The 144179-nt window shown below is 43.2% G+C and overlaps 3 protein-coding genes and 1 pseudogene across 3 annotated transcripts; 3 read left to right on the top strand and 1 right to left on the bottom strand.

Annotated features, from left to right (window-relative positions):
• The first annotated feature begins 53309 nt into the window (after positions 1–53309).
• Positions 53310–54972, top strand: LOC147640973 (uncharacterized; annotated as a pseudogene).
• A 5481-nt stretch (positions 54973–60453) lies between these two features.
• Positions 60454–133238, bottom strand: LOC147640970 (osmosensing histidine protein kinase SLN1-like). Its single transcript, XM_086816928.1, has 9 exons — positions 131357–133238; positions 129438–130520; positions 127593–127709; positions 127369–127490; positions 126551–126776; positions 63182–63290; positions 62537–63089; positions 61187–61853; positions 60454–61103 (listed from the first exon to the last, which is right to left on the bottom strand). Exons 1-9 carry the CDS (start codon positions 131714–131716, stop codon positions 60891–60893), a joined length of 3450 nt encoding a protein of 1149 aa, XP_086673054.1. The 5' UTR covers positions 131717–133238; the 3' UTR covers positions 60454–60890.
• Positions 101902–105585, top strand: LOC147640972 (uncharacterized). Its single transcript, XM_086807919.1, has 3 exons — positions 101902–102136; positions 102219–103987; positions 105571–105585. Exons 2-3 carry the CDS (start codon positions 103085–103087, stop codon positions 105583–105585), a joined length of 918 nt encoding a protein of 305 aa, XP_086664045.1. The 5' UTR covers positions 101902–102136; positions 102219–103084.
• On the top strand, positions 110104–117028 carry LOC147640971 (uncharacterized). The gene has a single exon (XM_086816924.1). The coding sequence runs from the start codon at positions 111590–111592 to the stop codon at positions 116699–116701; it is 5112 nt and encodes a 1703-aa protein (XP_086673050.1). The 5' UTR covers positions 110104–111589; the 3' UTR covers positions 116702–117028.
• Positions 133239–144179: the final 10941 nt, after the last annotated feature.

Here is a 144179-nt window from a genome sequence, read left to right as displayed (position 1 = left end):
TGCATGGATGCATTGATGAACAACACACTACTGCAGGCTCTACGATGCAACGAGCTGTAGGCTACATGCTAGGTAGAAGAGGTAGTTGTTTATGAGGGACAACGTAGGTATTATGGCAGCAAATGGAGCTTCTTATGAGAGAAAATGTAGGTCATGTAGTGAAGAAAAACGTAGGTAAAATGTAGCTAATGTAGCAAAGAAAAATGCAACAATGTGTGATCTTATGCTGGTTATGCATGGAGGCATTGATGATCAAACAACAGACTGCAGGGTACATGTTAGGTAGAAGAGGTAGCTGTTTATGTGGGACAACGTAGGCAGTATGGCAGCAACATATGCGCAATGGTGGAACCACTAGGGGGGACAACAACATCGTGGACTAAAAATGAAGGGATACATCTAAGGTTACGTTGTAGGCTGGTGCTAAGAAAAAACATAGCTATTATGTTGGTGACTATGGAAATCTCATCATGAGAAATGCAACCATAAGGATGATCATGATGATGATGGCAGCAACAATATTCATCGAGGTTGCAGCATCAAAAACATAGCCATGAGAGAGAGAGAGAGAGAGAGAGAGAGAGAGAGAGAGAGAGAGAGAGAGGTTCAACCTTGCTCTAATACCATGTTGAGATTAGATGGTGTTTGAGAGAGAGAGAGAGAGAGAGAGAGAGAGCGAGAGAGAGATATGGATCACCATGGAGAGAGAGATATGGATCACCATGGAGAGAGAATATTTTTGTGGGAAAAATAGGGAAGTGATGAGAGTTACCTAAAACGATTCCATCCAAAGTTCGTGAAAGCCTTAAAATAGCACTTTTTAAAAAACAAATCTAGAATTTCATGTGTACATTAAAAAATACATGAGTTTTAACATTTTCAAGATTGACCTCCATAGATTTATAAATTGGTATTGTTTGATATAAAGAAACTTGACTTTCAAATGGCCTAGAAGAAGTCCACACATAACTTCTCGGGGGGGTCACTCGTATAAATATGTAAGTATCACGTGGGTTCAACAGAAGGACATTTTAAATATTTAAAACTTACAAAAATATATTTACAGAGGGGATTTATTTATTGTATTTTAAAAAAAATACAGATTTGAATAGGAAAGAATACATTATATTCACTGAAAAATTGACAGATAAGGGACTTTTTAAATAGGCCTTGAACGCACGTGATATAGAGGATTTACATATAGTGACCCCCCCGAGCATAACTTAAAGAAATATTAATCTGGTTGAAAGAAAAAAATATTTCGTAAATTTCATTAATGAAGGAGATTTTTTAAAATGAAATTTCTTGAAACAAATTTTACAACTATACACAACTATCATATTATTTGACAAGTGATCAAAAAAGATTAAAATAATTAACATCATCAGCTCCATAATTTACGAAAAAACCTTCAAACATTCTTGAGTCTATTTCTAGACCCAAATAGCAAAGTGAATACAAATAATATAAAATGAAAGTATTTCTGCAAAGATGAGATAAACCTTCTTGAAAGCTCGCGCAATAAACTAAAGTATGTAAAGTAGTAGACTCATAATAAACTAGATAATAAAAAGTAGTAGACTAAAAAATATAAACATCTAGAACTTGATCTAGATGTTTCTCAACCTTTGTTCTTTGTTAGGTTGGTCATTTGTTTCTTCTCCTTGGGGACTAGGGAGCATCAAATTAGGATTTTCATTTTCTCGTAGAGATGCTAATTTCCCAAGATCATCAAAGAGGGGAGGCATAGGTCTTAACGCTCGACTAGAACTTCTTATTAGAATCAAGATTCAATGGAGATGGGTGTATTTGTTTGGCGAGCATTTTTGAACGAGCAGTTTTTTGGTGTTTAGGTGAGCAGTTTCTCTCTTGTCTCACACATCTAAATTTCTAGGAAAATAGAGTTAAAAGAAACTAGCAAGAATTGATTAAATCAAATCAAATAAGTTATCAAATACCACATGTTCAACATATTTCAATATTTGAGAGAATAACAAATAATACTTAGCTCACAAGCATGACTCCAAGATTGGGTGCAATATCCCCCCTCATGCGTGTAGCTCCACTTCCACGACATGAGTTTTTTTTACAATTGTATTCAATTAATAGCCCAAGGAGCTATTAGTAGTTGTGTGTACAAAATTAAGCTTTCTTTTCCACTTTTACAAAAATATCTCAAACACTAGAGCTTGTTCACACACTAACTGTAAATAATCAAAACTCTTCTAGCATATGTGTAAGGAATATAGCAATGCCATGCACAAGAATCCATAAATAATTTGTACAAAGATTTAGCACTTGGCCAACAGAAAAAACTTATAAAATAACCTTGTGCTCATTCCCACATAACCTTGTGCACATTTGCACATTCCATCAAGCTAATTTCTGTACACATTAAATCAAGCATATTTTTCTATGATCATTATGTTTACGAGTGAGAAACGGATGGTTCTAATGTGTATTAGAACGATTTACAAAAGTAAGAGTATTCCATTGGGAGCTCCAAATATATGCAAGTTGATCTATAGCTAGATTTTATCCACATAAATGTTTCGACCTTGAGACTATTACCTTGCAAGTCCTTTAAATTTTGACATTTCTTAATGCTCTTTTGAGGTACTATTATGGTAGAAATATGATAATGAAAGTTTTATGATTTTGGACTATTGTCGTATGAATATGTAGTAATATATCAACTTTAGAATTATTATGCATTAAAAAATCTTAATATGTCCTACTTGATGACTCAAACTTCTAGACTATATATTTTCGATCATGATTTAGATTGTCTAGAATTATTATGCATAAAAGAATCTTAATATGTCCTACTTGATGATTCAAACTTCTAGACAATAGATTTTCAATCATCAAGTAGGACATATTAAGATTCTTTTATGCATAATAATTCTATAGTCTAGAATTTTCAATCATCATCATCAAGTAGGACAATGTCAACTTTAGAATTATTATGCATAAAAGAACCTTAATATGTCCTACAGCTTGATGGTTGAAAATTATAAACTAAAGATTGTTTTTACATGTGGACTATTCATACCATGCTTTTATGAGGCTTTTATACGATATTAAATCTTCATACAAAAATATTGGCACATCCAAATCACTTTTTTTAAATTTTGTATATGACATAAAGTTGCAAGGTATACCCTCTTATGCCTGTAATATTGTTTATACATCTATTTGGGATGGCACCAACATCATGAATGTTGTTGTTTACTCACTGGCTTCTTGGTCATGTAGATATATCGTAGAAAAGATTTTTTTTTGCGGGAACAATAGTAAATATCTATATTAGCCAGAAAACCAAGTACACCAATAAGTCATTTAGATGAGAAACTTTCTCAATTCAGTCCTCTACTTGCACACTTCGCTTCATTTATAGGTTTACAAAGCAATGCCCATCTCTCCTCCTCCAACAACAGAAACCTAGACTGCTCCCAAGAAATCTGATAACCCAACATAATAATGTAAGCCTCCATAATGGCCTCTCAATCGTACACCCCGGGTCTCGTTTTCTAGAATATCCTTTTTCTTTGACCAGATTTTTATTGTGGGCTTGGTCCCCATAGGGTTCTTTATAAAAGCAACAAAGGTGTCAATCTTTTTTTCCTTAGGATCATCACGTAGGACATATTAAGATTCTTTTATGCATAATAATTCTATAGTCTAGAGTTTTCAATCATCAAGTGTAGGACAATGTTAACTTTAGAATTGTTATGCATAAAAGAACCTTAATATGTCCTTAAGCTTCATGGTTGTAAATTCTAGAGTATAAATTTTTATTAAATGTGGACTATTCATACCATGCTTTTATCAAGGCTTTTATACAATATTAAATCTTCATACGAAAATATTGGCACATCAAAATCACTTTTTTTCTTTTGTATAGGACATAAAGTTGCTCCCGGGGGGGGGGGTCACTTATAAATATGTAAGCATAGCACATGGGCTCAACAGAAGAGATTTTTAAAATGAATAGAAGAAGAGTATGTTTTATTCATGAAAAATTCACAGATAAGGGATTTTTAAAATAGGCCTTAAATGCACGTGATATAGAGGGTTTACTTATAGTGAACTCCCCGAGTAACGTTGCAAGTTAGACCCTCTTATGCCTCTAATATTTTTCATACTTCTATTTGGGATGCAGTCAGCATCATGAATGTTGTTGTTTACTCACTAGTTTCTTGGTCATGTAGATCTATCCTAGAAAAGAAAATTTTGAAGCACTTCTTTCTAAGATTTCACTTTTAAAAAATGTAGAGGGGTGTGAAAATTGATGATGCGAGTAGCCATCTAAACCTACCCTTGATATGGATCTATAGGAGCATACAGGATAGCGTCAATTAAGGGTATATAGAATAGCCTCAATTCTAGACATGTAATGGCCCATGATCCAAGTGGCATTGGCCACACCACCCCTTGTACAACATGCATGCATTCAATGCTAAAATCAATATTTGCTTGTCAAATGGCGGTTGCAAGATGAGGCTACTCACTTTCGTTCACTCCCTCGAAAATTGGGACATCCACGCATCTCGGGCGGAGTACCTCGATCGTGATATCACTATCAATTAAAACACGACACGTGCCTCCCAAACCTTAGCAGGTCCGGGTTTCCAGTCATCATCCATGTCACCAATACAGGTCACCGCGGCCACACTATCTCGATCGAGATATTCATGCCACTCGGATCCACATCAATGCCACGCTGTATCCCCCTAGGCATATTTGACTAGCCCATCTCCACCATCCACGTATCTCGAACGAGATATTGAAATAAAATCTCGACCATTCATGGTATAGAAATGCAATCTCCACCGTCCACATATCTCGAACGAGATATTGAAATAAAATCTCGACCATTGAAATACCTCGTTCGAGGTAAAGAGATGCAATCTCCACCGTCCACATATCTCGTTGGGTATAGAGATGCAATCTCCACCATCCATTTACGCACATTGGAAGATGCGATCCCAGCCGTTTAAATATCTCGATCGAGGTATTTACTGAATCTCGACCGTCAAACATACCTTGGTCGTGGTAATGACTTAAAATCTAAGCCGTGCATGTACCTCGAAAACGAGATACTAATTTCAAATCTCAGTCATCGATCCTTCACCAACCCTAAAATTAAGTGTGTATCTTGGATCTTGGCCGTTTGTCTCACCAACCCTAAAATTAAGTTTGTATCTTGGCCGTTTGTCTCACTAACCCTAAAATCCAGAGTGTACATCTTGCAAACCCTAAAGTGCATGATGCCACCGAACCTCGTTCAAGGTTATAAAACCGAAAAACTTTTTTTTTAGCCTCATTGTCAGAAGTCGTTTTCACTCTCCTTACTCTCTTGATTTGGATTAGCATTAGTGGGCCCATTAGCATTAGTGCTACTTAGCACTAAGCATTCGAGCGTTCACATTGGACCTTTGTGTTAGGCTTAGGTTTTAGCATGGAGTCACATGAGGAGGGCCGCTCGTCTATTGTGGACCTCATCGCGGAGATAGACCGCGGCTATCCGTAGGAGTGCTAGAGACACACCGTCTACATTACATATCGTGGCAGACTTGGAGGCGATGCTTTTGTCCCTTCATAGCCTTCACGATATTGTTTATGTAGATGAGTGGATAGTCCACCATCGCACTGCTCCTGTGTCACATGGCCTGACATATCATCAGGTCTGTGATCTTGGTCGTCCGATTAGGGATGGAGCCTACTTAGATCTTTTCCTCGATAGTCGTGGGATGAGGCCTCGGGCGGGCAATCCCCTTACTATTTTGCGCGGTGTTCGCATCCTCGTATGGCGGCACATATCTATAGTCGATATGTTGTCGCATATGGGAGGATGCCGAACAACCGCCAGATTCCCATATACATCACAAAGCAATTATATGCGGAGTTTGTCTTAGGGGAGGAGGTGGATTACACTAGCCATCGGGTGGTGGTGTTGACCGAGGCCGTCTGCAGGACCAGGGTAGGCAGCCTCCACCAGCCCTTCGTGTAGCTCCTACAGATCCTTCATTTGTGCCTATATCAACAGTCGAGGCTCTTGGCACCCAGGTTGGCATCGACGTACGGAGTACCATGGAGAGCATCCAGCACGTGGTGCGCTTGTTCTCACGATCGATACCAACGACAGATGTCGAGGAGGTATTTACATATTTATTACTTCTTAAGTTTTTTTAGTCATTTATTTACATGTTTATATGTACTTTTCTATATTTTTACATGACCGGCATGGTTGATTGTGTCATGTAGGGTCCCACACCTACCATTGAGAGACTCACTCAGGATTTGGTAGAGGCAAGAGCGGAGATTGACCACCTTAGAGCTACATTACAGATGGCAGAGGCAGCTACGGTAGAGGCACGGCATGTGAGAGAGTCTGACATCCAACAGGTAGGTTTCTCTTGCACGTAAAAGAGTTATAATTAAGGTCCTAAGTTATAAAATTTTTTAAGTAATACCTAATGAGAGATACTAATCAATTATTTTTATGCTTTACTTTTTTGTGTAGGCTCGGACTGAGATAGAGAGAGTTCTAGAGCTGAGGCGTAGCATCACATGATTATGGAGCGGATCGCATAGCATAAGGCAGAGCAGTTGATACTGCATGTTCGAGAGTTTTGCAGATCCTCAGACGTGACAATGCCCTACTTGTCTTTATATCCACGGCCTGTTTTACAGAGGTTTTTCGATGACCTCTCCCTCAGGATGCACCACCATTCCTCCATGATGCCTGCTGCGCTCTCTGTTGTATCGAGGACATTGACAGTACTAGTGGATATGCTCTGGGATGTGGACATTTTTTTCATTTGTCTTGCATCACCCAGGAGCTAGTACGCTTCTCAGCATGTCCCTCTTGCCGTGCACGCATTGACCTAGTGACATACAGAGTTTTGGGCATTGATGATCTTCACCCAGGCTTCGCTCGAGTAGATGCTAGGACTGGCAGGCCTCTTGATTTTATCTCAGCTACTACTGACTTGGGACTCGATGCCGCCGGGATGACAGAGATCAGGAGCGTGAGGTGCCTCCAGAGATTGAGTGGAGTGCACATGAGTTTGATGCATACCAAAGAGTCCTTCACGAGAGCCAGATCACAGCATACGAGCATGTGGGTGGTACTGCACCTCCGGTGATGGTGCTAGCAGCAGTGCTACTTCTCATGAGAGTAGCATGTCCTTACAGTAGAGGAGCTTACACGAGCAAAGTGGCAGACACGTACCATTGCTGATTATAGATTTTGGGTTTACAGACAGAGACGTCTTGCAATAGCACGACATAGAGAGAGGGAGAGGACTATAGCATCTTATGGGACTCGTGAGCTCCCGAGTACACCAGCACACCAGCTCATGATCCTGCCTTTGAGGCAGACCTCCTCACAGATATTCGATGACCCCCATAGGCATAGCCTCCTCGACGTGCACAGCAACCTCGACGCGCACGTCGACCAACAATTAGAGATGACAATTTTGATTGGGTTACCATTAATAGTGACTAAACTCTGACTAGCTGGGTTAGCTCACTTACATTGTACTTAAATTTATGGGCAGTGACTAACCTGAGACTAGCTAGGGTAGCTCATTTTCATTCTGTTGTACTTATTTTATATTTATATCATTATGAGTTTTTTCATTATTGAGTATCATTACATTTTAGTTGATGTTCTTGATTTTTTTAAATTTTTTAACACTTTGGCTATCATATTGTTTGTTGAAAATCTCCATGCCATCGTACCCAAACATGCTCCGATGGGGGGAACCAAACTTTGCAAGCATGTGGGAGGGATCCCACCCCCACATGCTTGCAAAGTTTGGTCATGATCGGAGCATGTTTGGGTTCCCAGTGTGGATTTTTCAAGTCTCTTCGTGCTTAAGAGGCCATGGAAAATCCGGGCCTTCCCCATACCATCATACCCAAACATGCTTCGATGGACTAAACTTTGCAAGCATGTGGGGGGGACCCACCGCCACATGCTTGCAAACTTTGGTCACAATCGGAGCATGTTTGAATTGGTAATTAGCGCCCACTGCGGATTTTTCAAGTCTCTTAGCGGTTAAGAGGCCATGGAAAATCCGGGCCTTCCCCATCCCATCATACCCAAACATACTCCGATGGGAACCAAACTTTGCAAGCATGTGGGAGAGGCCCACCCCCACATGTTTGCAAAGTTTGGTCACAATCAGAGCATGTTTGGATTGGTAATTAGCGTCCAGTGTGGATTTTTCAAGTCTCTTGGTGCTTAAGAGGCCATGGAAAATCCGGGCCTTCCCCATACCATCGTACCCAAACATAATCCCATGGGGACCAAACTTTGCAAGCATGTGTGGGGGGGACCCACCCCCACATACTTGCAAAGTTTGATCATGATCGGAGCATGTTTTAATTGGTAATTAGTACCCAATGTGTGGATTTTTCAAGTCTCTTGGCGCTTAAGAGGCCATGGAAAATCCGGGCCTTCCCCACACCATCGTACCCAAACATGCTCCGATGGGGACCAGACTTTATAGGCATGACATGCTTGCAAAGTTTGGTCATGATCGGAGTATGTTTTAATTGCGCCCAGTGCGGATTTTTCTTGGTGCTTAAGAGGCCATGGAAAATCCAGGCCTTCCCCATACCATCATACCCAAACATGCTCCAATGGGGACCAAACTTTGCATGTGGGGGGGACCCACCTCCACATGCTTGCAAAGTTTGGTAACAATCGGAGCATGTTTTAATTGGTAATTCACACCCGATGCGGATTTTTCAAGTCTCTTGGTGCTTAAGAGGCCATGGAAAATCCGGGCCTTCCCCATACCATCATACCCAAACATGCTCTGATGGGAACCAAACTTTGCAAGCATGTGGGGGGGACCTATCTCCACATGCTTGCAAAGTTTGGTCACGATCGCAGCATGTTTGAATTGGTAATTAGCACTTAGTGCGGATTTTTCAAGTCTCGGTGCTTAAGAGGCCATGGAAAATCCGGGCCTTCCCCCAAACATGCTTCGATAGGAACCAAACTTTGCAAGCATGTGGGAGGGGCCCACCCCCACATGTTTGCAAAGTTTGGTCACAATCGAAGCATGTTTGGATTGGTAATTAGCACCTAGTGTGGATTTTTCAAGTCTCTTGGTGCTTAAGAGGCCATGGAAAATCCAGGATTTTCCCATACCATCATACCCAAACATGCTCCCATGGGGACCAAACTTTGCAAGCATGTGGGGGGGACCTACCACCACATGCTGAGCATGTTTTAATTGGTAATTAGCACCCAGTGCGTATTTTTCAAGTCTCTTGGTGCTTTAGAGACCATGGAAAATCTAGGCCTTCCCCATACCATCGTATCCAAACATGCTCCAATGGGGACCAAACTTTTCAAGCATGTGGGGGGCCCCACCCCCACATGCTTGCAAAGTTTGGCCATGATCGGAGCATATTCGGGTTAGTAATTAGCGCCCAGTGCTTGTAAAGTTTGGTGATTTTCAACAAACAATATGGTGATGGTGATTTTCAACAAACGATATGATAGCCAAAGTGTTAAAAAATCAGAAAACCATGAACATCGACTAAAATGCAATGATCCTCAATAACGAGAAAACTCATAATGATATAAACATCAACTAAGTACATCAGAATGTGAGCTAACACAGCCACTCTGGGTTTAGCCACTAACTCAAAAGATCAAGGTATTTTGAAAATGAGCTACCCCAGCTATTCTAAGATTAGTCACTCCCAAAAAATCTAAGTACAATGTAAGTGAGCTAGCCCAGCTAGTCTGAGTTTAGTCACTATCAAGATAGAGATCTAGTCAGGAGCACCCTCTCTAGCTCTCAACTGCTCTAGAATGCTCTCATGGTCATCCACTCAAAGCCGAAAACGAGGGTGAGAACTATGTTTTTGGCTCTGTACTCGATTAAGAGTGAGCCTGGTAGCAACCACTAGATGAGAGAACTGAAATGCCTCTAACTCCCACTTCCACTGTGCTGGAACTCAAGACTCCCCCGATGAAGTCGAATCTGCTGGTAGAACCAGCCTACCACAATCATGCTATGGGCATCAAAAGAAAACCCATGATCATCCACTATATCCTAGTCAAGGATGCACTTTGGCCTAGTGCAACTCATCAGATAGTAGTCTACTCCCTCGCTATTTTCCTCACCGACAATAACAGCAAATACATTCACCCTCTTACAGCAAATACATCAGGTCATCATAACTGACCATGAACGCAGGACCTGTGTGCTCATTAGACCATGAACGCAGGACCTGTGTGCTCATTAGACAACACTGGATGTGAAGGATGCTCGGGGGAGAGGAATGTCTATATCCATGCATCTGCCCATCCTCTCGAGGCACAATGTGACCAATCGCCATCCATACATGCTCCACAAGTGCATGCAAACCATCGTGTGTAAATCATGGGAGCATACAGGATAGCGTCAATTAAGGGTATATAGAATAGCCTCAATTCTAGACATGTAATGGCCCATGATCCAAGTGGCATTGGCCACACCACCCCTTGTACAACATGCATGCATTCAATGCTAAAATCAATATTTGCTTGTCAAATGGCGGTTGCAAGATGAGGCTACTCACTTCCGTTCACTCTCTCTAAAATTGGGACATCCACGCATCTCGGGCGGAGTACCTCGATCGTGATATCACCATCAATTAAAACACGACACGTGCCTCCCAAACCTAAAGTGACATATCTCGAACGAGATACCAACTAATGCCACGCTAGCAGGTCCGGGTTTCTAGTCATCATCCATGTCACCAATACAGGTCACCGCCGCCACACTATCTCGATCGAGATATTCATGCCACTCGGATCCACATCAATGCCACGCTGTATCCCCCTAGGCATATTTGACTAGCCCATCTCCACCATCCACGTATCTCGAACGAGATATTGAAATAAAATCTCGACCATTCATGGTATAGAAATGCAATCTCCACCGTCCACATATCTCGAACGAGATATTGAAATAAAATCTCGACCATTGAAATACCTCGTTCGAGGTAAAGAGATGAAATATCCACTCCCTCATCAGGATGCACCACCATTCCTCCATGATGCCTGCTGCGCTCTCTGTATCGAGGACATTGACAGTTCTAGTGGATATGCTCTGGGATGTGGACATTTTTTTCATTTGTCTTGCGTCACCCAGGAGCTAGTACGCTTCTGAGCATGTCCCTCTTGCCGTGCACGCATTGACCTAGTGACATACAGAGTTTTGGGCATTGATGATCTTCACCCAGGCTTTGCTCGAGTAGATGCTCGGCCTGGCAGGCCTCTTGATTTTACCTCAGCTACTACTGACTTGGGACTCGACGCCACCGATGATAGAGATCAGGAGCGTGAGGTGCCTCCAGAGATTGAGTGGAGTGCACATGAGTTTGATGCATACCAAAGAGTCCTTCACAAGAGCCAGATCACAGCATACGAGCATGTGGGTGGTGCTGCACCTTCGGTGATGGTGCTAGCAGCAGTGCTACTTCTCATGAGAGCAGCGTGTCCTTACAGTAGAGGAGCTTACACGAGCAAAGTGGCAGACACGTACCATTGCTGATTATAGATTTTGGGTTTACAGATAGAGACGTCTTGCAATAGCACGACGTAGAGAGAGGGAGAGGACTATAGCATCTTATGGGACTCGTGAGCTCCCGAGTACACCAGCACCAGCTTATGATCCTGCCTTTGAGGCAGACCTCCTCGCAGATATTCGACGACCCCCATAGGCATAGCCTCCTCGACGTGCACAGCAACCTCGACGCCCTGTGCCAGTTATAAGGAAGCTCTCAGAAACCAACTTGTATTTTTCAAAGATGGGGAAATCCACCTTACAGAGACTGGTCTTCCGTTAAACACAAACTTTGGGAAAGGAGGGATGAAAAAGTTGGTTGAGGATATGGCTGCTAGCCATGCCATCTCTATGGTTGAGGCAGCAACCTATGGGTTAAAGGCCAGTCAATTCAAAGCAGGAATCTGAGAAGGATGAAGACTATGAGAATGAAGATTTTTGGCCATCAACAATGGAGCTGATTGCGTCAAAGAAGGTCTCTAAGCAGGCTTTGCATGAGGCAGGAGACTGTATAAGTCTTGAGACTGGCTATGAAGAACCTGTGGATTCTTTATCTGTTCATGCCTACATTGCAAAATGCCAGAATAATGAGGCACAGGTAGAGGAAAAGCGTAAGAGGGAAAATGAGGAAGGAGGGTCATCAAAAAGGGTCACTCATGGTAGTGGAAAGAAGGACCCTGGGCCATCACATGTGCATCTGCCACATAACCAGCCTCCACAGGAAGTATCAATGGAAGAAGCGCCAGCAAAGATGAAGCATGAGAAGGAGAAGGGTAAAGGGAAAAGTCCGCTCTACAAGCTCCAATCTGATATTGAAGCCGCAACGGATCTCAAAAAGGTGCTAGAAGAAAGGATTCTAAATAGTAGGGTGGAATTTACATTAGGGGAAGTCTTGGGGATTGCAAAGAAAGAATTCCATGATGAGATAATTGATATTATACGAAGGAAAAGGCAGTCCATAATTGAATCTATTCCATCACAGGGGGAGACAAGCACTTCCAAGACTCATGGAGTACAGGTACAGCAAAAGGAAGAGAGAGAATGTGGTGGAATGCAGTCACTCTACTGGAGGGGCACGACAAGTGCGCTTTGTGGATGAGGGTGATGAAAAAGAAGTTCTTGCAAAAAGTAATTACTCCAGGAACCATTGGGCAAGGGCCACCACTGAAACCCTTGTCAAGATAGGAGACTTGGAAGAGTCGTATGTTGCCTTAATCAATCATGGGTCTGAAATAAATCTTATGGCTAAAATCCTCTACAACAAATGTAAGTGGCCAATGGATGTAGATCACGAGTGGATGATTAAAGCGGCTAATAACTCATCTAGAGAGCTCTATGCAGCCTGTCCAAATGTAAGGGTAACTATAGGGGATGTGAAAGATGATCATCGTCCAGGAGATGTCATCGTATCCCCTTATCCTTGGGCAACCCTATATTATAGCTGTGACGATGGAGACAAAAGTCTTGGACGATGGCTCGGCGTATGCAAGAATAAGGAGCAAAGATGGCAAGAAAGCTGTTCAGTTCTTGACAGTTTGCCTCAACCATGAGAGGAACCGCGAGTCTCTTCGAGAGAACAGTCACTCCCAAAGATAAACAGAGAATTCATGAACTACAGGGAGATGAGGGATTTTGGCCAGGTGCCATTGTAAAGCGGGATTGCAATGGTACAAGAAGCAATGAGTTCTCGCAGGACAATCAATGTAAATAACTTTCCCACAAACTTTCAGAGGTTCTCTAGCTATGGGTCAATAGTCTTTGTAAAAAGCAAGGATTTGAAGCGTGATATATGTCGATATGTACAAAATGTACAAAAAAGTCTTGAGCAGTGTGGTCTTTTGGAGAAAAATGAGTTTATTTCAGGTATGCTTGACGAGGTGTCATTTGTAGATACTATGGGTGAGTTTTTTGCCATGGAAAGTGCATGCTTACAGGGTGGGAATGAGATAGTAAAAGTGTCATCGATGGGGATGTATGATATAATCTAGGAATTTGAGGGAATGGAATGTAAAAACATGTATTGTGAGATGGATGCTTGTGTTGATACAAAGTATAAAACGGTTGCAAAGAAGGTGAAACCAGTTGCCTTGCCCCTGCCACCAGAAAGCAAGGAGAAGATAGATGAAGCCTCTATGCAACCGAATCTCAGGGATCCGAAGAAAATTGGGCATAAATTTACACAGGAAACCCTAAAAGAGCTGAAGATCGGTGACAAGGATTTCCTGTTACTAGTTGAAAAGGAATGCTTTGAGGAGATGCTTGTAAAACATGGGAAGGCCTTTGCTTTTAAGCCGCATGAGATAGGCTGTGTTGATCCAAGCGTAATAGCGCCAATGGTGATCTTCACTGTTCCACATGTGCCCTGGAACCTGCGATTCTAGTACCAAAAGCTCTCTTGCCAAAGCTGATGGAATTACTAAAAGAAAAGATCAGGATGGGAATTTTGGAGCCATCATGCGCTCCATACTCCAACAGATGGTTTACCGTGCCAAAGAAAAATGGAGCATTGCGCTTCATTTAAGACATGCAACCTGTAAACAAGGTCACAATCAGGAATGTGGGAGCAGGTCCGATTGTGGACGAGTTTGCAGAAGCATTTGCAGGGAAAGCTATATACTCTATGGGTGATCTGTATTCGGGATATGATCAGTTCCAGCTGGATATACAAAGCAGGTGTCAGGCGTTTTTTTGAGAGATATTTTGGGCTTGTGTGCATGGCAGGTGTGAAGAGGTTGGCTTTGAAATGCGTTGCTAGGTGTTCAGCGTGGATGGTTTTGATTTGGGTTTGTTACAAGCCTGTCTGGATCGTGGTCAACTGGAGGTGCTATCAGCTGTTCGATGGCTCAAATGTGTGTGCATCAAAGAAAATGAGCGGGCATTGGAAGGCTGTGTTTGAAGGGGTATGGAAGCATGGGGAGCAATTATTGATGTGGCCAAGGTAGCATTGAGCATTGGTGTGAAAAGTGAGGGTGGCCATCCATTAGGCCTTACAAAAAATAATAAATATGATACAAGTGGCCTGCAATATTGAAAACCACGTGGAGCTTTGAGTGGCTGCCAGCACGAGTTCTCGAAAGTTGGCGAAGCTGGCGAGCCATGGGAGTCGGCTGGGGAGATAGAAAAGATGTGGCCGCTTTGTTTTGTTTGGAGGCTCTCTGGCGCAACTGTAAGATGAAGCCAAGGGGAAGAGTTGGGGCTCTTGGGCGTAGCCGCGGATACACAGAGCTATGGGGAGGTCGCCCAGGAGAGAAGCACCAGTGTAAGTGAAGACTGCAGCGTGGACGAGGTCGAATCCCAGAGTGGTGTTGGCGGTGGTTGGAGCCCCCTGTGGCAAGAGTTGTGAAGTCGACTGGGCTGGCGCTAAAGCCAGCAGGGACTAGCATCAAGTCGAAGGGTTGACGGGCTTGTGAAGTGCAATCTTTGAAGAGGCTGGTTGGCGTAAGTGTGGAGGGCACCTAGACAATGACGTTGGCGACTGGTGCTTAGCTGGCGGCTTCAACAGAGGCATGGTGAGAGAGCCACCTCTCATGTAGAGGAGAGGGATAAGTCTTGGTCAAAAGAGGGTGACAGCTATGAAAGAAAGGCAGGGCCCTTGGTGGCTGCAGCACAGCTACGAACAGAGAGAGCTGCAGAGAAGGAGCTGCGGTGGGTAGCGCAGAAGGCGCCAAAGAGGTGAGTGCAGAGGAGTGCTGGTCGACTGGGCGTAGCTGTGTGACTGGCGTCAAAGGTAGCTGTTTGTGAAGTGCAGTGCGCAGAAGGCGCCAAAGGGTGAGCCGTAGGCGCGTGGTGATAAAGCAGCAGAATAGACGGGTGTGAAGAGATAGCCATCTCGTGCTCGAAGGCCTTGGTGATCGTGGGGAGCCAACGGAGAAGGAGACCTCCTAGCAAGAAGCCTGGCGGTGCAGAGTAGAGGTGTGAGACGACGGTTGGGGGGATTCGCCAGTCCACACAAGGTCGAAGAGTGCAGGCGAGAGCTGTGGCCGTTTTTTGTGTGTGGCTAGGTACAACTGCAGCCACAAGAGAAGGTGGTAAGCGAAGAGAGCCAAAAAGGTGGCCGTTCAGAAAGGCGCAAGAGAGCTGCAGTTGAGGTGGCCTAGGTGTGACCTTGGACAGCGGAGCCGGCGCGCCCTGGGTGATTCTGCAGAGGAGCTGAAGCAACGTGTGAAGGGTGATGTGGCGTGGTGAGAGACCAGAGGGAGCTGGTGATAGCAAGAGTGTAGCGTAGAGATGAAGTGAAAGAGGGAAGTGCAGCTGGCTGATAGGTTGTGAGAAGGTGCTGCAATGGCTTTGAAAGTGGGGAGGCGAGGAGAGGTGTGTGGCCGCCTCAGAGTTGAACGCAAGCAGGCTTGGGTGCAGCTGGATGGAAGCAAAGGATGGCCGACAGGCTGGCGAAGAAGATGAGTGTTTGATGATTGTCTGCAAGTGTGGAAGCACAGGTAGGTGCTGGAGACAAGGCTGTGGACAAGGGATGTGCAAAGGCTGGTGGGACCGGTAGCACTGCAGATAAGCTGCAGGTGACAGAGAATCAGCACACAGAGAGAGAGAGATGACGGTGTAGCTGCTGCTGGTGACACATGCAGAAGTGATGGGCTACAGAGACTTGAGGGTTAGCTGGTGGGGCACCCTCTGAAGTGAGAGTGGCCGGGTTCATTCTGGTGTGATTGGCACAGCACGCAGGCGAGAGGTTCGCGGTGATTGGGGATGTGGTGTATCCTCAGCAGTGATAGGTATGAGTGTTTTGTGAGTTGTGTGAGTAAGGCTTCTGTGTCGGGAGAAGCTTGTATGATGTGTTGACTAGAAATAAATTGTTGGGTGTTTTCTTGGTCTATGGTGCCCCTGTTTTATGCTGTCTGTCTGGCGTGGGTTGGGTGTGGTGAAGTGAGAGAAGTGTTCCAGCCGGTTCTTTCTTCTTTTTTTCACCTCACATCCTTCTGGTGCCTCCACAGAGGATAGCTCTGGCATTGTTCTTTTCCTGGAAGGGAGTGTGTTCCACTGAGGAGAGCTCAGGAATTGTTACAGGTTTTCAGGATGATGTGGTCTTATTCTGAATTTCATGGCAGGAAGGATGAGGATGTGTGTGACTTTTTGGAGCAGATGGAGTTGGCATGCATTAGCAATCATGTGACAGATGAAGAGCAGGTTCTGAAGATGATAAAGATTTTCTTGAGGAGAGATGCCCGAAGCTGGCTTAAGGGTTTTGAAGCACAGGATGCTGGTGTTCTGACCTTAGACAGATTGAAGGAAGGCCTTTTGGAGCGTTTTTAGCAAGTGGAGGATTCTAGTGTGCTTTGGCAGGAGTTGAGCATCTTGAAGCAGGTCCATGGGCAATCACTTGACGATTTTGTGAAGGTATTTACATGTTTGTGGGGTAAGTGGTGTATCCTCGGTAGTGTGACAGGTCTGAGTGTTTTGTGAGTTGTGTGAGTAAGGCTTCTGTGTCGGAAGAAGCTTGTATGATGTGTTGACTGGAAATAAATTGCTGGGTGTTTGCTTGGTCTATGGTGCCCCTGTTTTATGCTGTCTGTCGGTGGTGAAGTGACAGAAGTGTTCCAGTCGGTGGCTGGTTGTGCCTCCGTTCGTGTGTTGTTTTCCAAGTTTGGGGGGTGAAGGGCTATAGAGGCAGTGGTTCTTTCTTCTTTTTTTCACCTCACACAGGGACATGACCACAATGAAAACTCCTTTGGGTTTGGTAAGGATGTGCACCATACCACAGGGAGCCACCAACTCAGTGGTGCATATGATGAATGGAATGAATAAAGTTTTATGAGACTTCATACCACAAATAACTATGCCTTTTCTGGATGACGTGCCCATAAAAGGCTGTGATGAAAAAGATAAAGATGGGGATCTGGATTCGAAAGGGTGTCGCAAGTTTGTGGCAAATCATATAAAAGATTGTGATAAAATTCTATCCAGGCTTGAAGAGGTGAATCTTACTTTGTATGGATTGAAATCAGTGTTTGGGGTTGGTGAAGTACTAATCGTGGGGCATCTTTGTAGTACTAATGGGCGCAGACCTTGTCCAGCCAAGATAGATGCGATACAAAGAATGAAAGAGATATGCATTAATGTTACAAAGGTGAGGAGATTTCTTGGTGCATGTGTCTTTTATGTTATATGCATCCCACATTATGCACATGTAGCAGATCCTCTCTACCAACTTTTGAGAAAAAATCAGAGATTTTTATGGAGTGCTGCACATATTAAAGCTATGCGGAAGCTGAAATGTCTGCCCCAATCATCACTTACTCTAAGGAAGGTAGATTATGAGTGTGGCAGGCCTGTGATTGTAACAATTGATACTAGTCCTACTAGGATAGGATGGGTAGTAGGGCAAGATGATGAGGATGATCACAGGTATGTAATCAGGTTTGGAGCAAAGGTACTAAGCATTCGCCACCAGCGAAATTATCCGCAGATCAAGAGGGAGTTATTGGGAGTAGTCACTGCTCTAAAATGTGAAAAAGAATATCTTATTGGAGCATCCGTGCTTGTGGAAACTGACTGCTTGATGATTGCAAGCTGCACCACTCCAGATATCGCTATGCTCAGGTGGATTGCCTATATCAAGTCACTAAATCCTAAGTTTAAGCATACTGCAGGGAAGGACAACCCAGTTGCAGATATGCTATCAAGAGCCAGGTATGAAGATGAAGAAGGGATGATTAGTGACATTGATGATGTAGGCACAAAGTTCTATACTACTGCACATGCAAAAGGGGACCATGCTTGCTTATCAAATGCACTTGAGTCTTTTACTGAGAAAATGTATGAAGGAGATTGTTTGCTTATTGGCCAATACTTGAGTACCTTGACAAGGCAGGAAAATTGGTCTGACTTAGAATTCAAGAGGATCCGTAGAAAGGCATATGGGTATTTTCTAAAGAATGGGTACCTGTGGAAGCATCCTAAGCAAAGGAATGCTATGCCACAGAGAGTTATATGTGATAAAGAGACTCAAGGGAAGCTCATGAAAGAATTCCATGAGAGTCTCTAGGCTGGACATCGAAGTATGTGAGCCACCTTTACCAAAATAAAGGAAAGATATTGGTGGAAAGGAATGTACAAAGATGTATCCCAATATGTGAAAACATGCATGGTATGTCAAATGTACTCGAATGTGCGACATCGTGATGGCCTGCAACCAACCTACCCACCTGCCATGCACTACAAATGGGTAGTGGATCTAGTTACAATGCCCTTAGGAATCTGGTAGATGCGGTACCAGTGCGGTACGTAGTACTTGCAAGAGAAGACCTGACAAATCAGGTGGAAGGGCGTGCTCTTAGAACAAAGAGCACGGAAACAGTATGCAAATTTCTCTTGGAAGATGTGATTTGCCGGTATATGGTTGTGTTGGGAAAATAACAGCTGACAGGGGTGAGCTAGATGCTGAAGAAGCAAGGGAATTCTTTTCTAGAATTGGCATCAAATTGGCTCTAACATGTGCTTACAACCCTAAGGGCAATGGTAAAAGCGAGCGAGGACATCCTCCAATCATTAAAGCTTTGGCTAAGGCATGCAGAGGAAGAATGCGGGAGTGGCCAAGGCTGCTACCATATGCTTTATGGGCTAACCGTACAACTCATAGCTCAGTGACAGGATACATGCCTACAGAATTAATGTATGGTCAGAAGCCAGTAATGCCAGTTGAAGAAGTAGTACCAACTTGGAATGTATTACCCTGGGTGGAAGAATTGAATAGGGAAAACCTCCTTGCATTGCGAATGAGGCAGTTGGAGAGAAGGCCTGAAGATGTAGAGCTTGCTAAAGCTCGTTTGAAAGATGCAAGGTTGAAAAATAAAGAAAGATTTGATAGAAGACACAGACTTCAGCCAAAACCCATTGAAGAAGGTGATTGGGTCCTAATGTATGATAGTAGTCTTGACAACCAGTTCACTATGCAAAGGAAGTTTGCAAAAAGATGGTTTGGCCCTTACATTGTCAATGGAAATGCCACATATATCCTGTGTGAGCTTGATGGAACAGAGATAAAGAATCTTGTAGAGCAGGCAAAAGGATCAAGATGTTTAAAAGAAGGCATGACAATGATCCTTTTGATTCGCAGGAGACTAAAGATGAGAGGCTTGATAGTGATAGCATGGATATGGTTGAAGAGGAAGAGGATGATCTTCTTGGTAATGTAGAAGATGAAGACAACATCCAGATATATGTGGATCTTAATGATGACTTGGCACATACCGGAGGATCTGCAGGTTTAGAAGGGGTGGATGTCATGCCATGGCACGTCTATGGTGTGAAACCATGCATGTGAGGCCATTAAATATAAATCTAGATGTATGGGATTAAGTGCCATGACTTGAGTCATTATATGATGCCCATGTACATATGTTCATATTGTAAATGAGGTTCAATAAGACGAGCTGAAGCTGAGCCAGGTCTCGAAGCCTCAGTACATGAAAGTGGTGTGAATCGTGGAGTTTTTATGCTTATGGTAAACCTTGAGGTAGCACAAATTATCAATGAACCCAAAGCAGCATCACTTTCTTATGGGGCTGACAAGAAAGAGGGATTAGTTGCAGTTTTTGATCTTGATGGAGGCACAAGATAGACTGAAGGGGCCAAGGTAGCCTTGAATTTAGTGTGAAAAGGAATAGCATAGTGGCCATTTTCCAAAATAAATAAAATATTAAAATAAGGATCAACGTGTCTAGCTGGAAGGTTGGAGGCCTGAGTGGCTTCCAGCGAAGGAGTCCAGAAGGTTGGCGAAAGCCTGGCGAAGCATGGGAGTCTGCCGGGGAGATAGAAAAGATGCCGCCGCCTTGTTTTGTTTGGAGGCTTTCAGGTGCAGCTCTGCAGGTACACACAGCCCTGGTCCAGAAGGAGGAATCGCCTTACTGAGGCGTTGATTACAGGTAACCAGAGAGGAGTGAAGGGCTGTGAAGGGAGTGCTGCACAGGCCGAGCTGTGGTGAGCAGTAGTAGCGGAGGCGCTCGAGAGGCAGCAAGCGGCGCAGAGTCGAGGCGAAGGCCTTTGTTGCATGACGATCGCGAGTGAGATCAATGCAAGGATACAACAAAAAGATATCACGGAGGTTGCAGCATCAAACCATGAGAGAGAGAGAGAGAGAGGTTCAACGTTTCTCTAATACCATGTTGAGATTAGATGGTGTTTGAGAGAGAGAGAGAGAGAGAGAGAGAGAGAGAGATACGGATCACAATGGAGAGAGAATATTTTTGTGGGAAAAATAGGTAAGTGATGAGAGTTACCTAAAACGATTCCATCCAAAGTCATTAGGAATTTTTTGGACCCAAAGAGGGCCTCTTGGATTAACTTTTGATTAGGAATGGACCAATAGGAACAGGACTGGGTGCACATTTTTGACTTCTTTTACCCTAGGGGGCCTAGGCTTTGGTTTGCTAATGGGACCTAATTACTACTCTTGCCCCCTACCTCTTGGGCCCAAACTTAGAGGTCCCCCACCTAGAATCGCGCAGATTAAAAACCCTAAAAATTGAAAATTTTTAAATTTTTCCCAAAAGTGTGTTTTCCCTCTCAAACTTTCCCCCAACATACTCTAGGTTTGGAAAGCTCATTTTGAACCTCTTTCTTCCTCTTCTAAGCTCTCCATTGCTATAGAAACTCCATACCTCTCAAGCTCTCCCTCCTTGTCAAGCTCCCTCAGTCTCAAGCTCCCTCTCCCTCTTTCTTCCTTTTCTAAGCTCTCCATTGCTGCAAAAACTCCATCTCTCTCAAGCTCTCCCTCCTTCTCAAGCTCCCTCCCTCTCAATCTCCCTTGCTCTCTCTCTCTCTCTCTCTCAAGCTCCCTCCCTCTCCATTGCTGCAGAAACTCTATCCCTCTTTAGTCTACTTCAGGAAGCCTATTCTCAAACTCTAACCCTCTTTTAAGCTTTCCATTGCTGCACTGAAAAGCCTGAACTTTCTCTCCTCTCCACTCCTCTGTTGTAAAATAAGCTTTTCTTTTCCCTTCTCTTTTCTTACCACCATGGCCTCCTCCAGTAATGTGAGAAGACCTAGGGAGAAGGTGGAAGATCTTATGCTACATAACACAAGAGATGAGAATGGAGTTTGGGCTCCAACAAGATTCAGGGTTGGGGCTTGCGTCTACATGCAGCCAAGCTCTAAGGGACCACATCGAATGCGTCAACTGGGGAATATGGTACATTATTGGAAGGGGCGGCTGTAAGGCTTCAAGCATACTAAGAAGAAAGGACTGGTTGCCATAGTGCAACATGTGTATATCCTTGGAGACTTGTACATTCAAGGCCAAGGACCAAGGTTTTCTTCAAATTGTTAGTGTAACATAAACACAGCTTTAACAACATGCTAATATTGGATTTTTTGTTTCAAATTTTCTTATGATTCTCCATTTTCTCATGTCTCTTTGTAGATATTTTCCCCTCTAATTATGTTGAGGAACAACCACTCCAAATCCTCACTGGAATTTTCTATGCTATGCATGCATCCATTGGCATTAGGAATTTTTTGGACCCAAAGAGAGCCTCTTGGATTAACTTTTGATTAGGAATGGACCAATAGGAAGAGGGCTGGGTGCACATTTTTGACTTCTTTGACCCTAGTGGGCCTAGACTTTAGATTGCTAATGGGACCTAATTACTACTCTTGTCCCCCTACCTCTTGGGCCCAAACTTAGAGGTCCCCCACCTAGAATCGCGCAGATTAAAAACCCTAAAAATTGAAAATTTTTAAATTTTTCCCAAAAGTGTGTTTTCCCTCTCAAATTTCCCCCCAACATACTCTAGGTTTGGAAAGTTCATTTTGAACCTCTTTCTTCCTCTTCTAAGCTCTCCATTGCTGCAGAAACTCCATACCTCTCAAGCTCTCCCTCCTTGTCAAGCTCTCTCGATCTCAAGCTCCCTCTCCCTCTTTCTTCCTTTTCTAAGCTCTCCATTGCTGTAGAAACTCTATCCCTCTCAAGCTCTCCCTCCTTCTCAAGCTCCCTCCCTCTCAATCTCCCCCTCTCTCTCTCTCAAGCTCCCTCCCTCTCCATTGCTGCAGAAACTCTATCCCCCTTTAGTCTACTATAGGTTCAAGAAGCCTATTCTCAAACTCTAACCCTCTTTTAAGCTTTCCATTGCTACACTAAAAACCCTGAACTTTCTCTTCTCTCCACTCCTCTGTTGTAAAACAAGCTTTTCTTTTCCCTTCTTCTCTTTTCTTACCACCATGGCCTCTTCCAGTAATGTGAGAAGACCTAGGGAGACGGTGGAAGAGCTTGTGCTGCATAACACAAGAGATGAGAATGGATTTTGGACTCCAACAAGATTCAGGGTTGGGGCTTGGGTCTACATGCAGCCAAGCTCTAAGGGACCACATCGAGAGTGCGTCAACTGGGGAATATGCTACATCATTGGAAGGGGCGGCTACAAGGCTTCAAGCATACTAAGAAGGAAGGACTGGTTGCCATAGTGCAACATGTGTAGTGACCCTTGGAGACCTGTACATTCAAGGCCAACGACCAAAGTTTCCTTCAAATTGTCAATGTAACATAAACACAGCTTTAACAACATGCTAATATTGGATTTTTTGTTTCAAATTTTCTTATGATTCTCCATTTTCTTATGTCTCTCTACAGATATTTTTTCCTCTAATTATGTTGAGGAACAACCACTCCAAAGCCTCACTGGAGTTTTCTATGCTATGCATGTATCCATTGGAGAGGCAATGTTTGTATCTCAAAGCCCAAGTGATCTTGTACACAGAACAATATCTTTTTCTTTTCTCACTTATATTTTGTAGATAAAAAACAGGTTTATTTGGCAAGCTAGAAGAGATGCCCACCAACCCCCCTCTTAACAATCCCGAATGACCCAAACCTGATGCTTGGACCATATTATGCTTAAAGTTTAAGATGGTAAGTGATATCAAGACATCACTCAAGTTTTCAAAGGCATCTAGGTCAGTAGGGCTAAATTGGTTTTGTCCTTTACATGTTTTTGTGCACATGTTCAATTCCATGCCAATGCACTAAACAAAAACAATGTATATTTGTAAGGAGGTACGGTCTGACCTCATTTAAGGATTACTAAGAGACGGTTACGAGGTTAATGTGAGGAGTCACATCAACGTGATGTGTACAAGTACAATGTAGTAGATTCTATAGTGTCTTTCAGGTTCTTGAAGGCATGCTCTATTTTGTACATGTGTCTACACTACCAAAGATGGATGCAAAAGCACGGGACATGGATCCCACTTCAAGCCTCAGAAGAATAAATTATGCCTATTGAGGTAGCTGTGATGATGCAAAATGGATGGATTGAGCGAGTGGTAGCAAGCAAACATTGGAGCCTAGCAGCAGACCTGCGTCAACTTTAGCATCATGGGCTTTGACAATGTGGAAGAGTCAAGTTTAAAGTTGGTGAGAAGAAAGGTATATCTGATTCCACCACATGTCTAGAATTAACCCTTACACTTTCTGGTTATTGTGCCACTTTCTATATTTTTATAGATTGGGAAGCGTAAGGAGAGGACAACCATGGTCTCAGAATCATGGCAAATGGGGGACCTTGAATTTTCAGCAGAGCAAGGTACCAACACATAGTAGGCATGTGGAAGAGCTTGAAGATGAACTGAGTATATGGGAAAATAGCCTCTGTTTTGATGCACGTGAGGGGCAAGAGTTTCAGGATTGAGGTGAAGGCAATGACAAGCTTTCAAGTCAACAAGGAGATGGAGATCAACATGAAGTAAATGTCATAAGAGGGGCAAAAAATGAAGACATTATAACAATGTTAGATTAAATGACATGCTTGTAATTTTTTAGCAAGCACTTTTTTAACCAATCTTTATTTAATTGAAATCTTAATATTTTTACAAACTGTAATTTTTTTGTCTAGCGATCTAGTGTGAAAAGGCCAAACTTTAAATTCTACCTATAAATAGCCAAAGGTGCCTTCTTTCTCATTTTCACGTGATAGAAACCAAGCACGAGCTCACACTATCTCTTTGCATTCACATGGCTACCCACTTTGACAGCTTCTGTGAGTTCCTCTCCACCACCCCGTGGGCAGGCAAGAACGAGCTCTTTGTCATGTTCTCTCGTGAAGTCGACTTTGAAAAGTTGCTCACCCTTGCATCCCAACATTATGAGACACAGATTGCATACATGGAGCAATACTTGGCTCCCCACTCCATCTCCTTTCCCCATTGCCCTAATGATCGACGGGTGCCTGTTGAGCTGCTTTAGTACATTCAACAATATGCCCGCCCCTACATCCAGCGCCTTAAACGCACTAAATGTATAGTTCTAATTAAAAAATCCCTTGCCTTCAATGTTTTTGGTTCTGGATTTAGGGGTAAGCTTCTTGCTTGTATAGGTATAGCCAAAAGCATAGGCATAGAGGATCCTCAAGAAATAGCCCAATCACTTCTTGAGCACACTCTGCCCAATAACAAGAGAAGGAAGCTCAATATTGTAAGAAAGCTTTTGTAAAGATGATGTGTCACTTCTTATTATGAATACAATATAATTTTTGCAAACTTATTTTCATCAAGTATATCATTGTTTTTTCTAGTTTTTTGTACCATCAATGTTTTTGTGAATGCATCAGAAATGACCTTGGGAGCTTAAGAAGGGAGCAGTGCCAGAACAGTGCAAATTTCGAGCATGCACCGCTGCTGTAGAGCCCAAATTCGCACTCTTTTGGCACAGCTTCCCCAGCCCTTTAGGAGCAATTCTGATGTATTTTTACATATGATTAAAGGTATTTTTATCGTGTAAATTACTGTTTCTCATAATCAATGTACTCAACCTAATTATAAATGCATCAGAAATGATTCTGAGTGGCTGGGGGAGCAGTGCCAGAACATTGTGAATTTTGAGCCTACACCGCTGCTGTAGAGCCCGAATTCGCACTGTTAATTGCATAGCTACCCCAGCCCTCCGGGAGCAATTCTGATGCATTATTGGATGACAAATCATGTATTTTTACACATGATTAAAGGTATGTTTATTTTGTAAATTACTATTTTTATAATTAATGTACTCAACTTCATTATAAATGCATCAGAAATGATCCTGAGTGGCTGGGGGAGCAGTGCCAAAACAGTGCAAATTTTGAGCCCACACCGCCGCTACAGAGCCTAAATTCGCACTATTCTTGCATAGCTTCCCAAGTCCTCCAGGAGCAAATTCTGATGCATTGGATAACAAACAATGTAATTTTACACATGATTAAAGCTGTTTTTATCTTATAAACTATTGTTTCTCACAATTAGTGTACTCAACTTCATTATAAATATATCAGAAATGATCCTGAGTGGCTGGGGGAGCAGTGCCAAAACAGTGCAAATTTTGAGCCTGCACCGCCGCTGTAGAGCCTAAATTCGCACTGTTCTGGCGCATAGCTTCCCCATTCCTCCAAGAGCAATTTTGATGCATTGGATGACAAACAATGTAATTTTACACATGATTAAAGCTGTTTTTATCTTATAAACTATTGTTTCTCACAATTAGTGTACTCAACTTCATTATAAATGCATCAGAAATGATCCTGAGTGGCTAGGAGAGCAGTGCCAGAACAGTGTAAATTTTGAGCCTGCATCGCCACTACAGAGCTTAAATTTGCACTGTTCTGGCATAGTTTCCCCAATCCTCCAGGAGAAATTCGGATGCATTGGATGATAAACACTATATTTTAATACATGATTAAAGGTGTTTTTATCTTATAAACTACTGTTTCTCGAAATTAGTGTGCTCAACTTCATTAAATGCATTAGAAATGATCCTGAGTGGCTAGGGGAGAAGTGCCAAAACAGTGCAAATTTTGAGCCTACATCGCCGTTGCAAAGGCCAAATTCGCACTGTTCTGGCATAGCTTCCTTAGTCCTCCAGGAGAATTTCTGATGCCTTGGGTGACAAACTAGCACATGATAGACAATCCATCACCAAGACATTGTAAGAGAAACTTAAAATTTTAATTATCAGAAGGTTGCAAATGAAAGCTAGATAGGCTTGTTACAAACGGGGGTTTGAAACAAAAGAGTTGCTTCAAAAAAAGGTTAACATCTAAGATCTCTAGATCGTGTCTCGCTCGCCTTGAATGCGCCGAGCTAGTTGCATATCCTGGAAGATATGGTAATCCTCTTTGCATGTATTGCAAGGAGATTGGTGTCTTCAAAAAGCCCAACAAGGTAAGCCTCGGAGGCTTCTTACAATGCTTCAAGGGTAATCCCTTGCACACGACGAACCTCTGTTCTATATCGTTGGAGAATCTCCTTCACTGTGCGAGCAAAAGGGGCTCTTCTTATCAGCAACTCAGTGTTCCTCTGATAAAACTTGATTTCTTGTAGAGCCCTATGCCCTTGGTGCATTCTTCTCCTTGGATCTCTCTATGTTGTGTTAGTGCATTGGTGAGGTTGGGACTTCCTTGGCTTGAAGAGCTTGACCTTTCTACGCTTGCACGCACTTGCAGGAACCTCCTCTTGGTCTCTCTCATAGTCTGAATCCTCTTCCTCCTGTTGCTATGGTACCTGTGTATCAAATTCCTCCCGGGTAGGTAGGGGACCCTATCTCCTGGTAGTAGGGTCTTGCCACCTATGGTGTTGCGTAATGTAGGAATGTTTTCACCAACCCAGTCGAACTGCTCATCATCGGCCTCTCTATCTTGATCTCTGGGGTGGCTGCATTGTGGGGTCTTCTTCACATGCTTGCTCCCACTAGAAGGGCCTGCATGTGTGTGCGTTGGTGTTGCTGTGGGAGGAGGGTTGGACTCTGGTGATCCCATTGGGCGTGTCCTAGAATCCAAGGGGTCACTCTCTTCCGTGGTGTCGCCAGTATGTGGTCGTTGGGTGCCTTTCTTGCACTATGTTTTGTGAAGGCATGGTAACACGTGCGATGTTCTTGGTGCGTGCCATATCCATGTACAACTTTGCTAACGTGGTGATGTGCTGGTGTCCTTATGTGGGTGTCTACATAGATCTTGAGCTCAAGCTCTCTTGCCTTCGATGTTTTTGGTTCTGGATTTAGGGGTAAGCTTCTTGCTCATATAGGTATAGCCAAAAGCATAGGCATAGAGGATCCTCAAGAAATAGCCCAATCACTCCTTAAGCACACTCTGCCCAATAACAAGAGAAGGAAGCTCAATATTGTAAGAAAGCTTTTGTAAAGATGATATATCACTTCTTATTATGAATACAATACAATTTTTGCAAACTTATTTTCATCAAGTATATCATTGTCTTTTCTAGTTTGTACCATCAATGTTTTTGTGAATGCATCAGAAATGACCCTGGGAGCCTGGGGAGCAGTGCTAGAACAGTGCAAATTTTGAGCCTGCACCGCTGCTGTAGAGCCCAAATTCGCACTATTTTGGCACAGCTTTCCCAGCCCTTCAGGAGCAATTCTGATGTATTGGATGAAAAATATTGTATTTTTACACATGATTAAAGGTATCTTTATCTTGTAAATTACTGTTTCTCATAATCAATGTACTCAACTTGATTATAAATGCATCAAAAATGATTCTGAGCCTCGCTAGCCCATCAGAATTGCACATCAATGGGCCACGCCTTTGGATACCTTGCCCTTGCCCTTTCTCTCTTCATTTTCTCCATAACCTTGCTTGTTGCAAAGGCATGGGGCTCTATTTGCTTTGGGGTGATGATGTCTTCGTCGAAGATGGTCTGCTCAAGTTCCTTTGGCTTAGTTTTTCCGCCTTGACTCCATTTCCACCCATAGGGTGGTATGCCTGTAGGTTCTATCTTCAGCAATCCCCTTCCCCTTTGTACTTGGTGACTCTGTTGTGGTGAGGGGTATTAGAAGAGTCGCTCTTCGAAAATGAGTTGTTTCCTCCTCACTAGGATAAGTGAGTCATAAAAGCTCGCTGCTTCCATGCACTGCTTTGGATCCAGGGGAGGGGCTTCTTCTCTATCCTGATGCTCCTGCACCTGAGAGTAGCTTCGTTCCTGTCTCTCTATCTTAGGTGCTTCCAACTGGTTCATGAATTTTGCAATTTTGTCCCAGTTGGAAGGTTTCAAGGCACCTGCCTGCCTTTTGAGCTATCTGAATTTTACATACATTTAAGAGCAATCTCCTTCTAGACGGCCATGCTCCTTTGGCCCATTTCTTCTTGGATTCTTTTTTGCAGGTCTTCTTTTGCTCTTTATTCCCTTTTTTGCCCAACCTTGGAAGCATCTATCATTTTGTCTTTTGCTTGCACTTCCTCTACTTGAACCCTTCTCATGGCATCCATCTGATCTTGTCTTTTCCTCTGCGGTCAGCATCGTGGGTTGTTGTCAAGGTGACATTTAGCTCATTCACTATCATTTTTTCCCCTCTTCCTCTTGTCACCCTTGCAAGCGTAGCTACCTCTACCTCCTTTTTGAGGGCCTTTATTGTTAAGGCCATTCTTCGGAATGGTGCTTACCCTGGGGCACTTAGTCGGTAACGCGGCTAGTCTGTGTCCTATGGTAAGTATGGCACGCCGTAGCGGTACTAGTCGGTAACGCGGCAAGCATAGTATCGTTATGGCGATGTCACCTTCCCTTCCCTTCCCTTTGTCAAATGCGGACATATGGTCGGTAACGCGGCCAGTGTGTTCGTATCCTATTGGTATTCCCATAGAATCGGGCGGCATTTTGTCGTTAACGCGGCAAGTTGGTGTCGTCCGCTAGTGCATAAAATGTTTTTTGCATATTGCGGCATTTGATCGTTAACGCGGTCGAAAAAGTGTCGTAAATTTGCTTGCGTATTTCTGCATATGATCGTTAACGCAGTCGAATAAATGTCGTAAATTTGTTTGATTTGACTTGTATTGTTTTTATTGTGTTTGATCCATGCGATACTTGGTTGCTAACGCGGCATGAGTATTTCATGGATCAAAGTTTAAATCATATTGTCTAAACGTTTTATTTTATAATATCGTGATTCGTAACTCGAAAAATATGAATCTCTCTCTTCTTACCCCCCTCTCTCTCTCATGATACACTTCACAACTCTTTCTCTATCGCTCTCATGATTCACTTCACAACATGATAGATGTGTAGATAATGATTTTTTTTTATTTCTCTTAAAATATACATAATTCTTAATAATTTCTTTTTTCTCTCTCTATTTACTTAAAAATTAAAACAATACATTATTTTTCTCTTTAGGAACTCACAAAAACATTAAAAATGTCATCTAATGTTTCTTCTCTCTATCAGTCACAACTCTCTCTTCCTCTCCTCTCTCCTCTCTCTCATGATACACTTCACAATTCTCTCTCTCTCTCTCGCAATGATACACTTCACAACTCTCTCTCTCTCTCTCATGATACACTTCACATCTCTCTCTCTATCACGATAGGTATGTAGATGAGGAGTGCTTTAGGATTACAAAACATTATTTTTCTCTCTTTAGGAACTTACAAAACTATAAAAAATGTCGTTTAATTTTTTCTCTCTCTATCTGTCACACCTCTCTCTCTTCCCCCCCTCTCTCTCTCTCTCTCATTCGATAATGTATACACTTCGTAAGTAATATTGCGCTTGTTGCGGTTGTCTCACGTTCGACAATGTATTGCATGATGTTGAGTTCAGTAATATTGTTTGATATATTCTGTTTTTATTTGATCATTGATAAGTAATGATACACTTGTTGCTGTTCTCTCACGTTTGATGATGTATTGGATGATGTTGAGTTCATTAAAATTATTTGATATTCCGTTTTTGTATGAACATTGATGATATTGATATACTTGTTGCTGTTCTCTCACTTTTGCTTGATGTTTATTTCAGTAATGTTTGATATTCTGTTTTTTTGTGTTTAGTGATATTTGCTAGATTTACGAAGACGATCAACATGCTTTCCCCCGAAGAGCGCAAAATCGTTCTGCGAGCAATTCGCATTGAAGCGGTCATCACAGTGTCACAATGTACTGATGATGTCGTCAAAAAGATCAATGAGTCTGAGATACTCATGCGAGATCTCATAGACCAAATATGGGAAAATGCACAGCGTCGGCTTCGAAGCGGAGGCAACGCTGAGTTGCTTGATAGACAGAAGATAGCAGATTTCAACCATCAACACATTACACGAACCATTTTGGGGAGCATGCGTGTAGCATGCAGTGATCTTAGAGATGCTGCCCCGCCTGAAGCCAATATGCAACGTCTACAGCTATGGGACGTTGTATGGAGCGAGCAAAGAGCCAAGAGCAAGCGCATGAAGGCGTTGGATGCAGAGTCCCTCCCCAAAAGAGTGCGCATTGCCCAGGACGTCGCTGCAACGTCCAGTCAGGCAGATGCAAGTGGTACAGGTGTCATTAATCGTACCATCTACAATTCTATGTGCACACATCTTATTGGCATCCCGCACGAGACTCTGTTCGAAGGGCGAACAATAGGCTCCGGTGTTTTTGGAACAGTAAAAGAGTATACAATTAAAGGCATATCATTTTTACCGGAGCACATCACTTTTTGCGGAAAGCACTACAAAGGAGAAGGCAGCGCGAAGTTCGAGAGCTTCCAGGCAGAGCAGGGTATGCAAGAGCTACATCCATCGATTGTCCGGTGCATTGCCTTTACAAAAGAGGCTCCTTGGATCACAATTTTCCCGTACTATAATGGCGGCACTCTTGGTGATACTCTTCTGAAGGTTCCCTTCAGATTCAGTGAGTTTACCAGAGCAATTTTTCGTTTGGATCGAGGATGGAGACAACCCCCGCCTGATAATATCCCTTTAAGTCATCTAGAACTTTCAAAAATAAAACAAATAGTAATAAGCATGCCACATATTATGCATGCCCTGGTGGAAGGCCTAGCGGCAACACATATGGCAGGTATTGTACATACCGACCTACATCCATTTAATGTAGTGTTGGATTATACAAAAGAGCTAAAGCCACGCATAGGTATTATCGATTGGGGGTTGCTGCTGAGAGCGCCCAAAAAACGGGTGTCTCTCAATTTTGTATTTGAAGCAGACAAGAACCCTGAGAAGGTGGCACAGGCAGTCTCCTACACAGACAGAGAGCGAAATAAACGGCCGTGGATAGCCCCAGAGCTTTATGATCCATTTTTGGCAGATGCATACACTCCTGCATCTGATGTTTTTGCCTTGGGATATTTATTACAAACTTTTTCCTCATCAGCAAATACATGGTTTTTGTCTGCCATGTATAAAACTGTTTCCCATTAAATTTGGCTATTTCCTGTGCTGAATTCATGGTGATGTGAAGGGGGTCTTACCTCTTGATCCAAATTCAAGATTCAAGGGTAGTGTCTACCCTTTTACAACTCAATCTGGTGTTTAATAGATGATTACAATAATTTTATCAGCATAAAATCACCAGAAATTACATTAAATTGAGAGTAACCAATTTGTACGGGATGGTTGGAGTATCAAACCAACTCCGATTTGAAATCTGAAGCTTTAGGGATCTGTATCAGATACCTAATGGTTAATTTGCACCCTCAATTGCACCAAAGTACAGTGATTAGCACTGATTAATCACACTGATTAGCAAATTAATGCTCTGGTTTGTGTGTAGAAAACAGAGTATGCAGGGAGTCCAGATCTGATGCCTTCCACTTCAAATGAGCTCAAATGCTTTCAAAGGCATCAATAGCAATGAGTCTAGTAGAGGATTAAGCCAAGAAACACAAGATTTGACCAAATAATGAAAGCTTAATCTCTGTTTTACCAAAGTCACCTGCAGATTTGATGAAGAGCTTGGATCTCTCTGTAGACTTGATGAAATTGATTTCTGTCTTCACCAGCTTGTAGAGCATGCTTGAAAACCCCCGGGGCTAAGAGGAATTAGCTCAATTTGATTTGATGAGCTCAAGATCTGCAGATTACTCCCAGAAACAGGCGCCTGCGAAAATGACGATTTCTCCCTGAATTCTACGCGGTTTGATGCGCCGTTTCGCTGAGCATGAAGCTAAGTGTGTAGGCTAGCTTGTGTATAAAGCTTGTGACCTAATTTGATGTGTGCTAAGTGCTAGAGACCCTCCACTGGCTGGGGTTGAAGGGGAAGATGAAGAACTCACTAAAATTATTATTTTTTTGCTAATTACATACTAATCCTAATTAATTCACTAATGGGCTCATAAATCTAGTTGATTCTAGGCATGGCTCTGATACCATGTTGAAATTTGAGCAAAATGATGAGCTATGGTGGATCAAACACTAGAATCAACATAATTAACAAAGTGATTAGCAAGTGATTAAGACGTAATTAGTGAATAATTAGCACATAGATTAATGTAGGCATGGATACTCAAAAACCAGCAAATTCTCATTAGGGCTATGCCTCAATTTATAGAGTTTACATCAAGCATCAAATCCCACTGATTTCTCCATGATTCACTCCCAGAATATCTCCACATTTTGCCTGATTCTCTCCACCTCTTCTCTTTTCCCTGAATATCTCCCAGAATATCTCCACACTCCTAAATTCCCTCATGCTACCCATTACTCTCTCCTAGTAGATTCTTCTCACCTTTTCACAGGTTCTTTCATAATTACATCTCCTCTTTTACAGCCTCTATCCAAGAGCTTGTTCCCACACACACCCTATTCACTTGTATATTTTAACATCACGGACCATGATTGGCCAAAGCCCGACAATACTTTGGTTGCACTAACCAGACGTCATTGAGATTGATGTGTGCAATGCAATGAAGTGCACCTATGGGTCACATCGTGCGACTCTCACGTTCTTCATGCCTTTACATTTGTTTGTGTTTTTGTTCAAGGAGGCTGATGTTCACCGGACTCCTAAAATGTGGATTGCAAAGGGAGGCACAGTAATGAGTGCCTTTCTGCCACCTTCGTGGGATTTGAAGGTTATTCAACATCAGGGTGACAAGATAAAGTGCATGGTGGTGTCAGAGAAGATGGTCGTTCGGTACCAGCTTGGAAAGCAACAACTCTCTATTATCTTTCCTTACAGACGTTGGAAGCTGACTGGAGGTGAATGGCAAGCACTCGATTCGGACATCAACGATGCAGAACAGCTTGATGTACATGTTAGCATGCAAGCTGATGTGTGGGATATCATAGTAAATGCTGATTGGAATATGGCGAACCTAAGGGAGTACTTAGGCCTTAGGTTTGCACTGAAAGGTGACTTTTCATTTGTGATTGATAACACACCTCTACGTAAGAGGAAAGAGGCATCTTACTTTTGTAAAAGCATTCCCTTCCCTAGATGTATCCATATCAAGCAAGCTATGTAACAGATTTTGAGAGATTAATTCAAAACAATTTTGGCTACTCGCAATTTGCGTTCAATTTTGTGCACTTTTAAGTTATGTCGCGTGTTTTTATTTTTTTGGAGGTTTTAAGTGAATTTTTAAACATAAAAAAAGTTTTAAAGACCTCTTTATAAGTCACTTTTGGCCACTTTGAGTTCATCTCCTCACTCTCAACATCTTTGCGGTCCCCTCGCCTTCTTCGCTACTCAAGCATGGCCACCCCCACCCAAGCTCTCCTATCTCAATTGCACAAGCTTGACCTCGGTCACTTGATCGAGAAGCTTGCACCCATCTTTCAGACATCTATTGACATGGAAGGCACCGCCGAACTCCATAATGACGTGTTTGGGGAGTTCACTAGCTACATGGACACATACATGGCTGAATATTGTGTCAACTTTGAAGACGAGGAGGGAACTTGGGTGCCTGTGGATCTTATCAAGCATACCTACAAAGTGGACAAAAATTTCAGGTTCAGGCTTGCAAGATTCCTCAAAGGCCTTAGTAGCACATATCTAAGGGAGGAGGAAGAAGATAACTTGGTAGGTCTTGGAATGGGCAACATCGGCACAAGTTTTTTGAGGTGGGACATGACTCTTGCCCTCCTGATCTTGGAGGGAACAGAGAAAAGCAAGGGAAAGAGGAAGGCCACTCCTCCAAAGAAAGCCACACCTTATCTCTTGATCAAGGAAGCTGACCCAAAGGAGGAGATTGTCACCCCAGTGCAAGAAGCATCTCTTGCACTTGTGACTCTGGCGGAAGAGCCGCAAGCTGAGGCTGTGAAACGGGACATCGAAGGGGACGATGTCATGGATGAAGTTCCAGAGCTCGAAGTGCGAACTCTACACCCCATCATAGTAGAAGGTGTAGAGTTCTTATTTTTGGATGACATCGCCCATGTCCTTGGGCTGCACCAGGATGAAACTCTCTCAGTCATTGCTATGTACGCGGGCATGTGAGACACACAACAGCCGTCCAAAGATGATGACATCCGCATTGACTTCAGTTTCGTAGATGTCACAAAGGTGCTTGCGCTCCCGGAAAATCATGCCTTAATAGAGTCCCTTGTGGCAGAGACTCTTGTACAAATATCCCAGTGCAAGGATTTCTACGAGAGTGTGCCAGAAACTAGCTTTGCCCCTCACAAGCCGCTTGCCATTTCGGATTCCGTCAGCCTCGAGAGCATCAATATTAGTGATGCAGACCTTGCGGATCATGATGATGCCACTGAGGTAGTACACCCAATTTCTTCCCTTCTTAATTTGTAATTTTTTGAAGTCAACTCATTCTTCTATCTACTTTGTAGACCGCAAGAGAAATGGACTGGTTCGCAAGCCGAAAGGGTGGAGCACGAAAGGAGGTGGAGGGGAAAGATGCTGCGCTATGGCACTACATCCCGAGCTTCAATGCCGAGATGCTTCGCGTGATTCACAACGACTTTTCAAATGATGCGCAAGCTGAATTTTTGAAGTGCAGAGCCCTAAGCGCCATCCTGTCTGAAGCCCCTATAGCCCAAAATGCCCATAAATGTATTCTTGTAAATAGGGAAGCAGCTATCTATAGCTTTAGTGATAAAAGTGCAGGGTCTTTCCTAGGATTTTGTGGCCTTAGCCTTGGACAAGGCATCACTGATGCCAAAGAGATAGCCGAACGCATTGGTGACAAACCATCAGTAAAGACTCTCACCCACGAGGCTTTCACCAAGCTCATCTAGCGAGTTGGCTAGATCCAATGTACTCATTTGCCTTTTGTGAAAATCAAACAATTAATGACATCAAGATGTTTTTCGAGCTGATTTTAAGTTTTATCTTCTTGATGTGTTTATATGTTGTTGTCGTGTCCTGTCATGATATTTCAATCAATTTTTGTGAACGCTCATCTGCCACCGCCCGTCTGACTTTGGCTCGACTCGACGGGCCGATTTCTCCTGCGTATGGCCCCAAAAGGGTAGATCAGCTGTGCGGGGTGCGCCGGGGCCGACGGGGGGGGGGGGGGGGGGGGGGGCGGTGGTCGCGCCGTGGAACTTGTGTGCCACGGAGCGACTTTTGCCTGTTTGCCCAGGGGTCGCGCCGTGGAACCTGTGTGCCACGGAGCGACTTTTGCCTGTTTGCCCCTGGGCAAACAGGCAAAAGTCGCTCCGTGGCACACAGGTTCCACGGCGCGACCACCGCCCCCCCCCCCCCCCCCGGTCGGCCCCGGCGCAGCCCCAAGGGCAAACAGGCAAAAGTCGCTCCGTGGCACACAGGTTCCACGGCGCGACCACCGCCCCCCCCCCCCCCGGTCGGCCCCGGCGCACCCCGCACAGCTGATCTACCCTTTTGGGGCCATACGCAGGAGAAATCGGCCCGTCGAGTCGAAGTCGGACGGGCGATGGTGGCAGACGAGCGTTCACATGAGGTCGAATGTACGTAGCGACAACAATTACATGCAAAAGACTACAATTACCTTGACAAGACGACAATCACTTGCAATAGAAAATAACTTTTTTGAAAATAGACATGGTTTTTCATTAATCAAATTGAGATTACAAAACACGGATTTGTTGCATTACAAAGGCTTCCCCTATCTAGTGAAAGAGAGCGTCCTCTCCACGGATACGCCTAGCTAGATGAAGATCAAATGGCTTCAAAGTGACACGTTTTGCATGCACCATGCACAAAACCGCGTCTTGGAAAAGCGAAACCAAAATATCCTCGGCACCTTGTTGCAGAGCGCCTAGTGCCGCCGCTTGCACACAATTGACATCCCGGGGTTGTTGCAAGATCAGGGTGTCCAGTTTTATCCAGTTTATGCTGGACTGGGACAATGCTTGGAGAGCAAATTTTCGGGGGCAAGGTACTTAAAATGAGATCAAGCAAGTAATAGAAAATACGCTTGCCCTTAAATTAACTCAATATAAGTTAAATTAATATAAATTAGTCTAATTAATCAAAATTAATAAAAAATATGATGAAATGATAAACAAATGATCTTTCCATACTTAGAGTGATCCAATTTATTTTTCCATAGATGCACCATTACAAGTACACTAGTCCCTATAGGTTTTAGATGATTCACATAAAAAATGTAATTTTACTAATTAGACTATTAATATTTGCAGGCCTTCTGATAGTCTGGAAGAAATTTGAAAAAGAGATCATTAAAAATCCAACCATTGGATTTGCAATTTTTACTAACCACCACATTCTACTAATGTCTCAGTATCTACCCACTCTTTTGATCTACAAGATTAAGGATTTTAAGTGGTAGCTATTGTGGGTACAAAAAGTGGCGTATATTATAACGCTTTAAAAACCTTGAAATATTTAAAGAAAATAGACAAATATCTTAAAATTTTCTCATTAAATCAAGTTAAGCTCCATATTATGTGAAGATCTAAGGTATAAAGTGGGAATCTCATATGAGTTTATATGTAAAAGATATTAGCATTTTATGGAATCAGTTCAAATTTGGGACAGGATGTATACATTAATTGGGATAGATGTGAATTGGGATAGATGTGATGTGATGTGAATCGGGATAGATGTGAATGTATGAATTGTGATGTGATGTGAATTGGGATAGATGTGAATGGATGAGGTGTGATGTGAATGGATGTGATGTGAATCAGGATAGATGTGAATGGATGAGATGCAATCTGAATGGATGTGATGTGATTGGTAGATGTGAATGGATGAGATGTGATGAGGATAGATGTAATGAGATGTAATATGATGTGATTGGTAGATGTGAATGGATGAGATGTGATGAGGATAGATGTAATGAGATGTAATATGATGTGACTAGATGAGAATGGATGAAGGACGATGGGAATACATATGATTGGATGTGGATTAATCAATGTGAATTGATGTAGAAGAATGTGGAATAACAAGAAATGATGTGGAACAATGAAGAAAGATGAGAGCTCGTTAGAAACTGTATTTATGACCTGTTTTTAATGATTCTTTTATGTCAAGAATGCTGGGGAAGCATTTTGACCATCTTGTGAATGAGGTCGTGGAGACCTAAGTGATAAAGTTGCAACAGCTCACGCAGAGTCAACAGAGGGCATCTCGCGTAGCAAGGTCAACCGAGGTCTTGACCAGCCTCGGTTTAAATGGTGAGCTTCCGGTACAGTGGATGAGGGACCAAGGAAGCGGCCTATGAGTAAAGCATTAGGTGACCTGCGAAGGAGCCTAGAGGATGCTCACCATACGGTGCTTGGGCTCTGGGTCGTCAAAGATACCCACACGTGCGTCGAGGAAGAAAATGGAACAAGGAGTTAGAGCTGTTTTCTGAACTCGGGCATGGATCTGGATGATTGGCCTTGCTGGTCCTCAACGAATGAGTCCATGGCTCTTTTATATGGATTTGTTGGTTGATCTTTTTGCTGATCTTCAATGGCATCTGGATTTTTATAAGTAAATATATTTTTGGGTGCTATAAGAAGCTAGGAACTATCGAAAAGGCCCCTAAGTGAACAGGTGGTGAGCGTTTTGGTTGCCAATGATGCCATGGGTACACCGATGAAAGAATGATTGAATTCAACTTGGATATTTTGGAGGATTTTGATCAATGATACTATGATTTCATTAAAAGATTGTTTTAAAGAGAGCTAAATCTCTGAAACAGGAAATTTCATATTGGGTGTGTAAGTGGTGTGACTATCTTGAAGTTTCCTTGAAGCGCCGGCTAGGGGGGCCTAGGAACTCTCTTCCCTAGGGCAAAACATACCCAAATTCCTAAATGGATCCTATCACTACAGTGGTTGGGCAGTTGGCTAACCCATGGGGCTCGATGGGGTTAGGTTGGACTGATGGATCCCTAAAATGAGACTCAATTCTGTTATGGTACGATAGATGAATTAAATCCTGGATAGTCTTTGTTCTATGAAAAAGAATCAACGGTTGTGCCTCTCGACGATGAGGAAAAAAGCGTTGGTCTCTATGATCCAAGTGCAAGTCTTTTCTTAGATCTGACCATGTGACTTAGGGGTTCGGTCGGATCAGTTTGGTAAGTTAAGGCTCTTGACTACGTTAGAATAAAAATATCCTGGAGGAATCGCCCGTGCTTTCTAGGCGAGGGAAGTTTTTTCGGGTTCGGTTTTTGGAAGAACCAAGGGATTAGTATCTTGTCGGGATATCCGTGTGGACAAGGCCGCGAGTGAGAGGCTCTGACTTGCACAAGAAATGCTACTTCTATTGCTAGCACCCTCGATTTTGTTGCTCGAAGGGGGCATGGATCTTTCAGCTGGTATCAGAGCAAATTTGGCTAAAATGGATCAACCGAGAAGCAAGAAATGTCCAAAATTTATGAAGTACCAGTAAAAGATTATAATTGTGTTATGAAGTACCAGTAAAAGATTGTAATTGTGTTATGAAATTCATACAAATTGATATTCAAAATAAAAAGTCATAATGTGGTAATTGGGTCTTCAGATGGGAGTACCGCAATTGTATGGAATCCTTGACTTGCTTGAGGCCTAGATATGATGGTATTTACCTTATAATTCCAAGGACCGTGACTACCCGTATATACCGTGGGTATAACTGCAGCTCTTTATTGACAATATATACGAGTAAATCTAAGGCCTTGAAATTATAAGCAAAAATGCTATCCAGATGATGAATTTGAATGCTGGTTGATGTGATTTTAGAATTCTGGTTGAGAATTGATGAGTTGATTTGGATTTTGATTGAAAGATAATGATTCCTGAATTCTGGTTAAAAGGAGATAAGTTGAACAAAGCCACAATGAGGGGATGAATGGGACAAATCCCAGTGAAGATATTGGTAATTGGAATGACGATTATGACTTCAGCAAATCACTATGAGATTAGTGGATTGTGTTGACAGATTGCTGCTGCTGTTAACCGTTGACCCAGTGGATCTAATTAAGGGACGACAAATTGAAAACCTACATAACTGAAATTCCCGTGGGAATAATCAGATGAAATTTTCGGTCTGATGGACCATTACTGTGTTAAGAATATGAGTGAATTATTCTCTGATAATGAGTTCTGTATGTTCTTCTGTTTGTTGTTAGAAGGGATCTTTATCCCATGATTCTGTGGGGGGTTGACCAATCTAAAGAACCCCACAATCTAAAGTCAGATTTGAATTATAAATAAAGGGACTTAACAAGAATTTTCGTATTGATAGGATCATGGATCGAGGTCGTCGTGGTAGGAATGATAACCCCCAACTTGATGAGGAAGAGCTCGACTTGGATGTTCATAAAACTCTTCATAAATCGTTGTCTGGACCTTTAGAGGGTGAAGGGGAAAACTTGGGTGAGGCTGTGGAGAAGTGGATCGAAGCAATGGAAGAATACTTCGATGTCATCGAGTACAATGAGAAGAGTAAAATGGCTCTTGCAAGACTGAAGATAGTAGAAACAGCTAGAGTGGCATGGAGAAACCATTGCGAGACAAACTATCTGGATTAGAACACTTGGACATGGAGTGATCTCAAGATTTACCTAAGGAAGAGATTCTATCCTCCCGACTTTTTGGAAACAAATATGAACGAATTCTTAGAGTTAACCCAGGGGAGCAGAACTATTAAAGTGTATCACCAAGTGTTCGCTCTCCTCCTCAAGTACTCCCTCAAGTACTCGCCACCGCTAGATGAAGAACAACTAATGGCCACGTTCATTCGGGGACTAAAAACGAACCTTTGAATATCCTAGTGAAGAATGCCAAGCCACTTTCCATGGCCAAAGAGCAATGCCGATGGCAAAGGATTTCTCCAAAGCCTTTGATGTCAAGGTCCTGTGCTGAAGCCAGCACCATCATCTTTCAAAAGATATCTAGCTCTGGAAGGTGATTCCAACCTTCCACCTCCTAAGAGAAGGTCAAGCTTAGGATATGGAAAGTTCCAGAATGGAAGAAAGGTCCTTTTTGATGAAAAACATGTAGAGGGAGAGGAGACACCCACACTGAGTACTCTTATCTTGTATATGGTGTTGAGAAGAAGAGAAGATTTTCAGCCTCTCACCTTGTGTGTTCTCTACTAGGGTTTTGTGAGTGTGTGTGTGCTTGCAAGAGCTCAAGCTCTCTTCCCCCCTACATCTTTTCATGGTATCAAAGCCTGGTTCATGCTAAGGGCAAGCAAGAGAACCATAGGAAGCGGTACGAGGGTAAGAGCTTCAACTACTCTTACCTATTTGTGTTGGTGACTACACCCTTGTCGGGAGCCCTACGGGAGGCACCGGCAAACGATCTCTGATTGAGGAGCCTTCTTCGTCGTAGGAGTAAAGCTATAGGGCAACTATACTGTCCTATCGGACAAATTTTTTCCTGGGCCGAAAACGCATTTCAGGCGCATCTCGACCTCCGTTTTTCAGAAAACAGGCGATTTCGAGCACTGCGAGTAAGTCATCGCTTCTCTGCAGAACTCTGTTTTAAGAACTACAGGAAGCAGATTGGCTGTGCAGACACTCTGTGTGCTGCAAAGAGGTCAACAGTTGCCATTGGGGGTGTATGTATGCACATTGAGGTCACTAGTTGTACCGCTGTAGAAAATATAGCAGTTTGTGCAGAACAAACCAGAGTGCTGTTTCTAGTAAAATTGTGTGTTTGGCAAGATGTCAAATGATGAGATAACCCAGATTGTGGTAGAGAAGCTTGATAAGAATAACTTCCATGCTTGGAGGTTCAGGTTGACGAATTTCCTGATGGGAAAGGGCTATTGGGACTACATAGAAGGTGAGCATGAAGAGGCACCGGAGATACCGGCCGACTGCTGCAGATGTGAAAGAGTTTAAAGACTGGAACCAAGGAGCCAGGAAAGTTATGTATTGGCTCTCCATTAGTATACACAAGACACCATGATTGGGCACATTCAGGATGCCAAGTCCCCCAAGGAGGCGTGGGACACCTTGGTAAAGCTCTATGAAACAAATACCAAGGCATGTAAGATACAGCTGAAGAATGAACTTCATACTGTGGAGAAAAAGAGCATGTCTTCTGTGAATGACTATGCATTGAAGATAAAGGGTATTGTGGAATCCTTTGCATCTATTGGTGTGTCAGTAGATGATGATGATAAGGTGGAAGTCTGTCTACGTGGTCTCGGGCCACAATACAAGGCATTCAAGACGTCTATTCAGACTCGGGGGAAAACATTTCCAATTTTACAGATTTGGTGTCTATGCTGATTATAGAAGAGAATTGCTTGGGTGAAGACCAACAGTCTTCACAAACCAAAAATAGTTTAGAGCAACAGGCCTTCTACACAAGTTCAGGAAGAGGACGAGGTAGAGGAGGCCGTGGATGCGGTCAAGGAGGTGGCCGAACAGGTAATCAGAATTATGGCCAGCAGAGCAAAGCAGCAACAACAATAGTCCCAGAATTCACAACAACAACAACAACACGCAGGTGGAAGAGCCCAATTCAAAGACAGGGGGAGTCAAAGAGATCGTGGAAATTGGCAAAGGCAGTATAATGATGCACGTGGATGCTTTTATTGTGGTAAGCCTGGACATGTGCAGGTAGAATGTTATAAGAAGTAGGCCGACATGCAAAATGGGAAATTGCAGCAAAACAACTATGCATCCTCGAGCAGAAACAATGAGGATAATGAAAGGTTGTTTGTTATGCAGCATGTCATGAATGCCATGTCTGAAAATGTTGAAGCAACACAAAAAGATGATGTATGGTATGTTGATTCAGGTGCTTCGAACCACATGACAAGTCATGGAGAGTGGTTCAAGGAGATGAAAAACCCAGAAAGACCAGGTTTTGTGGAAACAGGGGATGACACTGCTCATCCAATTGCCCATGTTGGAGATGTGCCATTGTCTATGCAGGATGGCAAAGTGAAGTACCTTGCAGATGTACTTCATGTACCAAACATAACAAAGAATCTAGTTTCAGTTGGCCAGATGATTGAGCAGGGTTTGCAGGTTCGGTTTAACCCTGATGGTTGTTATATTGAAGACTTTAAAGACAAGTGCAGGTTGGTTGCAAAAGGCAACAGAGTGGGCAGAATGTTTACGTTGAATGTAAACATGCCTGAAGTGAGTGCTGTGATGTTTGCAAATGGTTCAGGAATTGTTGCAGACACAGACATTTGGCATAAAAGAATTGGATATGTGAATGTACAGAGATTGAAGTCTATGCAGAGACTAAAGGAATTGTGACAAGGCTGCCAAAATTTAAAGTGGAAGGTATGTAGAAAATATGTGAAGCATGCCAATTTGGGAAGCAAACAAAGCATGTTTTTCCACGTAACAGATATGTGAGCAGAAATGCACTAGATGTTGTGCATTTAGATGTATGGGGTCCTACGAAGACCATATCTATGGGAGGCTGCAGGTATTATTTGATGTTTATTGATGACCACACAAGGAAAGTGTGGGTATACTTTATGAAGGAGAAGAGTGAGGTGTTCACTCACTTCCAAAATTTTAGAGTTATGGTTGAAAAGCAAACAGGAAAATATGTAAAGTGCCTAAGGTCAGATGGAGGGGGAGAGTACTTCTCCAATGAGTTCTCTGAATTTTTGAAAAAGAATGGTATTCGGAGACAGTTCACATGTAGATACACTCCGCAGCAAAATGGAGTTGCTGAACGGAAAAACAGGCACATTGCTGAGATTGCGCGAGCATTGATGGAAGAGAAGAATATGCCGCATAGCTATTGGGCTGAGGCTGTTTCTACAGCAGTATACATCATGAACAGGACTCCAACTGCAGCCATACATGATGTAACTCCAGAGGAGAGGTTTACTGGCAGAAAACCTGATTTGTCTCATCTGAAAGTCTTTGGATGCATTGCATTTGGATGCATTGCATATGTGCATGTGCCAGATGAGCTGAGAACTAAGCTGGATCCGAAAGCTAAAAAATGTGTGTTTATTGGATATTCCCTTGAGCAAAAGGGATACATGTGTTATAACCCTGCTACACGTGAGTTGAGGGTAAGCAGGGATGTTGTCTTTGATGAGATGAGCAGCTGGTATGCTGCTGAAAAAGAAGCTGTTGGGACTGATGTGACTGGAAATGTGGTTGCACAGAATGCAGGTCAGCAATCACAGTCTTTGAGTGGACTAGGAGAGTCCTCATCTAGTGGGTCTATTGATAGACCATGGAGTGGCAGGCTGCATCATAATACCAGTCCTGCAAATGTGATTAGTACATCACGTAAAGGAAAAGAGAAAGTGGTTGAGCCCCTTGGTATGCCTGACATTTCTGCAGGGCATTCTCATGTTGATGGAGAGTCTAGTGGCTCAGATATGAGCCTTGATGAGGAGCTTGGGATCCCAACTATGAGAACACCTGGTGTAAAGAAGGCTATGGAAGCCATGAATGAAAAGCTGCGAAGATCTGGGAGGGTGAAAAATCCTATGCAGAGATTTACCTATGATGGTTATGTGGCACATCACTATGCATATATGGAAAAAGTTGTGCAGGTTGTTGAGCCCACATGCATTGATGAGGCTGTTGGAAATGTGTGTTGGGAGAAAGCTATGGATGAGGAGATGAATGCACTATATGGAAATAAGACTTGGGATTTAGTGCAATTGCCTGAAGGCAAGAAAGCCATTGGATGCAAGTGAGTGTACAAAGTAAAACATAACAGTGATGGAAGCATAAACAGGTACAAGGCTAGATTGGTAGCCAAAGGATATGCGCAGACATATGGCATTGATTATGAGAAAACTTTCAGCCCAGTTGCCAAGATGGCAACAGTGAGAGTTGTGATAGCAATGGCTGCGTCAAAGCAATGGTCTTTACATCAGATGGATGTAAAGAATGCATTCTTACATGGGGATTTGCAAGAAGAGGTGTATATGTTGCAGCCACCTGGTTATGAGGATGTGGGTCACCCCGAGCATGTTTGCAGGTTGAAGAAAGCCTTGTATGGATTAAAACAAGCACCAAGAGCATGGTCTGATAAGATTTCTGAATATCTTGTCACTATTGGCTTTCATGTAGCCAATGCAGATTTCTGGCTGTATGTGAGATGGTGATAGAGCGGTTGTGCTTGTTGTCATCTATGTAGATGACTTGATCATTACGGGGGACCATGATGCAGAGATCTTTGATGTAAAGATCTTGCTTAGACAGAAGTTCGAGATGAAGGATCTGGGGGAGCTCAGATACTTCTTGGGCATTGAGGTGATTAGGTCACCACATGGTATTGGATTACTGCAGAGACAGTATGGCTTGGACATGTTGTCCAAGTATGGTATGACAGGCTGTAAGCCTATCTCAGTGCCATTGGATCAGAATGGCAAGTTGAGTGCAGATTCAGGAGAGATTTTGGAGGATCCTACTATGTATAGGCACATAGTAGGAAGCTTGATATACATGACGATCACCAGACCAGATTTGAGCTATGCTGTTGGGTTGGTGAGTCAGTTTATGCAGGTTCCACGGAAACCGCATTTGGATTCATTGAGACGTATACTGAGGTATGTGAGGTCTACTTTGCATTGTGGACTATTCTATGAGACTGGAACAGAGATATGTGTACATGGGTACACAGATGCTGATTGGACTGGTAGTATCTCATATAGAAGATCTACTAGTGGATTCATGTTTTCTTTGGGGAGTGCTGCTGTGACTTGGAGCAGTAAGAAGCAGCCTATGGTTGCTCTATCCAGTACAGAGGAATTCAATCAATTAAATGCAAAAAGAGGAATTCCCATGAAATTTGAGATCAAAGAAATTAAATGGAAAAAGAGGAATTTTTAGCATAATTCAAATTACGAGTATGGAATTTTGAGCATTATTAATTTTATTGAGAAATATGGGTAGAATTGATTTTTGTAAATTCCATGAATCTTTTACTCAAAAGAAGAATATTTCACTTGAGAAATTTGAGAAAGAATATGAAAATATCTGTCGAGAAAAAGTACCTTTAACTAGGCCAAGCAATTGGCTTATTTTAGAAAAGTCCCATCGGTATCAAAAATAGAAAATGTTACTAAATGTGAATAGATGTGAATGCGATGTGAGTGGATATGTAAGATGTGGTCTGATGTAAATGAATGTGGATGGGATGTGAGGTGATGTAAATGGATGTGGATGTGAGTTGATGTAAATGGATGTGGATGTGAATGATGAGATGAGAATGAGATGTGAGGATATGTGAAAGGATGTGATGTGATGTAAATGGATGTGGATGTGAATGATGAGATGAGAATGAGATGTGAGGATATGTGAAAGGATGTGATGTGATGTATGTGGATGTGGATGGGATAAGATGTGATGTGATGTAAATGGATATGGATGTGATATGATGTAAATGGATGTGAAAGGATGTGATATGATGTAAATGGATGTGGATGTGAATGATGAGATGAGAATGAGATGTGAGGATATGTGAAAGGATGTGATGTGATGTAAATGGATGTGGATGTGAATGATGAGATGAGAATGAGATGTGAGGATATGTGAAAGGATGTGATGTGATGTAAATGGATGTGGATGTGGATGTGGATGTAGATGTGGATGGGGATGTGGATGTGGATGGGATAAGATGTGATGTGATGTGAATGGATATGAATGTGGATGTGGATGTGGATGAGATGTGATGTGATGTAAAGGGATGTGGATGTGAATGTGAAGAGATGTGGATGAAATGTGATGTGATGTAAATATATATGGATGTGAATGTGAAGAGATGTGAATGAGACGTGATTATATGTGAATGGGTGTGACTTGAAGTCATATGGATGGAATTTATGTGATGGGATGGGGATGCAATGAATGTGATGGATGTGAATGGATGCGATGAGATGTGAATGGATGCAATGAGATGTGAATGGATGTGAATGTGACGTGATGTCAATAGATGTGAATGTGACGTGATGTAAATAAATGTGAATGGATGTGATGTGATGTGAATGGATGTGATGTGATGTGATAAGGATTGGGGTAGATGTGAGTGGATGAGATGTGATGTGAATCGGGATAAATGTGAATGGATGAGATGTGATGTGAATGTATGTGATGTGAATTGGGATAAATGTGAATGGATGAGATGTGATGTGAATGTATGTGATGTGAATGTATGTGATGTGAATGTATGTGATGTATGTGATGTGAATGGATGAGATGTGATGTGAATGGATGTGATGTGATGTGAATCGGGATAGATGTGAATGGATGAGATGTGATGTGAATGGATGTGATGTGATGTGAATCGAGATATCCAATAATCATGTCGAGTCTACTTGGGCCCAAAGGAGAAGAACAATACTGAATAGGAAGACAAGAGAGTTGAGTGAGAAGTTCATGAGCAAAGCTCTTTCTAAGTCATTGTACTGTATTGTTATTATTCAAGAATGAAACATGGGTTGGTCTTTGTCTTATTAGTCTTTGTCTTACTTCTATTTCATTCTACATATCTCTATCTATTCAACATTCAATCTTGTGATAAGTGTAGTCCTGACTGGATGTGAATTACTATCTAGATTCATGACAAACTTAGGAACTAACTTGCTTTTTGCAGTCATGATCAATCTCCCCACGCTTAGGTAGACAAGCAACTCAACGTCCTAGCATTGGCTTATTGCATTGGGCACAAGTGCATTAGTTGTTGCTCCTTTAGAGCTGACTAGGTAGTCCAGAACCGCGTAAGTGTCGGGTCTTGAATGGACTCCGATAGACCATATTCCCCATTATCCCCTACGGCTAAATACATAGTATTTTGGTGTATATTTCAACCGTTGTCATGCCCATGCTAAATCCCTCCACTTTCTTATCTACCAAGGTCAATGAGAAACAAGCTCGCCAAGCAGCCTATTCTATGACCATGTCCTTTGTAATGTTGCTATCAAATAAGACAACGACTCTCTGGCCACCTATGTAGCCAAAAGTCTTAAGCAATTCGTTTTGCTCATACTCCAGGTCATGGTTTCCTTTCAATGCTTATCTTCGAGCTCCCGGGATGATAATGGTGCCAACTGGAGGTGTGGGAGTAGAAGGACTAGCGACAAATTGGGGGGTCAATGTGGGAGGTTAGCTCACCAAGAATGCTATCGAGGTCGGGGTGTTGGTCTAACCACTGGACTTCTTAGGAAAATCCTTAGAAGTGTGTCCTTTTGTATGACAAAAGAAACAGTGCCTCTCCTCCTTGTCATTAGGGCCAAAAACGTCTAAAAATGGGTTGTTTGTTAATCTTAAGATTAAGGAATGGTCCAATAGATATTTGCCACGTATACAAAAGTATGGCATTCTTGTCTCCTCTATCTTGGGTCTTGGAGAACTATTTTCACGGAGAACGGTGAAAAATCGCTATCTTTTGGTGGACACCGCTATTTTTGAGAGTTCTGGACGACTAAACATAAAAGTTTGGACCCACCGTACCAGACGTGAGCTCTATATTTTATTTCAAAAAAAATCAAAGAAGATACAGAATCTTTATTTCAAATTTTGAAAATAACGACATTTATGACATGACAAGTTAGTCTCGAACGTCTACACTATCCTTTCTTTCACATTCTCTCTCTCTCTCTCTCTTTGTAGAATTTTTGCGGCTTTTCTCTGTTTTTAAGTTCCCATGGCAAACTCTGCACGTCGTCCATCTCATAGTATCACTTCTTGTGTTTTTAATAATATCAGGGAGGAAGGACTTTGGAAACCTATGTCTTTTCAAATAAATGACTGGGCAACAACAGTTATCTTTCCATCGACAGCTGTGGAGTGGCAACCTATTGAAAGTCTGAGTGGAACCTTCAATGCAATTCACAAAGGAATTGCAGATGTTTTGTATGCTGATAAACCACCATCTTTTTTCAAATCGATGGATTTGTTTGTCTATTTTGCAGAATATATGGTTCCATCAAGAGAAGGTGAGAAAGGACAACTTCGTGAAGTGCCTGTTCCTACCATCAACTCGCTAGATTGGAAATCTCCAGACTCACTTACTTTATCGAGCTTCAAATTCAAAATCAAAGAAGACATTTTGAAAGCTATGTCTCCGGGTAGAATATCAAGAAGGATAAAGGTTCAATGGTTCTTACCTTTACATGTCTTTGTGGCATGTTTCAAAACCATGGATTTACAACGATCAAAGACAATGTGGCTCAACAGAAGACTTTCTATGGCTGAACTCGACATTGTGCTTGGAGAAGGATGGAGAACCAAAGAAACTTACCACATTGGTGACAATATTAGTTGCAGAATAAGTCCCAATTCTCTGTCAATTTCATATCAATTATGTCGTCAATCATTAGTTTTAGGTTATGATTATAGAAGATGGAGAAGCAAGCTAGGTAAAGCTAGGTTTCTGGGTATCCCTAGATTCAGAAGAGAACTGTCCAGAGTTTGAATTAAAAATATATGTACATCAACTAACTGAGCCTAGAGAACTTATAGTTATAGCTAATTGGATGCTGAAAGATGTCAGAGAGTCACTTGAGTTTCTTGATGAAACATCCTCTGAATATAAATTTAAAGTAGATGGAATTGTTGTAAGCAAAAGGATGGAGAATGTAACATCTTGTATCACGTGTCTTCCACCCAAAAGAGTTGTACTTGAGCCAAATGCAAGATCATGAAATTGTAATCACAATACTTTTCAAATAAAGATTTTGTTTTGATCTTGTTGTCTGACTCAATATGCTGGTACTTATGACATTTTTTACTGCAAAATCATCATCAAAGATTTTTCTCAGTTGAGGAGTACATCTATTTGACACAAACTGGGTGCTCCATTACAAAGTAAAAATAAACAATTTTTTACATAAATGAGGCTAGAAATGAACATAAATCAAAATCCATCTTCCTCTTTACATTCGAGGACCCAGGAGCTTCAGAGTCCCTCTTTCTTTTTTGTTTGCTGAATCTAGGTGAAAAGAAAGGCTCACTAGCCTTCTTTGTTGAACTTGGCCTTGGGGGGGTTGCTAGCTTAGGAGACTGGACAGGGGGCTGTGAAGAGTCTTCAGGTTGCTCTCTTGATAAAACCTTGGGGGCTTCTGAGAACTGTGGCTCTTCAAAAGGCTTGGGAGATTTTTTAGGTGATAATTTGGGAGACTTGGAAGATGATTTTGGAGGCATGGGTGTTGGCATAGGAGGCTTCGGTGATTGAGCATGCGATACAGAAGGCTTTTAGATTGAAAAAACAGACTTTTTTAAGTTGTAAAAATGATATCCAAAACGACGCGATAGATATGAACGGACTTTGACTGAGGTGGCTAATCGCGTCGTGTAGGAGGATTGCTTTGCGCTGTAGAATTCGCAGAGAAGGTGAAGGTGAATATGATAGCCAGAACGAGACGTGAAGGCGGCCAATGTTCTGTTGACGGAGGAACTTGAGATTAAATTGAGCGATTTTGGGCTAGCACGTGTCGTATCAGGCAAAGCCGCATGTGTATTTCAAAAAAAAAATGACCGGCTATTGCTGTTGCAGAGTCGATATGATATATTGTAGTACACATGACAATGTGGTCTAGACCTTTTCACTAAAGCTTTCGCACATAAACAGTTTTAAAGCTTTCTGACATATCTATATCTATGATTATATATATATATATATCACATGACACGGGTGACGGGAGTGTTGTTATTTTTCTTAATGTTCTAGCAATACTTACTGCAGGCTATATATATTTTTACATGATTTGCCAGTAACTGTGTGCCCAATTTGACGAGCAATCTCTAGTAGATTGTGGCAAGTATTAAGGCATTTCCTGTCAGTCTATCCATATGCAGGAGCTGATCAGAGAGATGATCTGCAAGTCAAGGGTGCAGAAGAAAACAGATGATTTTTTGTTTCTCCAACAAAGCAATGTGAGATTTTTTAAGCTTAAGATATTAAAAATAATGGTTTTCAAGATATTAAATGAAGGTGAACGGTACCCTGATGATCTATGGAGGAAAAAAACCAAGCTGAAGAGTGGTTAATTCAGCAGCTGAAAAAAAAAACCATGGCGGCGCTGGACTGGTTTTGCGGACTTGAGTAGTCCCTCACACTTGAGGAGCCCTGCACGTCCTGCGAGCTCCTCGTGGTGGTGGTTGTCACGTCAGCTGGTGCTTGGAGCATGGCAGACACCTCAGCAAGCTTTTACTTATCAAAAACCCACATCAACTTAGGTGTCACAGATCATAATCACTATTGCTAATCACCCACATTACGCGTTAATTTTCATACTCACCCACATTATGCATTAATCAAAATACGTTATGAATTACATACATTACATTACTGCATTACCTTGGATCTTAAGGTCTCATTTTGTTGTAAGAGGAGTTGCTCCTGCAGAAAAAACGAGAAAAATGGTGAATTAAAGCTGAGAGAGCACAAGATCGAGTCCTAATACCCAAAATTTAATGTAAGGATAATGCAATTGATCCTACTAAAAATTTGCACCTTCTTACGGAGGTCTTGAACCTGCTCCATCAGCGATTGTGTCTGTGTCACGAATGAAGAGTTGTGAACGCAATATTGAATTAGTCTGGCAAAATGAACATAGAAATATACACCTAGACAATATATACTACATGAAGAAGAATAAAGGAATTATATAGCGATGATGGCATTGTGAGTACAGCAAACGAAAGAGAGAGAGAGAGAGAGTGGTTCTCTTCTCTTGCGGGGCTGAAGGCGACTGAAGCCGGAATGACGCGATAGGCACGGTCAGAGGATGTTGGATAGCCCCTATTGCATCATGAAGGAGAATTGGAGCTACAGGGATAAAGCCTCCGTTTCGCCCTCACATCCCTCTTGTCCACGGTGTTGCCGTCGGATATATATGGATGTTGGCAAGGAGTGGCCTGTGCGCCGGTCTAGACGTGGCTGACTGTGACCACAGTCAAGCAAACGAAAGAGAGAGAGAGAGAGAGTGGTTCTCTTCTCTTGCGGGGCTGAAGGCGACTGAAGCCGGAATGACGCGATAGGCACGGTCAAAGGATGTTGGATAGCCCCTATCGCATCGTGAAGGAGAATTGGAGCTACAGGGATAAAGCCTCCGTTTCGCCCTCACATCCCTCTCTTGTTGAGGAACGCTCGGGCATAACGCAAAGGTTCTCCTCCTCTGGTAACTCACCCGCAGTCCCAATGCCCAGAGGTCCAGACGGGCAGTCGGGGGCTTGCCGATTAACCACATGATCAAGCGCCGATTGATCATCAGGGGTCCCCAGTAGCCTTCCTATTTCCCGTCCGCCCGGGGACCGCCCACGGGGGATCCTGGATCGATAATCAAAAGCGGTAACCATTCATGAAGATGGGGGAGGTCTCAGTCTAAGTCTAAAGTTGAGAGATTTTGCTTTCGCAAGCTCGGGCAAGCTTATCCCCATAAGGTTCAACACGAGATTTCTGTTCTCGCTGAGCTTACCCATCATCTCAAGGATTTCTTTCGCCTTATGAGCATTTCCCTTTTAAAGGGGTCCCCACGTGGTTCCTGTCCCCGTTGAGCTCATATATCCTTAGACTTAGTTCAGGGCCCGCCACGTGAAGGCTCCTCCCCATCGGGCCCCCAAGGCTCCTCCCCATCGGGCCCCTTCACGATGCGATAGGGGCTATCCAATTCTCCTTCACGATGCGATAGGGGCTAGAAACATATTTTTTACATAAATGAGGCTAGAAATGAACATATTTTCTACCCAAGTTTCTTAACTGACAGGTACAATACGCGAGAGGAGGCCCTTGCATTTGTTCCAAAGACCACGTTTTGCTCCATTCAGGTGCTTCACTTCTTTCCCTCAGCTTACCCAACACGACGCGATAGGAGGCCCTCCGAGGTGTTCCAAAGCCCTTGTATCGCGCCGTATTGGTAAGTGCTTCTTGAACCTTTAAACAACCTAGAGGCTTGAATTAAGACGTTGAATTGGTTCTAAGGTAGGTTTTCCACTATGTTTTGGTGCTTCTATTCCATTTCTTTTGCAGATTGAACCGAAGATATGAGTACTAATCTTGAGGGAAGAGAACAAATTTTCGATGACCCAAGTGAAAGGTTGCTAGAGGCCGTTTTGGAGGTTGGTGGAGACATGCAAGTCTACTCAGAGGCATTGAAAATTTTCAATCCCAAATTTGTCCTTGGTGAAATCTTGGATAAATTTAGAGAGTTTATTTCAGATGAATTAAAGGAATTTGAGGATGCAGTTCTTGGTCGGTGTTTGATTCTGGAAGGAAAAGATTACATTCATCTCACTGATTTCACTCAAAATTCTCTTGAAAAAAATAAAGTTTTAAGAAGGTTTGGCAGGTTTTCAAAGAAGTCCAATGTTCTAATCCCAGAATCCATATCCTGTCAACTCCATGTTAAAAGTTGCAACCTTGTTTCAAAGGACATTGATTTTCTTTTCTTTCTTTTTCTCAAAGATGAGAAAAGTGCTCAAGTTCCAGGTGAAGATGTTCCAAAGACCACGTTTTGCTCCATTCAGGTGCTTCACTTCTTTCCCTCAGCTTACCCAACACGACGCGATAGGAGGCCCTCCGAGGTGTTCCAAAGCCCTTGTATCGCGCCGTATTGGTAAGTGCTTCTTGAACCTTTAAACAACCTAGCGGCTTGAATTAAGACGTTGAATTGGTTCTAAGGCAGGTTTTCCACTATGTTTTGGTGCTTCTATTCCATTTCTTTTGCAGATTGAACCGAAGATATGAGTACTAATCTTGAGGGAAGAGAACAAATTTTCGATGACCCAAGTGAAAGGTTGCTGGAGGCCGTTTTGGAGGTTGGTGGAGACATGCAAGTCTACTCAGAGGCATTGAAAATTTTCAATCCCAAATTTGTCCTTGGTGAAATCTTGGATAAATTTAGAGAGTTTATTTCAGATGAATTAAAGGAATTTGAGGATGCAGTTCTTGGTCGGTGTTTGATTCTGGAAGGAAAAGATTACATTCATCTCACTGATTTCACTCAAAATTCTCTTGAAAAAAATAAAGTTTTAAGAAGGTTTGGCAGGTTTTCAAAGAAGTCCAATGTTCTAATCCCAGAATCCATATCCTGTCAACTCCATGTTAAAAGTTGCAACCTTGTTTCAAAGGACATTGATTTTCTTTTCTTTCTTTTTCTCAAAGATGAGAAAAGTGCTCAAGTTCCAGGTGAAGATGTTCCATCCAAGGATGAATTAAACTTGAATGTCTCCACTGTTTTGAACATAGAGAAATCTGAGACCTTGGAGATGGAAAAGATTGATTTTGCTTCAGAGGATTTTAAAAGAACGTGCAGGTTTGGATGTTGCAGAGTTTAAAGCAAGCACCCTCATCCCTGAACCCATTGAAGATGTGGAGGTGTCTGAGGCCTCCCTTACTATACGAAGCCTCCCCTCCTTTCTTATTAATGACAAAGATTTCATCCCTCTTCATCAGATTCAATTTCTTCTCAATATAAGGGAGGACTACTGTATTGCAGCTATAGTAGCTGAGGCTTCTGAGGTTGCCTTGGACTTTATTGACACAGAGGAAGAGTCCAAGGAGGAGTTTTTATCTCTTGATCTCCAGACTTCAAATGATTCTTTTGTTACTGCTCCTGATGCACTTGCTGTTTGCATGAAGAGAGTTGAGGAGGAAGCACCTTCTTTGAAGGATGAGGATTTTGAAAACAGGCTCCAGGAGCTTGGTATTCAATCTTTTGGGAGAGATATCAAGCTGAGAGATTTAGAAGAAGAGGTTGCAAAGAAGGAAAAATTTGGTTTATTCAACCTCGCACAGGAGAAGGTTGTTGTTGCAGATGATGAATTGCAGAAGGTTGTTTCATTAATGACCCTTGATATTTTTTCTGTCTTTTAAAGCTTTTTTTAATCACTTATTTTTTTTCTGCAGCTTGAACTTCTTGACAGTGATAATTTTCTTGGAAGAGCCAAAGGTTCACGAGGAAAGGCAACAGAAGGAACCTTTAAGAAAGATTCATCCTCTCTTTTGCACTATCTTCCTTTGTTGGACAAGGCAACCTTTTGTGCCTTTCATAGTCAATATTCTGAAGAGCCTGAGCTACCTTTATTTGCACTAAAGGTATTGTCAAGGTTTCTTGGTTACACACCCCTTCAAATAAATGCTAACAAGATATTGGTTCTTGAGAGAGCTGCTGCCCTTAGGATTTTTGGTTATGCTGCAGGCTTTAATGCCTCTAGAGCAGGTTACTTTCTTTGCTATGCTAGCTATGCTGCTGCAGCCAAGGAAAGAGATTTTGAATGTATGATAAATAGTTTATTGAAGAGTAAGAAAGCCTTAAACTATAACCCCATCTCCAACAAATCTCATCAAATCATGAGGAGTATGAAAAGAAGGATACCTTCCAGTTTCAGGGTCTGGTGGATATAAACTTCCCTTCCGAAGTCGTTAAACTTCATTGAAAAGAACTTCGTGTAGTCGCATACTCTTTATTGAAACTTAATACTCTTTATTAAGTTTGATAAAAGATGGAACAGAGCAAAAAGCATAAAAAGTTAGTAGAGAAAGCTCGTGAAGAACAGAGCCATATCCGAGAGTGACAAATAAAGGGAGAGAATGGCAAAGAAACAGTGAGAGAGGGGCGGCAAAAATTCAAAAATAAGAATCGTGGTCATGTCGGCATTAACTATCCCGGGAATCGTGAAATTGTTTTTTTAATTTTAAAAGGTATGTACTTGAATGCGCTTTAAATAACTTGGATGTGCTTTTATTTAGGAAAATCGCTAAATTTGGAGTCGTTTTGACCGTCAACGGCTCCGCTAATTAGCAAATTAATCACTTCCTTACACAGCCCTTTTTGAGTCATTTTTGGCCCTAATGTATAGTTCGCACTCTTCGGAACTGTGCTTACCACCTATCATGCCGGCCCCAGAGCCTTTAGGTCTGGAGTAAGACGAGGTCTGTTGTTCAAGTTCTTAGAGCCAGAGGCTCCCAGGGTAGATGGGCCTACTTTTAGCCCTTGCCAAAGGCAATGGCTGCCTTAGCTACTCCGGGCTGGGAGGTCTGCAGTTTCCCATTGTTGTACATCATCTTAGCACTTTGCGCAAAGCGAAAGTGCCCGATCAAACATTTATGGTTCAATAAGCGCACATCCCACTAGATTTGTGTATCCAAACCGTAGAGAAATTGAGCCCTTCTGCCTGCGTCTTATTTTTGCAATTATTTTTGCAATGTGAGTGACTTTATTTGCAAATTGAAGGATAGGTAGCACGTTTTAGCACAATCCCCAAAACTCGTCCTCAAGTCGCTCAATATAATGAGGGGGTAGAAACCACCTCTTGAGGATAGTGCCAAATTGGTCCCACCTATAGTCAGCAATTCCATAGTTGGAATTGAGTTGGAGCTAATGATTCCAGCATGAAAATGGCTTCCCCTTTGATGTAACAGCTAGCTAACACCACCTTCTCTATGTCTGACTTCCTACCAGTAGCAAAGTAGGCTTTAAATTGATGAATCCAAGAACGCAGAGTTGTGGGATCAAGTTTATCATTGTACTTACTAAAGTTCACCTTCTTGTGAAGATGAGTCAAAGAAGTCGTGGGTACTGACTTTGTGTCGAGAGTGCAAGGTATCGCTCATGCTCCATGTGTCATCGTTGGTCATCTAGTGTGGCAGTGCAGTCTGTTGCATGTGTTCGAAGCTCTACTTCCCGTACCTGCACTTCATATAATGCACACGAATAATATGTTAACTCCTCAAGGGAGATAGCTAAAGCATGGCTCTGGGAAGGGTTCTAGGAAGGGATCTCGGTGATGATTGTGGCAGAGGAGGGGGGAATGGGTGTCAAGGTTTCTTCAAGAGGTATCCATTTCTCCAAGGCCTGTATAAAAGTTGTACATGCATGCATCTATTCCCTTGTTGCTATATGATGCGCATCAATTTTTAAAGCATGGCATTTGTGTAATCATTGATGATCTGGCTTCTAGAAGCAGTCCTATCAAAGAAACACTTTTTGCTGGGATCTCATGTTCTCTCTCATTGTCGGAATTTGCCATAGTGGGAGTGGTTAGGCTTTTCCTTGATTACAACAATACCAACTATTATGTGTGTGGGAGATGTTTTCGGTCGCTCTAGAAACTCCTTCGAGGGACAGGAGTCACACCAAAATGGGAGTGTAGCCGGTGTCTACAAACCAACACAAAAGCAAAAAAACAAATTTCTTCTTTTTCTTGGTAACCAAAAGGCAAATCTCTAATATCACTACTGTAACATGCAAAAGCTTACAGACAGGATTATACTTTTTGGATAATAAATATTCAGCACCTTAGTTTCCTGATGATTTGCACAATGTATTGGAAGTAAGAGTGCAAGAGAGGGGGGGAGAGAGATAGAGGAGAGACCTTAAAGACACATTACACCTGATTGGTTCCCAAATACTCTCTCAAGGGCCCCCACCAAGGATGGTGTATTTGCTTTATTGAATGATGAGAAAAAGACTCAAATCTATAGATCTTCCCTTGGCTGTAAACCTTAGAATGTAGACAATTTGTTCATGACCTTCAATTCACCTTTGCATTAGGCTCCCTTTGGTTGTCCTGGCACTTGGAACACTTCAACACTTTGTGAATAATGAGATGACTAAATCACATATTAGTCCACGCTTTTATAGGCTAGGAAATTGCTATAGTCGATGGGTTCTAGAGGTTCTTGGCCTGCTGAAATATCTTCACAACCTGTTTAATATGCCATATAATGGGGTGCCTTTCCCATATAGCGGATGCCCTTGCTTGGCACTGCCATGCTAACCAAGCTGACCATGGCACTAGGCCAACTGGCTGGTCAAGGCTATAAGGGCTGGCTACTGGCCCCTAGTCCTTCTAGGCCTTCCAAGCCTAGCCGACAACATGCCCAGCCATAAAAGGTTACTGGACTTGGCCTTGGGCCTCCTTGGCCCCTAGGGTGGCCCACAATGGCTACCCCCTTTGTAGGTAGGCAAGGGCCTTAAACCCTTTATGGGGTGGCCCACAAGGCTTCCCCTTCCACCTACATGCCCACATACCCTAAACCAGGTATGCTCCTAATCTAAACCTACGATTGGTTTCCCAGGCAAAGCTCGATTCACCTTTACGTCATTACAAAGAGTGACTCATAGTCCAAACTAGCATTGTTCCATGTGCGGGACTTGCACACCTGAGCAAGACCATGTACAGGACTTTTAGACATGACCTTGTATGCTTAGAGTGGAACCCTGGCTAACTCGTCTCAGACTGGGGCTCACAAGGGACCAATTTCCACTCCAGGTCTTGCACCTGCTTGTATAGATATGTCCATGTGGCATTCAAGCACAGGATGCACGTGACAATCTCCCTATGCCAATCATTTCCTGGTGTTCCTGGCGCTTGTTTTGTTAATCATAGGGTGTGGACCACTTCTACCAACCACCTCATGTTGAAAGGTCCACATCACTTCCAGAACCAACAGAGGCCTGGCATGAAGAACCTCTACATCGCCTATTACTTTCCATGCCACCTCAACAAGTTGCCTGATCAGGGCTACCCCAAGCTTCCCACCACTTCACCCATGTATCATCAATCCCAAAATATACTACTTAACCTCGGCCGCCAACTTCATGGCATATCCTCGACCATCCAGATACGGATCAATCCCAAAATATACCACTTAACCTCGGTGGCTGCCAACTTCATGGCATATCCTGGACCATCCACACCTTTCCACCCCGATAGCAACTTCATCGTCGACTTGGGTGATACGAGAACATAGTCACGTTCCATTAAGAAGGAAAATATGTTAACCACTCTGTAGGTTAACATGGTTTCACCTACCCGGCCTACTGTATGGCGCTTTGCCATCTTATCCGTATAAACATGCACTTATTTTTTGTAAGACAGCCTCAAAATATATAAAGAGACCTTACCATGTGTTTAATGTCAAATAGGAAAAGTCTGAGGACTTATTATACATACTTGCTTAAGACTAGAACCAATTTTCTTGCTTGCTTGTATGCCATCAAATCTTGTTTGCTTGATGGATGCATGTTAAATAAGTTTGATTGTAGGTTGTCATCTTGCATTAGCTTCTCCCCCATCCCCCACCTTTTGTGAGAGAGAATGATCGCAAGAACCATCTCTTGTTACCTCCATCTAAGCATAGAGAGCTCTCCCTTCATTTTTTTGGCAAAGAAGCAATCGAGTGTGACAATAGAGTGAGAACGTGACGAACGAGTAACACAACCACATAGAAAAGTTACAGTTTATGGCTCGAAGGCAAGACTTAACGACACATGCTTCAGCAAGGCTAAAGTAAGCTCTTGACTTGAACATTATCACGCTCAGTTTATAGACTACATCTAGGACCAACTTAAATAATACTAATTGAGGCCAATTGGTATGAAAAAAAGAAAAGTTTGGTGTTTAAACCCAAGATTGCTAATTTTGACCTAAACGCTAGCACCAAGGTTTCAAGTGCAATTTGGATAAAACTGACCCAAATGTTTTTATAAGTGAGTTAAAAATTCAAAAAAGTTTCATTACGACTTGCAACAAGCAACAAGAGATAGTGGAGATATCAAAGACTCAAGCATGACATAATTGTGACTTTATAGAATCTTAAGACTTGCAACAAGCAAGATATAGTGGAGATTTCAGAGGCTTGAAATAATACTTCTAAGTAGCGTCACTCATCCAATACATATCTATATGTCTATATAAGATTGTAAATGAGAGGCCCTATGTCTCACTTGGTGTGGAATTCTTGTCATGTACATGAATAGTTATAAATAATACCTCAAGTCTCCCACACCCCCTTGTGTGGATGTGGTGGGTCCACTAAGTTCTTGTTGATGAGGGAGCATGGGCAAGGAGGATTGTACTGTTATCTTCTATGGAGACCTAAACATGCAAATAAGGCACCAAAATGTTGTTTTGCATTTCCATTAAATACATTCCGAGTTTTTCAAGAATGTGTTTTTCTAAGGTTTCATTTTAGTATATAATGATTAATGCTTGACGAAGTCAATGAAATGATGACCCTCTTTGCCCTTTCTATTTGCGCACCCATATCCTTTCTATTTGCATGCATTTCTTGATGTCCTTTCTATTTAAGGTCTCACAATTCCCTATAAAAGGCCTCAAAGGGCTCATTCAATGCATAGAGGGAGGAAGAGAGGTGGAGAAGGAGGGGGTGAGGGGAACTCATGTACTAAGGTTGTATTGATTAAAAATGGCATTTAATCAATACACCTACAAAAAGTTATGAAATATACACATGCCTATACAAGATTTGTGAACGAAAAGGTCTACTTGGTGTGAATCTCTTGTCCTTCTCAATAGTATGAACTTTCTTGACATGTTCTAAAGTCAACACATCCTTCAAAGATGTGAGGAAAGTGTGTGCTTATAGTCACAAAAGCTCGACATTCTAAACAAGGCAAACTGCTCAAAGTTACCTACACCTCCATTGGAGAGCATATACTCTCAGCTTTAAACCTACCATTGGAGAGCATATACTCTCAGCTTTAAACCTACCATGCCATCGCCTTGTCTCACAATTCAAATGGAGAAAGCTTAATTACATGGCAACGATTGTGTTGATTGCCTACTATGACACCAGCTCCATGGCCTGATTCCCAGAGAAATGAGTAGAAAGTTTTAATTCCAAGTGAAATGAGTAGGCAGATTATTTACCTATACGAAGAAATTTGTATGAAAAATCACTTTACCTGCAGCCAAGCGGGCATTGAGATGCTGCCCAAATCATTAAACTACATAACGCCACCAGAATCCTTGTTCTGAGAAGGTATCATGATCATGTATTGCTCTAATACACTCCAGTTATGTACCCTTTTAAAGTTACTCATACACCATTATGACGTCAAAATTGAGAATTTCCATGGAGCATGCAACTAAAACCTTATATTTGATCCCTTTACAGAGAGCTGATCTTTCTCTATCCCAGGGAATACTTCAGTAGTCATTTTCTCAGGCAATACACACCACGCAGTGGAGACCTTACATATAATACAATTTCCAAGTGTCTTATTCAATACACAGGAAGAGAATTCTCTTCAAAGACATGATACTCTGAACAATGACAGCATAAACCCAACTCTTCCAGCCTAGACATAAATGCCGAACATTTTTCTTTCAAATGTCCAGCATTGCTCTACCAACAAGAGCATACCAGAGACCTTGTCACAATGGAGAGTGATCATTTGCACACTCAGACAAGAAAGCACTTACTGTAAATTACAAGGCTTTCTACGCTATGTTCTGGCCGAGTAACCTTTTGAGTTTGCCTGAAATCTTGTTATGCTATCCATGACCCTCTCTTCAATGCTGCATTACTGTTTGAATGACTTCAATGAGCTGCTTTGCTTGAAAAGGCTTGCATGCATATGCATCCATCCCTGCCTCTAAGCATTTGTCTTTGTAGCCTTGTATGGCATGTGCGGTGAGACCGATTATTGGCTTGCGTGGATACCCAAATTCCTTCTCATTAGCTCGGATAATTTTTGTTGCTTGCAGACCATCCAAGACAGGCATCTGCTCCAAAAAGCTTGGCATCATCAGCACATCAAACAAAACAAATAAGTGTGTACAGATAAAAAAATTAGGAGACAGTATACCTGAACGTCCATGAGGATGAGATCATACTTCTCCCGGCCCTTCAGAAGAGCATTTAGACATTGCTGCCCATCACTCACAACCTCCACTTCAATCCCAAACTTCTTTAGCTGTTGGCATGCTACCTTTTGATTGACCAGGTTATCTTCTGCTAGAAGAACCTTCATGCCCTTGAACAGAAGACATGGATTATCATGCTCTTTGCATTCAGATAACTTCAGAGCAGGAGTGTTTGTGGATGATGATCGTATTTGCAATGAATCCTCCCCCATCTCTTGATGAGTGGAGCCTTGAGACACATTATCACTCAATCTTGGGCCATTATTTTCATGCATGCTACCATTGGATGTCTGTTTTACCATCATCGGTCTCTCATCACCACATAATGAGTTGCTACCGAGACTACAAGGACATGTCGTTGGTTTGACAATACTATCCATCACCTTCTCAAGATCACTCTTTCTGCCCAGAGATGAAGACTTAGTTACGATGGAGCGATTGCGGAGTACCTCCCCGAGTCTGTTTTCTCGGGTTTGTGATGGGTTCCCTGAAATCTCGTTCTCAGTAGCCGACGGATCCCCTTTTTCAAAGCAAGCAACAAAATAGAAAGTGCTCCCTTTTCCTAGCTCACTCTCCAGGCCGATGCGGCCGCCCATCATCCCTACTAACCTGGTGCAAAAAGAAAATCATGTTTTATTCAAAATGATTCCTTCATGTCAGCATTTTAAATGTAACAAAAACAACATATACTAAGGCTAAATCCATAGACATAGCAAGAAAACTCGAAAGCCTTCTTGCATCACCCCTACTTGAGGCTACTTCATCACTTCGTATGCAGTTTCCTGGTTAAGGGAGACCATCCCAGCCCACCAATATGAGGAAAATGGCACTGGTGTGGCAGTACATTTGGTGACTGTCAGTGTAGCCAGCCTGGCACTTATGAGACACTGGCATATATCCACCCCTCCCGACTTCAGCTGGGAGATGATCAGTAGCAAGGTGGCATGGCAGATTTGGCAGGCTCACTGCTGTAGGATTGAGGGGACGGCAACTCCTTCCGCAGAGTCAGTCCTTGCCTTCTGGGCTGACCTTATACAAACCCTCCATAGCATATGGGAGTGCCTCCAAGGCATCGCTAAAGCCATGTGCAACCAATGAGCAGCTTTGAACCCATCAGGAGCCTCAGACCTTTCAGAAAGGATAGGATCACTCAAGGGTATATTTGGACATTGCCATGAATGCACGCCTCAATAAACCATAGCTTAAGACCCCACCATTCCCATTTTGTTTTCATTAAATCAAAGAACAGCAAATAAATAATGAAATTTTCAAGCACCCAAACTACAGCATACCTTTCAACGATGCTAAGCCCCAAGCCAGTTCCTCCATAGAGCCTTGTTGTAGAGCTATCTGCCTGGGAAAATGCTTTGAATATCTCTTTCTGATTTTCCTTGCTTATACCAATCCCAGTGTCGGAAACTGAGAATAACAACTGCACTTTTCCATTCTCTTTGGCATCAAGCTGCAGAGACCTATCATTTCCGACAAAATCATTCGACATTGACAATCGAAATGCTGAAGACACTCTTTCGACTTCAAATGATGGGCCGCCATTAATTCTACCACTTCCTTCAGATATTGATCTGTCAGTATTCCCTGAAAAATCAAGCTCTTCACCTAGTAAAATGGTGTGGTTGAGCTCTGGTTTCCCTTGACTCTTGAGCAAGTACTTTGAGGACTCTATCCTCACTGTGGAGGAGCTTCTTCGAGGCCTCTTCTCGTGTGTACCCAAGTGGTAAAAATCAAAGCTGTTTCCTTTTACTCTGCCCTCAGAAGCCACTCTTGTGTATAACTTTGCAGAGACAAAAACAGATCCCTCATGGGTAAACTTGATTGCATTTCCGACTACAAACAAAAACACAAACAAGATTAGTAAGTAAAGTCCAGTCATCAAATTTCTCATACTCTATTTTGTCCCATGTCAAAGGTTCTCTCACCCAAATTGAGTATACATTGTTGCAACCGCCCAGCATCCCCAATCAAACAGTTTGGCACATCAGAAGCTACATTCCAAGACACCTTCAGGTTCTTTTGTGCTGCTCTAACCTGCATTTCCAGTTGGCTATCAACCTCTCTCTCTCTCTCTCTCTCTCTCTCTCTCACACACACACACACACGTTTGGTGCACATATAAATATAATTATGTTAATATCGTGGGTGATGCCATATAAATATTAATACGTTTGGTGCACATTGATGTATATTCATGCTTTGTTAAGAATTCAAGAAAAGATATAAGGAAATCCAATCTCTATTTTGCATGATAACGGTAGTTCACATGATTTCATTTTCGAAATGGTATTAAGGGCACACAGGGCACACAATCTAGATGCATCACACTCTAGTTATAAAGTGAAAGGTGCATTTCAAGGAACTAGGTACAATTGCACTAAAGAGGTTGAGGATCTAGAATTCGAAATGAATTCATTAAGGGAAAAAGAACATTTCTAGTTGCTCCATTACAAGGTGTTGATATTATTTTAGGAATGCCATGGAGACATGAACATAACCCTCAAATTAATTATGACACTCATATGATGTGGTTAATGTGAAAGATGATTTAAAAAATTATCTTAAAGGGTGAATGTTACATGCACTAAAGTTGGCCATGGTAACGCCTTCTTTAAACCTTTATTTTGGTGAGATCTTTAGCATCCACTCACTGAGTAGAGAGAAAGAGAAGAGAGAATGTAGGCGACACAGTATTGGGTCCCAAATACCCACTGAAGGGCCCCCCCTACAAGGAGAGTATTTGCTTAAATTACTTCTTTGGAGAACTTATGTACAATGCTTGAGAAGAAGAGTTATGACTGCCCAACGCAAGGATGAGGAAGACCCTACGTCGGCGGCTGAGAATCCACCAATCCAAGGGCACTGTAGAAGACTCTTTTGGGCCACTTATGCAAGTCCAGGATAGCTGTAGGACTGCACATATGCTGGCTGAATGCTGAAGAGGGCTTCAAGATTTGCCTGGAGAGGATGAAGACTAAATGTTGACTTGATCACTGAATAATGCTTGATGATTTTGGCTGCTTGCTTATATACAATGATACGCTGCTGGTCGGCCAGTCCAATAACTGTTGGTCTGATTACTGAACAAAATAATGCTTTTTGACAGCATTAAATGCTGTGCATTATATCATGTTGTCCCTTCTATGCTGGCCGACTACACCATTGTCCACAGGTTGCTGCTGGATGCTTTTTATGCTGGCTGACTGGAGCATAGCTACTCCTAATGCTGTCAGCTAGCCTTAAACACTGTCCAGGGCTGTAAACAGCCCTTAAACAGGCCGCTAAATACTGTTGTAGCCATGGGCTAGCCCATACGCTGCAACATGCTTGCTCATGCTTGTAATGCAAGACCTAAGCTAAGGCTAACTCATACATGCATTTATCTGATGGGGTTCTCCAAGTGGGTTAAGAGGACTGACTCTAGAATGACCTCTATGGCTTGGAGACTAACGTCGTAGCTCATGCATAACTGTCCCTAGACTGAGGGCTCACAATGGGGTCACAACGTACAACAAATGTTCCTAAAAAAGGTATTATTACTGTACAAATGCTGCATTGATGATGATGCCAATGTGTCACTGTGTACCCTAGTGCAAGGTGCACATGGCATTCCCTCCTGCTTAGCTTGGTGGTAGGTTCAGGGCTTCCAAGTAGTCCACTAAGCTGGGGATACTCTTGAAAGAACTCCTCTCATCTAGCCATACCACTTCATGGGATCCTCGATCCTTGAACTTCGTATAGAACTGTCTGATTCTTCGACCAAAAGCATGCTTCCATCCGTGGAGGAGAAGTTGTTATGGCTCTATGACTTCTACTTCATCAATCATATCTGGTTGTTGTTCTTCTGATACATCCTGCAATGCTGGACCTACATATAGCTTCAACCAAGAAACATGAAAGACATTGTGCATAATTGTCACGTGCACACCAGTGCTATGGCTAATCTTCGGCATGAACAGCATTAATTCCTGATTAAGTCAGCATATAGCATCAGTAGCATCTTCTTCATTATCGTCAGTAGCATCAGCATCAGCATCAGCAATAGTATCATCATCATCATCATCTCATCATCATCAACAGCACCATCATCATCAACAACATCACCACCACTATCAATAGCAGCATGGAGGGTCTAGGGATCCTATCGGTAGCCGGCAAGGGCTCTCAACTTGCAGTCGGCAACCCATTGGGAATCTAGGTAGTAGGCGGCTAAGCCTTAGGCAGCGGCCAGCACATGGGGCAGCATAGAATATGAAGCGCAGCATTTAATCGAGTATTTATGGCATAATTCATGTCCAATAGCATGCCGACAACTACAGCAATTGACAGACAAGCAACCTCTACCCATATATAAGCCAAAGGCATCGTTTCAGTCCATCAAGTCATTCGTTCATCATTCATACATCAAGCCATCAGTAGAAATCATATGTAGGGCCAGAGGTCAACCCCTTTGGAGCTGACCAAGGGCCTTAACCATGTACATTCATTAAGCAACCGTTTTGTACCATATAAGTACAAGAAAAACCCTAACAGCAACTATCTCTCTTCTTTTTTCGGCATGCCATGGCTAATCTTCGGCATGAACATCATTAATCCCTGATTAAGTGGGCATTTAGCATCAATAGTATCATCTTCATTACCATCAGTAGCATCAACATCAGCATCAGTATTGTAACTATTTGGTCCTCCTAGCTCTTTTTCACATGATGGAACACATGCCTAGACACATGGACAGGTTGATGAAAGCATGGGAACAGGAATCATAAATTTGGCTCAGGAAAAAGCACCAGTCTTAGTCAAAAAGCAAGAAAAAGCAAAAAGTCAAACTGGGTTGACCACGAGCCAAGAGCACTATTGGAAAGAGGAGACTAAGCCGGACCAGAAAGCTAAAAGCCACTTTTCCAAAAAGCAGCTCCAGGGCCAAAAAGCAAGGCCCTAAAACAAGAAAAGCATAACTAAAGAACTTTGATTAAAGTTGAATAATATTTTATTATTAAAAGTCAAAAAGACAAAAACAAAGTTTGGCCCGTTTTTGGCAAAAAGCAGGGACCTCCCTCAAGTATAAAAGAAGCATGGATCCCTCTTAATCCATTTCTCATTGGATTTAGCCAACCATTCATTGATATAGATTTGGACAAATATATATACATAGATTATTTTGGAGCTCATCGTCTTCATCATCATCTTCGTCTACTCGACGCCGCTGCTGCCCAACTCAGCCAACCGCCGCCGCCCGGATCCACCACCACCGCCCGGTTCTGTCCGCCGTCGCCTATGCAGAGCCGTCGGCCGCCCACAACCACCAACGCTGGCACCTTGGTGTTTTCTTTTTCAAGAAGCTTCCTCAGGATTTTCTTGAAGATTGGGTATTGAGTTTACTTGGACTTGGACTTGGATTTGGATTTGGACTTGGAACTTGGATTTGGACTTACAACGTGGACTTGGACTTGGCCTTGGACTCATTGGATTCGGATATTGGATCTAGTACTAACCCAGTGAGAGATACTTGTGGGTCATTCCAATGGTGTGCTCAACATTAGAGATCTTGTTCCTCGACATCGACTTCGAAATCCTACATCGGCATATCTATTTGTTTTGTATTCATTGATTGTATTGATCCGGGCCCGCATGGCCGTGGAATGTTCCAAAAAAATCCCTGAAAGGAGACGGGGCATGTTCCTGCTTAGTGTGGCGTGTGTTACAAAATTCAGACATCCTAGACAACAGTGTCGACAAACTCGATCTGTTTGTTCCACATGGCATACCAACGACACAAGCCAACTACAAGGTCGTGAATAATACTTATCAATGGGTAATTAGTCACAGGTGGCTAGAGGTATATAATACTCACCAACATTTAAATCTTTGTGAGTCTACCTTATATCACCCGGTGTTAGATATCCGTAACGCCGCTACGGGCATTACCACAAGAGGGGACGGCCTCTGGCTCACCACCCAGCCATAGAGGAAGAATGAGGATTGCCCCTCATCCCCCAGGCTATATAGTGTGTGGCCTGCCGTCCACACTAGCCTGGCCGCCCATGTCTCCGCATGGGCGTCCTCTCCCACTGAACCCCGGACATGGCCATCCGGTCTGCCGTCGGTCACAGGCATTACAGCCTACGTGACATTACCCCCCCCTGAGTTTTCGTCCTCGAAAACAAACTGGGGAAACCTTTTGGAAATTGCACTACGGCGTTCCCAGGTTGCTACTCCTCATCCCTATCTGTCCATTTAACAAGTACCTCCTGGTACACTTTATGTCGGGTTTGTCTGTCACGATACTATAGAATCTTTTCAGATTCATGTGGTATCTTTGGTGGCTCTATCAAGTCCACCAAAATGCATGGGAGAGAAACTGCGTTCTCTAACCCGTGAACTGATTTCTTCAGTTTACTGACATGGAAGACAAGATGGACTTGAGAACTCTCCGGTAACTCAAGTTTATATGCTACGTCCCCAATCTTCTTAAGGATTTTAAAAGGACCACAATATCTTGGAGAAAGTTTATCACACTTTCCCGTTTTCATGGTTTCTGACTGCGCAGGAACCTTGAGGAATACAAAGTCACCTTCTGCAAAGGTCACCTTTCTTCGTCCTTTATCGGCATAAGTTTTAGCGCGATCCTGAGCGCTACGAATGCTCTCACGTGCGGCTCTGAGCATATCATTCATATCTTCAAGGAAATCCTTGACAGATTGAATCTTCTCCTTTTCTAGGCCTACAGCCATCAGAGATCTCGGCTGGAATCCATACATTAACATGAATGGTGTAAATCCAGTCGTTGTTGAGTGTTTGGAGCTGTTAGGCAAACTCCAATAAGGGCAAGTACTCTTCCCAATTAGATTGCTTCTTACTAACATAAGAACGCAACATATCCTCTAGAATTTGGTTAACTCTTTCAGTTTGACCATCAGACTCCGGATGATCTGCCGTACTCATACTCAGAGTAGTATCCAACTTTTTGAAGATTTCCCTCCAAAAATGACTATTGAACTTTTTATCTCTATCCGACACTATATCTGCGGGCAGGCTATATAGCTTGTAGAGATGTTCAATAAAGAGTTTTGCCAACTCTGGCGTTTTTACAGTTTTCTTCGTGGCGCAAAACTTTGCCATTTTAGTTAACCTGTCCACTACCACCCACACCGAGTCATTCCCTCGACTCGTCTTGGGTAAACCGGTAATGAAATCCATGGAAATGCTTTTCCATTTCCCTTGAGGAATCTCCAGCGGATGGAGTAATCCTCCAACCTTAAGACGTTCATGTTTATTGACCTGGCACTTACTGCATTTCAGCACATAAGATTGGACGTTCTTAAACAAACTAGGCCAATAAAACTGTCTTTTTACTAGTGCATAGGTCTTCTGAATCCCAAGATGACCCGCACTTGGACTATCATGACTTTCTTTAAGAATTTGGGCCCGAAAGTCACCAATAGTTGGTACACATACTCTACCCTTGTAAAGTAAGTACCCGTTCGTCAATAGAGTAATTAGCATATTTCTCCCACGTGTCCGGTCGAGCTCGACCGCCGCTATGGGCAATCCGACGTGCCATTACCCCCCCCTTCTAAAGAGTTTTTGTCCTCGAAAACAAATTGGGGAAGTCATTGGTAAGCAAATGTCTAGTAGTACTCACGCAAGCCGTGATTTGGTATTTCAACCAAAACCCCAAGGTAAATTTCATGCCTTGATTTTGCATCATGTCATTGGCACAGAAGCTAATGTACTGGAGAGCACTCTAGTAGCGCAAGTTCTTAGACTATGCTACTAGATATTTGTAGACTACGCTACCATGTTGCATCACCAACTTGTTAAAACTTCTCCTTGGAAAGCTCTACGGCCATAGGAGAAATAAACTAGAGCCAATCTAATCATGCATCACTCTAATCATGCATCACAAGGATTAGTTCCAAAGCTAAGAGATACTTTCTCTCTTAGAGTAACATCTTTGCACAAGCATATGCTCTAGAATCTTGTTGAGTTTCTAACTACCATCAATCTACGGATGGTTAAACTCCACTCTAACTCAGAGTAAATGTAACTTTTTGAAGATTTCCCTTCAAATATAACAATCAAACTTCTTATCTCTTATGCCATACTATATCTGCAGGTAGACCATATAGTATGTGGAGATGTTTGATAAAGATTCTTGCACCACTACGGGTGTTTGGAGTTACATCCAATCACTTACAACTCTTTGTCGCTATTACCAGACACATTCCTTCAAGTATTGTCTGGACTCACACAACTATTCGAGTTTATGTGATATTTGAGGATATCCCTCCTTTCCCTCAAGAAAGGTTTTTGTCCTCAAAAACTCTACTCTCAAGCGGACTACGGGTGTCTGGAGTTACATCCAATCACTTCCAACTATTTGTTGCTATTACCAGACACATTCCTTCAAGTATTGTCTGGACTCACACAACTATTCGAGTTTATGTGATATTTGAGGATATCCCTCCTTTCCCTCAAGAAAGGTTTTTGTCCTCAAAAACTCTACTCTCAAGCGGACTATGCGCTAGTGTCATAGGTCCAAGAACAAATCTAGACCGTGTTTAATATCATATGTTATATTCTTGAGTCCTTCCAAGAAACTTTTAAACATCTTGCAACGAAGATGTGGTATAGTGTCTACACACATATGGTGGTACTATTGATAAACTGCTTTGCAACAGATCAGTGGTTTCACACTTGTAACAAAGTGCTTCATTGTTGCATATTATTACCCTTCATAAGCGGTTACACACTTATGAATCATTTGGGTGAGTTGTACCATCTATCAAGAAAAATTCCAAACTACTAATAACCACATTATCAATCCACAGATAATGACTGAGCTTGCTGCGAAGCCATAGGTTGCTAGATAATTGATGGTAATTACACAAGCCCAATGTCTCATTACATCATACATTCAATATAAATGCAAACATCACAGTACTTCGTGATGATGAACTTAGGAATTTCATCCTATCCCTGTTTGGTGTTGGTATGAAGTATAACTATGAGAAAATTATTTGCTGCCTCCTCATTATAGCGGCAAAGCTACCTACCCATCACACTAGTGGCAATCTCTACCAAGCTATAACCAATGACAAGCAAATAAACGAGTACTCTTGTAAGAACTTCATAACCATATCTCACACCAAACTCATAATCACTACGGATTAAATGCCAGGGCTTGCAAAATTGAACGTTATCTGATAGGTAGAGGGGATCATCAAACTACGGATGACCTCGACAACTCACTAGGACTAGTGATGTGTAACTTTTAAGTTACTCCACTCTCCTTGCTTTTCCATACCATCGAACAAATCGGTCCCTCGATTTGAGCAACGTCAACATATTTATGAGTACCTCGATACTCATGGATTGTGGTTCGGTAATTTAAAATGTTGATCTAGAGTATCTTTCACTCGAGGATCTTAATTTTATTAGCAGCTATGTATTAGTAGTGAGTAACTACGTACCCACTATCATCACACTAGTAGCTCCATACTAGTCTGTGAGTAACTCCGTACCCAATGGCGTACCTCCCCCGAGTGGGAGTACCATATACAACCATCTATAACAAGATGCTTAAGTCACTTGCTGCTAAGAAGTGACTACACAAATTGACCCCTTCATTGCACATTGCAGTACAATCTCTGGTATTACAACACGAATTTTTGGACGTCCTTATCATAGAGGTCAACTTAAAAACTAGTGCATAGGTCTTGTGGAGTCTCGGCTGACCTAACCACACCACTGGTGACTTCCTACAAAAAATGTGGCACCGCAGTCACCACCTATGTACTTTAACTCCGTAAAGTACATGGTCTTCATCTATCATCTATGGAAAGTTGTAAAACATTCCTGTGATGGATTTTTATCACCCTAAAATTATTGTGCACTATTTTAGTGTGAAGAGCTTTTTTCCTGGGTACCATGGTTCACCCCAAGCTCATCTTTTGCTAAATTCTCCGATTTAACAAAAGATATGTTTGCCTCCGAACACTCCAGTTCAGCCCCGGACTTTGAGTTTACTTCTTAACACTCTGGTTAAGTCAAAACTCACCAGATACAGTAGGATTTACCACTAAGCTCTCCGGCTTAGCCTCTTATCCTAACTTAGCCCGAGTTTATGTACACTTCATATGTCGGATCCGATACTAACAACAACCAGGCTCGTCTGGAGTGAGTTACTACTCACTATTGCCATGTAAAACCTTATTAAATCCTAGAGATGCTCCACTCATTCCCCAGGGGTCATACGACTTATAGGGTTTACACGCACATGAACTTTGTAAGCAAAATAGCCTGTCATGCAATATTACAATTGCTTATGTAGGAAAGTAATATATTTCCCAAATTCATATGGTAGCAACTAAAATGTGCTCACAATCGCACACTTATGTTGAACATAGGCAAGACTACGCTTGCAAAATGCTATAGGGCGTCCCCCATGCATGAAACTGTCCAACCAAACTAGTCTTACTACTAACCTCTAGATTTAGATCACTCCGGAACTAAATCACTCTGTAAGCACTAGTACACCATCATGGTCTTGCTACCTAGAGCTTCTCCGAACTCTGTAACTGGGTTTTATCCCAACTTATGGCTATATTTGGTGATTTTCAAAGTTCAAATTTTATCTTGCACACTTTATCACTACAGACAAGTGTACATACAAACCTGCCAAAGAGTCAAGTTACATGCACAAGCCTTGGCGTCCCATTCCACCAAGACTACAATCGATTCCGTGAGAATTTGATGTCCCATACCATCAAATTACCACCAAACCAATATATGTGACATATAAAAAGGCTCTTTCCCCCCTCGAAAGATCACCACAAACTCTCGAGCAATGGGATGTCGACGCATGGCAATAAAAAGAAGAGAAAACCATGCTAGTAAGTTTAAGAACAGTTCTCTTCGTCGATCAACTTCTATAAGGGCATTGAGCATTACATCTCAAGACTATATCCCTTCAAATTTACCTTTGATTTCTACAAATCAATCCTAAATCTGCTATTATTATCTAGGCGTCTGCTAATCCCTCAGATTAGTACTCCTAGATAAACCATTCAATTGAGTACTGCTAGCCCCTTTATCCCAAGTAATAACACCTTAGGGATTACTTTTACAAGGCAATCTACGTGACTAAATCAAACTAGTCACTACTCTCTAGGCCCAAGTAGTGGCACTATTTTGTTACTACCAACAAGGGCCAGCTTGCCTCTATGGGCCAAGGTTCTCTTGTTGCTACAAACAGTAAGCAACTTGTTTGGACACAAGGCATAACCACATCAAGACTACGCTTGTACATGGTTCTCATTTGCCAAAGTTTATCACAATCTTCTAGCGACTGTTAAAAGATTGTGAAGGGTTATGAGCACTACGGCTCAATTAGGCTTACCTTGATTTCTCGTTATTAGCACTTCGTCTAATTTGGGCACAACTAACGCCATTGCCGGTCCTCTTAGCCCAAGTAAAACACACCGCGGTTTCAGATTTACACTATAGCCAAACTACGTGACTTTGATGGTCAATACTAAGTCTATGCTCAGCTTAAATTTAGTCTCTCTGAACCAAATGTGTGATCACCACATGTGCTATTCTCGTGGCGCTACGGCCATAGACGTGTTCACTAGGCACAACGGCCATAGAATGTCTCTCTCAAAGGACTCGGCACTACGGCCGTGGGATTTGTCTCTCTCTTAGCACGCGGCGCTACGGCCGTGTGCGGTGGGTCTCTTTCGTGGAAAACGGGCACTATGTCCACACGACGCGACGGCCGTGTTGGGTTTGTTTCGTGGGGTGTGCCGTTGTTTTGTGTGTTTTATTTTTTTTTTGTTTAAAAAAAATAAAATAAAATAAATAACGGGCCAGGCCGGCCCTCGCCGTTTCGGGCGTGGCTGCCCGCCCATGGGGAGTGTCCTTAGGGCCGAGTCTGGCCGCCGCCGCTGGCTGGCCGCCCGCTTCATTTTTAATAAATTAAAAATGAACAATTAAATATATGTTTTTTTTTCTTTCGTGCGCTGGTCGGCTGCCTGATGGTCGTTGTTGGCCGCCTGGCCACCCGCTGGGCTGGCCGCCTAAGGTTGGCTGCCTGCCTGGCCGGCTGGCCGCCTAGCTGGCCGCTGGGCTGGCCGCCTGGCTGGCCGCCTAGCTGGCCGCTGGGCTGGCCGCCTGGCCTGCCTGGGCGTCCCCGTCGCAGTATCTCCGGATAGGAGTAGCCAAGTCAACTCCTCCACCGATCTCACACCCTTCCGCCGCTCCCAGGCTGACCACCAGTTCGTCTCCTCCGACGACGTCTACCGACTTGGCTGTTTGGGTGCAAGGTGAAGGTGCCGTCGCTGTCGGGTTGTGGGCTTGACGGCACTGCACGCTCCCATTATCATCAAGCTTGCCACAACCGAGCAAGTACCCCCTCAGACGGCGTACATGGTCTCTTCGCCCCTTCAAGGCGGGTTCATTTAACGTTTCAGCTAATGGTCCCTTTCGCCCTGGGCTTGCTTCGCCCCCCACCCCCACACACGGTAGTGTGTTTCCAAATCTTTCGTGGGGCTGGTCTGCGTCCCCCCCCCACCCCCCCCCCCCACCTCCCCCCACACACAGTACAGAGGCGACTTCTTTTTCTACGAAACGAATTTGATTCGCCAATTTCAACGCAGAAAAGAAAAACATCTAAAACGAGATGCTTACCTCCAATTTGCTTGCTGTGTGACGGGGAGAGAGAGAGAGAGAGAGAGAGAGAGAGAGAGAGAGTTCTTCCCTTCCATTCTTCCTTGGCCGCCTCCCTCCACACCCTCCATTCGAGATAAGGGTGAGAAGATTGTGGATGAAAACCATCGAGTGGGCTCCGGTCCCCTGTTCACGCGCGGACTCTCACGATCCCCTTGAACCACGCTCTGATACCAGTGTTAGATATCCGTAACGCCGCTACGGGCATTACCACAAGAGGGGACGGCCTCTGGCTCACCACCCAGCCATAGAGGAAGAATGAGGATTGCCCCTCATCCCCCAGGCTATATAGTGTGTGGCCTGCCGTCCACACTAGCCTGGCCGCCCATGACTCCGCATGGGCGTCCTCTCCCACTGAACCCCGGACATGGCCATCCGGTCTGCCGTCGGTCACTCACAGGCATTACAGCCTACGTGACACCCGGTTGGCATACTCAAGCTCTATAATAATATACATAAGAATTTAGAGGCTATGCTCACCAACGTAAGCTATAATTTTGATGCCACTCACATAAATTACCTCGATGTTGATAACAAAGAAATCCCTGAAATTCAAAACTTTTTCAAAGTTCATAAACCTAGCCACCCACCTCCTAGTTAGAACCTATCTGGCTCACAGGACTGCCATCCCCTCTGGCTTTGTGGAACACCACCAACAAACCTCCTGGGAGCTCTTCCCGTTCTTGTGTCTATTTATAGGCTCTTGGATTTTCTTGGAGTGCTGGCCGACCAGTGGCCGACTGGTCATAAATGCCTGAATCTGGAGCGCCATCTTACGAGGTTGGTTTACATTCACGTCATCTTATGAGGTTGGTTTACGTCATGTCATCCTGACTACATGTCAGAGGTTTGATTTCTCTTCCCGTCAGAGGTTTGATTGCCCCTCTGGTACAGCGGACAACATCTGTATGCAGCCGACAGAGTATCCACGTCCTTCTCGAGGTCCACCCTAGCCACATTCTGCACCTTGTGCTCCAAATCCTAGCTCTAATGATTCTTTTCTTGGTTGCCCCTTCTGGATTAGCTCTGGGAATGTTTATGGCAATGCTTGCACATGACACCAATATCTTTGTGCCAAAGGGATCACCATTTCGAAAGGATCATTACATTAATATCTTGCCAGGGCGTTGCATTGGAGCAATCTTGTACCATGAGGGTCGTGTTGTGGCCTATGAAAGTCTTAGATGAGGATTTCAAGGATTGTATTGGAACAAATTGTAGAATGGAAATTTCTGTCATCAAAGAAGATTCTTTTTATGAAGTAAACCCGTAGCTTTGGAAAGCAACTGGCCTAGCAAAGAATAGACATTGAGCTATATGTTCGAGAATGTTTAGTTTTGTCAGATAGTCAAGTTTTGATCGACAAAAGCTAGCATGATTATTGCACCCATTGAATGTTCTATGGGAGAGTATTGCTATGGATTTTATCTTTGGATTGCTAAAGTCATGGAATGATGGTTTATGAACCTTTTCAAGTTACCAAGAAGATCAATAGTGTATGCTATTGGTTAGACCGTTCAAATCCCTGGAGGATATATAATGCCTTCCATGACAGTTTATGGAAACCATGTGCAAGGTTACCCCCCAGAGGAGCCTGTATTGAAGGATCCACTAGGAGTGGAAGAGTCAGAATAGATTGAGTTTCATCCTGTGAGAAAAAGAGGAAAGACAGAGGTTAGAAAGTTCCTCTTGGACTTCTGAAATTATTCTCTATTGGATGCGAAAGGTGAAAAGATACAGAGGAGAAGAGAGCTTGAGGTCTTGTAAGCACACACACTCACACACACCCTAGAAGAGAACACACAAGATGAGAGACTGAAAATTCTTCTTCTTCTTCCTACAACAAAAGAGGTCTACAAAGAAGATAAAGTGTCTAACACACATAATAGAGTATATACAAGCGGTCCATAATGTGAACACGCTAAGTGGAGTGGGTAGGTGTGGACTAGTCGGTGTCATCCAGCTATAGAATCTCTCACGAAGATATGTCGGTGCCAGCTACCAAACCTACCAGTGATGTAAATGTCGAACGGTCATGCAGGTGCCTCGTGAGTGTCAACTCATGTTGAGCTTGACATCTCAACACTCCCCCTTAAGCTCAACTCCAGCTAATAAACTCCAAGCATATCTCCAAATCTACAGAGCTTCTCAGCTTCCAAGGCCTTCGTGAAGATGTCAACGTCCTCATCCTGTGTACTGACGTAGGCCAAGTCGATGTCGCCTGTCAAGACTCTCTCCCTGATGAAGTGGTAATGTACGTCAATGTGTTTCGTCCGCGCATGGAAAACTAGGTTCTTGGCCAGTTGTATAATGCTAAGATTGTCACAATATATGACAACCTTTCTTCCCACATGCAACCCCAAATCAGCAAGTGGCTTGTGTAACCAAGCCACCTCACACGTTGCCACCGCAGCTCCTCTGTACTCTACCTCTGTACTTGACAAGGCAACTAAAAGCTGCTTCTTGCTACTCCATGTCACAGTAGAACTCCCCCAAGAAAACATGAATCCACTGGTAGATCTCCTGTCCGAGATGCTACCCGCCCAATCTGCATCTGTGTACCCATATAGCTCCAATGGTACACCTGCTGCATAAAACAATGCATAATCAACAGTAGCCCTCAAATACCGAAGTGTGTGTCGCACACTGTCAAGATGTGGTTTGCACGAAACTTGCATAAACTGACTCTCTAAGCCAACAGTGTAACTCAAATCTGGCCTGCTGATCGTAACATAGATCAAACTCCCGACAATCTTCCTGTACATAGTGAGATCCTCCAACACATAACCTGCAACCGCACTAAGCTTGCCATTTTGATCTAATGGTTCCGAGATTAACTTATAATCAGCCATCCCATACTTGGACATCATGTCCAATACATATTGTCTGTGTGACAACCAAATACCATCAGGTGTACGAATGACCTCAATTCCCAAAAACTAGCACAGATCTCCCAAATCCTTCATCTCAAACTTCCTTTTGAGAAGACTTTTCACATGCTCAATCTCATCCAAGTTGTCACCCCCAACAATAAGATCATCTACATAGATGGTGATGATCACAATACCCTTATCACTCTTGCGCACATACAAAGAGTGATCTGCATCTGCTATATGAAAATCAACAATGACAAGATACTCAGCAATCTTGTCATGTCATGCTCGTGGAGGTTACTTCAGCCCATATAAAGCCTTACGAAGCTTACATACATAATCTGGGTGACCAAAACCAAGTGGCTGATCCAGATACACTTCTTCTTGCAAGTCACCATGCAAGAACGCATTTTTTATATCCATCTGATGTAAAAACCAGCCTTTAGCTGCAGCCACCACAATCACAACTCTCACAGTTGCCATCTTTGCAACCGAGGCAAATGTCTCCTCATAATCAATCCCATGTGTCTGCGCATATCCTTTGGCTACCGATCTAGCCTTGTACCTGCTTATGCTACCATCACTGTTATGTTTCACTTTATACACCCACTTACAACTAATAGCTTTCTTGCCTTCAGACAATGCCTTAAGATAAAACACACATTTTTCTGCCTTTGGATCCAGCTTAGTATGCAACTCATCTGGCACATGCACTAATGTGATACATCCAAAAACTTTCAAGTGCGACAAATTAGGTTTCTTGCAAGTAAACTTCTTCTCTGGCGTTACATCATGTATGGCTGCAATAGAAGTCATGTTCATGATATAAACTATTGTAGACATAGCCTCAGCCCAATAGCTATGTGGCATATTCTTCTCTGCCATCAATGCTCATGCTATCTTTGCAATGTGCCTATTTTTCCGTTCAACAACTCCATTTTGCTGCGGAGTGTATCTACATGTAAATTGTCTCTGAATGCCATTCTTTCGCAAGAATTCAGAGAACTCATTGGAGAAGTATTCTTCCCCTTCATCTGACCTTAGACACTTCACATGCTTTCCTGTCTGTTTTTCAGCCATCACTTTGAAATTCTGAAAATGAGTGAACACATCACTCTTCTCCTTCATGAAATACACCCACACTTTCCTCGTGTGATCATTAATGAATGTTACATAGTACCTGTAGCCACTATGCCAATCAATTAATAAATTAATTGATTAAAAATATAAATAACCATACAAAAATCGTAACATTAAGATGCATCTGAATGCACAACATCTAGTACATTCCAGCTCACATTTCTTTTGTTTGCGTCACATACTTTCTGCATATCTTCAACCTTAAACTTAGGCAGCCCTGTCAAAATTTCTTTAGTCTGCATAGACTTCATTCTTTGCACATTTACATGCCCAAGTCTCTTATGCCAAATGTTTGTATCAAAACAACTCCTAAACCATTTGCAAACATTGCAACACTCACTTTAGACATATTTACATTCAATGTAAACATTATGTCCACTCTATTGCCTTTTGCAACCAACCTACACTTATCTTTAGAATCTTCTACATAACAACCATCAGGGTTAAATCGGACCTGCAAACCCTGCTCAATCATCTGGCCAACTGAAACCAGATTCTTTGTAATATTCGGAACCTGAAGTACATCTGCAAGGTACTTCATCTTACCATCCTGCATAGACAATTGCACATCTCCAACATGGACAATTGGATAAGCAGTGTCATCCCCAGTTTCAACAAAACCTGGTCTTTCAAGACTCTTCATTTCCTTGAACCACTCACCATGACTTGTCATGTGGTTCGAAGCACCTAAATCAATATACCATACATCATCCTTACATGCTGCTACATCATTTCCAGACACAGCATAAACTACATGTTGCATAACAAACCACCTCTAATTATCCTCATTATTTATGCTAGAGGATACATAGAACCACTCACCATGACTTGTCATGTGGTTCGAAGCACCTAAATCAATATACCATACATCATCCTTACATGCTGCTACATCATTTCCAGACACAGCATAAACTACATGTTGCATAACAAACCACCTCTAATTATCCTCATTATTTATGGTAGAGGATGCATAGTTATTTTGCTGCACTTTTCCATTTCGCATGTCACTCTGCTTCTTATAGCAATCTGTCTGCACATATCTAGACTTACCACAGTAAAAAAGGCCTCGTGTATCATTATGTTGCCTTTGTCAATTACCACGGCCTCTTTGACTCCCCTTGCCTCTTAACTGGCCTCTTCCACTTGTGTATTGTTGTTGTGAATCCTGGGACTATTGCTGCTGCTGACCATAATTCTGATTACCTGTTCGGCCGCCACCTTGGCCACGTCCACGACCTCTACCTCTACCTCTTCCTCTATCTGAACTTGTGTAGAAGGCCAGCTGCTCTGAACTGTTTTTGTTTTGTGAAGACTTTTGATCTTCACCCAAATTCTTCTCTTCAATGATCAGCATCGACACCAAATCTGTGAAGTTGGGAATGTTCTTCCAACTTTGAATAGACATCTTGAACGCCTTGTATTATGGCCCGAAACTACGTAGACTGTTGAAGGCCTGCTGCTCTGAACTGTTTTTGTTTTATGAAGCCTGTTGATCTCACCCAAATTCTTCTCTTTAATGATCAGCATTGACACCAAATCTGTGAAGTTAGGAATGTGCTCCCAACTTTGAAGACATCTTGAATGCCTTGTATTGTGGCCCGAGACCACGTAGACACACTTCCATTTTATCATCATCATCAACAGAAACACCAATTGATGCAAGAGATTCCACAATGCCCTTGATCTTCAAAGCATAATCATTCACAGACATATTTTTCTTCTCCACAATATGAAGCTCATTCTTCAACTGAATCTTCTGTGCCTTGGTGTTAGTTTCATACAGCTTCACCAAGGTGTCCCATGCCTCCTTAGGTGACTTGGCATCCTGTATATGCCCAATCATAGTGTCTTGTATGCTGATAGAAAGCCCTTGCTCCTTGATTCCAATCCTTGAACTCTTTTACATCTGCAGCAGTTGAATTAATCTCTGGTGCCTCCTCATGTTCACCTTCAATGCTGTCCCAGTAACCTTTTCCCATCAAGAGATTTGTCAATCTAAACCTCGAAGCATGGAAGTTGTTCTTGTCAAGCTTCTCTGCAACAATCTGGTTTATTCCATCATTCGACATCTTGTCTGCAATACAAATTTACCAAAAACAGCACTCTTGTTTGACCTGCACAAACTGTTGTATTCTCTGCAAAGCGGTACTATACTGCACCCAAACTGTCACAACCAGTGACCTCAATTTGCATACATATACCCAATGGCAACTTTGAGACCTCTTTACAGTACACACAATGTCTGCACAACCAATCGCCCTTCTTGCAGTTCCAAAAACAGAGTTCTGCAGAGAATCGAAGCTTACCCGCAATGCCCGTGAACGCCTGTAAAATGAAAAACTGAGATCCAAATGCGCCCGAAACGCATTCTCAGCCCGAAATTTTTGTCCAGCGGACGTTATAGTTGCCCTGTAGCTCTGCTCCCGCAAAGAAAGCTCCTCAAAATCGGAGTTCGTTTATCGATGCCTCTCGAAGAGCTCCCGACAAGGGTGTAATAGCCAACACAAAGAGGAAAGAGTAGATGAAGCTCTTACCCTCATACTGCTTCCTGTGCTTCTCTTGCTTGCCGCTCAACCCTTAGCATAAACCAAGCTGCTCTGATACCATGAAAAGATACAAGGGAGAAGAGAGCTTGAGCTCTTGCAAGCACACACACTCACACAAACCCTAGAAGACATCACACAAGGTGAGAGGCTGAAAATTCTTCTTCTTCTTCCCACAACAAAAGAGGTGATAAAGTGACTAACACACATAATAGAGTATATACAAGCGGTCCATAATGTGAACACGCTAAGTGGAGTGGTTAGGTATGGACTAGTCGATAAAGTCCAGCTGCAAAATCTCTGGCGAAGATATGTCGGTGCCAACTACCAAACCCACCAGTGATGTAAATGCCGAACGGTCATGCAGGCAGCTCATGTTGAGCTTGGCATCTCAACAAAAGGGATGCCAAAGGAGTACTTCTAGGATTTATCCTCGGGTGTTTTCTTGGACATGGAATCTTTCTTATAGCCTAATTGACCCACTTTTGGCTCTCCCTCTCTCTCTCTCATTTCTGTGTGTGAGCTTCTCTACCCTGCACCTAACCCTAATGTGCAGGTTTGTGTGTGTGAGTGTGTGAGTCCAACACCCAAAATTTGGTATCAGAGCTGGGAGCTGCCTGTGAATTTCTGCCACCGGAAAAACTGCTGCTGGCTGTGGAATTCCGTCGCCGAAATTCCGTCGAAAACTGCCGTTCCGTCCGTCACCGGGCTGCCTGCTTCCGTCCAGCCACCAGAAACGGGCGGCACTAGTGGGGAGCCCACCGCCGCCGCCCAGCTCGCGGGCGGCACCGCCCTCTGCACCCGGCGTCCCGGCACCGCCTCCGCCCAGGTGCGCCTCCCACCTTCCGTCCCAGAGGCGTCGACGTGGTCCGTTCCGGCCTGCAGGTACCCGCCTCGCCGTCCAACCTGCTTCCGTCGGCCGTTGCTGTTCCGTCCACGCGGCGTCCGTCTGCTCCGTCTTGACCCTCTCGCCGGTCCGTTCCGGCCGACCACTGCTCCCACACAAGAGCAGAAGAGATGGGACTGTAGAGATGCACAGGCCATGTCATTGATAGCCCTTTCAGTGAAAAGGACTATTATTCCGCACATTCGTTCATGCAAGACATCGAAGTTTGCATGGGACACATTAGAAGCAATGTATCAGGTACGCAACGAGGCAAGGGTTGCCTACTTGAAGAGGCAATTGGATCTTCTTTCTATGGATGAGGGTGACTCCATGGCAGATCATCTCACCAAAGTGAAAGATTTGCAAGAACAATTGCTCAACATTGATGAGGTTATCCCAGACAGATAGATGGTCACCAATACTCTTCATTCTTTACCGCCTTCCTACTTGGGCTTTCACACCTCTCTTAACCTCTCAATGAGAGGAGGTGGTGATCCCGTCACTTTTGAAGAGCTCGTGGGTTTACTCTTGCAGGAAGAGCAAACAAGAGCAAACTTATCGCGCAACCGTGGTGGAGAAAAGGCATTTACAGCCAAGGATAAGGGTAAAGCAAAGAGCTTTAGGCATGGGGGACAACAGTCTAGCAAGGTTGGTCATGGACAGCCCTCTTCTAGTGGTGAAAAGTCTGACAAAAGGGATGCAAACAAGCCCAAAAAGAAGGGCAAATGTCACTACTGCCATAAGCCTGGACACTACATCAGTGAATGTAGGAAGCGGATTGCAAAAGAGAAAAGGAAAGAAGCAGGCAATGCAACAGCAAACTCTTCTGATGACAAAGCACAGCAATCAGCTAATGTAATCCAAGAAGAGTACACTTTTTTGGTCACATGCACTAGTGACACACCAAGTGCTTCAGACACTGATGTGTCTTGCATTGCATCTGACAGACAGAATGCATCATGGTATTTTGATAGTGGTGCTTCGAGCCACATCACTTCATGCAAAGATGTATTTCAGCACTTGGTTTATGCTTCAAATGGCCGCACTGTATCATGTGCAGATCATACCACATATCCAGTAAAGGGAATTGGTAATGTCATACTTATTGCAGCCAATGGTGCCAATATATGTATGAAAAATGTATTGTATGTTCCAGGGATAAAGAAAAATCTGCTCTCCGTCTCAGCCATAAACGACCAAGGTTTAAAGGTTGAATTTGAAGACGGGAAGTGTTTGGTACAAGACCCATCAAAGGGTTATGAAATAGTCACTTCTAGAACACGATACAAAGGCTTGTATAAGCTGGACAGCTATGACAAGCGCACTTATGATGCAAATACAGTGGCTGCCCACACTCCTGCTATGCATGATGCAGAGCTATGGCATGCTCGTTTTGGGCATGTAAATTTTCAGAGTTTGATGCTTTTGCAGAAGCATCATATGGTTGATAATATGCCGCCTCTTGAGTCTCCACCAAGACATGTATGTGAGGGGTGTATTTTGGGAAAGATGCAACGAAAACCATTCCCCTAAGATGGAGCTGTTAGAGCTGAAAGTAAATTACAGCTCATACATAGTGATGTATGTGGTCCAATGCGGACACCATCCATAGGGGGGCATCTTTACTTCGTCACATTCATTGATGACTACTCCAGGTTTGCTTGGGCTTACCCTTTGAAAGCGAAAGCAGATGTGTTTACATGCTTTCCACACTTTGTAGCAATGGCTGAAAATATGTGTGCATGTAAAGTCCAAACACTCCGCTCAGATAGAGGTGGAGAATACATGTCAAATGCATTCAAAGATTATATGCTTCAAAAGGGCATCAAACACCAATGTACTATGCCTTATACACCGCAGCAGAATGGTGTAGCTGAAATGAAAAATAGATCTCTAATGGAGATGGCAAGATACATGGTAAAAGCACAAAAGTTGCCTCACAAATTTTGGATGGAAGCCATAATGTGTGCAACTCATGTGTTGAACAGGTGTCCAACAAAGGCTTTGAAAACCATAACACCATTTGAGGCTTGGTATAGCCGAAAGCCAACAGTGGATTATATGCGTACATTTGGGTGTTTGGCATATGCACATGTGCCAGAACAACTCCGAACAAAGCTAGATGACAAAGCAATTAAATGCATTTTTGTGGGCTACAGCAATGAGAGCAAAGGATACCATCTTTATAATCCAACTACACGAAGGATTTTTGTCAGTAGAGATGTGGTATTTGCTGAAAATTCAAAACAGCCCATGTACAGCTTGTATAAAAGCAATGATACAGGCATACAGGACATGTTTGATGGACTTTTACCCATTGCAATTAGGGGGGATTCAGATCAGCCAGCCATTCAGTCCCCTTCTATGGAAGAAGTGGAAGATCTTGTCAGGGAAGAGCAAACAGCCAAGTCAGTGCCAAGATGGTTGCTGAAAACTTTGCAAGAAAGCAAACTTGCAGCTCCACTCACAGGTAGAACAAGGGCTAGTTCCAGCCATGCTTTGAATGTACATCGTGGGGAGTCTGCATTCGCAATGGGTGGTCTCTTTGATTCAGAAGAACCTTCTTCTTATGAAGAAGCACATGAGAATGAGCATTGGTTGCAAGCTATGCAAGCTGAAATTTCTTCTATCATGAAGAACAATAGATGGGATCCTGTGGAATCGCCTAAAGGCAAGCATGTAATTGGAACAAAGTGGGTGTACAAAGTCAAGAGAAAGTCTGATGGTACTATTGACAGGTACAAAGCAAGACTTGTGGCTAAAGGCTACTCCCAGAAAAAGGGAATAGATTATGAAGAGACTTTTGCTCCTACTTCGAGAATGACCACAATAAGATCAGTGATTCCATTGGCTGCCCATAAAGGATGGAAAGTGCATCAATTGGACATCAAAACTGCTTTCTTAAATGGGGATTTACAGGAGGAAGTATATGTAAATCAGCCCATTGGTTTTGTAGCTCCTGAGGAACATAAAGTATGCAGGTTGCACAAAGCATTGTATGGGTTAAAGCAAACTCCAAGAGCTTGGTATGATAAGATACATGCTCATCTAACCAGCCAAGGTTATGAGAATAGTCCAGCTGAAAGCACATTGTATGTGAAGAAAACCGATGCCGATATTCTCATAGTCATCTTGTATGTAGATGACATGCTCATTACAGGTACAAGCAAAGCACAAATTTCAAATTTCAAAGCTGATTTGAAAGCTGAGTTTGATATGTCAGATTTGGGGCCTTTACACTACTATCTCGGCATTCAGTTTATGCATACAAATGATGGCATTGTTATGCAGCAAACTAAGTACATAAAAAGTTTGCTAAAAAGGTTTCACATGGATGAATGTAAGCCCATTTCTACTCCAGTAGAACCAGGTGTACGGCTTACTATGCATGATATTGGAGAGCCTTTTGAGGCCGGCATTTACAGCCAGGCAGTGGGATGCCTCATTTACTTGTGTAACACGAGGCCAGACATATCTTTTGGAGTGTCTTTGTTGAGCAAATTCATGCACAGCCCAAGCACAAAGCATTGGCAAGCAGTCAAACGCATTTTTCGTTATCTTAAGGGTACCCTGGATCTTGGTTTGTTCTATCCCAAGGGGGGCAGCTTGCAGCTTTATGCATACAGTGATTCAGATTGGGCTGGTGATTATGACACCAAGCAATCCACCAGTGGGAATTGTTTTTTTCTTGGCAGTTCATGCATATCTTGGTTGAGTAAAAAGCAACCCACTGTTGCTACATCTACTTGTGAGGCTGAGTACAGGGCAGTCTTTACAGCTACAGTAGATTGTGTATGGTTGAGGAGACTATTGGCTGATCTTCGTGAGTGTCAGTAGACACCCACCACCATTCTCACTGATAGCCAGAGTGCTATGGCCGTGGCACGAAATCCAGTATTTCATGCACGTACCAAGCACATTGAGATTCATTATCACTATGTCAGAGAGAGGCTACATGCAGGGGAGATCAGTTTATCTTATTGCCCTACACAGGATAATGTTGCAGATCTATTCACAAAGGCTTTACCTCGAGAAAAGTTTGAAGCTTTCCGCAAAGCTTTGGGCTTACTCTCATACAGAGAGTGATCTGCTACCTTGTACAGGTTCACACTTCCACTACAGGGGGGATTTGTAGGCATATGCTCACTTATGGTAGTGCTATGTGTGAACAGGGCTTAACCAAGGGCACTTTTTCCCATGTGGTTTTTCCCCTTGGACATCAAGTGTGAAAGGACACTCTAACATATAATATTTTATACTTCTATATTATATAGATGTGGCACACATGCAAGGCTAGACTTGCATTTTGTAGATACCACACTTTTGGCTCTCCCTCTCTCTCTCTCATTTCTGTGTGTGAGCTTCTCTACCCTGCACCTAACCCTAATGTGCAGGTTTGTGTGTGTGAGTGTGTGAGTCCAACACCCAACATTTTGGTCCTTCTCGTCTTTGTTGTTCTGAGTCCCCTTACCTTGGTTGGATGACTGTTGGGTAGATACCTGCTACTAGGGCTTAGGACTAGACTGTGCTTGCTTGGGCTTACCTCCGTTCAGCATCAGTTCTTGATTCTAAGCGAGGATCTGGGCACACATGCAAGGCTGGACTTGCAATTTGTGGATACCACACTTTTGGCTCTCCCTCTCTCTCTCTCATTTCTGTGTGTGAGCTTCTCTACCCTGCACCTAACCCTAATGTGCAGGTTTGTGTGTGTGAGTGTGTGAGTCCAACACCCAACATTTTGGTCCTTCTCGTCTTTGCTGTTCTGAGTCTCCTTACCTTGGTTGGATGACTGTTGGGTAGATACCTGCTTCTACTGGGGCTTAGGACTAGACCGTGCTTGCTTGGGCTTACCTCCGTTCAGCATCAGTTCTTGATTCTAAGCGAGGATCTGGGTGCCCGCGCATAAGTCTGAGGCTAAAAGTTTCTGACTCGGTACCTAATGTTTGTGTCTAAACCTCTAATGAACTGTTTCAACTTGTCTTCTTCATAAGTCTGAGGCTAAAAGTTTCTGACTGGGTACCTAATGTTTGTGTCTAAAACTCTAATGAATTGTTTCAACTTGTCTTCTTTTTATGCTGCCCGACTGGAGCATAGCTACTCCTAATGCTGTCGGTTGGCCTTAACGCTGTCCAAGGCTGTGAACAGCCTGGATTTACTAATAAGCCGGGGATCCTAATCAATTACAAAACTTGTAGATAAACATCGACGAATTCAATTTGACGGTGGACACTCTTAAAAGTGTCCACAAGGAGCGTAATGCATAGGAGGAGGCCATGTATGCGGAGCTCTACAAAGAGCTAGAGAAGATTGATAGACGAGTTGTCACCAATTGGCCGACCATTTGGTCCATCTCCAGTTTTTGCGTCTCGTTCACTTGAGGCCAGGCCGGTGTCTCGTGTGAAGAGGCCAGTATTTTGGCTGACATGGACGGGAGCCAGACTGGTGCTACCCGTGTGTTAGCAGGATGGTGTCGTATGGACGGGAGCCAGTGCCACCCGTGTATGACCTGGACTGTGTTCGACCCATGGGACTGTCACGCCATGGAAGAGCCAGTATTCGTGCCGTGTTTTGCCTATGGGACTGTCACACCATAGGGAGACTCGTGCCTGGAACTGTGTCTTACCTATGGGACTGTCACTCCATAGGAAGACCAGCAGGATGGTGTCGTATGGACGGGAGCCAGACCAATGCCACCCGTGTATGACCTGGACTGTGTTCGACCCATGGGACTGTCACGCCATGGAAGAGCCAGTATTCGTGCCGTGTTTTGCCTATGGGACTGTCACACCATAGGGAGACTCGTGCGTGGAACTATGTCTTACCTATGGGACTGTCACTCCATAGGAAGACCAGGTTTTTATGTTTTTTATGTCGTGCCAGTTTTGTGCCGACAGATATTTTGTACTTGTTCATTGAACGGGAGATATGTCCATGTTACTATTTGCACATGCACACATATTTTGCATGTTTGAAACTGTTTTCGCATGACATGTATTTGTGTGTTTGCCTGCTTGACGTGTTACTTACTAAGCGGGGACGCCTGCCAGTGAGTCGTGAAGTCTGCTCTCTGTATTCTGACAAGTTTTGGTGCATGTGAACAGGTGGTAAGTATGTCGCACTTGTTGTTTTAATGTTTTATATTCTAACCTTTTATTTTATAAGGTTAGGTGTTCACATTTATTTAAAAGTGGGCACCCCCTTTGGGCACCCACTTAGGGGCCAAGGTGGGGAGCCCCACTTTAAGTGAGTGTGGGGGTGGGCATGGTCACCTACCCACACTAGTCCCCCCACATGCATGCGTGGAATTCACTAGAGTAAACTCCACATTAATTTTATTAAAAAAAGCTCCCTTCTTCAAGCGTGATCATCATCCGCTTCGTGGAAACCAGCTGCCGGCTATCATCCAAGCTGCGCATGTTTTTTTCCACTAGCTATTACCTACGCTGTTGTTGGCTGCACCTGCACTCTACAGGCGGCTGTACTTCCAGCCAGCACTGACTGCAGGCGGCTACTTCCACAGGCGACAGTACACCAGCAGGAGGCGCTGCCCTCTCCACTGCGTGAGCTCTCCTGCAGACTGCACGATTTCAACAGCAAACTACCCTTTCATCTCCCTTCCTACAGGCGGCTACTTCCGGGCGACAGTACCTGCAGGCTGCCTCTTCTCTACCGGCTGCACCTCTCCAAGCTGCACATGCCCCTACAGGCAGCTATGGCTGTGCGCTTGTGCTCCAGCCAGTGGAACACTACCCTCAGGCGACTTTCCTTGAGCTCCTCCACACTGCAACCAGGCATCTCCTCCCTTGCAAGTGGATGCTTCTTCTCTCACAGCAAGCAGCTGTGGTTTCTTGCAGTGGTACTTGCCTTGGTGGTTCACCACGAGGAGACTGAGTCTTCATCAAGGGGACTTCGCATCTCCTGGGTGGCTTCATCATTCCACGAGTATTGGTTTTCTATCAACCATCTACAAGTAAGTGAATTTCAGATTTAAGTAAAGTATTTTATGTTTAAATCTGATAAGGGATTCATCCTGCTCGGCCAACACCCGTTCGGTGCCGGGTTGTCCAAGCTCTATTGGAGAACCTCGGTCCAAAGGTGCTGAGATCGGGAGAGCCAGGTGTTAGTACGAGAGCGCCTGTTGTGCGTGGTCTCGGAACACCAGTGAGGCGCTCTCTGCGGAGTCCAGTGAAAGCACAGGACCGTAGAGATTGGACCACACTAGTGGTCGTACTGCTTCGAGCTTCTACATCGAAATTCGACTTCGAGCCTATTTGTTTGGTACTGTTTTCATATGTACATGGACATTATCTGGTTCTTGGAACCCATGGAGCATTGTATTCATTAAATACTCCCAATAAATATATCATATATTGAGGGGGGGGGGGGGGGGGGGTCGGCCGGTTCCGGCCCCAGTGCTGGTGTCCATCTTTCCATTTCATTTCATTTAAATTTCAAGTTGTATTAAGTTGTCCATTTCAAATTTGTGGTTTTAAAGTTGTGCTATTAAGCGTGTGGGTGTCCAACGGAGTCTTTCCCACTTGACGGGATCGGTTTCATTGGTATCAGAGCACGGTTGTTTCCCTCTTCCTAGTGGGGAAACGAACCTGTGTACTAGACATCCCGCTTTTAGCAAACTTAAAACACAATGGACAGCCAAGGCAACCCTTTGGAAGTGCCAAATTCGAGAGGTCCATCTAGTACCTCTCGTGGGTCTGATGCCCTGCGAGGTAGACACAAGCCCCTTGAAAGGGTTATTGATAGTGAATCCAAGGGTCAACTGTCTCTAGGAAAGACAGTTATGCTTGAACAAGAGCCTGATGCTATAAGGGCTGAAATGGAACATATGAGAAAACTTTTGCAGGCTCAAGAGCAAGAGTTAAAGTTTTTGCATGAAGATCCCCATCTGCAAAGTGCTATTGAAGCCAGGAAGACTGATGCTATGGTTGATGTAACTTTTGAATCAATGGCTCGTGAAGTGGGCAAGAAACCAAGGGAGTTGGCACTTGCCTATCTCCTTCGCAAAGGTGATATCAAAGAGGGGGATGACGGAGAGCTGAAATTCAGAAATCCACCTCGTTTGAAGCATGGAGATCCCGCATCCCAGAGGCTGAAATCTTTTATGCAAAAGGAAGAGGTGACTGTCACCTCTCGACATGCATCTTCTCCCCAAGGCACTAAGCCTGACAGATATATGTATGCCAGTGCTCATGGAGGGCATGAAAGTCACATGCATGCAAGACATGTATTTCATGGTGACAGGTCTACTTTCAGAAAAATTTTGCCTTCTGAGTTGTCTCATGGAGAGACCATGCCATATGCAGGTAAGTCACATGCATCTGAGTTTCGAGTTCGTGGAGCACATGCCACCGTGCCCCATGAAGCTTCTATGACGGCCCATGGAGCCCATGCAGACAGGGCTGCCCCGTTGGATAAGGGGAAAAGAAAAAGAGAAGACCATGAGCCTCATGCCAGGAAGCTCAAGGAATTCAAAGCAGGTGATAAATCTGTCAAATTTGATGTCTTTCATGGTGAACATGATGCTTCTAAGGTGTTAGCATTTGTGGCACAGTTCGACATTGCTTTTAGCGATGAGGATTTCACAGAAAAGTCAAAGGTGCGCCATGCTAGCATGTTTTTGAAAGGGACTGCTGCTCATTGGTGGATCACTGAAAAGATCACCAAGGATCCCATTTCTACTTGGAAGAAATTCAAGGATAGATTTTATGCTCAGTTCTTGCCACCCAATGCAGAGCAAACTCTCACTCAAAAGTGGGACAGGTTGGAGCAAAAAGATAATGAGAGTGTGCAACAGTATGTTAACAAATTCTGGAAAGTGTTGCTGGAAGTGACTCCCTTCATGCAAATCACAGAGGATGAAAGAAAGAGGAAGTTTCGTTCTGGACTGCAACCAGCATATAGATCGGGTATTGAATTGCACCCGAAACATACGTTGCAACAACTCACAGCTTCTGCCCTTGCTACGAAGCAATTGGTGCTCAAGATCAAGCAGGATCAAGGAGGTTCCAAGGGAAAGGACAAGGCTGTCCCAAATCAGCAAAAGGGTGGACAGCCACCTAAAAAGAACTTCGGGAGCCTTACAAGGGTGGTAAAGCTGAAAATAACACATCTAAAGAATAGGGCCCAAGAAAGAACAAATTCGGATTAACCCCGGAGCAACGAGAGCAATATGCCAAGGATGGAAAATGCTTTTCTTGTGGTAGCAAAGACCACATGTTTCGGCAATGCCCAGATTGCAAATCAAAGCACGAGGACAAGCACACCAAAGCTAATGTACATGCAGTTCCTAGTTCCTGATGTGCAAGGAAATACAGGTCATGATGCAAAAGAGCGTATGGTTTGCAAGGCTTGGGGGCAAACAAATCAAGGATCAGCCCGCACTCTTCATGTTTGATGACTGTGCAACTGACAATGTCATCTCTATGCAAATGGCAGCTGCATTGGGTATTGAGGTTGAAAACATGGGACCTCAAATTGAAGCCGAAGCTGCATTTATTGGTAAAGAGGTGCAGGTTACCCCTTTGATAGGGAAGTTGCGCATCCATATCCAGGGCTACCTTGATAATGAGCATTTCTTAGTTGCTCCACTGAATGGATGTGATGTATTGTTGGGCAAGCCGTGGCACCATAGGCTTGAGCCCCGCAAAGACTACAAGTCCAATATGATTTCTTTTATGCATAAAGGCCGCATGCATTTTATTGATGCTGGCAAAGAAGGGGATTCCATCCCAGTTGTATCACATATCCAAATTAATAAAGCAATGAAAAAGAGTCTTTCAGCGTACTTGGTTTTTGTGCGTGATAGTCTTGTGCCAAATCATCAAAATGTGGATGCCATGTCTAATGATAGGCTGAATTTTCTTAATGCATTCAACGACTGTTTTGCTCACTCATTGCCAGGTGAATTACCTCCCCAAAGGCCCGAAGATCACTGTATAGATCTTATGCCAGGTAGTTCTCCACCTAACAAACCCGCATACCGAGTGAGTGCTGCACAACAAGAAGAAATCATGAAGCAGATAAACGAGCTTTTAGAGAAAGGTTTGGTTCAGCCCAGTTCCTCACCTTACTGCTCTCCTGTGCTTCTTGTTCAAAAGAAGGACGGATCATTCCGTATGTGTGTGGACTATAGAGCTTTGAACAAGCTTACCATCAAGAACAGATTCCCAATTCCACGTATTGATGATATCTTGGATAAGCTTGATGGTTCGGCTTGCTTTAGCAGACTTGATTTGAAGAGTGGTTATCACCAGATACGCGTGGTCCCACAAGATGTCCATAAGACTGCATTCAGGACAGCCTTCGGATTATATGAATTCTTGGTAATGCCTTTTGGTCTCACCAATGCTCCTGCTACTTTTAATCGTATGATGGATAGGATATTCCGACCCCATCGCAAGTTTACAGGAGTCTTCTTTGATGATATCTTGGTTTTCTCCAAGAATGAGCAGGAACGCAGAACTCATTTGGTCACAGTGTTCGAAGAGTTGCAGAAGCATAAACTTTTCGTCAATGCCAAGAAAAGTGAGTTTTTCCTTTCAAAGATTCATTATCTGGGTCATATTGTATCCAAAGATGGAGTTACAATGGATCCTGCAAAGATCGAGACTATTCGGAATTGGCCCGAATCGCAAAACATACATCAAGTACGTAGTTTTCTGGGATTATGTTCGTACTATAGGCGTTTCATAAGGCATTTTGCTATGATTGCCACTCCTCTACATGATCTCACGAAGAAGAAAACTGCTTTCAAATGGACTTCAAAGGAACAGGATGCTTTCTTGCAGCTCAAGCATGCGATCATATGTGGTCCAGTATTGATTGTTTCTGACTTGCACAAGTCATTCGTGGTTGAATGTGATGCTTGTGGTGATTGCATAGGAGTCCTAAATCAACAAGAACATGCAGTTGCATACGAGAGCCGTCGTTTGCATGATGCTGAGCTTCATATGGATATCTATGAGAAAGAGCTCTTGGCTGTAATTCACGCCTTAAAGATTTGGAAACATTACCTTCTTGGGGCTGAATTTGTAGTCAACACAGATCATCAAAGCTTGAGATACTTTCTATCTCAAACCAAGCTTTCAGAGAAGCAGATGAGAATGGCAAACTTTCTTTCCATGTTTCATTTTCAGATTGTGCATACTCCAGGAAAGAAAAATGTGGTGGCCGATGCACTATCTAGGAGGCCTTATGTTGCTGCAGTCTCAGTGGCCTCTCATGGAGACTTATCTGCTATGAGAGATTTGTATCATTTGGATGCTGATTTTTGCCATATATGGACTGATTTGATGGCTGGTCATTCACATGCCTCTTATGTTATCAACGAGGGTTATCTCATGAAGGATAACTGCCTATGTGTGGTGAAGGATTTGCATCCAAAGGTTATGGACGAATGTCACGCTCCACCTTATGCTGGTCATAGAGGTATTATGCCTACTACTCGCATGATTCAGAGGTATTTCTTTTGGCCAAGCATGATTCAGAGGTGTTTCTTTTGGCCAAGCATGCGTAAAGACATTGAGGCTTATGTGCGTGCATATATTACTTGCCAAAAGGTGAAATTTGACAGGCAAAAGCCTCCAGGTTTGCTCAGCCATTGCATATTCCCTCGCAACCTTGGGAAAGTATCACGATGGATTTTATTATGGATTTGCCTAGATCCCAGCATGGGAATGATGCTATTTGGACTATTGTGGACAGGTTTAGCAAGCAAGCTCATTTCTTGCCCGTCAAGAAAACCATTAAAGCTGATCATATGGTAAAGCTTTTTCTTGCTAATATTTTCAAGCATCATGGTATGCCTAAATCCATTGTTGGGGATAGAGATCCCAGGACTACAAGCCTATTTTGGAGGGCTTTGTTTGATAATACGGGTACTAAACTTGAGTTTTCATCAGCTTATCATCCCCAAACGGATGGCCAAAGTGAAGCTGCAAATTCAGCCGTGTTGGATTTATTGAAATGTTATGTGGCAGATCAAAAGAGTGCATGGGAGAAGTATCTTCCACTTGTTGAGCTTGCCTACAACAATACGATCCATGCTTCCACAGGAAAGGCTCCGTTTGAGATTATTTATGGCAGAGTGGTCTTGCCACCTATCCTTCGAACAAAGGATGAGATATTTGCAGCTGATGAATATGTTCGTGACTTGGATGTTGTCTTTGGTCAGGTGCGGACAGCCATAGCAAGATCTCAGAATAAGCATAAAATGGTTGCTGACAAGCATAGAATGGACATGGAAGTCAAAGAAGGTGATTGGGTATTGCTGAAATTTGAGAAGGCTAGGCTTCGGAAGAGGCCAGGACGAGAAGGATCATATCCTAAGCTTTCTCCTCGCTATTATGGACCCTTCAAGGTGATTCACAAGATCAATAAAGTGTCCTACAGGCTTGGTTTACCTAGTCATTGGAAGATTCACAATGCTTTTCATGTGAGTCTATTTCGGAAATATGTGGGGCCAGATCCTGATGAGCCTGTCACAGAAGATCCGCCAGAGATTGAAGAGCTTGAGGAGATCCTCCAGCCAGAACAGATTGTTTTTCACAAGGAGAGAAAGCTACCTGCAGGAAAGCTTTCCAGGAGATACCTTGTGAAGTTTAAGAATTATTTGCCTATTGATGCCAAGTGGGTAAATGAGGATTATTTTGCAGATTATCCGAAATTGTTGCAGGCATATCTTGAGGCTTTTCAGTTGAGGTCAACTCTTTAGAAGCCCGGGGGGATGTCACATATTGGCCAACCATTTGGTCCATCTCCAGTTTTTGCGTCTCGTTCACTTGAGGCCAGGCCAGTGTCTCATGTGAAGAGGCCAGTATTTTTGCTGACATGGACGGGAGCCAGACTGGTGCTACCCGTGTGTTAGCAGGATGGTGTCGTATGGACGGGAGCCAGACCAATGCCACCCATGTATGACCTGGACTGTGTTCGACCCATGGGACTGTCACGCCATGGAAGAGCCAGTATTCGTGCCGTGTTTTGCCTATGGGACTGTCACACCATAGGGAGACTCGTGCCTGGAACTGTGTCTTACCTATGGGACTGTCACTCCATAGGAAGACCAAGTTTTTATGTTTTTTATGTCGTGCCAGTTTTGTGCCGACAGATATTTTGTACTTGTTCCATGAACGGGAGATATGTCCATGTTACTATTTGCACATGCACACATATTTTGCATGTTTGAAACTGTTTTTGCATGACATGTATTTGTGTGTTTGCCTGCTTGACGTGTTACTTACTGAGCGGGGACGCCTACCACTGAGTCGTGAAGTCTGCTCTCTGTATTCTGACAAGTTTTGGTGCATGTGAACAGGTGGTAAGTATGTCGCACTTGTTGTTTTAATGTTTTATATTCTAACCTTTTATTTTATAAGGTTAGGTGTTCACATTTATTTAAAAGTGGGCACCCACTTAGGGGCCAAGGTGGGGAGCCCCACTTTAAGTGAGTGTGGGGGTGGGCATGGTCACCTACCCACACTAGTCCCCCCACATGCATGCGTGGAATTCACTAGAGTAAACTCCACATTAATTTTATTAAAAAAAGCTCCCTTCTTCAAGCGTGATCATCATCCGCTTCGTGGAAACCAGCTGCCGGCTATCATCCAAGCTGCGCATGTTTTTTTCCACTAGCTATTACCTACGCTGCTGTTGGCTGCGCCTGCACTACTACAGGCGGCTGTACTTCCAGCCAGCACTGACTGCAGGCGGCTACTTCCACAGGCGACAGTACACCAGCAGGAGGCGCTGCCCTCTCCACTGCATGAGCTCTCCTGTAGACTGCACGATTTCAACAGCAAACTACCCTTTCATCTCCCTTCCTACAGGCGGCTACTTCCAGGCGACAGTACCTGCAGGCTGCCTCTTCTCTACCGGCTGCACCTCTCCAAGCTGCACATGCCCCTACAGGCGGCTATGGCTGTGCGCTTGTGCTCCAGCCAGTAGAACACTACCCTCAGGCGACTTTGCTTGAGCTCCTCCACACTGCAACCAGGCATCTCCTCCCTTGCAAGTGGATGCTTCTGGCTGTGGTTTCTTGCGGTGGTACTTGCCTTGGTGGTTCACCACGAGGCGACTGAGTCTTCATCAAGGGGACTTCGCATCTCTTGGGTGGCTTCATCATTCCACGAGTATTGGTTTTCTATCAACCATCTACAAGTAAGTGAATTTCAGATTTAAGTAAAGTATTTTATGTTTAAATCTGATAAGGGATTCATCCTGCTCGGCCAACACCCGTTCGGTGCCGGGTTGTCCAAGCTCTATTGGAGAACCTCGGTCCAAAGGTGCTGAGATCAGGAGAGCCAGGCGTTAGTACGAGAGCGCCTGTTGTGCATGGTCTCGGAACACCAGTGAGGCGCTCTCCACGGAGTCCAGTGAAAGCACAGGACCGTAGAGATTGGACCACACTAGTGGTCGTACTGCTTCGAGCTTCTACATCGAAATTCGACTTCGAGCCTATTTGTTTGGTACTGTTTTCATATGTACATGGACATTATCTGGTTCTTGGAACCCATGGAGCATTGTATTCATTAAATACTCCCAATAAATATATCATATATTGAGGGGGGGGTCGGCCCGTTCCGGCCCCAGTGCTGGTGTCCATCTTTCCATTTCATTTCATTTAAATTTCAAGTTGTATTAAGTTGTCCATTTCAAATTTGTGGTTTTAAAGTTGTGCTATTAAGCGTGTGGGTGTCCAACGGAGTCTTTCCCACTTGACGGGATCGGTTTCACGAGTCTCTCGCACTCGTCGTGGCCGCAGAACTAGAAGGGGAGTACAAGTTCGGCCCATTCTTACTTTTGGCTCCCAAGGCTTTGATTGCCCAATTGCTACCTATGTCAGACGCGGCTCCATGAGTCGGAGCTCTGCCCCCGCAGTAGTTAGAGTTGAGGATGCTTCCATTGCGGGGTCTTCTTCAATAGTTCATGATGATATCAAGGAGCCCGAATATGATGATGAGGGCTACGTTCTTAGCGATGGCGATTTTGGTGGAAGCACTAAGGTGTCCTCCTCTTGCGAGGATATTGAAGAGCCTAGCGACAGCTCCGACATAGATGGTGACATAGGCTTTTAACCTCTATAGTCCTCTATAGGCTTTTTGCATTTTTGTACTCACATTTTTGTACTTGCCCATGCGGCATGCCAAGTTTTGCAGCTTTTTATATATTCACGACTCTTTGACATGTCACATGTACATTTGTCTACTTTCATTTTCAATGCAAGTTGCAAGTTTGTAACATTCTAAATTTTTATGTTTTGGGTAAGTTGTAACTTATAACTTCTCTAAGTTTTGCATCTATATTTATATTTTTAAGTATTTTTTAAATGGACCGTATCTCCACTGTATTTTTTCAAAATTTAGCGGTGCGTTCTGACACCATATTTGAACGTACCGTACCGTACCGAATCGAACTTTTTGTACCTGACAACTATGATTCCAACACAACGTGAGACATTTCTTGACCCAACCTTTGATTTTTGGCCAACATATCAAATGGACTTCATTTATCCAAAATTTCCAACACATGATCGAATATCAAGCAGTGAAGGAAAACGTCGTGGCAGATGCTTTAGGTACACGTCCGAGTGTCCAAAACATCTCTATGATAGAAAGTGAACCTTTGAGTCCTATAAGAGAGTCTTATAAGCAAGACCCTAACTTCTGTACAGTTTGGATCAAGCTTAAAGATAATGATTAAAACCCCATTAGTGATTACTCGTGTCATGATGATTCCACAAGAGATTGTGTCACGCAACCTTTCAAACAATGTCTTGATGGAAATGCATCAACCGCCATACATGGGTCATAGAGGTGTTTCTGCTACCTTGCAATTAGTCTCAAGATTTGTCGCTGAATGTTCTACTTGTCAAAAAAATCAAAAGCTACAAAGGTAAGACGCAAGAACTTCTCACACCTCTATCAATTTCTAATGATACTTGGAAACAGATATCTATGGAGTTCATTACGAGTTTGCCTACTACATCCGGTTGCAACAAATATATCAAACAAATCTTTGTGCATCATAGTTTACCGAAAGCCATTGTTTTAGACAAAGACTCTAAGTTCTGCAGTAATTTTTTTCTCCAACTTAGGCACTAAGTTAGGCTTTTCCACGTCTTTCCATCCAAAAACGAATGGACACAGTGAAGTTACTAACAGAACTACCTTGGATCTACTTAGACCCTACGTTGCCCAACAACCTAGTTCGTGGGATAAATACATTCATCTTCTCCAATTTGCATACAAAAATACCCCTCATTCAACTACTGGTCATGTACCTTTCGAGATTGTGTATGAGGAGCCATGTATTTTCTTTTGATTTATTCATTGGTAGACATACGAGGAGCTCTGGAAAGCCACAATGGTGGTCCATATGCAATGATTCACATATAGTTGGAGCTAGTTGGAGCTTTGATCGGGAGTATTCTCTAGAAGAGGCCATCTTGCTAGATGTTGTACAAAAGGATGCTCTACACAAGAGAAAGCATGTCACCAGCTGGTGGATTCCACGACGCCCAAATATTCATTGCGCTCTGCAACACCGTTTTGTTGCTGAGAATGAACAACTATCAAATCTCTCTTGATCTCGTGCTCCTTGCAGTAGGCATTGAAGTCACTTGATGTGAATTCTCCTCCTCAATCTGTTCGGAACTTCTTCAGCCTCTTTCCTGTCTCATTCTCTACCAAGTTATGCCACCACTATCCCAGACCTTTGCATCTCTTCCAAGGCTACAAAGCTCAAGTGCCCAAATCTCTCATGTCATAGTGTCACTAGCCTGGACATTTTCCAGTATGAAAGGGGTCTGGTGGACTCCAGGATGTCTGAATATTTGGAAAGTACAAGCTTTGGGAATGGGGGATTATCCTAGAATACAAAGGACCACACTCCTAAAATTTAGGAGAGTTGCTATTTTTGGCCCGACTCCGATGGAAATTCTGTTCGCGTCATTACATCTGGAATTGAGCAGATACCAAGAGTTGGCAAAGTGCCTATGACAGAATGTCTACCAGTTGGGATATTTTTAGAGATAAAGTTTATGGAAGGACCCATCTCTTAGATTGGGACATGTGGCAAGAAAGTGGACCAAAGTGAGACAAGTGGCCTGACACTTGTTAGAAAGTGGATCAAAGTGAGACAAGTGGCCTCACACTTGTCACTTCAGCTATTGTGTGGCTCTCCAGAGGCCACTTGTCACTTCAGCTATTGTGTGGCTCTCCACTTGTCATTGTAGCCTTCTCTTGCCATTTTAGCTCATGGGAGGCCCAAATCTATAAATTGGAGCCCTCTCTCTTCATTAATAGAGGCTCTCTTGCTACACACTAGCCTCTGCCACCGTTTTACAGGCTGCCCTAATGATGGCTACTCTCTTTCTCTCTCACTTGAAGGCTGCCCATGAAGAATACCGGCTGTTGGGGACTGTTTTGGAGGCTCCATCGCCAAGAAATACTGAAGGCAAGGGTATTTAATTATTTATTATGATTTCTAGCCATTGTACTGTTAGAAGTAATCTCCTGTCTAGAATTATACACCAAGGCCTTTGTTGTGGGTGTGCCCGCAACAAAGGCCTTTGTTGTGGGTGTGCCCGCCCGTATGAGGTGTTTTATCATTTTTCCTCACTCCCCGCATTTTTCCCCTATTTTTCCTATTTTTTCTGTGGCTTGGGAGGCAGTTCTGTGTTGGCAGGAGCACTGAGTAGCTGGCCGACTGACCCAGCAACAGTCGTGGACCCCTGTGTTGCTGGCCGACTGGGCATATACAGTCGTGGGCCTCATCTGAGCTGGCCGACTGTTGATGCAGTCGTGGAGGCCTCTTCAGCAGGCCGACTGCCTATCTGGGGGCATATAAATAGGCCCCCAGCCCCCATACCACACTTGTATCATATTCGGGATCTTCTTGTGTATATCAGAGCAGAGTTACACGCCTACATCTCTCTCTCTCTCTTGTGCTGTTTTTCTGCCTGTGTTTTTGCTCTTGTGTTCCCAGATCTGGTCATCATCTCCGCTGCGTATTCTGACATGGTATCAGAGCCTTAGGCTCTAGATAGGTCTTGGGATTTGTGTGAGCGAAGAGGGGACTGTTTTGTGGCTCATTGGTGGACTGTTTTGGACTGTTCGGGAAGAGGAGAAGCAAGAGGAAGGCGGGCTGATTTGCTGGACAGCCACTTGCAGGTTTTAGTTCTTCTTTGTTCCCACCCACCCACCCTTGTCAGAGTACATCCCCGCGATGGCAAATCTGTTTGAGATGGCCGAGAGACATGTGAAGATCCCGACGCTCCCCACGTTCCCGGTGGACCGTCAGTTGGACGAGAGCAACTACGGCATATGGAGTCAGTGTCCCAAGCGGAAGACCGAGAAGGGTGAAGATTCCTCAGCAACAATCAGGAAGACTCCGGCTTTTGTGCACCTGGAGGTGATGGACACCGATGTTTCATTTTCTTCAGGCAGGGAGGAGATTGGAGGACTCTCCGCAACGGATACTCGGGAGTGGATTCTCGATAGTGGTGCTTCTAGGCACATGACTCCTTCCTGTTCCGGTTTACAGGATCTCTGCAAGCTTTCTGGTCATATTCTTACTGGGGATACATCCACTATCCCAGTTCACAGTGAGGGCAGGATGGAGATAGTTCCCGATGGTGGCAGAGGGGGGAAGCATTCCTCCCAGGTGTCGTATGTTCCGGCACTTGGTTTTCATCTGTTGTCAGTGCATCAGGTTTGCAAGACTGGCGTACGGGTGGAGTTTGATGAGCTGTTGCTCTCCGGGATAAAGCAACAGGCCAGGTGGTTTGGGAAGGCGGAGTGGAGAATGGAGTTTACAGGCTTTCAGCACTCTCTCTCCCACGTCCTCAGGTTTGTGATGAGTGGCAGTCTGGTAATGGCCACTCAAGTGTGGATACGCTGCAGGTACAGGCTTTCCGGGACCAGGTGGTGGATAGCTTGCCTGTAGATGGCAGCAGTTCGCAGGAACTTTCCAGTACTGATGTTGGTAGTTCTTGTGTTCGTCAGTCAGAGGAAGCTGAACAGGTCACTTATGCTCTGAAGTCTCGTAGTGTTCGGGATATAGAATCTCCAGTAGATAAGGATGTTCTTTCCACGGGGACCTTTCGGAAAGCCAGGCAGGTGGCGGGTGCTTACTTGCAGAAGGAGGTGGTTTCTCCAGGCTTTGTGGTTCCGGATTCAGAGGGGGTGGTTGACAGGTTTCAGAAGGCCTTGCGTGGTCTTCAGGAGGTTTCCAGGACGACTTGTTTGTGCACCGTAACAGGTGTTGATCCTTGTGAGCAGTGTGATGTCTCTGTGACTCAGAAGCTGTATGGTTCATTGATCTGGTTGATGGACACCAGATTGGACGAGAGCTTCCTGATGAGGCAGTTGAGCTCATGGTTGCAGATGTCTCTTTGGCAGGCAGGATTGCGTTTCTTGTGGTTTCTGCGGCATGCGAAGGATCAAGGACTCTTGTACACAGGAGGGGTGTCACCAATTGGCCGACCATTTGGTCCATTCCTAGTTTTTGCGTCTCGTTCACTTGAGGCCAGGCCGGTGTCTCATGTGAAGAGGCCAGTATTTTGCTGACATGGACGGGAGCCAGACTGGTGCCACCCGTGTGTTAGCAGGATGGTGTCGTATGGACGGGAGCCAGATCAGTGCCACCCGTGTATGACCTGGACTGTGCTCGATCCATGGGACTGTCACGCCATGGAAGAGCCAGTATTCGTGCCGTGTTTTGCCTATGGGACTGTCACACCATAGGGAAACTCGTGCCTGGAACTATGTCTTACCTATGGGACTGTCACTCCATAGGAAGACCAGGTTTTTATGTTTTATGTCGTGCCAGTTCTGTGCCGACAGATATTTTGTACATGTTCCATGAACGGGAGATATGTCCATGTTACTATTTGCACATGCACACATGATTTGCATGCTTGAAACTGTTTTCGCATGAGATGTATTTGTGTGTTTGCCTGCCTGACGTGTTACTTACTGAGCGGGGACGCCTGCCAGTGAGTCGTGAAGTCTGCTCTGTATTCTGACGAGTTTCAGTGCATGGTACATGTTGTTTAATGTTATTTAATTCTAACCCCTTTGTTTTATAAGGTTAGGGGTTCACACTCATTTAAAAGTGGGCACCCACTTAGGGGCCAAGGTGGGGAGCCTCACTTTTAAGTGAGTGTGGGGGTGGGCATGGTCACCAACCCCCACTAGTCCCCTTTCATGCAAGCGTGGAAATCTTGAGTTGTATCTTCACATTAAATTTTATTAAAAAGGTTTACCCCTTCAAGCGTAAAAATCCCATCGCTTCTTCCTGGCGTTGCTTCATCACCCTTCGTAAGCTTCCTGACGGCTGGAGTTTTGCTACGCTTGCTGCTGGGGGTGCTTATGCTGCTGCTGCCTGCGCCAAACTCTCTACAGGCGGTCAGCACAGATTGCAGGTGTGCTACACACAGGCTGCGCATGCTTCTTTGAGGCGGCTGCTTCCTCTACGCCATCTCCTACAGGCTGCTGCTCATACAGGCGACTACACCTGACTGCTGGCGGCTCCTATACTCTCCCAGCCGACTGCACACACTTCAGCCAGGTGCCCTTCCTCACAGGCGGCTGCCCCACTTCAGGTCGCATCTCTGTTCCCTCCTAGGTGGCTGCGCATCTGTACTACAGGCAGCAACTGTACTGCAGCCAGGCGCCTGTGTACAGCATACAGGTGCCCTTCCTCCCACAAGCGGCTAAACCCTTTATCTGGCGGCTGTTTACCCACTGGCTGCGTTGTCTTGTTCTTTTGCAAGCAAACGTGGGCCATCTTCTCTCCACTGCAGCCAGGCCTCTCCTCCAAGTGGGTTCTCCTTCTTTCACAACAGGTGGCTGTTATTTCTTGCGGTGGTACTTGCCTTGGTGGTTCACCACGAGGCGACTGAGTCTTCATCAAAGGGACTTCGCATCACCTGGAAGACTTCATCATACTACAAGTATTGGTTTCATATCAACCATCTACAAGTAAGTGATTTTCAGATTTGAGTAAAGTATTATATGTTTAAATCTGGTAAAAGATTCGTCCCGCTCGGCCTACACCCGTTCGGTGCCGGGTTGTCCAAGCTATATGGGCGAACCTCGGTCCAAAGGTGCTGAGATCGGGAGAGCCAGGCGTTAGTACGAGAGCGCCTGTCTGTGCGTGGTCTCGGAACACCAGTGTGGCGCTCTCCGCGGAGTCCAGTGAAAGCACAGGACCGTAGCGATTGGACCACACTAGTGGTCGATCTGCTTCGAGCTTCTACATCGAAATTCGAGCTATTTGTTTGGTACTGTTTTCATATGTACATGGACATTATCTGGTTCTTGGAACCCATGGAGCATTGTATTCATTAAATACTCCCAGTAAATATATCATATATTGAGGGGGGGGTCGGCCCGTTCCGGCCCCAGTGCTGGTGTCCATCTTTCCATTTCTGTTCATTTAAATTCAAGTTGTTTTAAAGTTGTCCATTTCAAATTTGTGGTTTTAAAGTTGTGCTTTTAAGCGTGTGGGTGTCCAACGGAGTCTTTCCCACTTGACGGGATCGGTTTCACTGGTATCAGAGCACGGTTGTTTCCCTCTTCCTAGTGGGGAAACGAACCTGTGTACTGGACATCCCGCTTTTAGCAAACTTTGAACACAATGGACAGCCAAGGCAACCCTTTGGAAGTACCAAATTCGAGGGGTCCCTCTAGTGCCTCTCGTGGGTCTGATGCCCTGCGTGGTAGGCACAAGCCCCTTGAAAGGGTTCTTGATAGTGAATCCAAGGGTCAACTGTCTCCAGGAAAGACAGTTATGCTTGAACAAGACCCTGATGCTATGAAAGCTGAAATGGAACATATGAGAAAACTTTTGCAGGCTCAAGAGCAAGAATTGAAGTTTTTGCATGAAGATCCACATTTGCAAAGTGCTATTGAAGACAGGAAGGCTGATGCTATGGTTGATGTAACTTTTGAATCAATGGCTCGTGAAGTGGGCAAGAAACCAAGGGAGTTGGCACTTGCCTATCTCCTTCGCAAAGGTGATATCAAAGAGGGGGATGACGGAGAGCTAAAATTCAGAAATCCACCTCGTTTGAAGCATGGAGATCCCGCATCCCAGAGGCTGAAATCTTTTATGCAAAAGGAAGAGGTGACTGTCACCTCTCGTCATGCATCCTCTCCACAAGGCACTAAGCCTGACAGATATATGTATGCCAGTGCTCATGGAGGGCACGAAAGTCACATGCATGCAAGATATGTATCTCATGGTGACAGGTCTGTTTCCAGAAAAATTTTGCCTTCTGAGTTGTCTCATGGAGAGACCATGCCATATGCAGGTAAGCCACATGCATCTGAGCTTCGAGTTCGTGGAGCACATGCCACCGTGCCCCATGAAGCTTCTATGACGGCCCATGGAGCCCATGCAGACAGGGCTACCCCGTTGGATAAGGGGAAAAGAAAAAGAGAGGACCATGAGCCTCATGCCTGGAAGCTCAAGGAGTTCAAAGCAGGTGATAAATCTGTCAAATTTGATGTCTTTCATGGTGAACATGATGCTTCTAAGGTGTTAGCGTTTGTGGCACAGTTCGACATTGCTTTTAGCGATGAGGACTTTACAGAAAAGTCGAAGGTGCGCCATGCTAGCATGTTTCTGAAAGGGACTGCTGCCCATTGGTGGATCACCGAAAAGATCACCAAGGATCCCATCTCTACTTGGAAGGAATTCAAAGATAGATTTTATGCTCAGTTCTTGCCACCCAATGCAGAGCAAACTCTCACTCAAAAGTGGGACAGGCTGGAACAAAAAGATAATGAGAGTGTGCAACAGTATGTTAACAAATTCTGGAAAGTGTTGCTGGAAGTGACTCCCTTCATGCTAATCACAGAAGATGAAAGAAAGAGGAAGTTTCGTTCTGGATTGCAACCTGCTTATAGATCGGGTATTGAATTGCACCCAAAACATACGTTGCAACAACTCACAGCTTCTGCTCTTGCTACGGAGCAATTGGTGCTCAAGATCAAGCAGGATCAAGGAGGTTCCAAGGCGAAGGACAAGGCTGCCCCAAATCAGCAAAAGGGCGGACAGCCATTTAAAAAGAACTTCCGGGAGCCTTACAAGGGTGGTAAAGCTGAAAATAACCCATCTAAAGAACAGGGCCCAAGAAAGAACAAATTTGGATTAACCCCGGAGCAAAGAGAGCAATATGCTAAGGATGGAAAATGCTTTTCTTGTGGTAGCAAAGACCACATGTTTCGGCAATGCCCAGATCGCAAATCAAAGCACGAGGACAAGCACACCAAAGCAAATGTTCATGCAGTTCCTGATGTGCAAGGTAATACAGGGCATGATGCAAAAGAGCGTATGGTTTGCAAGGCTTGGGGGCATATCAAGGATCAGCCCGCATTATTCATGTTTGATGACTGTGCAACTGACAATTTCATCTCTATGCAAATGGCAGCTGCATTGGGAATTGAGGTTGAAAACATGGGACCTCAGATTAAAGCCGAAGCTGCATTTATTGGTAAAGAGGTGCAGGTTACCCCTTTGATTGGGAAGTTGCGTATCCATATACAGGGCTATCTTGATAATGAGCATTTCTTAGTTGCTCCTCTGAATGGATGTGATGTATTGTTGGGCAAGCCGTGGCATCATAGGCTTGAGCCCCGCAAAGACTACAAGTCCAATATGATTTCTTTTATGCATAAAGGCCGCATGCACTTTATTGATGCTGGCAAAGAAGGGGATTCTATCCCAGTTGTATCACACATCCAAATTAATAAAGCAATGAAAAAGAGTCTTTCAGCGTACTTGGTTTTTGTGCGTGATAGTCTTGTGCCAAATCAACAAAATGTGGATGCTATGTCTAATGATAGGCTGAATTTTCTTAATGCATTCAAAGACTGTTTTGCTGACTCATTGCCAGGTGAATTACCTCCCCAAAGGCCCGAAGATCATCGTATAGATCTTGTGCCAGGTAGTTCTCCTCCTAACAAACCCGCATACCGAGTGAGTGCTGCACAACAAGAAGAAATTATGAAGCAGATAAACGAGCTTTTAGAGAAAGGTTTGGTTCAGCCCAGTTCCTCACCTTACTGCTCTCCTGTGCTTCTTGTTCAAAAGAAGGACGGATCTTTCCGTATGTGTAGACTATAGAGCTTTGAACAAGCTTACCATCAAGAACAGATTCCCAATTCCACGTATTGATGATATCTTGGATAAGCTTGATGGTTCAGCTTGCTTTAGCAGACTTGATTTGAAGAGTGGTTATCACCAGATACGCGTGGTACCACAAGATGTCCATAAGACTGCATTCAGGACAGCTTTCGGATTATATGAATTCTTGGTAATGCCTTTTGGTCTCACCAATGCTCCTGCTACCTTTAATCGTATGATGGATAGGATATTCCGAACCCATCGCAAGTTTACAGGAGTCTTCTTTGATGATATCTTGGTTTTCTCCAAGAATGAGCAGGAACACAGAACTCATTTGGTCACAGTGTTCGAAGAGATGCGGAAGCATAAACTTTTCGTCAATGCTAAGAAAAGTGAGTTTTTCCTTTCAGAGATTCATTATCTGGGACATATTGTATCCAAGGATGGAGTTACAATGGATCCTGCAAAGATAGAGACCATTCGGAATTGGCCCGAATTGCAAAACGTACATCAAGTACGTAGTTTTCTGGGATTATGTTCATACTACAGGCGTTTCATAAGGCATTTTGCTATGATTGCCACTCCTCTACATGATCTCACGAAGAAGAAAACTGCTTTCAAATGGACTTCAAAGGAACAGGATGCTTTCTTGCAGCTCAAGCATGCGATCATATGTGGTCCAGTATTGATTGTTCCTGACTTGCACAAGTCATTCGTGGTTGAATGTGATGCTTGTGGTGATTGCATAGGAGCTGTCCTAAATCAAGAAGGGCATGCAGTTGCATACGAGAGCCGTCGTTTGCATGATGCTGAGCTTCATATGGATATCTATGAGAAAGAGCTCTTGGCTGTAATTCACGCCTTAAAGATTTGGAAACACTACCTTCTTGGGGCTGAATTTGTAGTCAAGACAGATCATCAAAGCTTGAGATACTTTCTATCTCAAACCAAGCTTTCAGAGAAGCAGATGAGAATGGCAAACTTTCTTTCCATGCTTCATTTTCAGATTGTGCATACTCCAGGAAAGAAAAATGTGGTGGCCGATGCACTATCTAGGAGGCCTTATGTTGCTGCAGTCTCAGTGGCCTCTCATGGAGATCTATCTGCTATGAGAGATTTGTATCATTTGGATGCTGATTTTTGCCATATATGGACTGATTTGATGGCTGGTCATTCACATGCCTCTTATGTTATCAATGAGGGTTATCTAATGAAGGATAATTGCCTATGTGTGGTGAAGGATTTGCGTCCAAAGGTTAAGGACGAATGTCACGCTCCACCATATGCTGGTCATAGAGGTATTATGCCTACTACTCGCATGATTCAGAGGTATTTCTTTTGGCCAAGCATGCGTAAAGACATTGAGGCTTATGTGCGTGCATGTATCACTTGCCAAAAGGTGAAATTTGACAGGCAAAAGCCTCCAGGTTTGCTTCAGCCATTGCCTATTCCCTCGCAACCTTGGGAAAGTATTACGATGGATTTTATTATGGATTTGCCTAGATCCCAGCATGGGAATGATGCTATTTGGACTATTGTGGACAGGTTTAGCAAGCAAGCTCACTTCTTGCCCGTCAAGAAAACCATTAAAGCTGATCATATGGTAAAGCTTTTTCTTGCTAATATTTTCAAGCATCATGGTATGCCTAAATCCATTGTTGGGGATAGAGATCCCAGGACTACAAGCCTATTTTGGAGGGCTTTGTTTGATAATATGGGTACTAAGCTTGAGTTTTCATCAGCTTATCATCCCCAAACGGATGGCCAAAGTGAAGCTGCAAATTCAGCTGTGTTGGATTTATTGAAATGTTATGTGGCAGATCAAAAGAGTGCATGGGAGAAGTATCTTCCACTTGTTGAGTTTGCCTACAACAATACGATCCATGCTTCCACAGGAAAGGCTTCGTTTGAGATTATTTATGGCAGAGTGGTCTTGCCACCCATCCTTCGTACCAAGGATGAGATTTTTGCAGCTGATGAATATGTTCGTGACTTGGATGTTGCCTTTGGTCAAGTGCGGACAGCCATTGCAAGATCTCAGGATAAGCATAAAATGGCTGCTGACAAGCATAGAAGGGACATGGAAGTCAAAGAAGGTGATTGGGTATTGCTGAAATTTGAGAAGGCTAGGCTTCGGAAGAGGCCAGGACGAGAAGGATCATATCCTAAGCTTTCTCCTCGCTATTATGGACCCTTCAAGGTGATTCACAAGATCAATGAAGTGTCCTATAGGCTTGCTTTACCTAGTCATTGGACGATTCACAATGCTTTTCATGTGAGTCTATTTCGGAAATATGTGGGGCCAGATCCTGATGAGCCTGTCACAGAAGATCCGCCAGAAATTGAAGAGCTTGAGGAGATCCTCCAGCCAGAACAGATTGTTTTTCACAAGGAGAGAAAGCTACCTGCAGGAAAGCTTTCCAGGAGATACCTTGTGAAGTTTAACAATTATTTGCCTATTGATGCCAAATGGGTAAATGAAGATTATTTTGCAGATTATCCGCAATTGTTGCAGGTATATCTTGAGGCTTTTAAGTTGAGGTCAACTCTTTAGAAGCCCGGGGGGATGTCACCAATTGGCCGACCATTTGGTCCATTCCTAGTTTTTGCGTCTCGTTCACTTGAGGCTAGGCCGGTGTCTCATGTGAAGAGGCCAGTATTTTGCTGACATGGACGAGAGCCAGACTGGTGCCACCCGTGTGTTAGCAGGATGGTGTCGTATGGACGGGAGCCAGATCAGTGCCACCCGTGTATGACCTGGACTGTGCTCGATCCATGGGACTGTCACGCCATGGAAGAGCCAGTATTCGTGCCGTGTTTTGCCTATGGGACTGTCACACCATAGGGAAACTCGTGCCTAGAACTGTGTCTTACCTATGGGACTGTCACTCCATAGGAAGACCAGGTTTTTATGTTTTATGTCGTGCCAGTTCTGTGCCGACAGATATTTTGTACATGTTCCATGAACGGGAGATATGTCCATGTTACTATTTGCACATGCACACATGATTTGCATGCTTGAAACTGTTTTCGCATGACATGTATTTGTGTGTTTGCCTGCCTGACGTGTTACTGACTGAGCAGGGACGCCTGCCAGTGAGTCGTGAAGTCTGCTCTGTATTCTGACGAGTTTCAGTGCATGTGAACAGGTGGTAAGTATATGGTACATGTTGTTTAATGTTATTTAATTCTAACCCCTTTGTTTTATAAGGTTAGGGGTTCACACTCATTTAAAAGTGGGCACCCCCTTTGGGCACCCACTTAGGGGCCAAGGTGGCGAGCCTCACTTTTAAGCGTGTGTGGGGGTGGGCATGGTCACCAACCCCCACTAGTCCCCTTTCATGCAAGCGTGGAAATCTTGAGTTGTATCTTCACATTAAATTTTATTAAAAAGGTTTACCCCTTCAAGCGTAAAAATCCCATCGCTTCTTCCTGGCATTGCTTCATCACCCTTCGTAAGCTTCCTGACGGCTGGAGTTTTGCTACGCTTGCTGCTGGGGGTGCTTATGCTGCTGCTGCCTGCGCCAAACTCTCTACAGGCGGTCAGCACAGATTGCAGGTGTGCTACACACAGGCTGCGCATGCTTCTTTGAGGCGGCTGCTTCCTCTACGCCATCTCCTACAGGCTGCTGCTCATACAGGCGACTACACCCGACTGCTGGCGGCTCCTATACTCTCCCAGCCGACTGCACACACTTCAGCCAGGTGCCCTTCCTCACAGGCGGCTGCCCCACTTCAGGTCGCATCTCTGTTCCCTCCTAGGTGGCTGCGCATCTGTACTACAGGCAGCAACTGTACTGCAGCCAGGCGCCTGTGTACAGCATACAGGTGCCCTTCCTCCCACAAGCGGCTAAACCCTTTATCTGGCGGCTGTTTACCCACTGGCTGCGTTGTCTTGTTCTTTTGCAAGCAAACGTGGGCCATCTTCTCTCCACTGCAGCCAGGCCTCTCCTCCAAGTGGGTTCTCCTTCTTTCACAACAGGTGGCTGTTATTTCTTGCGGTGGTACTTGCCTTGGTGGTTCACCACGAGGCGACTGAGTCTTCATCAAAGGGACTTCGCATCACCTGGAAGACTTCATCATACTACAAGTATTGGTTTCATATCAACCATCTACAAGTAAGTGATTTTCAGATTTGAGTAAAGTATTATATGTTTAAATCTGGTAAAAGATTCGTCCCGCTCGGCCTACACCCGTTCGGTGCCGGGTTGTCCAAGCTATATGGGCGAACCTCGGTCCAAAGGTGCTGAGATCGGGAGAGCCAGGCGTTAGTACGAGAGCGCCTGTCTGTGCGTGGTCTCGGAACACCAGTGTGGCGCTCTCCGCGGAGTCCAGTGAAAGCACAGGACCGTAGCGATTGGACCACACTAGCGGTCGATCTGCTTCGAGCTTCTACATCGAAATTCGAGCTATTTGTTTGGTACTGTTTTCATATGTACATGGACATTATCTGGTTCTTGGAACCCATGGAGCATTGTATTCATTAAATACTCCCAATAAATATATCATATATTGAGGGGGGGGTGTCACGAGCCTGTGGCAATGACTAACTTTGTTTTTGCTTTCTTTATCGGATTGGTTTCCTGTTTAGAAACCCCTTTTGGAATCCAAAATGTCTGCATTGCTCAGTCGGAGTGGACAGCATTAAAGTTCAGTGAGAGAGTCTAAGTTTGGATGGCCTAAGGTTTACAGGCACTGAATATTGACATTAGATTAAGGCTAAGAGAAGGGTGGGTCGAAAGAAGAAGAAGACAGATAAATATCTCTGCTAGAGGGCAGTGCACTTGGAATTTGTCAGTGCTCTAGAGATAGAAGAGCATCCAGAAGATCAGAGGGACGCGATTCTGACATCTCCTAAATTTTAGGGGAACCTGCTATTTTTGGCCTATGTCGGAATTGAAATGTGTTCGCGTCAAAAGGAGGGCAATTAAATGGGGAACAATAGTCCCCAAAGACCTGCAGTGAGCTGATGAGCTGGCCAGGATATTTTTAGGCTGGAAGTCCAAAGCAGGAAATTGCTTATTAAGGTGCCATTTGTCACATTTTACAAAAAAACTTTCCACTCGTGGGAGGCTGAGCACTCGTTTTCTCTCTGTGGGAGCTCATTTGGTGAGTTTGCAGGTGGATTGAAGCAGGTTAAGGGCTATTGAGAGCTGCCTACTCCCTTTGCCTTGATGCAGTGAGCCATACGTGGCTGTAAACCACTCCTCTACTCTCTCAGAATGATTATGCCTGCAAGAGGCTTTCTTATGTGTATGTACAGCTGTGAGGAATTCATGCTTCCTGGCTAAGGCAAGAGCCTCCTTTGATAGGAACAGGCGCGGTTAACCACCGTACCATAGCAGGTACCTGTGGGGGTCATAACCCCACAAAGCAGGTGTCAAATTCAGCAATTTATTGTTGCTGTTTATGACTGTTTTTGGGCTGTTTCGGAGCCCGAGAAGGTACCGGATTGCAATAAGGTCAAGCCAGATGGATTCCAGAGTGAACAGAGGGCCATATGTGTGCAAAACAGAGTAAATTTCAGTGCTGTGCAGAAATTACAGCAAGCTGAATTACTGGTTTTTATGCTCTGTTGAGAGGGTTTCGACGTACTGAAGAGGTCAGAAGTGGTTTGGAATGATTCTGACATATTTTGGGTCAGTTTTGGGACAGTTATGCTGGCGAAATTTTCAGGAATGTGCAGAAAATTCAGCAAACTCAATACCTTGTAAAAAATCTCTTTTTCTGAAGAATAAATAAATACCGAAAGGGGCGCCAAGCTTTGGGGCCTATCTGGTGTCGGTGTCAGCTCCTGGGGACATTCTAGTTCACAGGATTTTGTTGTTTTTGCTCTGTGTTTAAGCTAAGGTATTAAGTGACGACATAAACTGGTGAAAGCCGAGTGTATTGAAGAAGATCTACCGCCCAGTCAGTAGTACAGGCCGGTTTCATGGTTCCATTGCCGGGACAAACATCACTTTGTTTTATTGAAGTGAGCCTGGGCCTGCTGGGTAGAAGCACAGAGCACTGATGGCTGACCGACGTGAAGAAGCTAGAGAGGAGTTCTCTTCCTCCCAGGAAAGAAGAGAGGTTCTAGTGGTTTCAGAGGCTGGAGAGCCGTCTAGGCCGTCTCATGCAGTGCCACCTCCTGTCATGCCTATACCACAGGGAGCCAGAGCAGATGAGGATGCTGCTTTCAGAGCTCAGTTGCTAGCAGCAGTGGGTATGTTTTCCCAGGTCATGCAGAATCCACGTTTCTTGGAGTTTCTGCAACCTCCTCAATCTACTCAGCCCATTGGGGCTACAGAGTTAGTGCAAGAACCTGTTGAGGTTCAGACACTCAGTGTACATCCTGCCGACTCACGAGAAAGGGCAAGGCAGCTTGTGGGGTCAGTGGAAAGAGCACCAGTACTTCCTTCTGTTCACGAACAGGTGGCTGAAACGCCAGTTGTGCCGGCTTTTGTTGAGCAGCCCGCCACCTTACAGCAGCCATTAGTTGGCCAGTTTGGACAGGGAAGTCAGTTCCAGGCACCGCCGCAGGTATTTCCACCACCTACCTTGCATCCAGGCTATTTTGGAGGCGGTTCTGTGTTTCAGAGCATGGCTGGTTATGCGCCAGGAACAGTGGATTACCAGCAGAGAACTGTGTTTGGGGGTTCACAGAGTTTTATGCCAAACCCCATGTATGGCAATATTGGCATGCAGCCAGGTTTTCAGGGTGTTCAGAGCAGTTTTGGAATGCCACAGGGCACTTTTGGCATGGCTGCTTTTCAAAATCAGCCACCACCTCTTGTACAGTCAAACCCGTTTGTGGGTGACAGAGGGATGATGATGCCATCGGATAGTGTCCTAATGATGCCAGCACCTACTGTTGATAAACCGAAGCCATACAAAGAAGGTGGAGCAGCTGTACAGTTTGACACTTTTAGAGGCTTTGAAGACAGGACTAAAGCACTTTCCTTCATACAGCAGTTTGATGCTGCCTTTGCTGGAGGGAACTTCACAGAAGTTTCTAAAGTGAGAAAGGCTGCCACTTTTCTGAAAGGCAATGCTAGCCAATGGTGGACCACTTTGTTGATGCAAGGTCAGGCACCGTCCACTTGGGTTGGCTTTAAGCAAGTGTTTGCTGCAGCTTGGTTAACCAATGAGTTTGAGGTTGATGTGATGTCAGCCTGGCACAGTTTGGATGCCTCAAAGTGTAAGGATCTCGAGGATTATAATAAGAAGTTCTGGAAAGCTTTGTTGCCAGTCACTTCTTATAGAATTGTGCCGTTAACTGAGCAGATAGAGAAGTACTGTTGTGGCCTGCCAAAAGAATTGCGCAATTATTGCACAAAGACCAAGGTTACCACATTGACTCAGCTGATTGAGAATGCAAACACAGGGAATGCACTGTTGCTGGGTCAGACTAGTGGTTTTGGGGGCAGCAGCAAAGAGGGCAAATCAGCCAGAATTTCAGCAGCCAAACAGGTTGAAAAGGTTGATGAGCAGGGCCCTCAGAAGACAGGTAAAGCTGGATCAGCAAAGAAGAAATTAGCCAAGGCTTTTTGGCGTCAGTCGAAGAGCAGCAAGCCTCAGTTTAAGCAGAGAACTGAAGAGGAAACACAGGCTTTAAGGACTGAGGGTAAATGCTTTATCTGTGAGAAAGCTGGTCACATATCAAGGTTTTGTCCTGACAAGAAAAGGCCAGCTGACTCAGAAGAGAAAGAAGACAAGAAAGGAAAGAAGGTCACCCCTTCGGCAGGTTTAGTGCCAGATATGCTAGGGGATAGACCTCAGACAGATGCCAGTGAGTTGTGTAGAGCCTGGGGAAAGGTCAGAGATCAGCATGTTCTCATTTTCTTTGACCCTGGGGCAAAGGCAAACTTCATTTCCCCACAGTTGGCTGCACAGTTGGGCATCAGAGCTGATGAGATGGGATACACAGCTGAGGCAGGTTTGGCATGTCCTGGCCATTCAGAGTCTGTGACACCCATCCTTGGAAAGTTACGTCTGCATATACAGTCTTATGTGGATGCAGAAGACTTTTATATCATGCCGCTTGAGGGATGCGATGTATTGCTTGGTATGCCGTGGTTGTACAGAGTGCATGGCATCTTGGATTCCTTCAAGAAGACTGTGACCTTGGAAAGTAGAGGGAAGACTCATGTGCTAGATGTTAAGCTCAAAGGAGAGTCTGTACCTATAATTTCAGCTTCCGCTATTACCTCGGTAATAAAGAATCATCTTTCTGCGTATTTGATATTTGCACGTGATTTGAATGAAGTAAGTGAGTCAAATTTGTCAGTACTTGAGAAAGACAGATCTGAATTTTTGTCACAATTTAGTGATGTCTTTTCTGACTCATTACCGTCTGAGTTACCACCAGAGAGGTCAGAGGATCATGGTATAGATCTGATTCCAGGCAGTAGTCCACCGAATCGACCTCCGTACAGGGTTAGTGCAGCGCAGCAGAAAGAGATTATGAGCCAGGTGAATGAGCTGCTGGAAAAAGGGTTGATACAGCCAAGTTCATCTCCCTTTTGCTCTCCTGTGCTCTTAGTGCAGAAGAAGGATGGCTCATGGCGCATGTGTATAGATTACCGCGCTTTGAATAAGGCCACCATAAAGAACAGGTTCCCTATTCCAAGGATTGATGACATCTTAGACCGCTTGGAAGGCGCGTCTATGTTTAGCAAGATAGATCTGAAAAGTGGCTACCATCAGATCAGGATTAGAACTGAAGATGTGCATAAGACTGCGTTCAGGACGACCTTTGGCCTGTATGAATTCCTTGTGATGCCATTTGGTCTGACGAATGCTCCTGCCACATTTAATCGGATGATGGATCGGATATTCCGACCGTTTAGACAGTTTGTTGGCACCTTCTTTGATGACATGATTGTCTTTTCAAAGTCGGAAGAGGAGCATAGAGACCACTTGTCAGAGGTGTTCAATGAATTACGTAGTCATAGACTGCTTGTGAATGGCAAGAAGAGTAAGTTCTTCTTGGAACAGATTCAGTTCTTGGGGCACATTGTGTCTAAGGATGGGGTCAGAATGGATCCTGCTAAGGTTGAGGCAATCAAGACATGGCCAGCCTTGAAGACTGTGCATGATGTCAGAAGTTTTCTTGGTTTATGCTCTTACTACAGGAGATTTATCAGAAATTTTGCTGAGATTGCTTCACCGTTGCATGCTCTGCAAAAGAAAGACGTCTCTTTCAGATGGACACAGAAAGAGATTTCAGCTTTTGAGCTACTGAAAGAAAAGATGACTTCTAGTCCAGTGATTATATTGCCAGACCTCAGGAAGTCATTTGTTGTCCAGTGTGATGCATGTGGCAGCAGTGTTGGTGCTGTCTTAATGCAAGAAGGAAGGGTAGTGGCATATGAGAGCAGAATATTACAAGGGCCAGAGAAGACTATGCAGGTCTATGAGAAAGAACTGCTGGCTGTAGTTCATGCTCTAGAAAGTTGGAAACACTACCTTTTAGGTGCTGATTTTGTTGTTCAGACAGATCATCAGACTTTACGCTATTTTCTGACTCAGACAAAATTGTCGGAGAAGCATATGAGATGGGCAAACTTTTTGTCTATGTTCCACTTTCAGATTGTGCATGTGGAAGGCAAGAAGAATGTTGTGGCAGATGCTTTATCAAGGAAGCCACAGATTTCAGCAGTGTCTATTCCTTATCATCATGAGTTAGATGACATGAAGGAGCAGTATGCTGTTGATGAGGATTTTGCCCGAGTCTATGATCACATTGTGAATGGACAACCTCATGACCACTATCTTCTCAAAGAGGGTTATATGTTGATGCATGGGAGACTGTGTGTCACTAGGCCACTGAGAGTGAAAGTGATGACAGAGAGTCATTCTCCTCCGTATGCTGGACATCGTGGTATAGATGCTACAGTTAAGGCGGCTGAGACTTTCTTTTACTGGCCTACTTTGAGAAGAGATGTTGAAGATTATGTACGGCAGTGTGTGATTTGCCAGAAGGTCAAGTTTGACAGGCAAAAAGCACCAGGGCTGTTACAGCCATTGCCTATTCCAGAGAAGCCATGGGAAAGCATAGCAATGGACTTTGTGTTTGATCTTCCTAGGACACAGACAGGGAATGATGGAATATGGACCATTATATGTAGGTTCAGTAAGCAGGCTCATTTCATTCCTGTTCGAAAGAAGATTAAGCCAGAGCAGATGGCACGATTGTTTATGTGCAACATTTTCAAGTACCATGGGATGCCACAGTCTGTGATTAGTGACCGTGATCCACGAATGACTAGTCTTTTCTGGAGAGGCATATTTGAGAACATGGGCAGCAAGTTGAAGTTTTCTTCTTCGTTTCATCCGCAAACTGATGGGCAGTCTGAAGAGGCAAATTCTACTGTCCTTGATCTGCTAAAGTGTTATGTATCAGAGCAGAAAGCAAAGTGGGAGCAGTATTTGCCATTGGTTGAGTATGCATATAATAATACAGTGCACTCTTCAACTGGCAAAGCACCTTTTGAGATTGTAGAAGGTGGCAAGAAAGTGCCCCCCATTTTGCATACAAAAGATAAGATTTTTGACGCAGATCAGTTTGTGCAGAATATGGATGAGACATACAAGAAGATTAAGCATGCCCTTGAGAAGACTCAGGCTAAGCAGAAAAGAGCAGCAGATATGCATCGCCGAGAGCTCATGTTTAAAGAGCATGATTGGGTCTTGTTACGCTTTGAAAAGGCACGACTTAAGAAACGTAAGGGCAAGGAAAGCCTGTTTACTAAGCTGAGTATGCGGTATTATGGGCCTTTTCAAGTAACAGAGAAGATCAGCGATGTATGCTATCGGCTGAAATTGCCTGAGCAGTGGAAGATTCACAATGCGTTCCATGTGAGTCTTCTTAGACCCTTTGTGGGTGATGTGCCAGTGGATATGCCACCTCAAGATCAACCTGAAGTTGAAGAACTTGATGAAATTCTTGTTCCAGAACAGATCTTGGCACATAAGGAACGGAAAGTAAAAGGCAAGGCTGCTAGACGCTATTTGGTGAAGTTCAGAAACTATCCACCTTTGGATGCTAAGTGGATGGAAGAGGGTGAACTCGCTGAGTCACCTAATGTATTGGGACTTTACCTTGAGGCATTTAGTCTGCAGCCTACCTTGACCCATTGATTGAGGAACTGTATAGATTGTTATAATACAATTGCTCCATCGATCATGTACAGCTAGTCTATCTTTTGTCTTGTGGATTATTCAGTTAATAGATACATGTAGTCACCAATTTTGGCATATGTTTCAGTACTATGGTTTTGGTTTTGTCAACATGTATTTCTGAATTTAGACTCTACGTGAACTATATTGCAGTGTGACTGAATGTCACTGTTAGTGTTGGGTTCATCGACAGAGCAATGACCATGCTTGTAGTATACATGTCTTAACTTGATGTTGGTTCATCTCGTTAACTGGAAACATGTATACGACGCATGCAAATGAGGACATTTGCGATTTCAAGAGAGGGGTATGTCACGAGCCTGTGGCAATGACTAACTTTGTTTTTGCTTTCTTTATCGGATTGGTTTCCTGTTTAGAAACCCCTTTTGGAATCCAAAATGTCTGCATTGCTCAGTCGGAGTGGACAGCATTAAAGTTCAGTGAGAGAGTCTAAGTTTGGATGGCCTAAGGTTTACAGGCACTGAATATTGACATTAGATTAAGGCTAAGAGAAGGGTGGGTCGAAAGAAGAAGAAGACAGATAAATATCTCTGCTAGAGGGCAGTGCACTTGGAATTTGTCAGTGCTCTAGAGATAGAAGAGCATCCAGAAGATCAGAGGGACGCGATTCTGACATCTCCTAAATTTTAGGGGAACCTGCTATTTTTGGCCTATGTCGGAATTGAAATGTGTTCGCGTCAAAAGGAGGGCAATTAAATGGGGAACAATAGTCCCCAAAGACCTGCAGTGAGCTGATGAGCTGGCCAGGATATTTTTAGGCTGGAAGTCCAAAGCAGGAAATTGCTTATTAAGGTGCCATTTGTCACATTTTACAAAAAAACTTTCCACTCGTGGGAGGCTGAGCACTCGTTTTCTCTCTGTGGGAGCTCATTTGGTGAGTTTGCAGGTGGATTGAAGCAGGTTAAGGGCTATTGAGAGCTGCCTACTCCCTTTGCCTTGATGCAGTGAGCCATACGTGGCTGTAAACCACTCCTCTACTCTCTCAGAATGATTATGCCTGCAAGAGGCTTTCTTATGTGTATGTACAGCTGTGAGGAATTCATGCTTCCTGGCTAAGGCAAGAGCCTCCTTTGATAGGAACAGGCGCGGTTAACCACCGTACCATAGCAGGTACCTGTGGGGGGTCATAACCCCACAAAGCAGGTGTCAAATTCAGCAATTTATTGTTGCTGTTTATGACTGTTTTTGGGCTGTTTCGGAGCCCGAGAAGGTACCGGATTGCAATAAGGTCAAGCCAGATGGATTCCAGAGTGAACAGAGGGCCATATGTGTGCAAAACAGAGTAAATTTCAGTGCTGTGCAGAAATTACAGCAAGCTGAATTACTGGTTTTTATGCTCTGTTGAGAGGGTTTCGACGTACTGAAGAGGTCAGAAGTGGTTTGGAATGATTCTGACATATTTTGGGTCAGTTTTGGGACAGTTATGCTGGCGAAATTTTCAGGAATGTGCAGAAAATTCAGCAAACTCAATACCTTGTAAAAAATCTCTTTTTCTGAAGAATAAATAAATACCGAAAGGGGCGCCAAGCTTTGGGGCCTATCTGGTGTCGGTGTCAGCTCCTGGGGACATTCTAGTTCACAGGATTTTGTTGTTTTTGCTCTGTGTTTAAGCTAAGGTATTAAGTGACGACATAAACTGGTGAAAGCCGAGTGTATTGAAGAAGATCTACCGCCCAGTCAGTAGTACAGGCCGGTTTCAGGGGGTCGGCCCGTTCCGGCCCCAGTGCTGGTGTCCATCTTTCCATTTCTGTTCATTTAAATTCAAGTTGTTTTAAAGTTGTCCATTTCAAATTTGTGGTTTTAAAGTTGTGCTTTTAAGCGTGTGGGTGTCCAACGGAGTCTTTCCCACTTGACGGGATCGGTTTCAAGGGGGATTGTTGGATGGAGTCCGACTCCACGGTTGGAGTGACTCGGTTTGGGGAGGATATCCGGACACGAGGAGATCTACTTATGGCCCAGGAGCAGTTTTACGGAGCAGCAGGAGGTTACACTACAGGTTTGGGCTTCCACTGGAGAAACCCATAGTCATCCAGAGGCACTTTGTTCGTGAACACGAAGTCGCTCTCTCAGGATTTGCTCAGGCAGCACCCCAGCTCCCAATGGTTGGTTACACAGCCAGGAGCTGAGAGGGGGTGTCAAAAGTCATCTCCTGTCTAGAATTATACACCAGGGCCTTTGTTGTGGGTGTGCCCGCCCGTATGAGGTGTTTTATCATTTTTCCTTACTCCCCGCATTTTTCCCCTATTTTTCCTATTTTTTCTGTGGCTTGGGAGGCAGTTCTGTGTTGGCAGGAGCACTGAGTAGCTGGCCGACTGACCCAGCAGCAGTCGTGGACCCCTGTGCTGCTGGCCGACTGGGCATATACAGTCGTGGGCCTCATCTGAGCTGGCCGACTGTTGATGCAGCCGTGGAGGCCTCTTCAGCAAGCCGACTGCCTATCTGGGGGCATATAAATAGGCCCCCAGCCCCCATACCACACTTGTATCATATTCAGGATCTTCTTGTGTATATCAGAGCAGAGTTACACGCCTACATCTCTCTCTCTCTTGTGCTGTTTTTCTGCCTGCGTTTTTGCTCTTGTGTTCCCAGATCTGGTCATCATCTCTGCTGCGTATTCTGACATGTACTTGTTGTACCAACCTTTGTACCTGCTGTACCAGCCATTGTACTGGCTATACCAATCCTTGTACTTGTTGTACCACCCATTGTACCAGCTGTACCAGCTTCTGTACTTGCCTACCAGCCACTGTACCTACTGTACCAGCCATACCAACCACCGTACCGGCTGTACCAGCCACCGTACCGGCTGTACCAACCACTGTACTGGCTGTACCAGCCACTGTACCGACTATACCAACCATTGTACCTACTGTACCGACTGAATGGAGAGTTGTACTTACTGTACCAGCTCTATTGCATGAAGACCCGTGGTTTTTGGGGAAGAATCAGTACCCACACGGAGGTATATGGATTATGTTGTTGGCTCGGCATTTCTACAGCTTGTGTTCCGGCTCGGTTGCCTTGTGTTGGGCTGTGTTATGACATTTGTATATGGATAATCCGGCATCTCCCGTGGGGAGAGTAAGGCCCTCAAAGCTTGTACATGATATTATTCTCCTTGGGTAATAAAATACTCCAAGGGGGGGTCGGCCCATTCCGGCGTCTATGCGGTGTCACACGTGCAAGCTCCATTTTCAACATTTGTGGATGTTTTGTCCAGCTTTATGTTTTATGCAAAGTAATGGTGGATATGTGTTAAAGCTGTGGCCATGTTTAAATGTTTTAATATGCATTGATGGTATCAATAAGTATGTCAAAGGCCCTAGTCCCCCGGCCACCCGCCGCGAGTTTCATTTGGTATCAGAGCATAGGTTTTCTTGGAAGCGGAGGCTTTCTTCTATCAATAAGGAAGAGAAAAGATCTCAAGTGGGGACCACACTTACCATCATTGCTATTAAGCATGGCCAGCCACTTCAGAGCCTATGAAGCAAGAGCATGAGCAATAGACAGCTTGGTCTAAGGATTTATGAATTCACAAAATTTATCTTGGAAGTATGGAGTTGACTTTATGTGCACACATTTAGCACTCTTTCCATATGGATATTGTGGATTATATTATCAAGCTTACAGGCAAGCTATATGGAGATATATCTCAGGGTATCTTAAGGATATGGTAACGAGATATTTCTACTGGCTTCATGACCAACCTCGCAAAGAAAAGCTAAGTATACTTTGAGTTTGCAAAGTTAGTGCTTTTGCTATGAAGTGTTTTTGATGTTCACTAACCCTTGTATAGCCATGCAAGGAGAAAGGTGGTGTTGTTTGCCTTGAGATGGTTTCAGGGAAACATTGTTTATGGCTCCCTTTATTGGGATGGATTATATCTATGGAGATTTCTTTCTTGGACGAGATTTATATAGATATTGGGCTTCACAAGCAATTTCTATGGACGAATCTGTCCGAGTTTATAGAGAAGAAATCTTTGGATATCTCATGGATATGATGCTTTCATGGATAAAGTCCACCTCTACTCCAAGGTGTGTGGTTAGCACGGAGTATGTGGTAAGAGGTATGGTATACAGGTCTATGGATTCCTGGACTTCTTTTCTAAGGATTTGGATCCATCCTCAGGTTTATGGATTATTCTTTTTGGCTCCCTTTATTTGGGATGCATTGGACTTATGAAACTCATGGTTCACATACCTGTGTAGTGTTCTCTTGTCCTACGTGCTCTCTTGAAGATTGTTTCTACCATGTGTGGGTGGAACAATAGAGAGCAGATGGAAGGGAACATGGACACTTCAGAGGGTAGTGTCGAGCACAACATACCGTGTGTAGTGTTCTCTTGTCCTACGTGCTCTCTTGAAGATTGTTTCTACCATATCTGGGAAAAACAATAGAGAGCAGATGGAAGGGAACATGGGCACTTGAGAGGGTAGTGTGAGTTGGTGGCCGAAATGCCTATAAACTATGTGCAGCAGAAATGCTTATGGAACACCAGGTTATCTATGCCTGCGAGTGATTGTTTTATCTTGTTACTTGAGCCCACCTCTCATCCAAGGTGTGTGGTCAGAGTACCAATATGGAGTGCAAGTGGTAAAGTGGACATGACGCCTGGTTGGCACGGGACTTATGTCTATGCCAAGGGTCATGTGGACCGATGTCTTTTTAGCAAGAGACTTATTTTGTCTCGCCCATTTACTTGGGACATGATTATGATATCTCGACTTATGGGACTGCTTTGTCTCGCCCATTTATTTGGGACATGGATTCATTTATCTTTATGCCATATTAGAATCACTATCTCCCCGTACAGAGGCCAAGAGGTTCATTGTTCATCTCACCATGCATGTGGATTCATGTTGGAATTGTGAGAGGACAATTCAATGAACACTCCACCATACACGTGGATTCGTGTTGCGATTGTGGAGCGAGTGTTTCATTGTTTCCACACCATGCTTGTTGATTAGAGTTGGGATTGTATGGGAGAACATGGGAACTGTTGGGATTAGGAGAAATGTTGGGATTGGGAGAAAGGATTGCCAGAACTATGGAGAACCAGCTTTTCTGTCACCATGGTTTGTGCTCTTGAATGGCACCAGTTTGTGTGCATAGCACATGTTTCTGTGCGAGACACTAGTTTCTTGTGCATGGCACTTATTTGAGTGTCTTAGCACCTAGTTGGTGATTTTCATTGGCATATGATTATCTCATTGGTATTGGTGATTGAGACACAATTGGCTCTTGTGCCTGTGTCTAGCATATCTTCCATGGAATTCTCGCCCATTTATTTTGGGACATGATTTTGATATTGGTATTATGGAGACTTATTTAGTCTCACCCATTTCTTTGGGACATGGATTCTTCAGTTATATTGGAATTTTGAGACTGTCTCGTCTAGCCCACTTGATGGGACATGATTATATCTTGAATATATGGCTTGAAGCTTAAAGTTGAGGACAACTTCACTTGTCAGATAAGGTCAATTATCCATAACTTATGAATATTACATTCAAAAACGTAAAATATGAGCGAGGACTCCCCTCACATTCTCATATGAGGCCTCTAAAATAGCAAATAATTATTTGCAAAACATTGTATCTCTATTTTCTCCCTATTGTTAATGTGTGGCTCCCTTCCACCTATGGGTAAATAACCCGTAGCTAGATCCCTTCCACCTACGGGTTATTTACTAGGGCTAACTCAAAAGCAAGTAGAAGAGAATGAGAGATTACTATACACATCAAGGGAGACAATGGACAACTTTGTCTCACATACCTCCTAAGTATGAAGGAGTCAACATTAATGATCTTGGAAATATTATCTTGTTCAACGATTTAAAGAAAAACCTAGAGGGAGGTAGAGACGACAAGTGACCTCACACTTGTCACTTCAGCTATTGTGTGGCTCTCCACTTGTCATTGTAGCCTTCTCTTGCCATTTTAGCTCATGGGAGGCCCAAATCTATAAATTGGAGCCCTCTCTCTTCATTAATAGAGACTCTCTTGCTACACACTAGCCTCTGCCACCGTTACAGGCTGCCCTAATGATGGCTACTCTCTTTCTCTCTCACTTGAAGGCTGCCCATGAAGAATACTGGCTGTTGGGGACTGTTTTGGAGGCTTCCATCGCAAAGAAATACTGAAGGTAAGGGTATTTAATCATTTATTATGATTTCTAGCCATTGTACTTGTTGTACCAGCCTTTGTACCTACTGTACCAGCCATTGTACTGGCTGTACCAATCCTTGTACTTGTTGTACTTGTTGTACCACCCATTGTACCGACTGTACCAACTTCTATACTTGTTGTACCAACCACCGTACCTGCTGTACCAACCACCGTACCGGTTGTACCAAGCATCGTACCTGCTGTACCAGCCACTATACCGACTGTACCAACCATTGTACCTACTGTACCGACTGAATGGAGAGTTGTACTTGCTGTACCAGCTCTATTGCATGAAGACCCCTGGTTTTTGAGGAAGCATCAGTACCCACACGGAGGTATATGGATTATGTTGTTGGCTCGGCATTTCTACAGCTTGTGTTCCGGCTCGGTTGCCTCGTGTTGCGTTGTGTTATGACATTTGTATATGGATAATCCGGCATCTCCTGTGGGGAGAGTAAGGCCCTCAAAGCTTGTACATGATATTATTCTCCTTGGGTAATAAAATACTCCAAGGGGTGGGTCGGCCCATTCCGGCCTCTATGCGGTGTCACACATGCAAGCTCCATTTTCAGCATTTGTGGATGTTTTGTCCAGCTTTATGTTTTATGCAAAGTAATGGTGGATATGTGTTAAAGCTGTGGCCATGTTTAAATGTTTTAATATGCATTGATGGTATCAACAAGTGTGTCAAAGGCCCTAGTCCCCTGGCCACCCGCCGCGAGTTTCACATAGCTTGCTTGTCCCCACATCAGCTCAGACTGTAAAAGCCGATAGCTCATGCAAGTTGTTGTGCCGGATTCCTTTCCCAACGATATTGCCACTGGCACCGTGATGACTGCACCAACCTTATCGAAGAGAACCTTCAAGTCACGATCAACTCTGGCCACAATAGATAGCAATTTCTCTTAATGTCTGGCACATATAGGACATTGGACAACTTCTTAGTATCACCATTGAAGAAACAAAAGAAATGGTACTTGAATCCATGGCTGGGTATTTCGCAACGTTCCCGACCACTACCAGGATGGATTCCCCCACAAAGAGGCTGATGGTTGAAAATTCGGATTCACATTGACAATGTGCTCAACGTAGTGAATGGCGACTGCAAGGTCGACAGGGTTGAAGTTTTGCATAATAGTACGAAGTGTGGGGTGCAAACCTTCAATGAAGGCATGAAGCTCATTTGTTGGGAACAAAGAATCAGTTTGAGGCTAGTGAACTAGGAGACATCACAAGCTAGAGAACCACTTTGGCCCGAGTGGCGTAAACAAGTTCAGGCTTTAAAATCTACATCGGTAAGAATGAAAAGCCTATGGATAACCCACTCGAGAATTTTTCCCACGTCGTAACAGTTTGTCTAGTGTATTGCCACCAAAGCAAAGTGGTATCTTGAAGCAAGGATGCAGCAAATATAATCTTCTTAGCGTCTGTAAGGACCATAGAGTCAAAATACATGCGTAATTTGTAACGCCGTTGTTCAGGTGTACACTTATTGCATTGTCCTCTAGTTTCTTAGATTTACTATCTTTAAAGTTGATAAAGGGTCTTAAGATCGTCACCTCCTACCTCGGGAGAAATGATGTCTTCATTTTTTGGTACAACTGTTGAAGCGTCTATTGTTGGTACATAACTGGTATGAGAATGGCGATCCATCTACAATTGTTGGATTTGAGAAGCTAGTGTGGCCACGAACTCTTGAAGCTGCTGTTGGTACTACTACTGCAAAGACTGTTGCCAGTAAGCTAGAGCCGGTGTGCGAGGCTGGTGGGTCTAGCCCTCCATAGTAATAGGCTCAAATGAGGACTCCCAAATGTTGAAACTTTGTAGCTGTTGACACCTTTGGGCCCTAGTGAGAACCATCAATGGGTGGGCAAGGCAGAGGCATGTTGTGACCTGGAGAGGGTAGGTTGCGGGCAGGCAAGGCTACTACCTATGTAAGGAGAAAGGTCCACGGGGAAACCAAAAGAGTATTGTGGCTAGCTCCTAGTGGAGAAGGAGCAAAGGGGTTCCTTTTTTTTGTTAACCATAGATCCTGCTTTGTGCACCCAAATTGTGTTGTGCCCGTATGATGATGAATTTGCGGGTTTCTTAAAATCAAAGTGCCTAAATAGTGATACAAGCTCCTGATTATTCATGACCACACCAAAAAATTATGTACCCGAAGAGGAGCGGTGCATGGGCACCCAGCAGCAAGAGAAGACACTGAATATTGCAGAGGAGGGGTGTATCTTCACTCTCATGCACAGAGAGGGAGGGGTAAATAAGAAGGGCTTTTAAATCTTAGCTACATGGCAGCCCACAAAACAAAGCAACGCAGCCAGACAGCCAACGTAGAAACAAAAAAACAAACAAACAAACAGAATTCTTTTAAAAACGATTCAGCAAACCCACCACATCAGGTTACCAGATTCTAGTGAGGCCTATTGGCCCTACCAAGCCTTCGGCGGGCCCTTCCTCTCACGAGGATTCCTCCCTTCTGCTTGCCTCTCCCTCCTAGCAGCTTCCCCATCCCCCTCTGCCTCCTCCCCCCTCCTCATCCCCAACCCTCGTCTCCAACTCTCCCCGCAGCAGCAGCTCCCCTGCACCATCTCCTTCGGAGGACGCTCTCCTGAGTCCTCCCTCCCTCCGCCTCTCTTGAGCATTCCCACCGCCCTCCGGTCACACCAGACCCAGCATGAACTTTCAAAAAGTAATGGCTGTTTATATTGAAGAGAGGCGATCGGAGAAGATGACAATTCAGCTCAAAGAGAAGCCATCGCACACATAGATGCGCTTAGGTGCCAACTAGGGTTCTGCCAAGGTCAGTAGTAGAAGGCCTACTACATAATTGAGAAATGGCAAAATCAGGTATAATTGGGCAAAAGGGTAAAAATTGGGAGGGGAATTCTCTCCCTTTTGTCCATACAAACCTTGCTATGCCTAATTCTAGGGTTAGGTCTCGTTGACTTTTGTTGTGGGCATCCTTCAGTGGAGCTTGTTTGCTTTGATACCATTGCTAAGCTTTTAGCTTAATTTAACATTATTAAACATAATTAAAGATCTTAAAACTTAAATACTTGAGTAAACACAGGGCAAAGGGCGGAAAACTGTGTTGAATTGCATGATACACAAGGCCGCCTTAAATAGGGCCCAAAGAGTTACAAATGAAGAGGCACATCCCTGACGAAAGGGTGTGACTCTTGAATAAATAGTTACGTCTTTTCAACGATTAGTTGTGTCCTTAGGACGAATAGTCATATCTCTTAGATAAGACATGTCTCCTCATAGGTGACCCATGTGATAGCGTATGACCCTTCATGGGTGTCCTTAGAGTCATTAAGAGATTAATGAGAGATTAAGAGAGTTAGTCACAATCGTGACACAACCTCCAAACTTGGCCTCTAAACTTGCCCAATAGGCAGTTGTAAGAAAGAACTATGTCCATGTGCATCCTACTTAAGGCATGCACGTGACATCAATAGATTCTAATCAACTCCATGATTTACATGTACCTCAAAGCTTATTTTAGCTGATTCATCATAGGCACCCCCTCTACTTATAAAAGAACCAGAGATAAAAACTCCATCTTATCCTTCCTTATGACACAAACGGTACCAATAGAGAAGGAATAGGTACATACTTGAAGCATCTTCATGGTTGATTCAATGGTACCGGAAAGCCTGAATGGAACATGCTCAAGTTCTAAGCGTCCGGCTTCTATCTTTGCTAAATCAAGAATTGCATTTACAATGTGGAGGAGGCAATCAGCAGACTGGGAAACAGTTTCAAGATGTTCCCTCTGTTCATCTGTGAGATCAGTATCCAGTGCCAATGATGTCATTCCAATGATGCCATGGATCGGTGTCCTGTAAGTGTGGTAAAAACAAACACTAACTTAGAAAACAAGTTTTACCTTCTAGTACCTTACAAGAGAGTAAAGCAAAGAAGAAGTATTGTGCGTCATCTTGTATAGGGGTGTTTAGTTGATTTGTCCAGAATAGAGAGCTTTGCTTACATGATAATATTTTAAAAGACACATTACCATTCACTCAAAGAAACTTAGGTATAGAAAATGTGCATGTGCACGTGAGAGAGAGAGAGAGAGAGAGAGAGAGAGAGAGAGAGAGAGAGATAATTCTTGTTAAACAAAGCAGTGGGCACTTGGTTATTAAAACAACTCCAACGCTATGGTGCTTCATTTTAGAGGCATGGATGTACCGAGGACACCCAAACAAAGACATACCAAGCTTAGAGGGTATGGATGGATGCAGATAGACAAATGAGGACCTTCCTATATAAATTTTGGACATTAGAAGAACCTGGGAAGAGCTGCAGCGCCTCTTCACGCACTGACTCATTACAATAGCCAAAAAGCCACTAGCATCCCTATGTGTAACTGAAAACCATTAAAAGAAAACCTTAATCCAAACATTGCATTCCAAGGTTTGTACTGATCACCTGATCTCATGGCTCATGTTGGCGAGAAACTCGGACTTGGCTTTGCTCGCCTCTTCTGCTGCTGCTTGTGAGGTCTGTAACTCAACATTCGCCTTCCGTAGCTCCTTCGTGCGTTCTCGGACCTACAACATTTAACAAACTTAAACATTTTAGCCAGAAAAAGCCAAGTAAAATCTCACCAGACACTAATATAGGTTAGCTTAGACAAGGCGTATCATTAGTACCTGGGATTCCAGAGTGAAATTCATCTCATTTAATTCTCCTTCCATTTGTTTACGGTCGTGCACTATTGCAGCCAACGTGATTGCCACCATTGCCAACACGCTCACAAACATTTGCACCTACAAAGAGGTGAGGCCATAATCTTATTTTACGTTGCAAGTTACTAGAGTCTTCCAATTCAATGCATTTATCCCTTGTATGAGAGTCAACAGCATAGCCTTGTTGGTAAAGCTATCGACCAGAGGTGGATAATGTACTTTTTGTTACATGCTTCCCAATGGATGTCGGAAGTTTCGTGATCTTGAAAAATGCACACAATGATTATAATTACTATCTAATGTGAGGCTAAAACTATACCGTACTTATTCCTCAAAAAACCAGTACAACTCTTACAGCTAACTAGTATCCCTAAAGTATGAGTGGACAATACCACAGTCACCAGAAACTGCCGAGATCTGGGGTTTTTGGGCTGAAACGTCTGTTTTAAGAGGTCCAAAATTTTCATCCGTTTCCATTTCTGAAACAGTGCATTTCACTCTTATCGGCCCTTTCCCCAACACCACCTGCCGTTTCCCCTCCAAATCCCCAAATTTCAGGGCGATACTAGCTATTCTTTCTTTCACACCAATCTCAGTTCCACTACTCTCTCGGGTTCAAGATCCAAGGGGGGCTTTACAGAAAACTGGCCAACCAGTTGGGCCTTTATTATTAAGCAGCCAAGTCTTTCCATCTAAGCATTCTTATGCCTCTTCCATCCTAAGCATTCTCATGCCTCTTCCATCTACTAGTGCTAGTCCTCAGCGAACTTAGCAACCAAGAGTGTGGCCCTTATCTGTCCCTTACACACCTCACTCTTTCTGCATCCGTCCTTGTCAGAGTCCAGCCTTCCGAAGCTTCGCCTATTGCTGTCATTCCTTACTTCTCATAAGTATACAAGGTATTGTATCCATTTGTGCTCACGTGAAGTTTGTATAATACCCTCTGTGGAAGCCAAGAGGTTGCCTTACAGAGGCAGAAAATGAAACACGCTTCAAAATATGCCATGCTTCCTTACTAGATGCCCAGAGAGCAACTGCAGATTAGGCTGGCACCACTTGACAACTGCCCAAACATATAACTCTAGTGTTACCAAATGACAAAGTAATCTAGTGACCTTTGCACTGGAATCACGGGTGTGCATGCACACAATAACCTTACACTTCTAAATTTATTAGCTGCCAAATCAGCTTTTTCCCTCATTATGAAAGTTCTTTGTTTCCCACCTGTCATCATGCTCCATTCAGACTTTTTATTAGCTGCACAATCAGCTTTTTCCCTCATTACGAAAGTTATTTGTTTCCCACCCTCTCATCATGCTCCTTTTGTAATGCAATCACAGGTGTGCATGCACACAATAACCTTACACTTCTAAATTTATTAGCTGCACAATCAGCTTTTCTCCTCATTTTGAAAGTTCTTTGTTTCCCAGCCTCTCATCATGCTCCATTCAGAAAATAGGTATCCAGATCTCATGTAGCTTTGTGCAAAAATGAAACAAGAGAAGAAAGCAATAGAAGTTCTCTATGGAGGTAGCCCTAACGTATGAGGTGTAACATACTTCTTGCATGTCATACTTTTCATCTGCAAAAACTTCAAATGGAGACATTTGTATCGCTGATCGTGCAGCCATAGCATGAAAGGAACAAGAGGCTGATTATATACTCCTTCACAACAGGAAAGAATTCCAATTTCTATGGAAAAAATATTGCTATGAAATTAAGCACCCCAAAAAAAAAACATGATGTCATTTGGTCTGGAAAAAAAATCATGATACTTCCTGATAGTAGTGTTCTTATAGAAAAAATCACCTGTAGCAACGAATTGTCACTATTGTCATTATGATAGAGTGGCCCATGGTGTTTTGCAGTGCCCCCACTTGCAATGACAGCTACCACCACAACTGACAGAGGCAGACCAACACGGTTGAACCGAAATGATGCCCAAATGACCACAGGAAACACCAAGTAGGACAGCTGTTGTACAAACTCGTTATTTGGGGATCCGAGATTGAAGAAGATGAACATGGACAAGCCAATCAGAAGAAGAAACAAAGCAACACATTCAGAAAGCCTTATGAGAAACTTCTGGATGGAGAAGTCAGGACCTCCCCACACTGTAGCCACGCAAGCGTTGTTTGCATCTGGCAGCATTGTACTTCTTCTGTCCTGGCATTCTTTTTCACTCTCGTAAGTCTGACTCTCACTGCAGTCATCACGGCTTCTTGTTACATGGGGATGCCTCTGAGTGTCTGCTATGCGCCTTTCTAGCTTGCACTTGCTGCAGCAGTTATTCATGAGCTTATTGAATGATATGCTATGGTGGGAAACATAATCATCCTTATGATTCCTCCTGGTCGAAGGTTGGTCCTCTGGTAAGGCAATCTCGATGTCCACAATATTTCCTTGAATGCCAGATTGGAACTTGAACCTGTTGGTATCTCCTCCCCAAGAGCTTAAAGCAGGTTTGCAGTTGCTGCTGTTTCTGATACCATTCATAGAGAGAAAGCTTCCTTTTGAGAATGACTCCGAAACAGATAAGCCATTATTAGAATGACAGCTTGTTTGCAGCTTCTTAGGCCCAAGAGATGTGTTTCTTTGAGATGGGAAACCAGCTTTCAATGGCTTGCTTCTGCCCCAGCAAAATGTTTTGAAGTCTTCACGGAAAAGGTTCCAAAGATGAAGAATACAAGGTGTGTAGCAAAGAATAGCTGATAGATCACCAAGAACCCATGTTGGCCAAATTTGCATGAAGTGACTCCATGTAGATAGCCTGGAAAGTGAGAGGACAAGGGCATTGCCGGTCCCAGCAATAAGCGTAGTGATCGGTGCCACAATAAACAGCCACAATGCATCATGTAATGTATCGACTGTTAAAGTGCCATCTCTAGCATCCTGAAAAATACAATGAAAACCAAATCACCAGCCAACCTCAGGAAAAGGGCAATTCGTTGCAATTCGGAGGTACAACAGATGGATGTTAAGAGATACTTTGAAGAAGAAGTTGATGTAAGGCTAGCTTCAAATTTTTAACATTGTTCAACTTTTTTATAAACACCATCCCACCTCTTCAGCCTGTCAGGATTTGTGTGTATGGGTGGCAGGCATGGACTGTAGCCTGCCCATCTCGTCATCACCCACCCAACTACACACATGTAAATGTGATGGGTGGTGAAAAGGGATCACAGACAGGCAATCTTCCTCAGCTATGGGCAATGAAGATCTTTGTGTTTTCTTGTTTCGTAGCAAGTGGATAAAGGCCCTTAAGACCACCCAAAATGCCTGATTTGCCCTTGCAACCATCCAAAAATGAACTGAGGCTCATAAAACCACCCAAAATGCATAGGACCCTTAAACCACCCAAAATGCATAAGACCCTTTAGAACCACCCAAAATGCATAAGGCCCATGAAACCACCCAAAATGCACAAGGCATTATTACATACGTTATACTTAATCAAATAAGAAAAGACATATATCTTCACTGCTCATTAGTCATTATTAATCAAGATTGCCTGTCTGTGTGCCATTTTTACTCCTTGTGTGTAGAGACCCTTAGAGAATTTTCACCATCAGCCTGCTAATGATGGTCAGACAACGACAATATGGGCAGGTGACATCACTCATCCAACAGACAGATCTTGGCAAGCTGAATGAGGTAGGTTAAAGTTTATGCTCAATGCATGGCAAAATGACTGTTTTCCAAAGGCAGGGTGGATGACAAAGTAGTACCTGCCATCTAAAGCATCCATTTTTGTAGCAGAGGGGGTGTTTGAGGAGCCAAGCGCAGGAGAATGACTCGACCAATGAGAAAAGACCGAAGGCAATGGAGGCAGGCAGGTACGATCGCAGCTTCTGCTTCTGAAAGTACCACACATTGATGGCAATAGTGCCCGAAAGGATCCCAGGGAATACCTTGCATCCGAAGATGAGCACGGCGGCCACCATGATGCCAGATGGGGCCCAGATGGGAGAGGCCTGAGTGCTCAGGATGGAAAGAGTTTCAGATAATTGGCCTGTCCCCACATAAACACATGCAATCAAGAAATTCACTATGAACCATCTTGGTGATCCCCACCTCAGATCTTTCATGTTTTGGGTCTTCTTTGCAGAACCATGAGAAAGAAACCACACAAATCAGGCCAAAAGTCCTTTTCATAGCATCACTCCATCTACATGTGATGTTGCCCTATGCCATCTTCTCTGTGTGTCTTGTAAAACTACAGTGTCGTGCAATGAGGCTACAATGAAACAGGAGGACCTCCCCTTTGCGGACACCCACTACCATCATTCTGCTATCAAAATCCACTTGATTAATTGATTCTTAACCCCAAACTTACTTGATTACTGATTGTTAACACCAAACCCAACTGGTTGACTGATTAATAACCCCAAACCTACTTGATTAACTGATTTTTTTCACACCAAACCCAACTTTGATTTGCCCACTTGATGACCTGATTTTTCAACAAAGCTCATCTTTATTTCCAACAAAAACCAGTAAATTAATTTTTTCCAATCAAAGCCACCTGATGAACAGAGTTCTCAACAAAACCCACTTTCTGCCTTTTACAAAGAAACTCGCTTCATTAACTGATTTTTCAGCAAGCCTCACCCTGGTTTTCCCTGCTTGATCAACGAAGTCTTCACAAAACCCACTCTGGTTTTCCAATGAAACCCACTTCGTCAACTAGCTATTGCGCTTAGCTTTTTTCAGTAAACTCCACTTTCCAAAAAAAAACTAAATTTCTAGCAGAAACCACCTAATTAGCTGATTTCTTGCCAAAACCCAATTTGGGTTTTGCTTGGTTCGGCTCATTTTTCGAGAACCCCACTTTATTTTTCCAATGAAATCCACCTCATCAGCTGCAATTCTGTGAGAGTTTTTTTCTTGTAAACTGAGCAATTTTCCGAGGCTTCTAAGAAATGAATAACTGGAGCTTTCCCATTTCTCTTTCTCAAGAGTCCCCAGAATTCTGATCACACACAAACAAAAAAAAAAATTAAAAAAAAGGAGCCTTCCAACCCGAAGCTGCCCTGATTAAACCTGTGTTGAGATCGCTGTAACTGCAGCCAAAAGGCTCCTTCTCCTGATTAAGCTTAGTTTCAAAGCAAGAGGCATGCATGAAGATAAAATGGGCTCTCTTGGCACCTCAAAAAGAAAAACCAAGAAAAGCCTTGAAAAGGAAGAAATGGGCTCTCTTGATCTTTGATCTTGTGAGACAAAAACCTTCAAAGGCCCTCAAGAAGGGCAAAGATTCACATTTTTTTTTCTCTCAAGGGGAAAAATGCATGAAAGAGTTCCTGTGTTTGAAGGAGTAGAGAGCTTATGAGAATGGCCTGCAATGGTACATATGTATGTTGCTTGGTGTGTTTGTGTACTTAACTAGAGTTACGCACATTCGGGTGACTGGTAAACATCAAGTCACAAGAAGGAAAGCTGTCAAGCTTTGCTTGTGAGCATGCAATTAAAAGTGGGAGGAGATGGGAAAATGCACAAGAAAACGCTTCGGTGCACTTGGGGGGCGGGGGAGGGCTAAAAAAACCTTCTTTGAAAAGACCATTGAAGGGGAAAGGAAAGGTCAGCAGAGACAAGGACTTGCAAGGGAGCCCCCCTGGGTTGAAGATTCTGTATGTGCCCAAAGGCTTAAAAAATCCCACAGAAAGAGAGAGAGAGAGACAGAGACAGAGAAGCTTGCTTCAGAGGAACTCTAGCCTTTAAAGAGGTGCTTCGTGCTTGCATGAACAGCCCTACAACGAGTACATATGGGTTTTAGTAGCACGAGATGGTTCTAATTATTACACAAGTACGTTGAGAAGAAGAGTGAGCTTAGGTTGCCTTGCATAGATGCTAAATACTTTTTTCAATTGAGATAGTTTTTTTTTAAATTCAAGCTGGCCCTGGTTCAATTAATTAATAGGTCCCAAACGTTTTTCTTTTACATTAATTAATTAGTGTGGAAGGTGAAAACCTATATATACTCCCCTCCTTGGTCGCACCTTGGTTGTGTGCTCTCCAATAGGTACACCTCGCCCAACACAACAGTGCTCGTTGGTACCACCTTGTCCACCCCAACATACAACTCCTACTAGTCATATGTGCCTAGTGTAGACACCGTGCTCTTAGCTAGTCATATGTGCCTAGTGTAGACACCGTGCTCTTGGCTAGTCATATGTGCCGAGTGTAAACGCGGTGCTTTTTTGGCTACTACATGGACTGCAAGCTTACGCTCTCGATTGGGTTGATGCAACCATAGGGCTACATCCTTCCCATCGTTTAGGGTTTCTAGGTTGTGTTTCAGGTAGCTTGCTAGCCCGTGCACACACACACACACAAAAAAAAAGGTGTATGCCTTCGTCTGAGAAAGCAAAGAAATATAGAGGGTAGCCACCTAGGGTTCTCACACCTTACGTAGAGATAAAGAGATCTAGTCGCATGTAACTGTGTAGAGAGAGAGAGAGAGAGAGAGAGAGAGAGAGAGAGACGAAGGTAGAGAGACATAAATAAAAATGGGCAAGGGCTATGGAAGAGGAAACGTGTCAAAACATTCTTTTAAAGATTCGAATAGAAAGATTTTGACCTTAATTAAACATTCTTTTCTTAATGAACGTTCGAACCTTAATTTAACGTTCATTTATCAACCTTAATCGAACGTTGCATTGGTCTAATTAATCGAAAAAAACATTTTGCACACATATTGGGAGAGAGGAGAGGGGCACGTTTTTATTAAATTTAAATATAAGGAACGGGATACTTGGGTGTGCACTTTGCATAAAGTGAAAAGGAGAAGTTCTACTTTAAGCACAAAGAGAGGGTCAAGAGTATTTTTCTTAGATGCTTAAAACTTTAGCCCACCATTGTGATTCACAACTGAAATTGTTTGAGTAGTTTCCCACTCAACCACCCCCGTATTACATGTGCACGTGCACATGTGCACGTGCACACGCCACACACACACACATGTGCACACATGTACAATGTGAGATGCATATACATGCATGTGCATGCACACACACACACACACACTAATGAAGTTACCATACAATTATTAATGTCCAAGGGTGGATTCACATGTATTAATGTCCAAGGGTGGATTCACATGTCATTTTCACTTGTAGTGGCTCATGTAAAAATGAATAGTGACAAGTACAACTTGCTAAGAACTCCACACAAGGCGTATGTTTGTTATATTAGGATGGAGGGTTTAAAAAGGTGAAAGAAAACAAAGTACATTCATGGAGAAAAAGAAGATCAAAAGATTCTTATTAAATTTGACTTACCATCTATATTCCTATAGTGAGAAAGATTTTACAAACTCGTCCGCATGGTAAGATCCAAAATCTTAGGTGTAAGCATTCTAAATTGTTTTTTTTTAATCATCATAAGATCTCCTTATAATTCTATACATTTGAAGTCATATAAAACTTTCATATAAGTCACACACTTTCAAGTGATAAATACTAGAACAAACCCACCTTTCATGTTTCAATAAAAAATAGATTTTGACAAAAAAATTAGTGCCACTAAATGAAGACTTGTTATCTTGAGAATTGGAAAAGTCCTAACATTATAATTAAAAATGAGGTAAGAAATGTTTTTTCCCCAAGACTTCTATATGGACATGTTCATCCTCTACAAGCATGGTTCCTTACAAAGGAAACTCTCTCTCTCTCTCTCTCTCTCTCTCTCTCTCTCTCTCTCTCTCTCTCTCTCTCTCTCTCTCTCTCTTCCCCTAGCTACATGAAGGTTTAGACTCCAAGATGCTCTCCTTGCTCTTGAACACTTCCACTTAGCTCCCCTTACACATGCTTCATATATGCCACAATAAGTAATGAAAATACAAAAATGATTGCTCGTATAGTAGATTGCTAGTAACCATTCACAAGCCTAAATTGCATGCACCTATTCCTAATCTTAACCAACCCTAGTCTAAATCCAACGAATACTCACTTTCCCATGCACATTCATGCTTGTATCTGGCTCCATTTGAAGCTCTGGATCTATTTTATCCCCCTTTAGCTATGCAAGAAACTCAATCGGTAGCACAATCTGGTAGAGCCAAGAGCTTTCTCCTACAATCTACATTTCTCTCTCAATCTCTCTCTCTCTCTCTCTCTCTCTCTCTCTCTCTCTCTCTCTCTCTCTCTCTCTCTCTCCACCTCTTTGTAACTCTTTCTCTCTCCACCTCTATTTCTCTCTAACTCTGTATGTATATCTCTCTCCTCCCCCCTGTAATGAAAATCACTCTTTTGATATAAAAGAATTTTTTTATGCATCCATTTATGCAAAAAAAGCATTTAAGATGAAAATCACACTTTTAACCCTAAAATTATCACTCCTTTTACATAGTCAAGACTTAAATTAACTAATATTAAACCTAATCAAGCTCTAAACTAACTAATCATAATCCTAATCCATCTTCCTTCTTCCCCATTCCTATGGGAAATCCTAACCCTCATTCCTATCCTTATCTCTTGAAAGAGCCTTAATAGCTGTTAAGAATCCTAATTCTTGATAGGAGTAAAAAAATAAATTTATGAGGTATAGAAACCGTGGGAACCCTAATAGCCTCCACCAAATGCCTCCTCCTCCACACTCCTCTACCCCTTCTTTTACACCCTCTTTCATATATGCAACATCTAATTCTTGCCCCCGTAGTGCTTGCCCCCTTTCCCCTTCAACACAAAGATGGTAACTCTTCCCCCACACTTGACTACAATGACTTGCCCATAACAACTTCCCCACGCATGCCTAAACATTAGTGCTTGCTTTGCTCCACCTACTATGCCTCCTCTTCCATGCTCCTACCATGCATAGACTATGATTTAGGGGGCAGGGGGTGTGGCAAGGTAGTCAAAGGGTCCACGTGAAGAGCAAAATGGCATATTGCGAGAGCCTACTCTCTAGAAGTAGGTTTACATGGGAGGAAATAAATGTTGTGGGCCATTAAGTAAACCCGACTTGCCTTTCTAAAATGAGAAAAAATGAACATTTTATAGTACTACTAACCTTCGAAGTTTTTTTATAAGTTAAACCCTACCCATATTTGAAATTCAAAATGCTAGTAGCTTTGAGAAACACCTACTGCTAAAATCTGTAACCTATAGTATTTTGCTAGCAACATCTAAGAAACAGCCCTTCACTAATGAGATTTTCCTCCCTTGCATCACAAAAAAAATACTAATCTACTAATGCCTAATACATAGGGAATCAAAAAGAGAAAATCACTTCCCACCTCACTTTTCCAACCTCCTACCACTCAAAGGCATGTACATCATCATGCATACCAAACATGTGTCAATAAAATGGAAACAAAGGGAGGCCACACAAAGCCATGTGGCTTCTCTCCATTTCCTAAGTTGTATTAGATATATACATTTATAAGAAAAATGATAAGGGAATCACGAGAACAATTGCCTCCATGTGGCATCTCCCAAATAAATTATAGATGTGATCAAATCTTAACTCTCCTACACAAGGTAAACAATCTTAATATTGTAGACCTAAAAGGTCACAACTTTGTCCAAATCGCATAGCATGATAAACTTTCTAATACCAACTTGACTATATTTTTATTTATACCAATCTAAAAGACGACAACACTTTTCGCTTCTTATTAATTATTAGTAACAACCTAAAATATTGCCTTTCTCTTCACAATACACTTTTCATACATCAACAACAAAAAGATCAATAATTCACATAGAATCTTAATACATGTCATTGTTTTGCATGCATCCACAAAGAACAAGAAAAAAATGTGATTATTCAAAAATTCTAAGAACATAGAGTTTAGAAATTGGTGTTGTGTTGTGTTGTGCACTAGATTATGTTGAAATGATAATGCAATCTTAAAAACATGCATATCTTCAAACCTAAAAATGTATTTTACTTTGAGAAGATATGCACAACTTGTGTTTAAATATGATGTAATTGCTTTACACAATAAAAATAACTCAAACACAAACTACATTAGTATGACTAAAATGCACGAAAGATCAGACTTGCCAATGTAATCTTCAGTGTGTGTTGAATAAACATACTTATTATTACCCAAAAAAAACTTTTAGAGCTTTTTAGTAGTGAGGTGGGGCCTAGGGCATGGGCAAAAAGGAACGAGAGAGACAACTGTGATTACGAAAAGGTGTCCATTAATATAACAAACCCATTAAAATTTGTATTAGCATACAAAATGTTGCCATATGGATATTGGGTGTGATTATTATGAAAAGGAGTCCATGAATAGAATAAACCATTAATTTATTGTAGCATGTATGATCTTGCTTTACACATACGAGGTGTGATTCTTATGTCGAGTAGGTATTGTAAAATTGGAAGGGTGGTGGGTTTCTTTACCCAAACATGGGAGGGGGGGTTCTTTTACACAAACTTATGGTAGGGGTAAGGATCCTCTATACTTTAAAGTCTACAGTAACATATGATAGAGACTAGAAATCGTGATCAATATTTGGAGTTGTTCTCATGATCGAGTGTGATTGGCTACTAGTGGTTGAAAGCTTGAAGCAAAGAAGAAAAAACAAAAGCAAGAAACGCAGAAGCAAAAATTGTCAGCCTAGCAAAATCATTAGAGTCATTTGGAATAGCCTTGCATTTGTTCTTAAAACACCACTAATAGGTGTGTGGTTGTTACTTTTGCATAGTCCTCTAATTAAGTGGTTAAACATAACACCAAAGATACATTGGATCTCTATATGTATCAAACTCTCTCCATCATTTTGTAGAGCCTATGCAATAGCTTATAGCGTTTTCTTCGATTTGTTTTCCTTCTTATTTTACGTTTTCACCAGTGGTGGGGCCAACCTTTTGACACTGTGAGAAGAGGCCCTTGCAAAGGGCTCGTTCAAATAAAGAGTTGTTTCCATGCTGCATTCAATTAAGCACCATTGGGGACAAGAGAGAGAGGTTAATTGAGAAGGACAAAAGGTGAAAGTTGCATGCATCAGTAGGTGCATAAGAGTGCAGAAATTGCCAAATCAGCCTTCCACCGATAAGATTTGAATCAATCCAGGAAACCATTGTTTACAATTCCACCAAGCCTCCACCAATTGCAGTTCTCGGCAATGCTCGAAAAAAACTGACCTTTAGTGTATTTTTTACTGCCCATGTTAGACAATCCCAAGTCAACTTTGACCTTGTCTTGAGGAAAACTGATAACATTGTTAGTTTTATAAAACCGGCCAATCATGGGATTTTGATTGAGGAAATCTAGTCATACTGGATACCTTGACCTTTTTCCCTTGGCTTGGAAAGCCTTGACCTTTTTCCCCGGGCTTGGAAAAAAGTTTGCCTCTCTGGTAACTAGCCATTTTATTGACACTTTAGCCATTCACGGGCTGAAAATTTGGAAATGTGTGGGAACAGCTCCTTAGTTTTGCCAAAATAAAGAGGTGGTGTAAATGGAGCAGATCCAAATGTACTTACGTTGCATGCAATGCATGCAGATCATTTGCGTGAGGGCATTTGTGAGGGGAGTTCACATGAAGACAAAAATAAATAAATAATGGGAGGGAAAAAAGTAGAAGAGAATAATAATAAGAATTTTAATTTCAATTGCTGAGAAGCGCAAATATTAATTTCACTTGCTGAGAAGCACAAATATTAATATTACTCTCTTTTTTTTTAAAAAAAATTGCGTGGAGTGGTGTGCCCGCAAATAATTAAAAAAATTCAAAAAATTTCATGACGGAGCCCCACGATGCCTTCTCGGAAACAGCAAATCATATTTCTGAGACGAGTCAACTTGTTGAGGACATTTAAAATATATATATATATATTCGAAAAAAAGAACCAACCAAATATCGTAATATGGTAAGCTTTTTTTAAAAAAAATGGGAAAAAAAAACGATGAAAACGGACCACCCAACCTCCTCCGCAATACTAGCTCAGACGCAACAGACAGCACCAAGACAATACCTTTTAGGAGCAGTTACCTGTGCATTATCAGCCCATATGTAATTATATATATATATATAATTATATATATACTATTATATACTATATAGTGCACATCTAATTTATTTATTTTTTGTGTTCATTGTGCAACACTTCAATGATCCATCCACTCCACTTGTACACAACACTCTAGTCTCTCCCCTACTCCCTAGGCTCTTGCCATTTCATAACTACCCTTCAATCTAGAGAATCATTAGCCCATTATTTGCCTCCAAGGTTGCTCTCTGATGGTGGCATCACTCCCCTTTTTCGGTATTTTGGCCGTAAAATACAGTCGAACAATAAGATAAATTGTGGAAAAACGGGCATTATCTCTACTAACCCTGTCATTTTGAACGGTGACCCAGCTCGTCAAAAATCATCCTTGTCCTCTAGGCTCTAACATAACCACCCCATATGACCACCCCCTTAACTGCCCACTACCCTTTGAACATTCAAAACCCCCCACAATGACAAAGCAAAAGGATATGCTCAATTGGCCCCACTCTTCAAACCACCTTACATGGTGATGGACCCTTTTCATCATGGGTTGATGTGGCAATAATAAGTTTTAAATTAGCATTTTCTTCATACTTTAGTACTCTAAAGTTTTGAGGAGGGCTTTTTCCTTCTTACACCATTTTGAGAAGGATTTTTCAAAAAGAACCTATCTTTTAGAAACGTGGCTGTCCCCAATGCCCATGCTTTCCCATTTCAAGCCTTTAGGATACCATATTGCCTTGATGATTGATCTATCACTTATCTTGCTTGTACTATGGAAGATGCATGCTTTCATTACCTAGCCCATCCCACCATTCAAGTGTAAATGCGTTCTCTAGAGTGCATAAATTTGTTTGGGCTTCAAACAATGCTACCAATGTTGCAACTATGAAGCCGTGGGGGACAGTTACTAAAGCATAAAACTGAAGCTCACAAATATAGGCTTTAAGGTGTATGTGATGTAAGGGTGCATGTGTATGCATGATCTCACTCATACTAGGAAGTTTATCTTTTAGTATATGTCTTTAATAGGATGTATAACAATGCAATAAAGCTTAAAATAGGTGAGACGCTACATTAGGATTCAAATTTAAGGCGTGTAGGTTTTGCCCTTGCCTCAACCCCCAACCCAACATCTTGTGGGTAGGGTCATGAATGGAAAGAATCTTAGGAGCATTTTAGCATCTAGACCATATCACAACCAACTTCACAGTTTGCTTGTTGCATCGCATTTAAACTACATGGGGTCTACATGGATGAGTGCAAACCCTTATGCCGATGCTATGGTTTGAAACCTCCTTTGGTTTTTATGAAGTCCATGATAATCAAGTAAAACCCAAAACAATATAAAGCAAGCTATGTACACATCCAAAAGTGTAGACTTCTTCACGCCCCCATAGCACCAAAAATGTATGGTCCCATACACTCATATGAATTCCTATTGATAAGAAAAAGTGCAAATATATTTTTGAGGATTGCTGTGATACAAGAAACGGCGAATGTAGAACCCCTTACTTAAGATAAAAGAGCATTGCTAAGGAAGGCACATAAAAAGAGGCCAAGAGCACTTAGGATTTCGGCTAAGAAAGGAGGTAGGAAAGGCATGGGAGAGGGAGACATGGGAAAAAGAAGGAAAAGGGAGGAAGGGAAGGCATGGGTAGGGACATGAAACCAAAAGAGTTTTGGTTCTATGCTCAAACTTACAATCATATGATTAAGCAAGCTATGCAACTATAAATGACAAGGCACATGTGGACCTAAATTGTGTTAAGGTCACTTTTGGTGGTACCAATGTATGCCATAGAGATTTGAATACGATGCATTCGGGACATGAAACCAAAAGAGTTTTGCTTTTATGCTCAAACTTACAATCATATGATTAAGCAAGCTATGCAAATATATATGACAAGGCACATAGGGACCTAAATTGTGTGAAGGACACTATGAGTGGTGGTACCAAACTCTAGGAACCAACCTATGCCATAGAGATTTGAATATGATGCATTCAAATAAATAACGATTATTATCACAATGTATACAAATAACATGATCATTCAATCTTCACATGCTTTAACTAACGTCTCTAAATATGTTTAAGCTTCCTTGAGTTATTAAATAATGATTATTGGCACAACATGATCAACTAATATTTGAGATGTTTTATCTAACATCTATATATATGCACAAGCTTCTAGACTTTACCTAAAAGGTGGATGCTAAGATTGTTCTTAGTTTCTTTATTAAAGAAGAACTTAAATATCATGGGAAACATTATTTCCCATGAACTGTCAACATCTACACACATGGAGTCAAAAGTCATTTTTGTAAATTATGAGGCCTTCACCATTTACCTTTTCACAAGGTGCCCATTCCAAGTGTCTCATATTCCACCTACACAAACATCTCTTAATTGTTCACCATTTACCTTTTAACAAGGTGCCCATTCCAAGTGTCTCATATTCCCCCTACACAAACCTCTTAATTTTTTCACACCTAGATTAGCATACACTATATGACCAATTCTCTTTTTCAAGGTATTGGAACTTGACTTCCTTTCTTTTCTTAGAGAATAGTTCCCTCTTCGTCACATAAAGAAGAGGTGCCCCACTCACTAAACTATGAAAGAATCTCCCTTTTTCCTCCTTGTGCACCCTTAGGGCACATCTCAATTCTCCTATTACTTCACAAAGTAGTTTGATCACGATGTGCTTATTAATGTTTAGTAGAATTAGTAAGTTAAATAAAAAAGTTTCTTTATTCTATTGCCAATCACAAAATTGTAAACTCTCTCTCTCACTCTCTCTCTCTCTCTCTCTCTCTCTCTCTCACACACACACACACACACACACACACACACACACACATAATGAGCATACACATATAATAGGCATGATTGTATGGTTGTATCTATGCTTTATTACTTTATATGTTAATTTTAAGTGAGAGACTAGTTAAAAATAACATTTACATAAAATTTATATGATAAAATAGTCTCATAAAAATTCAAGAGAACCATATCTATCCATGTGTCTACATGTGCATGCATCTTTTGACGGAATTAAAAAAGGTGTATGCATTTCATTGGTCAAGACTCGTAGAAACTTATCATCATGAAATTTAACACAAGCTAAAAGTTACCAAAAATGTTAAAAGCACTAGCTTTCTATGGTCAAACAAGAGTCACATATTTTATAGAAGACATGTTTTTCATTAATTCATGAATTACAAACTTTCTAAGACAAGGAGATGTAATAATTCAAGTTCTTTTTATATATAAGGACTATCTCATATGGCTTGTAGATAATTTGAGCATGATATCAAAGTCAATAATCATGCTAAACCGCAACCAAAAAAAATTAAATGATAAGGTTCTTATATTACCAATAACTAGGCTTATGCATACCCATTAGAACCCAAAACAGTAAAAAGATATACATGTAAAGGTTCCTATAGTAATAATAATTAATAATCGTTATTGTTCACAAAGATGAGCATACTTCCTTGCATGAGAGAGAGAGAGAGAGAGAGAGAGAGAGAGAGAGAGAGAGAGAGAGAGAAAATAAACAATGCAAGGGGCACTTTGGGGAGGACTGGCACTTAGCCAACCCTAATGAGGGTTAACTCCTTGATGTGAAAATGCTAGGGGCTCACTCCACCACCACTTGTGTCACTCAAGTGGAGCTTTCCTCAAGCTAGGTGAGGAGCAATGAGAGAAGGAGTTACGGAGAGCTCAACTCGTATTCAATGCCTTCGTGTGTGTAAGAGCTCAACTTGTATTCAATACCTTCATGTGTGTAAGAGTAAAGGAGAGAGAGAGAGAGAGAGAGAGAGAGAGAGAGAGAGAGAGAGAGAAGAGAGAGAGAGAAGAAGAAGAAGAAGAAGAAGAGGCAAGCAAAGAGAACATCACCTACATGCACACACACACACAATCCAGCAAGCAAGTATGCATGCATACAAGCTTACCACCATAGCCACAAGAGAGAGAGAGAGAGAGAGAGAGAGAGAGGAGAACTTTATTACTCACTGATATACATGAGCTCTCTTTTTACAATGGCTGGCCATCCATTTAACAATCGGGGGCCCAAAACTAGTTCTTCTAGCTCTATGTACACCAGTAGGCTTATGCTCATGGCTAGCATTGCATAAGTCATAAGCTCAGCCATCCTATAAATCTTTTACATGAAGCGCTTAGCACGGTTACATAAGAATGAGTTACATGAAGCATAATCACACTTTAAAATAATGTTAACCAGTGTGGTTAACATACCCCCTCCCTTATTCAGGTACGTCATTGGAGCTGGCAAGAAGAATTAGCTGTATTAGAGGGAATATGTGTGGACAAAATCATACCGCAACTTAGATGGTGAAAGGACTTGTAACTCGTCCAGAATGCCGTCTCCATCATGTCTTCAAATGTTTGGAGATGCCAGGTGGGTATCCACTGGATGCCCGCTCATAAAAGCCGAAGAGCTGCTTTAGGGTGGGGCCTTTATTGAGGTCGAAGGCAATGTCTTAAGCTCCAAAAGGGTGATGATGATAATGATTGCGGGATCCGGCACTTGATCATATAAGGTTAAAGAAACATATGGTGGCAATGATTGC

Source organism: Cibotium barometz, chromosome 2 (genome assembly GCF_041138505.1).
Source record: "Cibotium barometz isolate CiBa-2024 chromosome 2, ASM4113850v1, whole genome shotgun sequence".
NCBI lineage: Eukaryota > Viridiplantae > Streptophyta > Polypodiopsida > Cyatheales > Cibotiaceae > Cibotium > Cibotium barometz.
The sequence above is the reverse complement of the archived record's forward strand: the minus strand, read 5'-3'. Positions and strand labels throughout refer to the sequence as shown.

What these genes read in the sequence shown, in the direction of transcription:
- LOC147640972 (XM_086807919.1), top strand. Translation starts at nt 103,085, where the DNA reads ATGGACAGCCAAGGCAACCCTTTGGAAGTACCAAATTCGAGGGGTCCC.
- LOC147640970 (XM_086816928.1), bottom strand. Translation starts at nt 131,716, where the DNA reads ATGAAAGATCTGAGGTGGGGATCACCAAGATGGTTCATAGTGAATTTC. An exon ending in ATGGATGCTTTAGATGGCAG is followed by an intron (nt 130,521 to 131,356) that starts GTACTACTTTGT and finishes TGTATTTTTCAG; the next exon opens with GATGCTAGAGATGGCACTTT. An exon ending in TCATCCTCATGGACGTTCAG is followed by an intron (nt 61,104 to 61,186) that starts GTATACTGTCTC and finishes TTTTTGGAGCAG; the next exon opens with ATGCCTGTCTTGGATGGTCT.
- LOC147640971 (XM_086816924.1), top strand. Translation starts at nt 111,590, where the DNA reads ATGGCTGACCGACGTGAAGAAGCTAGAGAGGAGTTCTCTTCCTCCCAG.